General features: G+C 41.1%; 3 protein-coding genes across 3 annotated transcripts; 2 read left to right on the forward strand and 1 right to left on the reverse strand.

The window, feature by feature from the left end:
- Window positions 1-6,338: 6,338 nt before the first annotated feature.
- LOC131469047 (CD9 antigen-like) lies at window positions 6,339-21,729 on the forward strand. Its single transcript, XM_058643883.1, has 8 exons — window positions 6,339-6,549; window positions 13,722-13,824; window positions 17,383-17,480; window positions 17,596-17,670; window positions 17,918-18,001; window positions 18,111-18,167; window positions 18,721-18,804; window positions 19,184-21,729. Exons 1-8 carry the CDS (start codon window positions 6,481-6,483, stop codon window positions 19,247-19,249), a joined length of 636 nt encoding a protein of 211 aa, XP_058499866.1. The 5' UTR covers window positions 6,339-6,480; the 3' UTR covers window positions 19,250-21,729.
- Window positions 21,730-22,639: 910 nt separating this feature from the next.
- LOC131468624 (mitochondrial glutamate carrier 1-like) lies at window positions 22,640-26,615 on the reverse strand. The gene is made up of 9 exons (XM_058643106.1): window positions 26,506-26,615; window positions 26,003-26,128; window positions 25,523-25,578; window positions 24,792-24,882; window positions 24,584-24,702; window positions 24,309-24,501; window positions 24,061-24,218; window positions 23,889-23,964; window positions 22,640-23,786 (listed from the first exon to the last, which is right to left on the reverse strand). Exons 1-9 carry the CDS (start codon window positions 26,526-26,528, stop codon window positions 23,627-23,629), a joined length of 1,002 nt encoding a protein of 333 aa, XP_058499089.1. The 5' UTR covers window positions 26,529-26,615; the 3' UTR covers window positions 22,640-23,626.
- A 15,992-nt stretch (window positions 26,616-42,607) lies between these two features.
- Window positions 42,608-106,143, forward strand: camkvl (CaM kinase-like vesicle-associated, like). The gene is made up of 11 exons (XM_058642813.1): window positions 42,608-42,884; window positions 90,176-90,282; window positions 92,519-92,650; window positions 92,885-92,959; window positions 93,895-94,033; window positions 96,698-96,818; window positions 97,307-97,382; window positions 97,503-97,639; window positions 98,203-98,281; window positions 98,368-98,455; window positions 102,247-106,143. The coding sequence occupies exons 2-11, from the start codon at window positions 90,188-90,190 to the stop codon at window positions 103,672-103,674; spliced, it is 2,370 nt and encodes a 789-aa protein (XP_058498796.1). The 5' UTR covers window positions 42,608-42,884; window positions 90,176-90,187; the 3' UTR covers window positions 103,675-106,143.
- Window positions 106,144-106,618: the final 475 nt, after the last annotated feature.

Raw genomic sequence — 106,618 nt, forward strand, 5'->3', positions numbered from 1 at the left:
TTCATTTTCTGTTGCCGTATGGCCCAAGGTGGAAATGATTCGATTTTGGTGGTGATCCAGACACACATCTGGATCTCAAACTGTTAAACTTTGAAAAGATATTGTGTTGACGTTGTGGAAAACTACTTTCTTTAGTCATGTCTGTTTACCCTGTGAGACAATAACAGTACTTCGGTTTTGCAATAGTCTTTTTTACAAAAGGTTTTGAGTTAATGTTCATTTATCAACATTTATCAACATGCACCATGTAGAAAGAAACACCCCAAACATTAAAGCACAAACCATTTGGGGATGTCTTTAAAAAGCAATCAGGATTAATCAAGAATAAAATTCAACTCCTCAATGAAATCTTTTTGTCATTACAATGCAGCCACCTCACACTTGTATGGTTTCTCCTTTACAAACACTTTCTTTAGTCATCACACTGTTTACTAGATTGCTAAAACGGAAAGTATTTCTTTATCAACGCCGATTCTGAGGTTCGGTGCAGTTCTAGAGACAGTTAACATGTGACTTGAATCTTGAAATCTCTTTATTATCATTAGCAAACCTCAAAATAAAAGTATCCCTTCCTGGATATAGTTTATCTTAATTTGCAATGCTTTGACTGTTCTGTCATCATTTTGACAAAAAAAAAATACGAGAAAAAAACCTCCCTTTATGATTTTTGTTCTCTCATAAGATTAAGACTAACCTCACTATTAATACATTAATGAATTACGAGGCAACCGTGGCTCAAAGAGAAACCTATTCAAGAAAAAAAATTTAGTGTCAAAACAACTTTTTCTACAATGCCAAATTTTATTTTCATTGTATTAATTAATGTTATCAATGACAATACAGTTGCTCCTGTCATTTGAGTTATTAATCATCAAGACTGAACAGAGTTGCTGTGAACTGAGCTGCTGCAACTGATGCTGTCAATCAATCTATCATCATCACATCCAGTGGGTTAAAAAGCAACGGAATGATAATACGTTATATTTAACTTCACATTTATCCACATTTTTGTAAAAACAAAATACAAAATATAATATTTATAATTTATTTCCGTTGTTCTTTCATGAATATCTGCACCCTACCCTATATTTTTGCACTATTTCCTCTTCTGCTTTGCTGCAGAAGCAGTCAAGTTCCATGAGGAGGAAAACCTGCATGTGCAAAGATTTCTGCCGAAATTGTCTTGTTTGCACACAGATAAATAGAGTGATTAAACTGCACATAATTAAAAAAATATCTGAATCATTTGAATATGATCATGAGCACATGGGCGATGTTGGCAGTTTGACCAGTAGATGGTGCTATGCGGCCACATGGAGATGCGTCAGTCATCACTGAAGTCTCCTGCCAGTTTTCTGCTGCTAAACTAAATCAATATATCACAAACACAGTTTAATTCATTAATAACGTTGTCCTTTGTGTTTGTTTAATTCACTTCTTCATGAAAACAAACTCCGACTCTCTCAGTGTGACCGTATCTAGGTCGCAGATCAATAATGACCTACGAGCTGAGGAAAAAGGGCCAGGCAGTGACCCAGATAAAAAAGCAACAGCCATTACTGACCACACCCATTTAAGAGAGAAGGAGAAAAGAATGCCATTAATTCAGTTCCTGAAGACTATAATTGCCGGTACAGCAGTGGCAACCACAAACCTTGAAAAATTAATCTCCTTTCCATTAAAATAAAAACCTGAGGAGACACAGCGACTGAAGGATGGAGACGTTCATCATTGCATTGAGTTACAAAGTGTTGCTGTGGCTATTTCGTATATATATTTTCTTGGAAGTTATGACTGCCGCACATGTTTTGACGCAGGCAACAGGGACACAGCGTCCCTGCTTTAGTCTTATCAGGCTTTCCTCTTTTAGCTTGCAATCCAAACAAAAACATTCCAGTGTGTGTTCCACAATTTGAGACGTCTCACACAGCAAAGACTCTGCAGCTTTTGAAAGTTCAGCTTCTGCTTCAAAGCACAAAAACAAATGCTCTGGCTGGTTTGACCGTTTGTGTTGCTGTGGGAACATGGCAGGGCAAGGTGGCTACAGAAATGTCCATTTTGAAGTTAACATTCATGAAATGTATGCCAATAATCCCTCCTTATAATAAGTCTATGATACCTTATTTGCTGTTACAAACAATGAACTGCCTAGTCCCCTGCACCAAAGTTCATAAGAAAAATCTATGTTTACTGTGTAAATTCCTAATTCCCAGTTGTAAAAAGGCTGTGTGACTACAAGATAAAGTGGGTGAACATATTCTGAAGGTATCATGCTGTGAATTTTATTAGGTGAATCTAAAAGTAGTTTCTCCTTCGCTGGACGTCAAGTGACACAGTTTCTAAGATGCAGCAAAAATTCAACCAGCGATCAATGATTATATCATAAAACTTGACAGATTGAATAACTGATCTTTAAAATGCTTATAATGCTTTAAAGGGGGTTTAGCATATTGTTCTATTTAACTTTCCTTCATCTTACTACATAGAGTCAGTGCATGGACGTTTACAAGAACATCGAGGGAAACAACTGGACACAATCTGGCTTTGTGACAAATATTCAACTCTGGAATCTACCAGCTAAAGATAGCATTGTTGTCACTTGAATGGTAAGTGTAGCATAACATAGCATAACATTAGCATTAGCAACAGCTGTCAGTGTAATGTAAATAATTGCTGTGTTAATGTTGCTGTACAGACGAGATGCAGAGAGACAAACACGCTCACAGCGAGCAGAAGAGGACGGAGCGATGGGAAACCACAAGCAACGAATTTCATGGACTCAGACTAGATTTACCAAGAGCTGAGCATGAATGCCGTTGCTTGCTAGTTTCATAGCAGTGATTCACCTCTGCTGTCTCTCTGTCTCTGACTGTTTTAGCACAACATCAATACACCGTCTTCACTTTTATGATGAGAACAACGGGTGAAGAGATGAGTTGGATGACTTATGTGTAGTCTATAGAGGTAAATAGCTGTGTTACCTTGGTTGTGTGACGTCAGCTCCCCGGGCTCTAATATAGTAGAGCTTTACTCTACACAGCCATTCAACCATTCAATCACACATTTATACAATGCAGCTATGTGCAGCACTTTCACACAACTTTCACTCAAGCAGTAGCATAGCTCCATATTACAGTGATATCAATTTGAATTATAGCAATATTAGCACAATAATGACACTAATAATACTGATAATGAGAATAATAATATGTCATGCACCGTCAGTTGTGTTAGTTAGTTTTAGTTCAGCATCACTTCCTGTTTTATTTTGTGTTAGTTAGTTTTAGTTCAGCGTCACATCCTGTTTTATTTAGTGTTAGTTAGTTTTAGTTCAGTGTCACATCCTGTTTTATTTAGTGTTAGTTAGTTTTAGTTTAGTGTCACTTCCTGTTTTATTTTGGTAAGGGTTTTTTTTACTTCCTGTGAGCACCTTGTCTGCCTTGTTCTGTGTCTCGCCTGATTCCCTGATTGTTTTCACCTGGTGCTCCTTACCCTCACTCCATACATATACTCCCTTCTCCCAGTTTTCCTGTTGCCAGAGCGTCTTACGTATGTTGTCAGCGTCCGTGCCACTTCAAGTTACGAACAAAGAAAGAGATCTTTTGTTGTCATAGTCAAGCTAAAGTTTTTGTGTGTTTATCAGTTTTAGGTCTAGTTTAGCTTAGCGTTTAGCCTTTTTTTCAGAGCTGTTCCAGCTCACCTTTGGTTTGCTGATTTTAGGAGTCAATAAAGCTCTTCTTTATTAAAACCTTCTCCTGTTTCTGGCCTTGTGTGTTTGGGTCCAAGCTTTGTGAGAGTTCCTAACATAATAGCCTCAAAACTGGATCTGGAGTAAGTGTCATTTGCTCGGCAATATGGACCATTTTCGTTTGTACATTTACACTGTAAATAAAAACCCTATTATAGTATTTCAGTTTCACATAATTATTGTTCTAGTTGTTAATTTGCAGAATTTATGTATGAATAACTGGGCCTGAAATCAGCATCCCTTGTTTCAAAAACCAGCAACTGCTTCTGCTCCTACAACCACACAGCTACATTTCATTGTGTCTTTACATTGATTTATCACCTCAGGTCATTTATATTTGTTCTCTCTCCCTCTGTCTCGTCATGTGACTCCTCTTGTCCTGTACTGCTCAGCTTGACTTAGTTCACTTTGTTCCTCTAGTGACATTTTCCAACCTGTGATAAAATGAACTGCTTACTGCTCTCGATGGTTGAAGGGAAAATATTCATGTTGAGCCTGGTTTTGCTGTTAACTCCCACTGGCTGGTGACACTGAGGGAAAAAAATCCAGCACAGCATCACTCACGTCACGTATAATGTATTTGTTTTGTATTGTGTTTAAAGGACTAAAATGAACACTGTAAAAATATCACTGAGGTAAAAAAAGATCCACATGTAACCAGCGTTTTCCAGTATAGCAACTATAAAGGGTAGTTTTGTAAACCAACAATAGTGGGAAACTGGAACCACATGCATGTTCGTCACATCACAGAGAGTGTGGTCATCTTCTGTTCCTGACCCTTAGTGTGAAACATGTTTATGCAGAACGGTGTATGATGTCACTGTGAGTCAACCTCCGACTTGTATAATGTAAAAATGTCATTTTAACCTTTGTAAATATTTGTGTTGTGTGATGAGTTATGGTTTGAAATGTGTTTTTGGAAAGTTACATGACCATGACCTTTCATCTTTGACCATTAAAATCAGGCTTTTGTTTTATCAGTTTTCTTAGGTACAAATGATTGTGTTTGTAAATACACACTAAAAACACGATTGTGTTCTTTATAATCTCACTGAGGTCACACTGATTAATACTGAGTCTGATGTTCAGTGAAGTGCCAGAGTTGAAGGAAAATCTTTAAGTAAGAATGGCAATGACAATGCTGTTTCTCATAGAAAATGACAATGAATAAAAATGAATTGCTCTCATTGAAATTGCTCTTGTTTTTTATGATTTACATGAAAAACAGCATGTGAATCCTTCTGTGTAGTGGAGCTCCTTGACTCGTCATCTCATCAAGACTATATTTAGTACTACTAGTGCAAACGGATAGAAGGTGGAACTATTTAAAGTGTCAGCCCACTGTGATTTCACCCACTGGTTCATAAACCACTGTTCTGAAGCCCAATGTCTATAGTAACTGTAGACATGTCCACTGCATGTCAACCATTTTTTATTTATTCAAAAGTTATATGTTAATGCACTGACTTGTGGTTTTACTGTACCACACAGCTCTAAAAGAGAGGCTGTGATGAGTTGCTGGCTGCTGAAGCCAAGCTGACATAGAGCGAATGGTGGACCGGGATATGTTGCCGGTCCATCATTAACAGTCACACAGACCATCAATTTAGAGTGTCCAATTAACTGTGGGAGGAAACCAGAGAAACCGGTGAAAACCTGGGCACCCGTGAGGAGAACAGACAAACTCCACACAGAAAGGCCTGAACCTAACTTTTTTGCTGTAAGGCAACAATGCAAGCGTCTACTCCGCCATGTGGCTCTATATCATCTAATATTATATCATATTACATTATACTGCACCTGTATTGTCAGTGGCCGCAGAGAACACAGATTTGTAAGTCGAAAACTGCCTGTTTAACCATTACTATAATATTAATTGTTAAAGAAATTGCACTGGCAGACTCGGAGACGGCAGGTGACAGTTGCTTTGTATTGTTTTGTCACGTTTTTAAAAAAAATAATAATTATAGATCCCCATATAAAACATTTAGGAAACACTGTCTTAGGCCATACTTTGTGTATGTGTGACAAAATGCATGTCAGTCGCCTTAATATTCAATAGTCTTATGATAATTGGCATCTGTAGAGATGGCCACTGTGCTTTAGAGTATAAAGTACAATTGTACTTTATTTACTTTGCATTAACCAGTGTTGCACATTGCAACACTCAGATCTATGCAGTAGGTTAAACTCAGCCCATACTTTATTTCACTTATCTTTTTAGTATTAAAATGTTTATTTACTGTATTTACAGTATATTGGTACTTGGTTTATTCAGCTCTTGCATATTACGACAGAGTTTTATTGTATATTATTTTTATTAGTATATTTGTTTAGAATAATATTACAGTGGATACTACTGTGTTTATTAAAGATAAAACACAATATGTTATATGTGTGTGGCTGGATTTATATGACACTGCCGGACAACTAGTAATCGTCCAGTCACGTTCCCCCCTTCAGGCCCCCTTAGCATTATTGAAAGGGGCGGTCTGGAAAGAGTCTAAGCGCATCCTGCGGTGTTTGGTGCGCGTGCACGCGCGCGATAGTGTGTGTGAGAGTGTGCGTGTGAGAGAGAGGGAGAGAGAGAGAGAGAGAGAGAGAGAGTCTGTAGTGACACCGCTCCTTGACGCGCCAGTGTCGTGAGTGTTATTGTGGCTCAGTGTGGAGCCAAAAACAACAGCAGGAGAATTTACGCGGATAACGGCGCAGCGTCTGCAGCATCAGGAGACATGGGGAAGGTGGAAGGAGGAATGAAATGTGTCAAATACCTGTTGTTCATCTTCAACTTCATATTCTGGGTGAGTGTTAGCTCGGCGAACTGCGGTGAGAGGATGAGGAGAGGGGAGTTGTGCGTAAATGAACGCAGAGCAAGTGCAGCCATGGCTGCGGCGCGCACACACAACTTCTCCCCTTAATCCGACTCTCATAGCCACGTGTTATTTTATTTATTTATTGTTTAACGAGGAGGTGAAAATGTATTTTTGCTCATTCTGTCTTGTTTCGGCAGCGTGGGTCGGCCGTGCGTGGCGCTGAAAGGGCGACAGCAGCAGCAGTCAGGGGTGTTTAAGTTTCGGCTCGTCGGGCTCAAATCAGATTTTCCACAGAAGGAAAAAAAAAAAAAAAAACTCGCCCCCTCCCTTTTTCCCGGGGAAGCGTGTTTTTGAAAGGAAGACTGAATGAAAAGACAGGGAGAGGGAAAGAGACGGAGGAGCAGCATGGAAAACAAACTCAGCAGTTGGCACCACGCGCCACATCGCTTCATTAACAAAGAGAAGTGACTGATACACACAGAAAGTTACAGTAACAGCCCGAGGCGTCATCACCTCCACATGCTGCTTGTTCTCCAGTGCTGCACTTATGAGACTGAAGAGAGTCACTGTAGCTCAGACTAACTGTCAGGTGGATGTGAAAGGTACTTCTGTGTACTTACATACGACCATGTGAGGGCCAAAGAACTGATACATCACAGGAAGTGGGGACATTTTGGCCGGTCCATCACGCTGTGTATGGGTTGGTTGAGGATAGAAGTAGATTTGGGTTAAGGTTTGGCATTTAAGGTGTGGTGGTTAACGTTAATGAGTGTCCCCACTAAGAATGTGTGTGTCTGTCCTGCGCACATACTTTGACATCCTTTTTAAAGTCCATTCATTCTTCCTAACTACACGAGTACAACTCACTTCACTCCTGCAGAAGTTGCTCTACACATGAAGCCTGTTTGGGTGTGTGTGAAGTAACAGAGAGGAAATGCATTGTGTGTGTGTTTGTGCGAGAGAGAGAGAGAGAGCAAGTTTCCATCAAGCATCTGTGGAGTGGATCATGTGCATGTACACTGTGAATTGATCCATTGTGACAGAGACACAATACCTTGGGTCTGCTCCTGCTGCTGCTGCCCAGCACATGCATGAACACAGTGACCCCAAGTGGTCACACGTCTCCAGTGTCTACCTCACATGTACAGCCACAGACAGCATCCTTCCGCATGGCTGGGTGTGGCCATTGTTGCTGAAATCCTCTTTCTGGCGTGTCTGCGGCTCAGTCTCCGGGATGACATGTTGCTTTTTCCACACATAATAAATGTTTACTTTGAAGGATTAAGAGGGGTTTTAACCAAAAACGAAGCTGAGCATGGAACTGACTCCTCTGACAAAGCAAATTTATTAATCATATTTTACATATTTACACACTTACTTGCTGTGTTGTTCTGTTAATCCCGCTTAGTTGTTTTGACCTCACTGCTTAGATTTCCTGATCCTGACTGCATTTAAGGGGCTGCAACTAATGATAATTGTCTCAATCGATGAATCTGTTCATTGTTTTCTCGATTAATCACTTAGTTGTTTGCCTTATGGAATATCGGAAATGTTGATCAGTGTTTCCCAAACCTGGAAACGATGGTGTTGTCAAATGTTTTAGTTTTTTCCACAAACCGACATGATTCATTTAAAGATTTCTTTGTTAAATGGAGCAAAGAAACCAGAAAAACGTCACATTGAAGAAGCTTGTTTTAATTATTAAAACATGAATTGTGTTGAAAACACAGCACGATGTCCTCATGATGACATTAAAACATCTATTGCTCACCATTTACTTTTCCTGTATTGTAATCCTGTAATGTACAAATGCAAAGTCTCCCGTGGTTTGAAAAAGAAAGTACAATCGCAAAGCTTTTCTGGGAGACTAGCATGTGAGTGTGGACACAGCGACAGCCGAAGACAAATGACAAACAACCTGGAGAGAGAGCTGGAAAATAAAGAGGACCAATCTAGGTGATGGGGGGAAAAAATGGGACATTAGGAGATTGCGATTATGTGAGTGTGTGTGTGTGTGTGCGTGTGTGTGTAGAGGAACAGTTGGCATGGAACTGACCTAGATACTCTCTGGATATGTAAACGGATGCTTGTGCACATCCTCTGTTTTCTTTCAACCTAAACCAGAGAGTTGTCTCCCATGATGAGTTGAGTGTGTGATGGAGGGGCCGATATCCACTTAGCTGTCCCTGTGTTTCCTCCGGGCAAAGTGAGGAGAGATGTCGCTGACACACAAACACAAATATGAACCTTGAACAATGAAGTGAACTCTGAACCAACTTCATCTGACACACACGGTTATCAGTCAACACACACAAAGTGGCTGTTTGTTTAAAAACCTCCGACTTTGTGTCACGGCATGGTGATGTAGTGAGACTTCTCTCTTAAATAAACTGTCGTTAAGGTAACACAGACTCGACGTTTGTGTATATTAGAGACTGCGAGCTGCGGATAGTAACCAGCTGCCCTGTTTGGACTTAAGTTAAAGCTAATGCTAATGTCGTAGGTAGGAGGCTATCTGTCCTAAGCCCCTCCCACCAGATGAGTAGTAGACCCAATATGGCTGTTCTGTTCTATAGGAATTACTCACCTGGCAAATACGCCGATTAAGTTTCTGGATTCTTGGTTTAAGTCTAGGCCCATGGATTCTTTGCTGTAGTATTACTCCCATCATGTCTTTGGTCTTGTGCGTTCTCAGTCTTGCTCCACACATTCAATAATGATATGCTAGCAGACTTTACCAAACTAATAAGAGACTCCAACAGGATATGCAGGCATTAAACCAAGTATAAGTTCACTTCAACAGCCGAAAAGGTCTTTATTACTTCTCATTGGCACTTATGTCCTAATGATGTATGTAATGAAATATGTTGCCTACTGCAGCTTTAACACCAAAGCAATAACTTGTATTTTTTACCTCTTTAGGACATTTTCTGGCATAAACAAATTGTCAGGATCAGTATTATGAAAACAAAAAACCTGGTGTGATCTGAAAATGTGTTGCTCATTGTGCTCTTTCTTGTGTTGTAGAATATCACATTATACATAATGACAGTATCATTGTGAAGGCACTGATTATCATTGCATTTTGTTTGATTCAAATAATAATAATCCGCCAAATAAATGTAAATTTGTGAAGTTGTTTGTGAAATAAAATATAACAACATTTTAATTTTATTATTCATTTCATTTTGTATTTTTAAATCAAACAAAATGACGTGTTGCACGTTACACTTGTGCTACTGGAAGTTAAATCAACTCTGAAAATACATATTGTTCCATTTGTCAGCCCCAAAACACGTTTGTCTGAGTGGTTGAGGTTAACGTGAGTCGCCCCACTTCCCCACCCTCACCCTGTGGAACGAAAACAATGGGATTTTCTCCACCCATAATTATCTCGCTTTCCTTCTGCCCATCATTTTTTTTTAATGTGCATCTGTTCTCACAAACATACAGCCAGACAAATCTATTTCTGAATAAGTCCCCAATTACTGCTGGATTTAAAGATGTTGTTTATGACTGTTTTTTCTGCTTTCATGTACTGTTTTTGGTTTAATTTACACCTTCTTTTCTGTTCTAACTTCGAGAGAGAGAGAGGAGAATGCCACATACTGTCTGTCTGAGCACGACCACAGCCATGTGTCAGCTTGGTGACTGTTCTCATGGAAACTCCCCTCACAAAACACTATTTAACTGCACATGGTTAGGAAAAGTAACACCCTTTACACCCGATCAAGGAATATCCAGACAGATCCTATCTTCAGAGGTAGTAGGATGTATATAATGCCTATAGAACACAAGATAGCATTTTATCTTGAAAACAAATGTCAGGCCCTATAACAACTTATTCTTTCCCTCCTTTTATTCTCCCTTTCATTGTGTTTGTCTTTTATCCTCCTGCTGTGCACGACTGCACACAGCCCGAGGGACACAGTTGGTCTTTGTGCTTTGGGTGAGGTTGGGAGGGAGATTAGGCTTGGGGTTGGGGGTACATGCATGGAGATAAATCAGAAGGTAACGGGAGGGGGTGGAGATTTGAGAGACAGAGAATCAGGGAGGCGGGAGAAGGGTGTGTCTGGTGTCAGCCTTGGTAATGATGACAGACAAGTGTTTGGGGGGGTAAATCGGGGGGGTATTCAAGCAGTGACGGGGGTTAATGGGACCTTTGGGAGCCTTGGGAGTGCTCTGAATCCATTTAGTGTTTTCACTACTCACTACTATAGGTCTGGTTTTGAGAGGGATTTCACAAGCAGCCGTATTACTAATGAGGTTTGGCTGAGTTCTAATCTCTTTTTCGCTGTGGAACTGCTGCACCTGCTCCTCTATACAACACTAACATAATTTACAGTAGCTTGGTCGTGGCCTGGTTCCTCCAGCACATACATAATTCAATGGGTACCAGTAGAGAGCTGCACTTGGATTCCACAGGTAGAACACACAATCACACTTGACTAACTCAATTTTGTTTATTTAAAATAAGTTTGCATTTATTTTATTTAAGAAAATTTTAAACATTGGGCTCTCCCTTCTTCTCTCCTAGCCATGTGCATTTGTTTTCAACAAGGCCGGCAAGCTGTGCCATAATGGAAGTCCAAAATAACGCTCTCACTGCCTTAATCTTATAGCTGACACCTGGCTGGAAGACATGTGTATGCATTAATCAAGTTTTTTTTTTTTTTTTTTTACGAGACCTCCTCATTCTGAGGAATCTGGTTTGGCAACTGTGATCTTGCAGGGCTGGTTTTCCACTAAAAGATGGTAGGGGGAGTGGAGACAGCCCCCAATCTCCCTGCAACAAGCCATTTAACCATCACACGTTAAATGGCTTGTTGCAGAAGCTGTTAAATTAGAAAAAGTAAAAGTAAAAATCCTATATAGTTCTGGAAGCGCACGCATGTACGCTCTTTCAGAAATGTGAAGCAGCTCTCCATGGATGTGCAGCTTGGAAAGTTTGAGTCGACCATAAACAGTGATGGTTGTACACTGGGTGGGTGATATTTCTGATATACACTTGAGTTACCCTCTTTTAAAATGTATTTATTTATTTGTATAATCATTTTTCTCTTCTAGACTTTGAATGTGTGTATGTTCTCAATCCTTCAGCAAGTGGTGTGTACAACCTGACAGGGTCACCTCATCATGTCATGATTTTTGGCTTCTAAGTAACTACTGTATCGGATGGTAAAAAGGATGTTACATTTAAATATAACTTCTTGATTTTTTTGTTTTTAATATAGAGGTTGCGCGCACACCAATGACTGTTGCAGCTGTGATGAACCATTAGTGTTCTCAGCGGCAGTGGGCTTTGGTTCACTAAATAAGACTTAACAGAGCTCAAACTGTCGTCCATTACAGTCCATCTGTCTCTGTATGTCCTGAGATCTGGGACACACAAAAACCATATGATCCTAAATACTCTCCATTTAGGCAAACCATTTCAGACACTATCTGTTTTGAAGCTCAACTCAGGCGACATGCACTCAGTAGTCATTAAAACCTCTCAGTATTGATCTGTCCTCTGCATGCCCACCACAGGCAGCATAACAAAGCAGAAGGAAGCTTTTATTATAAAAGGGATGTTTCCAGTTGGCTTCAGTGTGGTTGTATGAGGTACTTAGGCAAACTGAAAACCAGGCTGAGAAATGAAGGCTCACACTCCCTGAAATCGTTACCAGCAGACTGAGCTGATAAAATATGTGCCTTCTCAAGTCTACGATATCTTCAAAGTATGTTTAAAGCCTTGCCTTTAGACAGCATTTCCACAAGTATATTGAATGCGTTTACTCTCCCACACCAAAGTCCATTAAGAAAATCTGTTTGTATTTCACTGTGACACAGGAGCAGGTAATGAGGTGCAGGTAATGAGCGGTTTTTTTTTTTGACCATGTTTTCTATGTGAGACGATTCGTCACAAACTCATACAACTACTCAAAACTTCAAAAAACCTATGTGTTTATGGTCATCTGGGAAGAATAGAATAGTTATTTGCCGTGGCCTGCTGAAGTAGGACCATTGCAGGGAGTAGGATTTTATGTTGGTATATACTGATGGTGGTAGATGAAGGAAAGTATAACTACATTAACCACATTTCCAAACAAACAGGAGAGCCTGTTTAAGCTCAGGATGCCACACGCCCACAGACAAGCAGGTCATTTTCTCCCCACTGGGATGCCAGAGCTTTGTCGGCCTGATTCAGTGTTACATGAGCTGCTGGGATCTGTTGCCTACGACTACCTTAATTATCCACCCACAATGACACAGAGTCAGACCTGTTGTTTTAAAGTAAATATGAAATTTTAACCCAACTGTGTCCTAATAAAAATCCTACCTCTGTCGTCTGTGTGAAGGTTTGAGGGTTGCAGTGGAAACTCCACAGACCATTTGGGTTTTAGTAATGTGGAAAATCACATTTAAGCATCCGCAGGCCCCTGTGAAGGCCTGAAGCACATGCACATCCACTGCTGTGCCTGGAATGAATAGAGCGTTACATGCAGACCGAGAACAACTCACAGAGAAACGTGTGTCACAATGAAGTACATGACACTGAAGCAGTTGTTTATTGTTTGTCCACTTAATTTCTGCGACCATGTCCCAATATGATGAGAATTAAGTATTTAATCAGAATAGAAATAATAAGGGAAGACTAGACTGGAATAGATTTGGTGTTTATAAGTGTACTACTGCATTATAAGATAGGCATATTGTCATGCCGATATGCATAGTATATATACAGTGTCTTTCTGCTTTGGTTTGGTGGCTCGCACAGACCCAGAGTAGCCCATGCAGACAATGCAAACAATAAGATAAGATAGTCCTTTATTAGTGTTGAAATTTACATTGTCACAGCAGCAAAGACAGTACAGATAAAGATAACAAATAATAAACATGCAATGAAATGTACTGTATCATTCCCGAAAACATGGTTTTATTAAAATGTTCAACATGTCTGTCATTACATTTGTCTTAACAATTATCTTTTCTTTTGACTGCCCACCGTGTTGTTGATGTTGTTGTTGTTGTATGGGGTGGATATAGGCTACTGTAGTTACCTTTATGGAACGTTATTGGCAAAAGAAGCAGAAGGAGCAATCAACATTTATGTCAGTTTTGCAATATGTATATATTTTTTTACATGTCAGCGTATGTCTTTCTGCTCCCTGCAGTTGATGGGTTCCTTTGTTCTGGCTGTGGGGCTGTGGCTGCGCTTTGACCCTGAAACTGTCTCTCTGCTCAGTGGTGATAAGGCACCGGACACCTTCTTCATCGGTGAGTACCAGAGTACATTAATTGTAAAGTGGATTAACCCACCAAGGGTCGAAGTGGGTTTTATTTTTCTGCTAACATTGTTTTTTTTCTTTTAAAGCACAGTTTAGCTAATAATAGATGTTGAGGGCTAGCAGCTAATTTAGCTTACTGGCTTAACGGACTTAGCTTTGTATTACTAGAATAAGGGTAGTATTTTTTGAAAAATTGTGCTTCCCAACCTCAGTTACCCCTGAGTTGAGAAATATCTTCATACTTTTCTTTGTTACGAGCCCACCAGTGGCGCTTGGTCCTGTTAGCGTAACTGTTAGCAAAGATGGCGGACACTGTTAACAATCTGGGAATGAGGTCCCGTCCCACTACGAGTGGGTCTAAAAAGTGCGGAACTAGCATTGCAGTTTCAAGCCTCGGACCAAGTGTGACTGGTGGGCAAGTAACAAAAGAAAGAATGAAAATATTTCACATATTATCACACCTTGAGCTTCCTCCTCAGCCAGTAAACGCTGCTGTCAGTGAAAGCCTTTAGTTCAAATCTGTGTAAAATACTTACTTAATGTCAATATTGTGACAGCTCTCACTGACGTAGAGCGTGAAATGAGTCTCTCAGTCTTAGGCTTAGACAGTAAATCAATGAGAAACCTTTCCAGTATCCCACAAGTCCACTCTCTCTGCTCATGAGAGTTCTTTGTGGGTGAAAAAGCACTCAATCGTCAAACACATTCACGAGATGATGCAGGGAGGAGGGTGGTGAATGCTAATGGCAGCAATGGACAGGAAGTTAACCAAAAGAAAATAATATTTTTCTGCCCTTAGCAAAACATCTTCACGTTCAGCACCACCCCTGGCTGGATATCGAACAATATGAACGTTTAGAATGCTCAGTTACAGATCTCCTATTTTCCTAGTCCATCATGAGTTACAAATGTTTCAGAGAGCCATAAACTACAAACTCCCCAAACTATATATTCAATATATCAACTCTTGGATGCACATTTGTGATAACATTTTCATGTGGAACAATAACCCTGAATTACAGCATATTGAATCTGCCCACACATTTCTAGATTCTGGCTAAACATCACACACACATTATCACCAATTACATATAGTTGCTGGAGCCCTGATATAGAAATGACAAATACTGAAAACACACAGAGAATAATACATCCCCATCCTCACCACCACCTGCTGCTGGTGACACAGTGCTCTCCCCCCAAACAACTTTGCTGACAGCAGCTTTCATGTTTTCATAACTGGCAGGGAGATCTGGAGAGTGCCATATCTTTTTCTTATTAAAAGACAGAGACAGACGGTAGAAAACATAAGAATAAAAGATACATATTAGGCCACACAGCAAGAAGGCTCGGGTTCACGACCCAGTTGGAACAAGGGCCTCTCTCCATGGAGCTTGCATGTTCTCCCTGTGTGTGCATGGGTTCTCCAGTTTCCTCCCACAGTTCAAAAACGTGAGAGCAAATGGTTATTTGTCTCTGGCCCTGTGATGGACTGGCACCCTGTCCAGGGTTTACCCCACCTTTTGCCCTATGCGACCCTCATGTGGAGGGTAAAGCAGTAGAAGATGAGTGAGTAGCAAAGCCTATGCATTGATAATTGTTTCCCGTAAGTCAGGACGATATATTGCTGGACCAATATTTTTGTCCCATGCCACGTCCACATCCACACAAATAAACACTCTATGAATGATTGTCTTAGTTTGATGTGGTGTCCCAGTACCAGGTTTGCCAGTGAAGTACATGTCTGACTTCAACATGCTCTTGAAAGTGTTCTCTGCAGGTTAGAAATGATGCTGAAGATGAGTGTTGTAAATGTACTCTAAATGGCTGCTTCACAAAAACAAACACTTTGGCTTCTAACAGCTTCCTGTCAGACACTTTGTACAGATGGGAAGAGCGAGGCAGAGGACATGTAGGAGCGGAGATGATTAGAGACACATGGAACAGTCATGGCAACAGGTGTGATCTTTGGCTAGATTATAAGTTCAAAACAAGACATGTTACCTTTACATTAATGATTGACGGGCGAGAGGAGAGAGAGTTGTTCAGTAGCTGTGTGTGTGTGTGCCAGATGACATTTGATTGGACTGAGGATGAGTGGCTTCTGTCAACTCCTTTGAGAGTATAGTGCTACACATGGCTTTGACAGCTGAGAGTGTGCTCAACTGTTGCTTTGCCCTTGTTGCCAAGGCCTCAAGCCCAGACCTAACTCCTCTGTAACTTGAAATGATGTACAGTATGATGAGAAAACAAACAAAGAGCTGCTTAAATATTAAACGGATGGAGTCTTTTTCGAAAAGCAGACACAATTAGATTGTGACCTTCGAGTAGCAATTAGGTACCACTGAGTCTAAGGACAGAGGGTGTCACTTGCTGTGTGTGTGATGTTGCTATGATTGAATTGTCTTTACATTCTGTGACCCTGTGAAATGTCTTCCTCACTGAATCCCACCTGAGCTGATGTCACCTGAGGATCGATGTCTCCTGTCGCACCCCAAGCTGTCACTTAGCAGCACAATACCCCTTCTGGCTCTGCACCGGGGAACCCATCTGTCATGGAGGGTTCATGGGAGATGATGCATCTCTGGGACATGACGCATCTAACTTTAAGCTCCCCGCCCCCTTAAAATAGACATAATAATATTTTAGGACCAATTGTGTCTACTCCAAAACACAGCACCAGTCCCTTTGTTCAACTGACCACAGGTGTGGTTTCGTCTGACATTTTCATTTGACTGTATATGGTGACAATTTCACACACCCAGTCTGGTTTCCATGACTTCAGAAGAGAGTACAATGACTTTCATTTCCTGAATTTACTGTAACCTTAAGCATAACTAGCACTACTACTGGCCTAACCCTAACCATGCTGCACGTCTTCACCTTAAAATTTAATAATTTGCGTTATGGGGACTTGCTTTTTGCCCCTTTGTGTGATTGCATAAACAGACTTAGGTCCCCACAACATGACTGGAAAACGCACAGGGAGACACAGCTCTGGACTGCCCCCTGCTGGTGTGAACTACAAGAGAGAAGCTGAGCACATCAACAGTTTAGTTGGGCACTGATTAATTTCTTACCTGGAACACTGAAACGATTGCTTAAATGTGGATTTGACTAAACAGAATATTTAAGGACAATTCAGGAGAGTCATTGTGAGGTTTAGAAAATATGACACAATCATCACTCATAAACATAAACGTAAAAAAAAAACGAAAATGTTATTTTTACTCCACAATGACCACTGAGCATGGTTTTACTGGTTGTTATAATTGTTTTCTCATGTTTTTTTTACAATTGTCACTTATTTATATGTTTTGTTTTGTTTCTTACCTAATTTTAATTGTGTGTTGTTTTCTATGAATTTCTGTACGTCTCTTTTTATGATTGTATGATGGTAAACCTTGGTGGACGGTACAGTTCTATTATTCTAAATAGTCTATTCTTTCATTTCATGATGTTTATTTGGTTGTAGTTTACCTGCTGTTTTGTCCACAGTTACCATAAATACATAAATAAAAACTTTTCCCCCCCCTCTCCTTCTCAGGGGTGTATATACTGATTGGTGCAGGCAGCCTGGTGATGTTGGTTGGGTTTTTCGGCTGCTGTGGAGCTGTGCGGGAATCGCAGTGCCTCCTGGCATCAGTGAGTACATACAGTATGGACGCATGCACACAAAAGAAAACGATGTGAGATGCACTTGCGTCCCGTTACGTGCGTTTACGTGGGTGCATTTACTGTTGTCTGTGGCTTCTTTCAGTTCTTTGCCTGTTTGTTGATCATCTTTGGAGCTGAGGTGGCAGCAGGAGTGTTTGGATTCTTAAACAAAGACAAGGTTTGTTTATCATTTCATGTCAAATAAGGGTGTGTCATCTTGTCACATCAAAACAGCTTTTTCTCTCTAGTTTCTCTTTTTCTTTATTCTTTTATTCTTTGTTTTGGGTTTAAAATATGATGGCAATATTCTAGTCTTTGGATATTATTTGCAAATTTCTCACTTATGAATAAATATTCAATAAAATTTAGGGAAACCAAATTATGAAATGCCTTTTTTTTATTTCACTTTTCCTCTCTCAATACAGATTATTGAAGATGTTCAGAACTTCTATACAAGAACTTACAATGAGAACAGCAACAGCACCGTGATCATCTCATATCAGAAAGTAGTAAGTAAAATTGATATATTACTGGTTGGCCATAAAAAGTGTTAATGAAAGGGAATTTGTCACGTGCATGCTCTGAAATGTCCCATCCTTCTTTTCTTCCCACTTTCAGCTGAAATGTTGTGGAACCTCATCAAACCCCTGCCCTGATCCCAAACCAGACACCAAGGTAAAATCTGTCAAGATTTGGTACAAGAACACGTAAATGCCAGCAGGAAAAGAAGCAAAATTGAAGAGTTTTAAATCATATTGTTTAACAGCACATTAAGGTTGTACCCGCTATTAATTAAGCAAACCATAGACAAGAAGGGCCACACCAACAGTGGATCTTCTCTTCTGCGTTGTTGATTTGGCACAAATTTTTAGTTTTTCACTGCCTACCTTTTTCTGATGGGACAATCATATTTTGTCCAGGTTAAGAATGTAAAGTAAGGGAAGTTCAGGCACTGGGCTTGTAGTTGTAGGGTCACCGGTTCAAATCCTGTGACAGGTCAAGGGCTGGGGTGCCCCTGAGCAAGACACCCAATCCCCCATTGCCATGGTGATGCCCACTGCTGGATGGGTTAAATGCAGAAGTCAAATAAGACATATAAACGTAAAATAATAGTTATAAATATAATTATAATTCCACAATTTACAAAACTGTAAACGAGCAAGTCATGATGCCATGCAAACTAAAAAAAAACAAACATTGCTTAACCCCTTTTATCTCTGCTCTGTAGGACTGTGAGACGGGCATCAAGGAGTTCTTCAACAATAAACTCTACATCATTGGGTACGTGGGCATCGGCATCGCTGGAGTCATGGTGAGTCTGAATTTCATTTTCATGTTTGGACATTTTAGGGAAATATGTATGTAGGGTGTATGTGACAGTTCTAATTCAATTCCATTTCAATTCAATTCAAATCATCATCAACATATATTATCTCAAGGCACTGTACATAGACAACATCATGGAGTGCTAAAGTTAGCTAATGTTCCCTAAAAGAAGCACATATAAGGTAAAATGTATAGGCCCAAGCACTGAGCCCTGTGGAACTCCACAATTAACTTATCATTTACATGAACAAACTGGAATCTATCAGAAAAGTATGATTTAAACCAACAGTTCTATGGAAACCACTTAAGGTAAATCTGTTTTTTTTATCGCGAAAACTGGAAAAAATCTCTCTCCCTCTCCACAGATCATCGGGATGATCTTCAGCATGGTTCTCTGTTGTGCTATTCGCAACAGCAGGGAGGTCATATAAGCTGAATCTTGATGACTGCTACCCCTCACCTCCAACTTATTTGCCGCTGAGAGACTATACAGCCGTCAGAACAAAATGTCAAAGTTCTGTCCATCATCCATTCAGGGACCCGGGAACTTCATCTAAAAATTCTTCCACCTTAGTGGCCTGACCTTTATTTTCTGTGAGGGATTCTTTACTATTGAATCTGTCTTCCATAGCAGTCTGGTGTGAACATATCTTGTGGGAGGATCATATTTTTCAGTATGTTACATTTGTTTTTGTCCGTCGCTGTAAATTTTAACCCACACACTCCTGCCAAAGTGTCACTGGTTTTTCACACAGCCTTGACACTGACCCTTCGGCTGTGGGAAATTTCATCCTGAGAGAGCAACCTGAGGTGAAAGCAGATGAGTTTGCTTTATCAGTGCGCACACACACACACACACACACAAAAACACACGCACAAAAACACACACAGGTTTGAGCAGCTATTCTTCTTAGGACACTGCATTGACTTTCATTCATTTGGACAGACTAAGCAATTACCTGTTTAACTAAACAGCATTAAGATACACACAGATACCACACACACACACAGCTTACATATAAACGCTGCAGTGTTGTGTTACATGAGACCACAGCCTTAAAAAGGGTTGCCTGGTTGGGAGTCCTGATTGGTGGAAGTGGGGCAGCCAGCGAATGTTTTGAGAATGTATCTCTCACACACACACACACACACACACAAACACACACACACACACACAGGTTTGTGCAGCTATTCCTCTTAGGACCCTGCATTGACTTCCCTAACCTTAACCATAACCAGTTAATGCCTATCCCTAACCTTAACCTAATTCAAATCTTAGCCCTAAACCTAACCAGGTCCTTGGTCTCCACGAGGACTACTGGTTCTGACGTGGTCAGCATGTATCCACACACAGCAAACTGTACAGTCAATACAGGATCCTGTTTAGATCCTGTTTACAAGGCAAAACCATGGTTACCTTAAAGGGAAAGTGCGCTGCTTTGGAAAATACTCTCAATTACCCACTTGTTTGAAAAATTGTGACCACTATTAATACGTCTATAACAATAAAAAAACCAACAATTACGTAATTACTGATTCATCCACTGATTTCATTTATGTCAAAGCTGCATCGAAATTTAAAAGCAAGCAATGCCAAATTCTTTCTGAGGAATGCATTGTGACCTACTGTATACCACTTCCTACCCCGTAATTATATCCTTGCCCTCTTATGTCAGAGTGTGTATATTGTTTTCGAGGAGACCTGGTGTTTTCATGCTTGATATATACAACTGAACCTTTGATTCCTTCTTACTACCGTCATGCTCCCTGTGTGCCTTTAAATGACACCACCAACAAAAAAATTGCAGGAAACCAACCTCTACATCCCCCCCACACTTTAAGTCGATCCAGGTTAAATCAGGTCATTGGTTTATTCCAGATGTCAGGACTGTAGTATGTATATTTGTGTAAGTTTGTTTTCAGTAGTTGTAAAGTGTTTGTGGCTTATGTAACTATTTAACACGATGTGTGCTGACGGAGGCTTACAGTAATTGTTCAGTGTTGTCGTAAATACAGTGTAGCCATGCGGGACAGATTCACACAGCCAAACTTGTTTCTTAACGTGCCTTTCTTTAAAAAACAAAAAAACAAAAACAGCTGTTTCGGACTGAACATAGTTATAGTGTACATATGCCCGCTGGAATGCTCTTATTTGTTCTGGTATGTTTTAAACAGTTTGCCGTTTGTTTATAACTATGAAGAATGAAACAGTTAATCTTGGTTTTGATCAAATGTTTTTGGATGAATTGAGTCTACATGATTGAATCATATGGGGCAGGCATCATGTTTCTCACCTAAAATGACAAAAAAATGACTGAACTAAATTGATGTGACTTATTGAAATGATGTGACTCTTTTACATGTCGACAGACATGCACGTCAGTGGGACAGTGTTTTAACCGCTGCTGGTGCTTTTTGATGAAATGAGAGTGATGTAACCATGTCCATGTGGTCATGTTGAGACACACAAAGCCCCTGGTTATTGACTTATCCTTGTTCATATTGATGGTCATTTACACTACATGTCTGTAGCTCACATTAACTGGGTTAGATCTATGCTATAGTTAGTATATGACATGTAACATTCCATGTAACATTCCAACATTTTATGTGACATGTCCCACGGTCTGCAGAAAAGTACAATAGCAACGTTTTTCGTAGGCACACGTGAATGTTTGCTTACCATTGCAGGAAATCGGGATGTTTGAGATTCCGTGGTGTTAAAAAGGAACCAGAAACAGATTAGTGCTGTAGTTGTTGTTGTTTTTTTTCACATGGGGGCTTCTAAAACATTTGTACACAGTCAAGCCTTGTATAGATGGTTGTGTGATATTTTATTTTAATACCATCCCAGTCTTTTCAGGAAGATATGTGATTGTAGTTAAATAAAGCTTTAAAGTTTTACACAGTTCCCATGTGCCGAGTTTCCTTCAATTTATTTAGGTCTGCTTATATTAAACAACTGCTACCCCCACAACCTGACCTCGGATAAGCGATAGAAAATGGATGGATCGTAGCTGTAGGCCTACCGACAGATCTTGATGATATCAGTCACACACGCTTACCCTGCATGCTGCATGGTGTCAGTTACTGAAAATACAACATTAGTACATGACAACACTGAAACACTCCCTCCAAGAAAATAGGGAGCTGAGCCAGTGACAATAAGAGCTTCATTTTATTTTTAGAAACACATTCAAAAATTATACATGTTTGTGAATTGTTGTTTTTGTAGTAATGTGTGTAGTGTGTTCATCTTCTCTCATTTTAATGTAAAACTGCTGAACCTATTTCCATGAAATTTTGTGCAGGGATGGGGGAATGTAACACGGAAGAAGTACCATTGTGATATACCGTGTTTTAAGTGTTGACAGAGGTGTGTGTTATTGTGATTTGTTTTATATTTCCTCTCAGCTGAGTGTATTTCATAGCTCCTGTGATTCATCACGTTTCCAGGTTCAGTCGCATGTCAGAGTTTCACCTCTCTGCGCTGGAGCTCTGAGGACAGCTGCATATTCCGGGAAAGTTATGTGTGTGACGCTGCCAGAGGGCTCCAGGACTCCCCAGTGTCAAGTGACTATCACTCTGCAGTGCTAGCATTTTTACAGCCACTGACTTGTCCATGCTGGTGATGCATGCATGGAGTAGTGTAACACCTCTCAAGCTTGAATCAGACACAGTGCTATAGTGCATCGTCAGCCTGCTTCACAAGAGCTCTACATGTGAACGAATGATTCAACGGTTGAATTAGTTAATAATTTGCATGTCTGAGATTGTAGAGTGTATTGTGAATACACACATCTCCACAAATGACACAAATATATGCCACATTTAGAAGTTTATTCAGCATTTAGAAATGTGTTTACATTTGTGAGTCTGAAAAAAATTGATAATCATCTTCTCAGCATGGTTGAAAACTGCACCTCCATTTGTATTCAACTTGCACAGTTGGAGATAAGTGGAAAGGTATATGCCTTTACAATGGTAAAACTAAACATTTCCGTCAGTGCACTTTGTTCTGCTCTGAAAAGCCAAACAAAAAACACCTGTGCGAGCGGAACTGGACCAGTCTCAGACATCCACAGTCAGTTAAGAGAAAGTGACCAAGTGTAGGTTATGTGGCACTTTGGTTCCAGATGGCTTGGTCCCAAAAAGCAATGCAGATCCCGTTGATTATGTCTTGTCTGCTATCGCTCACGTCATCAAACAACAGTACCTATCGCAAAATGGTGCACTCCTTTATAGTGAATGTATGTAGCTCTTCAGGTGCAGAGTTACAAGTGCACTCAGACACAACTATGTTTCAACTTCATTTGCAACCCTTTAAAACAGGATTGAAGCTCTTCAAGTAAAGTTTTTGGTGCTCCTTGGCACACTCTTGCAGGATCAGGTAACATCCCAAACCTTACGAGAAGTAAGATTGGACAGTTGGAAGGATCTGCAGGTTAGGGTTACTGTGAGGGGGGACGTGATATGTCAGGTTTACACAGCTAAGGAAACGGCGGGTTCCAAAGGTTTGTTGCAACAGCAGTAGAGTCAAATCTAAAATGGACGAACTGGTGATCAAGCCCCTCAGTGAGGGAAGCAATAAGCTCCCCTGAAACTCTTCTACACAGATGCAGTAGATTTCAACCTCTGCCTCTTAAGTAAGAGATAGTCAAGCTAAAGGCATGATTCGAGGCCATTTTATAAACAAAATAGCATCTCTGAGATCCTCCAAACAATAAAGAGGTACACAGTAATGCAGAACTGGGTCCATTGTTGCCTGACATTTAATTAGGCCTTAGAAAGACTAAGAAACAGTTTGTTTAAGTAGAGTAGATGTTGTAGGGGGTGTACCCCAGCAGGTACTCTCCAACGCCAACAAAGTACACAACCTGGGCAATGCCGAAGAGCGGCGCAATGACCAGGGCCCGGCAACTGGCACCTTTGAGGAACGCTCCGGGCCCCTCCTTCTTCAGGATTTTTCTGCAATAGTGATGAGAATAATACGGTAAGAATGAGTAATGAGGTTACTGAGATTGAACCGTGTTTATGTTGCTGTGAATCCAACAATAAAGCCATAACTACCTGACACAGTCCACCACTCCATTGTAGGTTTCCTCATTAGCTCCTTTCTTTAGGGATTGTAGCCTTGTCTTGATCACTGCACACAACGTAAAAACAACGTTTTCGTTGACAAGGTGCTCTCAATCTGGGAAACTGATTCCCACAAGCATTGACATGTTGCTGCGTCACCCACCGTCACAGGGGCTGACAGTCACGGCAGCAACGCATCCAGCCATGCAGCCAGACATGAAGGACCAATAGAAGGGCACAGATGGATCTTCACGGGAATGCTGACCTAGCTGGTGGAGATGTGCAAAAAGTGGGAAGTAGACTATGGAGAACGGCATGTCCCTGGAAAAGCATTAAACAGAGACCATTATTGACCAAAGATGGAGAATCCAGTAAAGACAGATTCAACAGGAGGACGGAATCCCATCTCACCTTAATAATGTGGCCCCAAGTCCCTTGTACAGTCCTGTGACACCTTTAGTCCTCAGCAGTTCTCTGGTGATCTGTGTGGCCGACACTCTCATGACTTGAGGTGAAGGGGTGGTGTTGTAAGAGCGGCTGAGGACGGCACTCGCGCCGCCCAACTTCAGAGTTGTTACCACGCTTGGCATCACCCTCTGCTGGGCTACAGCAGGAACACAAAACCTTTTCTTTTAATCTCTGTAAATGATGCTGGTCAACTATTCTGCTGTTTTCCTCATAGTTACCCAGCCTGCCAGCATCCTGCAGCTGGATTTTTAGCATCTCCATTGGTGTGGTGATAGTGACCTGGCACATTCCTGCACAGCATCCTGCCAACATCTCTCTGAACACCGTCAATCTGCCACTGAAGACACGGACGACAAGTTTAAAAAGACAACAATGACACTGCAATAAAAAAAAGAGACTTGTGGTTTACAGTTTTGCTATGCTCACCCGTCTTTGCTCAGCCGGTGGCGGAAGAAGTCATTAGCAGCAAGCTTAATCGCCTTCTCTGGGGTGACCAGGGTGAGGTTCACTGCAGCACCTGCAACAAAAAGCAACGTTCATAACAGATGAACATTCTAATTAAACACAAATGCAGACACTTTTGCAGAGCACATTTTGTAGGAGAATCAAAAGAGTTCTACATACTATTTATAAAGGGTCGTGCAGGTATAAAACCTGTGTTAAAAATCTCAATATTCTGACAACTCATTGATTTCTTTGCTCAGTGATATGTGTCTCAGTCTCAGGTTCTGATGAGAAACTTCCCCAGTATCACAGTCCTTTCTGCTTATGAAGTTAGGCTTTTGGTTCCATTTGTAGTCGGAACTTGGAATTTTCTGAGATCATGGGAACTTGAATTACCAACTCAGAAAAACTGCTAATTTCATAATTAATAGCAGTTATTTCACATTTGTTTCACAGTAAATGGGTCATACGCACAGTACTGTTTAACTATTATGTTACTATGATGTTTGCGTGCACAAAATACCATGTAGAGCATTGTTATGCACTGGTATTGCTAACAATAGTTAACAATGCCAGTTTCCAGTTACGATGTGTTACTTCCGGTTTAAATGCAGCTTTATGTAACCTAACCTCAAGCCATAATATAATATTCATGGTGTCTTCGACAATCTCATATTAAACAAGGAAATCATGGACAGTATGATGAGGCTTACCTCTATACATGCCAAAGTAGCCTTCAGATTTAACTGTCTTTATTAAGCAATCCAACCTAAGGAAGAGAGAAAGAATAAAGTGTAAAACAAAATTCTAATAAATGTCAGTTAAATACTAACATTCTGTCCACCCAACAGAGGTGTACACACAGACACATCTGTGCTTCGATGACACCATCTCTTAAAGGCTCTGCCACAGTGTCAATTTCTTAAATGTCGAGGCTTTTTCCTTTTTATTATTACTTTGCAGTGTAGGCAGTTGTGATGCAGTCTTTAAACCAAATGTTTATCTTCGGCTAATAGGAGAACCCGCTTACTGCACTGGCCTGTGATTGGTCAAAGCCTTGGGCCACATTTCGGATTAATAAATATGTTGTCTGCCACAGCTTTAAGTGATTAAAGTGTTTCAACCAAAGGTCCGAAAAGGTGGACGACAGCCCAAACACCAATGATGGTTCTGTTGTTGTTTGTGAACCTTACATGCTCTTGTAAAGCTGCTGCCCGCTGCGCTGGTTCTGCAAGCGTGTCTTTGCCAGGTCAATCGGAAACACGCAGGTGACTCCAACCATACCTGCCACTCCTCCATTGATCAGTTTGGCTGGAAGGCTGTTGGGGGACAGGGGCAAGTCACAGATGCACAGAATAATAATGTCAACTCTCTCATCCATCTATCTATCTATCTATCTATCTATCTATCTATCTATCTATCTATCTATCTTTCTATCGCTCGATCTATCTATCTATCTATCTATCTATCTATCTATCCATCCATCCATCCATCCATCCATCCATCCATCCATCCATCCATCGATCGATCGATCGATCGATCGATCGATCTATCTATCTATCTATCTATCTATCTATCTATCTATCTATCTATCTATCTATCTATCTATCTATCTATCTATCTATCTATCTATCTATCTATCTATCTATCTATCTATCTATCTATCTATCTATCTATCTATCGATCAGGTTCATACCTCATCGGCTGTTGCTGGGCCATGATTCTTTCTTAAAGGTGGTCAGGAGCAGCCACATGTGAAGGGAGAGCAGGTTGAGAGTCTCCGAGAGACACTGAGCAAGACAAGAGTACAAAGAAGCCCGGGGGTTATATATATATACACGGGCAAGGATACAAGGATAAATTCAAAATGACTCTCCACCCCCTGCACCACTAGCCAAGATCTGGAGAGAGGGTTAGGCATCACCTTACTGAAATCCACCCACAATGCAAAATAGCTTCCCGGGCTTCACCCGCCAGCTGGGTCAGTGAACCACTTCCATTCCCGAACAGGAATTTTGTCCAAATGTATTATTAATCTTCTTTATATCAATTTCAATCAAGATGACACTAATGTAAACAGTGTGAACTGTGCTTCAACAAAACCGTTTTTGCTTTATGTAATGTGCATTAAGTAATTACTAAATTGTAATAACAGGCGATTAATTTAATCTCGTATAACTGGTAGATTTCACATCCATAAAGCATAAATCCATTTCTAAGTTCTTACCCAACTTTAATACTTTCATGACAGAAATGAAATGTTCATGGAAATAATGACCCTTACCAAAAACAAAAAAGTGAAAGCACACTATTTGTCCTCTATGACCCAGGTGCTGTTAATTATTTGATCATGTTTATACCTTTTTTATTTATTTATTTATTTATTTATTTAACCTTGATTATTACATTTTATTAGATTCATATTTAAGTTAACTTGTCATTCCATTTGATTAATATAATTTATAAAGTGTGGTCATGGCTGAATAAAAAAATGCTTACATTTATCAATTAATTTATGCTATAGTGTAGCAGGTGGAGAAAAAGCAATATGTTACTGTAGAGTTTTAGTATACTCCTACTGCTGTTGTATAACTACATATGTGTTTTAATGCCGTGGACATGAGAACGTATTTGCATTATTTTGAACTTAAGGAAGGAAGCTCTGCAAAAGCTGTCACTGTGAGGCAGATTAACAGTGACATTAGAATTCCTGTGGGATTTAATGTGCTGTCACGAAGCGTCAGATCTGTTAGTGTTTTTGTCTTGCTTAGTTCAGTTCTTGTGTTAGTTTCAGTTTAAAGTCACGTTAAGTTCATGTCACCTTTGGTGTGGGTTTGATTTTCACTTCCCCTTTTATTTTGGTAAACGTTCATGTCTTCCTGTCATGTGGTTTCTTCGTCTGTCTTGACACATCTTCCCTAATTACCTCATGCACTTCACCTGGTGATCGTTAAGTAATCACTCACACCTGCCCTTGATTCCCTCTTCCCTATATAGTGTCCCCAGTCCCTCTGTCGTGTGCCAGTGCGTCATTTATGCTTCCAGCGAACACGTCAGGGTCCACGTCTGTTTTGCCTTTTGCTAAGTTAGCTGAAGTGCCAAGTTTAGTCTTGTTTATTCAACTTCAAGGAAGAAGTTATATTGATTTTGATTGTCTGTTCACAGGGACAATAAAAACCTTTGAATGCATTTGGATCCAAGCAGTGTATACGCCTCCGTAACATGCACCACACTTAATTGAATTTAAAAGAGGGTTTTGAATGCAAAACATGCACAAGAAATCATAAGGTTGTCTTTTTCTTTTTTTTGTAATGCAAAAGAATTCACTAATGTAATTAAATGTTTGTTTTATTTGCAGCGATTTTAGAATGAAAATTATCTTTTACCAAAAGTGGTCAGGACACAGGAATATCAGAACACATTTTTTCATGATTTCGGGATGATTTACTGTCATAGGGTGGTGATTGGGATACCAGTGTACATTGACTGTGTACTTGGAAGCTAAATAAATAAAAAATCATTTATGCCACATTTTCTTTGTCATTTGCACAGGCCATGCTTTCATTAATTCACTGTTTACCTCTGAAAGGGGGCGAAAGTCCATCACAGGGCCAACATACAGAGACAAAGAGTCAATTTAGAGTGTCCAATTAACATCTGCATGTTTTTAGCCTGGAGAAAACCCCATGCACATACAGTGAGAACATTCAAACTCCATACAGAACGTCCTTACAGGTCACACTACGCTGCTCTGTGGCCCTCTCAAGCCGTACAATTCATGGAAAAAATACTGTATAATGCACACTAAACACTGTTTTATTGCTATATCTTGCCAAACAAAGTAACAAAAAAAAAAAAGAAGATGAAAAGCCAATACAGACTACAACAACATGTATCCTGATTGGGCATTTCATGTCACGTTTCCTCAGCAACAGGATCCATTTCCTTGGGTCTTGTTGCCAAGCGTCACGGGGCACTGGTCATAATAGACGCGTCTGGTTCGTACGCAGTGGTGTGAGCGTGTGTCGCAGTGCCCACAGGTACAACGGCGGGCTGCAGGGTAATACAGCTGTGGGGTGACATCCTCAGAGCAACCTGGAAAAGGGGCCGTGTGGTAGATGAGGGAGAGAGGCACACAGCTACGCTGGATCAGAAAGGTCCTCCCAAATCGTCCCTTCAGATTGGTGTCCTGTCACAGGAGAAGCAGTCAATGTGTCGCATTTTCACAGCCTGTTTCTTTGTACTCTCTTTTATATAAACAATGTGTCACTGTCACACACACACACTTGCTTGTAAAATTCAAATCATTCTTTCTACAACTGCACCAACTGCACTTTTCCCACCATTCCTTGGGCCTCTAAGAATAAAAGTTAAAGTTTTTAGTCACCTCAAAAATCTACAAGCAGACATTGTCCTATACTATAAGAGACTCACTTATACAAGTCAGATTGTCACTGTCACACACACACTTGCTTGTAAAATTCAAAATTCAAGCTACAACTCTAGACAGAGAGGAGTAGCCACCATTATTAATACAAAAGTGAAACCTCTATCTCTGAAACTATGACTCTTATTAATAAATACTCAGCAATCTCAGATTACTCAATAAATTGGACTAAATCATTTATCATATACCCATCTACTATGACTTCAAATCATCACCATCCAGTCCCCTTAAGTAAGGGAACATTAGATATCTGGGTATTCATTTTTCCTCCAGGCAGTCAGATGCAACACAGTTAAACCAATGTCCACTACTTAAATCAAAAGAGGGTTTTACCTATATAACTTATGGGAAGAGTTGCCACTATAAACAAAGAGTTGCCAAAAAAATCGATTATTATTGTCTTGTTAATTCAACTTCTAGGAAGAAGTGATTTTTTGATTATGTTTGTCTGATCAAGAGGACAATAAAGACCCTTGAATCGTTCATCGTGCCTCCTGTCTCGGGCATTTGGGTCCAAGCGGTGTATTCACCCTTCCTAACATCAAATATCATCTTGATCAGTGTGTGCTGTAAATGGTAGTATAGCATAGTCACCTGTGTGTAACAGTAGCCACTGCAGATGGTTGTGTTGATAGCCACACACTGGGCAAAGTCATGCCGCTCAATCCACAAGGTGTGATTCTTCAACATGCAGGCACACGACGTTCCACAGATCAATGCACACAACAGTGTGCATTTGACCACAAACAGAGTCATGCTGAAAGCACATATGTGTCAAAAAAATAATAATAATAATGTTTTAAATCAAATACAAAACAACTCAAAATTCTTCATCATCATTTCATTCCTAAGTTTACTCTGACAGAAAAAAATGTTCTTGTTTCCGTTAAATTAAAGGTATAAGTAAGAAGAATATTTGAATTGTACCTTCCTCCTGTCGTGACTCCCCTGCTCCTCTTACTGTGAACGTCTAAAAATCATCAAGGGAGTCCATCTCTTTTATGGAAACCTTAATCCACCCCTTCTTACCCAGCAGTGTGCAACATGGTTCCATAAAGAACATGTCAGCCGTGTGCGGTGTTTACAGTTTGAGGTGCTCTCAAAACACACTTACAGTCGGTATGTGGGTCTGTGTGTGTGTGTGTGTGCGTGCGCGTGAGTGTACAATTTTCATTTTCAAATGCAGGTCATTCTGAAGAACATGGGCTCAACCATTTCAGTCTGAAGGAGAAGGGGGTCAAACATCAGTTACATAATGCCACCGCAGTCTGCGGCCAAACAATATGAAAAATAAAAACAAACAACATCAAGTTACACAACTGCAGATAGCCCTGACCCTTCCACACGTGTTCAGCTGATCAAACATGCACCCATGTGACTGATCATCAAATCATCAAATCAATCAAGTTAGACAGTTTCAAAATGTCGTACCTTATGTATTAGATCATGGGTCACATGATTATACACTAACATATACCGGATTTAATGATGAGTTTTTATGCATTTATTTCCTCTCTCTATGGGACTATTGATTGCATTCTATTGGTTTTGTATGAAGCTTTTATTCTTCTGGTTTTATGATGTTGATGATCTAATTGTTATATTGCAAGTTAGACACAATTACTGGAAACCTTGTTTGATGATAACAACAGACACAAATCGATTCAAATTAAATTTGGTGGGAGGAGCTGCGACAATCAAGCCAGCGTCCTCTCACGCCAGGAAGTGATGGCACAAGAAGCCACTATATGATATACACTATCTAAGAAAGAAAGAGAGAAAGAAACAAAGAGTACGGCACAGTCTCTAGCACCTACTTGTTCAAATCCACAGCTCTAAGTTCAAGCTGGGTGACCAATCACATGTTTCTGTCTTATACCTGCGTGAGTGAAAGGTTGTGTCCTCCTTATCTAATCCATTAATGCTCCCATTATTCCCATCTGTTCTTAATGGCAGTGACCATCTGCCCTCAAGTCATCAACCAAACACCCACCCGGGAAGTAAAGGAACCATAGTTCTCTGTGACACCTCGAGTGTACAAAGTCACCAATGAAAGTATGAATTAACTTTAATAGTCAACAAATAAAACTAAAACAACTAAAACACCTTAAAAATGCATGATTTGTTTGAGGTAGGTTTACTATTACTACAGTTTTACTAGGATACCTAATTATTGCTGCTCCTGCTATTGCTGAGATGTAAAGAAGTAACCAGTTTGACCGTTTAAAAATTCACATCATCTGCTGCAACTGTACGAACAAAACTGTGCACGAGTTATCTTTGATGATCCTCAGTAAGTGTAGGTAAAATTATGTGCACTTTTGTATGCAAACACTGAGACTCTAATCACTTCAGACACAGACTTGCCTTCCTGAAGAGTATCTATAGACATTTAATGAATTAGTATATAGTACTAAGTAATAGTAACACTGTAATAAAACCTATAGTGATGATGCCTTTATGTTCTGTTTTTGACCTGGCCTCAGTTTCTCATTTTTTTCTCTGTTTTTGCTCCACATTTCTCATGGTAGGTCACAGATGTAATATATCCATCAGATAATTACAAAAAAGTGGGTCATGGACAGTTCATGAACTACCTGTCCTGACACCAATCCAGCTTGAACATACAGCACTGGTGTAAAGGTTGGACACACCTTCTCATTCAATGTTTTTTTTTCTCTTTTTTTTTTACATTATATATTATTAAACAATCAATAAAAGGAAGACATGACATTGATCAACAGATGTTTAAAAAAAATGTATGTGTATATGAAAGATTGTAGGCCAACCGTTACAGAACCTCTACGAATAAGCCTACAATAAGTAACATACTAAGACTGGCAAACAACTTTGGTTCAGGGTCCAGCAATTTACTGTATCAGGATCACTTTTTTGTGCATCAATCCATTCTCCATATGACCATAAATTATAACTACAACTATACGCTGTATATAACTGTATGTTTGTCAACCTATAATGATGATTAATTTCGTTATTAGACTTTTTTTTGACTTCGTTGGATAATGTTTGAGAGCAAAATGTGAAATTGTATTTGACTGCCATCTAGTGTTCCAAAGAAGCAACGACAAAAAGTGGGGGGAGAGTAGTCTGAATTGGGTTCTGGTACCGTGCACCAACTCATACATCGCACTCAGTTGCCAGCCGCGAGCGATTCCAATCCGGTGAGCTCCACATCCGCCGGGTGGCGCTGTCAAGCTGCGCCGCTCGGTTTCTCCTGTTACAGTTGCTCACACAGGACCATGATTTCTGTTCACTCGCTCACCCGAATCAGGTGATACTCTGCTAGAGTAACGATTGGCTCTTGTCTCAGACCTTCCCCGAGGTGATAGGAGGAGTGACTAGCACTCAGCACGTGACCTCTGCAATGAGCTTCCGCCCACGGAAGTATGTGGCTCTAACACGGCGTATAAATAGAGGCTAAATTGTGATTGTGAACGTTGTTGTGGTGTCTTTAAACATTGTGGGGTGAAAACAGCACATGCTAAATAAAATACATTCGCACGTTTGCAGCAGAATCTTTATTTTTATCCTTTTTTTCTTTTTCTTTTTTTTTATCATTTCTAATTTAAAACCACAGCGTGACTGTTGCATGCTGGGAAATCGGATCATCCGATAAAACGGTTTAATAGCAGCCGCACTTTTAAGTTTATAAACCCTTTTGTATTGTTAAGATAATACATTACCGAGTTTACTTACCATCTTTAATAGTTGATTTAATGTGACTGTTATTTAATATTACATGACAAATCTTTCATTAGGAAGGAACGATGAAAAATATATATTAAAATGTATGTTTGTGGTTGTCAGTTGTCGATATACTTGCAGTTAAGTAGAGTGGTACAAACAAAGTGGTGGTTGTTTAACAATGTTTACTACCAATGAAATGATGTCTAAAAGTATGTGTAATTTTTGTGAAGTGCTCAGAACAAAATCTTTATTTGTAATTTAAGCATTCATAACTGCATTCATTACTTAAAACAACTTATTTTAAGTTCAAGATATTTCTTTTTATACGTTTTGATCTTTATTTGATTCAAGAGAAAAGAGAACATACAATTGAAAGGAGCCTGGTACTGTGAGATCAGCCAGTATACATCATGCTCCTTGCTGGAGCTTTCTTAAACCACTAGATGGCAGCCTTTCCCTCTGTTGTATTATTTAGTTCAGTGTTTGCTTCCTAAACGGGACTTGTTGCTGGTGTTGTGGATGAATGAGCTTATTTTGAAACAAGTATGATGTGTTTAGTTGGTGAGAAAGTGTTTCGAATCAATGCTTGTTCATAATTGTAAAAATAAAACATGCTGAACATGCTATGTCTTCCTTTGCCCACTTGATGGCAGTCAAACACAATTTCACGTTTGGCTCTTAAACATGTAGGGGGGCTCTGGATGGCTGCAAATGTAAACTTAACAGCCTCCCTCTCCTGTTATGTAACACTCCCAGAGAAGAAACATGAACATGCCGGATCACAGCTCTTATGGAAATAATGAAAATGATACCTCACATGTTGCCCTCAAGCGAGAGATGAGGTGTTAATCCATGTGAAGGTATTCAGGTTAAATTAAACCCTGTTAAAACACACAGCAACAGTTCAGTCAACGACAGCGAAGATCCTTCTTTTTCACCCTTTCAAATACGGCAACAAAAAGTGAAAGAGCAAAAACTGGATTATGAAAAGCATCTGTACTGGTAGGATTAAAAAACAAAAAAAAATCTCCAAGGACAGTGTCTACTAGTTGTTGTCTCCCCTATTCTGTACATCTGTTGTCTCTCATGGGACTCCCTCTCGGTGCAGTTATTCCTGCATTTGCTTCAAATGACAAGAAAGGTGATAATCCTATCATGGCAGCGGGAGATATTTCTGGGGCCATTTGTTGGAGTGACCTCAGTACACCTCAGGAGGGGGAGAAAATAGTTTGACCCAAATCATCATTGGCGTCCTTGAAGATTCTTTGTATTAATAACCTCAGGAATCTGGGGACCACCTCCACTTGTGGTCTCACCTCCACCCACCCGTCTGTCGCGATAGTTCCCTGTTCTTACATCTCTTGCACCTCCTTTTTTTTGGTCTGTGTGCATCTTCACGTTCACGCACATACACCCAGCAGACTGCCACAGGCCCTGAAAATCAATCTCGTAGTGCTTAAAATAATCAGCCTAGTTGAAGAAGAGGGCTTAACAGTAACACATACAATAGCTCACTCCCTTGGTGCTTGCGTGAGGAATCTTTCATACCAAGGGGACCGTAGGAGTTTATGTATACATGAAAATGTTATAGACATTTCCTTTTCCTCCATTTCTGTCATTTTTACGTTTGCTCGGCGTCACTTTTTTGTTCGGTCAAACACACTTCTGTTGTCTTATTTCCATTAGTTGTTAAGTTCTATGAGCTTCTGTGGTTCTATGTCCTTCACACAAATAGTATACCATGACTGTGTGACTCACCAACAGCGTGTATGCCAATTTATTGAAAAAGAATAAGATTTAAAGGTTCCTGGTGCCCCATAATTGCTTGCCATCATCAGCAAGATGTAACCCCCAGACAGCTGAAGAAATACTACCCATCAAACCAGGTAAGAATAGCATCTGGAACCTGCCCTATGGTCAATGTTGAAGCCCCTTGTCGGCACTAAATTGGGTAATTAATGACAGCATTTATAGCCATGTATCTACCTGGAGAGCTTCAAACATTTCAGAAACAACCTTTAGCTAATGACTCCCCCTGCCATTTAAGCTGCACCATCAGGAAAACCATAGCATGACCCAAGTCTGAAATAACAGACACGTTTAGTGAAAAAAAAAATCCAAAAAAGTGTCTGTTCTTCCCTTTGTCTTCATATTTAATTGCACGCTTATTCCATTATCAAGCTATGTTCAAAAAGAAAATCTGACTCCTGTAGATATTTAAATGTATGCAAATTTGTCCCAACCCAACGCAGAAAGGAATTGCCCACCCTACGTTTCAACTCAGATATAGCTTCACCAATTAAGGCCATCTCTGTGATGCTGTTGCATGTGATTCACATTTGTTTTTGCACTTAATTACTGTGAGGGGAATTCATACCCATTGGTCAGTCTTTAGCATTATTAAACATGATTTATTATAAACATAGAGCCATTGCTATAATTGAAAGGCCAGTTGTAAGGAGTTACATGTTACTGTGACTGAGAGTTTCAAGGTTGGCTCCCAGAGAAAAGCTATTGTGTTCATTCCTTGCCAGTTAGAAACCAATCAGAGCCTAGTGTAAACCAAAATATCTGACAGTGAGAGAGCTGAGAGCAGATTATTCTACAGAGAATGCATGGCCGTTTAGCCGAAAGTACGACAAGTACATAGTCGCCAAGTACGGGAGTACACAAACATTCATTGCAATTGGAACAACAGCGTACTTCCTTCTTCTTCTTATGAATGGTGGGTGGCACCAAGTGCTTAAGCCTCATTACCGCCACCTACAGAGTGTTGATAAATGTAAAATGCTTTAAAAATCTAAATTACTTACAATAAAGCTATTTTATAACCACTCATTCATTTTATACTTTTTATATTTTAAATGTTTATTTTCTTTTTCCAACCATTATAAGGAGTCTATTGATATTTGAAGGGAACAAAAAAGCTAACTATGCAATTGATAGTACACCAGTGCAACGTTAATATCAAATCTAAGATTCAAAGTTAAATATTAATAATATGCGAACTTTCACTCAGGTCAAAACCGTTACATTAAAGTCATAATAATGCTTCAACACCAAAAGTGGGGGGAGAGTAGTCTGAATTGGGTTCTGGTGCCGTGCACCAACTCATACATCGCACTCAGTTGCCAGCCGCGAGCGATTCCAATCCGATGAGCTCCACATCCACTGGGTGGCGCTGTCAAGCTGTGCCAATCAGTTTCTCCTGTTACAGTTGCTCACCTAGGACCATGATTTCTGTTCACTCGCTCACCTGAATCAGGTGATACTCTGCTAGAGTAACGATTGGCTCTTGTCTCAGACCTTCCCCGAGGTGATTGGAGGAGTGACTAGCACTCAGCGTGTGACCTCTGCAATGAGCTTCCACCCACAGAAGTATGTCGTGCCTACACAGCGTATACATAGAGGCTAAAGTGTGACGGGGAACGTTAATGTGGTGTTTTTAAACATTGTGGAGTTTTCTCCCTGAAAACAACACATGCTAAATAAAGTACATTCGCACGTTTGCAGCAGAATCTCTATTTTTCTCCTTTTTGTTTTAAAAAAAAAAATCATTTCTAATTTAAAACAACAGTGTGACTGTTGCATGCTGGGAAATCAGATCATCCAATAAATGAGCAGCCGCACCTTTAAGTTTATAATTCCTTTTGTATTGTAAAGATAATACATTTCTGAGTTTACTTATTATGTTTAATTGTTGATTTAATGTGACTGTTGTATCACATGACAAATCTTACATTAGGAAGGAACTATGAAAAATATATATTAGAATGTTTGTTTTGCGGTTGTCAATTGTCAGTATACTTACTGTTAAGTGTTAAGTGGTACTCATTACTTAAAACAACTTATTTTAAGTTCAAGATATTTCTTATATACATTTTGATCTTTATTTGAATTAAGAGAAAAGAGAACATACAATTGAAAGGAGCCTGGTCCTGTGAGATCAGCCAGTATACATCATGCTCCTTGCTGTTGTATGTCATATCCTGAAAGATAAATCACATTTTCAACTTTAAATGACTAATTCCTCACCTCAAATGATATTAAAACTGCTTTCCATGACACAGAAAAAGGTTTATTTATGTTTTTATGTTTTCTCTGCCAACATGTTCAGGCAAAATGCATTCTGGGATATTAATGGACGCAATCGTCTACCGGCTAAAGATAGCATTGTTGTCACATTAGCGTAATGCAGCATAATATTAGCATTACCAGTGGGCAGTGTCATGCAAATAAATGCTGTGTTAATGTTGCTATGCAGACTAGCTCTTGCTAAATCTAGTCTGAGTCCATGATTTACCAAGAGCTAAGCACAAAATCCATTGCTTGTGGGTTCCCATCGCTCCGTCTTCTTCTGCTCACTGTGAGCATGTTTCATAGCAGTGATTCACCTCCGCCGTCTGTCTGGATCTGTGGGGATCCGGTTCAATGTTCTCTCGTTAGTCTGTCTCTGACTGTTTTGGCACAACATCAATCCACCATCTTCACTTTTATAATAAAAACAGCCGGAGAAGAGATGAGTTGTTTGACATATTGCCTGATTTGCGTGTTGTCTACTGTAGTTGTGGAGGAGGGTGTGGTTGGCAATCAGGTGCAAGAGGGAGCAGGTGTGGAGATGGTGAGCTGACTGACACAGTTTGTGCCACTTGGTAATCAATCGTGCTCTCCCTTTATATGCAGTACACACAAACTCTGTCTCCTATTCTAGTATGATGTCTATGAACAGGTGAACATTTAACAGGCGTAATTTCCTGCCAGAGGGTGTTACCTTGGTTGTGTGACGTCATTCTTCACTATTCTCCCAAACCTTCAACGAGGAAACAGACCATTAGCCCTGATTATGATGTTAAACACATTATCTTTAGTGCCTTTCCATGTCTTTCCTCTAGCATTCCCCTTCTTTCACACATTGTAGCTGTCAGAGGAGGAGTGAAGTAATTATAACCTGCCTCTGACCCACACTGGCCTGCAGCCCATGAGGAAAGACAGCAAAAGAAAAGGAGAATCAAAAGAAAGAAAAAGGGTGGGGGTAAAAGTGGAAGAAAAGAATGACTACGCAAAATCAGAAAGGTTAAGGGAAAAATATGGTGAGTGACCAAGTGAAGCTAATGGAGGCAGAGGAGGGCAGACAATATGAAAGGATAAGGAGTGAACAGGATGGCAGAGGGAGAAGGGGAGGGTTAAGCTTCCGACAAAAGGAAGTGGGAGACGATCCAGTAAAACACATGGCAAGAGAATGCATTCTTGTGTATGTGTTTGTGTGTGCATGTGCGTGTTCACGTCCTGGCACAAAAACAACAAGGGAGTGCAAGCAGTTGCTGGTCACCCCCTTAATAGCATTATATTATTTGTTGCCAGATTTAAAATATGGCACAAGGAGGCTTGATTGCAGGTTGTTGGGGATTTAATTCTAAATTAAGCCTGTAAGGACAACATTTGCATATAAATCTATGTACCACAGCACTCCTCTGCATGCACAACAATCACACGCATTTAAATCACAAGGAAGTAGGGGCCAGGATCAGTGTACATCCACACTCATTCTGAGTTATTCTGAGTCAGGGGGATAATTATCAAAATACAATTATTGGTTTGTGTTCCATAAAGTTGAGTGGACAAGTCGTTTGATGACGTCACCACATTGACACAGCGGAGGAACACAGCTGTACAGCGATGAGTAACTTTTATTAAAGTTCTCTGTAACATTAACAGTCAATGATGTACTTTAGTAATGTGCACTTTTAAAAACATTCAGAGATGGCAGACTCACGCAACAAGCCTCTGGCGGCCTCTGCTGGTCATATTGGCAAGTGCGGAAACAGAAACAAACTGACAGACAGACAGACACACATACACACCGAGCCACTAAAAACAATACTTTACTCCCACTCCGTGGGGTGAAGAAAAAAAAGAATCAACATGCCTTCTCAGAGACATTTAACCTAAACAAAACATAGGCTAATACCTTGACTTTCCAGGTCATTTTAAGTGCACAAAAGTGATTTAGATCTCTCCCACCTAGCTCTAGCCTGGGCTAAACTAAAACTCTGGTAAATAGCTGCAACCAGCCCTAGTCTGACCTCATTAGTATGATGATTATTCTGGATACACATTTCACTCTTGCTGTTAGTTAACATCTTGCATTGGTGTCTGAAAATATATATATAAAAAAAGCAAAATGTTATGAATGTGGATAACTTGATATTTTGAAGGAAATAAATTCAGTACAATAAATTGTTGCTGTTAGCGAATGCTATAACTGAAGCGATCTACGGATAGTAACACAATATTCGGCCTCCTTTTATTTTGTAATAAATACAGCAAAGATAGCTCTCTTCATACCTTTTAACTCTAATTCTGTAATTCAATACATCTTCAAAGTGGGATAGGAAAGAGAAAAACCAGTTAGCATTAGCTAAAACTTATTGTTGTGTACTGTTACATGAGTTATTGTGATGACGTCGCCACATGGTTTAATTTTAGAACCGAGGCTGTTTAGACTGAGAACTGATGGCGTTTAAACTGAGCGCAGTGTGTGATGTCGTGGTCTGACATGTGAGGATGTCCTGAAATGTACGCCATACTGTGGCGACAGCATGGTTTTGCCTTTTCTGTCCATGTGTTCAGTCTTTTTCACAGTCTGTCATAAGAGACCTTGAATCTGCTTTGGCTTCAATTTGCTGCAGATGTATTTGTATGAAAAGGTGTGTGTGTGTGTGTGTGTGTGCGCGTGCTTGCATTTGTTATCTGTTCAGGACTTTTTCTGGCATAAACATTGACCCTGTCAGGACTAGTAGAACAAATCTTTCATTAACTGGTTATGATTAAGATTAGCAATAATGCTTTGTTTAGGCTGTCCAAATGAATGGAAATCAATTCATGTCCTCAAAAGTATAGGGGCACTAACATGTGTGTTTTTGTGTTAAAGCCTGCTCTACAGAAACGCAATATTTGTTGCATCAGGCTAACCTTGCTCTTTCACTTCCTCACACATTCAAATTCTAAAGACACACACACGCACATAGAAACCCAGTAGTTAGGTCTTACGTCATTACAGTAGCCATCTGTCACTATATAGACACACATACACAGACTTGGCCGTGTGAAGCCTTAAGTACACACACATACACACATACACACAGACATACAACATCAACAGATACACACATTCACCCAGAACATATCTTCCTCCATGACATGAGTCTAATTCTGCAGGAAGCATTCACATGGATGTAAGAGGTGAAAGGTTTTCCCTTTTCCTATATCGTTTTTATTCCTTTTATTATACACTGCTCTGTTATTCTCTCTCTCTCTCTCTCTCTCTCCCTCTCTCTCCATTTCTACTCACATGATTCTGACCATCTGGGTCTGCTAAACACTGATGTCACTGACCACCAGTGTGTTTTCCAGTGTGGGAGATGAAATGATGAATGCTATGGTATAATCCCGTGCTTTAATCCTGACCGTTCCCAATCCGCTGCCCGCCTGCTTGAGCACACTGGACAGCCGGCACACACACACACATGCACACATGCACACACATGCACACACGCACACACGTCTCTCTACAGTTGATGGGACATATGTATGCATTGCAATCTTAACCGTTTCAAATTTTGAAGTGAAAGTTCAGTTGTTTTAGGTGTCGTCGGAGGTACTGTCGCATCAACTGAGCTCATTACCAGCCTGGGACACGATGAACACCCTCAATAGTAACAATGCCAATGGGGACACAGGGGAAAAACTTGTTTTTTTTCCTGCTTATTACCCAAAAATAAGTTTGCTCTATCTCACCATTTAGACAGCCTTTTCTGCTTGGAAACAAGTTTGGCAAAAGTTCAACTCTACCAACGTGCATAGAATAAACCAGCGTTTTAGCTCATGGCGACACAGAGGTTAATGGTCTACTGCTGCCTGCACCACCCTAGAGAATAATTGGCTGCATTTCGGTCCCAATCTGGCCCTTGCATTTCTCAGCAAAAAAAACATCACAACACATAACGATGCTGACAGTCTGTCTGTTTATATTCTGAGGAAGTTTATGTGAGATCCCAAATCCTTGGAATCTCCACCCTGAAATTGTCTGATTAAAACGTGTATGGTCCTGTGTCTTGACTGGAACATCTAGATCAGGGGTCACCAACCTTTTTGAGACCGAGAGCTACCTGAAGGGTAGAGAATAATATGGAGGGCTACCATATTAACATTTTATGCAGTTTACCATTTAAATGATAAATATTATGCATTCAATTGCATACACATTAATTCCAGTGCTTACTCCTAATGATTATCACAGTTTTTATAAACAATATCAAGGACATTTTACTCAGTGATCATTTGGATACATACAAGTGAGGTGAAGTGAAATGAGCCCGCGGGCACCTCGTTGGCTGCTCGCGGGCTACCAGGTGCCCGTGGGCACCACGTTGGTGACCACTGATCTAGATCATCTGTGCTTCCTCAGGATCAAAACACTGAATATCGCTTACAAAGTTTGTTTGTGTCTGTGGTCTCCCATGTTTTTTAAAATCAAGTCAGATTTGAAAATCCTCTAGTGTGGGGCAGGCTTTAGGTAAAGTCGATTGAAGGACTGAAGGATTTCAAACACTGAAGGCACCAAATAGCACATTTGACTGATGGAGGCAGCAGTGGATCAACACCACAAAGTAAGAGTGACCATGTGACCAGATAGATAGATAGATAGATAGATAGATAGATAGATGGCTGTTTGATTTTATTCAGGGTGGATATTGCAGAGGGGATAAACAACTTTATAATGTCTGCCTGATGCCAGTAACTGAAAGGAGTGATGGAGGGGGTGAGATGAGTCCTCTGTGATCAGGGTGGCTTTCCTGACCACAGAGCGCTGATATAGTTCACAGAGTGGTGTCTGTGGTGAACCTGTGATTTTGCTGGTCTGATTAACTATGTGGGAGAGTTTTGTTTTATTTTTGGTGGAGTGCCAGGATATAATGTTAAACGTGAGGATGGATTCAGTGGGTGAAGTGTAAACCAGAGTTTTTTAATGTGCGCTGACATTAAAAGTCCTCAGCAGGTGGAGGCGTTGCTGTGCTTTCCTAAAAAAACAGATTCAACATGTTGTGTAGAAGACAGGGTGGAGTCAATCTCTTTAAAATGTGTAACTGCTCAGTGGGTTGACCCTGAGATACGTACACAATGCGTTTCTTTGTCATTTTTTAAAAGTTTTCCACACACACAAAGTACCAGGGTGGCGTTTTGAGATTTACTGCATGTTTTCCATGTTTCCGCTCCAACACACCTGATTCAAATGATCAGCTCGTCAACGAGCACTGCAGAAGCCTGGTAACGAGCCATTCATTTGAATCAGGTGTGTTTGAGCAGGGAATCATCAGAAACATGCATCAGGACCAGGATGTATATGCTGGTTCATATATGCTAAAGTGTAATAGTCTAATGTGTTATCAATGTGTCCTCACAACAGTGGTTCACAGTCAACTGAGTTAAACCTTTAAAAAAAGAAACCTTTAATAACAAGGTCACATTACTCAAAGACTAATGCCCACCTGATAGGCGCACACTGAGAGAAGGAGAGATAGAGGGGGAGAGAGAGAGGGAGAGAGGGAGAGAGATGAAAGATTATGTATTTCTCATGGGTGAGTGAGTCAGTCAGTCAGAAAGAGGAAAACTCGGCACAGATAGTGCTGGAACGCGGGCTGTGGTGACTCCACCTCTCACGCGCTCTCTCTCTCTCTCTCTCTCTAGTCAAGATCGTCAAAAGCCGCAAAAACTAACCGTCGCCAGTTTTCTATTTTCTACCAACACTCCCGAGTCGAGGTACAAGGTCCAGGACCAGAGTTTCCATTTTGGGAAAGCAGGCTGCGAAGTGCGGACAGACGCAGACGCAGCACACTTCTCCAGTGCCGCGACAAGTCAAGGTAAGGGGCGCTCTGTCAAATGTAACGGCCGCGTTCTCTCACTTCAGATGGAGGTTGATGAGGATGATGAGGATGAGGATGCTGGAGTCAGTAAAAGATAAGAATCACCATCATGCTGCTGCTGCTGCTGCTGATGGTGATGATGATGCTGAGGATGCTGCGCGCTGTCGCTGCACTTGAAACCTGAAAATTGACAGATTTGAGTTGCTGTGTATTTTAAGACGGAACGTGTCTGCTCGTAAAAACACTACATGTTCAGTGATCTTCATTAGAGTTCCGAAACGGAAACTTTTCGAACTTTTACAACTGCACCTATTTTGGTGTAATGAATGTGGGGGCGACTTGGATCAGATTCCTTGATGTCATTATATTGTTCTGTCTATTGTGAGACACTGCTCTCCCTAATGGAACACTCACTAGTAGAATTGCAAAGAAAAATATAATGATATAATATAAAAATAAAATGTATACATTTAAAAAAAATTGTACTGAATACATAAATATGTTCTATATACAAATTTGAGTTTTTACAGCTCTGATACCTTTCCATTATGATTTGACACATCTTGACTCAAGCACATGGCAATACATGTGATTGATAAATATAAATATTAATATTCTGTTCTATTAATTGTTAAGACAATGGATGGCAAGATATCACGTTTTGTAGTGCTGATACCGATTATACAACCTCAAGTGTCTGCAATACAGACGTTGTAGATCTTAGCTGTTGCTGAGGAATTTCAAGGCATTTTAATGGTATAATTCTTCAACCGTTTAACAAAGTCTCTGCTCCTACAATGAAGAAATAAATAGCCCAAAACACGATTCAGCCAAAATGCTGTTGCTGATTCTTAGTTACACTTTCACAGTCTGTGCATAAAGTATCTGATTTTATCATTTTTCTGTTTCCTTTTATCAGAGCAAATTCTGACCAGCATCGAAACAGATACCCATACTGGGTATCATTTCAGTAATCCTCCGGGTTAAAACTACAATCCTTGAGGAAGTTTTTCTGGGTCAGTGTCTGTAAACTGAGGAGGATTTTACACTGAAGACTAACAGTCAGGAGTAAAGGTTAGGGGCTAAGGTTTAACTATAGTTACTGTATAATACTATAGAAATGTCACAGCAATGGAAATATGCATCTGTTGTGTGTAGTGTTGTGGCAGTGAAACACAAACCAATGCACTTGTTGATGCCGTCTTCTGGCGAGCTTTTAACGTTACTTCCTGTCCATTGCTGCTGTAAGCATTCTCCCCTCTTTCCTCCTATATATAACAATAATATAACATGCAAATTGCCAGTGCGCTGGTAGAATAAGCTGAATGGAAAATGTAGAAGTTCAAGGAGTAAGTGAAGAGGATGGTTAATGACAGAAGAGCAAGGTTAGGACTAAAGGCCCAGTATACTCTCCTGCACCGCAGTACCTGAGCAGCCTATAACGACTTGTACTGAGCACAATAAAGGCATGACTCAGATCATTAGCACAGTCATGGAAATGCAAATATTGAAAACCCCGACATAACGGTGAGCACTCAAATGTAGCAGCCCCCTTGACATACTCTTCTGTCCTGAACAGCACTACCTGACCACCCTATAATGACCTAAAAACGCAATAAAAGACAATAAATGTCACAAGTACATAACTTAGTAAAACTTTATTGACTTTTGGTTCTTTATGAAGCTGCTGTATTATATCGCCTCCTTTAGTAAATAACAAAAAATCACGACATGCGACGACTGCTTTGATGACGTTTATTGACAGTTCGCACACATAGCTTGATGAACTGGTAATTGTGATCGCAACAGCATATTTGCAATAAAAAAAAGCCAACTGACTGCATCCTGCCACAGGACTGCACCTTGAAGAATGTCTTCAGGTTGTCCTGCACCAACATTTCTGCCCAAGAAGCCCTCGGGCCACGACTCGCTGTGCATCCAAGAGGCCGCTGTCTCCAAGCACAACCTGTCGCCACTCTCCCATCTGCACCTCTCCATCCGCTCTCATGTTGTCAGCATAATCTGGTGGCTCTTCCTCTACTAGCGTCCTTCTCGTTGCCGTGGTTGCACAATGACGCTCTCCGCTCATGTGCGTTTATCCTCTTCTTCGTCTTTGGTAGGAATGCGTCCTATACCCTGCGTCCAGACTTGTACCGCCACCAGATGGTGAAGTGGGATACTACAGGACCCCGATGCATGAGCACAATTGGACGCGCAATGCGATGTGCAGTTTGATGCATGCGACATATGCGCGGAAGTATACCAGGGCCTTAAGGGAAGGGCTGGCGGTATGATTTAATCATGGCCAGAAAGATGCTTCTCTCGTTTCAATTTGATGGTTGTAAACAAGAATACGGTGTAGGTAAATGTCTGTCTTAATTTGAAACGCAAATGTACACACACACACAAATTAAATGGAGACAGTGCTTCACTGGTTAGATAATCAACAGGGAAAATCCTTACCATTTAGTAGTGCTGAACGATTTTGAACAAATATTTTCTTGTCATATCAGAGGGAATTGTAACTTTTACGTACTTATACGCATTTTCATTCTAAAATTATATTTTGACACATTTTTTGGCTTTAACAAATATTGCAGCTCCTGCAATTTATGAAATGACAGATTTCGATACATTTTTGTCTAATTGTTCAGTGCTACCATTTTGCAGTGGTTATATGGCTGAAGGGCGGCAAACAAAATTAATGGCAACTTCACGTCAGACTTTATTCAATAACTATAACTCTGTTGAAGATATGAAACTACCATTCTATAAAGTGAATACTGCAATACTACACTTGTGTTGTGTGGTCTCCTGAAGTGAGTATATCGTCAGTCACCACCACCGCACCCCTCATCCCCAACTGCGTGATTATGCACTCGTGTACACACACACATACTCAATGGTGATGGCGTTTCGCTGCTTAGATAAAAAAAAAACTAGGGCGAGAGATAATATTTATCAATAGAGAAGGGTGCTTGCAAGCTAATACTATCTACCGTACCTGCAAACAGAGACACTCGAAGAAGAAAAATACATCACTGCGTTGTTAGGATTCTTATGAGATAAAAATTCTCTTTAGATCAGCGGTTTGCGTCTCTGTTGAGTTTTAGCGCCACCTGCTGCCATACTGTTGTTCTCGGTTCAGCTACGACTGCTGACTGCTGTCGTGGTTTTTGCCTTTGTGTAGAACCGTCTGGGCCACTGTGAGTGTGGCATTCTGGGATAGAAAATGTCAGAACATCGAGCTCTTTAACACAGATTTCAACTGAAGAATTTTACAGCTTTTTCAACAGCTTTTAGTAGCAAATCTTTATTGTATGATATTTTAAACCTCACCGTTCTAAAGCTTCTAATGAAAGAGAAGCTTTTTGTAATGAAATAGTGGCCTATCACAGTTGGTCCACTTAGTGAAGTAATTTAGCACCGTTGAGAAGTTTCAGTGCAGGGCGCAGCTGTTACTCAGCTTTAATGAAGAAAATGTGTAGTCTTTGAAGCAAAAGCAAGACAAAGTGTGTACATTTTCCATCTCAGACCTTCATGTGAATCTACATGCAGCTTAAGCTTCTCCGGTCTTTGTTAATTATGCATTGAATGGCACAGAAGCACCAACCACTTTGCTTTCTCTGCACCCTTTAAGCATAATGGCTATGTTGAAGTAATGGCTATAATATGCAATTAGATTTCAAGTCGACATTTGCAATAAGCAAAACAATAAGTTGAGAGAGCGCTAATGTATCCTCAGGTCACTGCTTTAGAGGTAGAACAGTGGAAAACTAGCACCATGTGTAATGTGTACGATTGCACAGTTTTATAGCAACACACAGAAATTGATTATGTGTTTGTTAGAGCCACACCAGAGATTAAATCATATTTCATTTTGGTCTGTCCTCCCTCGCTAACTTACTTTATGAGCTTGTGCAATTTGATAAAAGAGGAGAGGAAACAACAGTTACGATGTAATGTTGGCTACTTTATAACACTGTGCCCTAGAGATACTGTAAGAGAGGTTACTAAACTAAGAAACTGAACTGGCCGGGGTAAGATGTCGGGGAAGACAAGAAGATAAAGTCTGTATTCTATCTATCTCTTGAGAACTCTCTCAAGACCTCATTTACTGCTTGTGGAGAAGCTGCAGCCTAGAGGACAAAAGGCTTTCAAACCATTTGTCTGACTCTTTGTTTGTGTCCTGGACATGTATGGCAAAATCTCTGCTCTCCTTGGATTTTTATCCGTCAAGCCAACATACCAATTACATGATCAAACAAAAGTTGTTTCAGTGATAAAGTGAGTGTAGGTTGAGGTGTGTAGAGTTAGCTCAAAGTTTGACCTGTTTCTGTTGCTGCCTTATTGTTTTTATTTGGGATATTTTGGCACTGATAGGATAATAATGGAGAGAGGAAATCATCTGTGAATCATCTCATAGTTGAATGTAATTTATATACATTATAACAATTGCAGTAACAATATTTTGGGTTCATTTATTTGTAGATCCGACTCCAGAGCAGTCAGTGCCTCCCCTGTCATGAACCTCACCGCACGTCACTGGAAAGGGCCTGGACTACTGTACTAACATGCATATGTATTCATGGTGATTTACTTAAAAAATGCAAAATGTCCACCAAAAGTGCAGGATTTGGGATTAGGATTACATTCTGATGAAATTCTTCGTTGACCAATTAAATTCTCACCACACACCACAAGGAGTCATGAAATGTTTATGCTGGTCACATTGGCTCAGAAATGTTTGGAGCACCATATTTTATTTTATTTTTTATTACAGCAAAATATAACTTTTTGGTCAATTATATCTCACAAGTCAGGGTGCCATATTGATATTTTGTCCCACCCCAATATCATTTTCTATTGTACGTTTGGTGGAGATACTTCATTTATTGTTGAGCAAGAACACCATCAATATTGTGTATTACAGCTGTCTTGCCTCTCGCAGACTTGATGTATAACTAGGGCACATTTGGTCAGTACAGCGGAGAACACTGTCAGAGGTTTATGGTCTCATAACAAAAGATCTATAAGCATTTGATGTCCATTTCCTCCATTGTTTGGAATGCAATTAAATGGGAAGATTGAGTTTTGATTAGTTACACCAGCCCCTTTATGTCACTTCTGTTGATTATCAGACTGGTCATTAATGATGGATCAGTCAAAATGTCTTTTAGATAATACAGTTTTAAAAGAACAATTGGAAGACGGGAAAGATGAGTGATGTGCTCGTGTTTACAGTGGCACCGGTGGTATCGATCAGCCTCATAGTGCTCATATTTTCCGAGAGAGAGGGGGAGATGGAGAGAGAGAGCATATCTGGTCCTGCCCCTGCAGATTAAAGCCATTTGTAAAAAAAATTCATGACTTCATCAATAGGAAAGTGAATAGGTGCTGGTGGTAAGGGCATCAATATCCAATTACAATATAGTGTAATGGCATAACGGCCGTTAACAGTGAAAGACGTACACTTCACCCGACTCTTGTATAGTTGAGTGTTTCACATTGAGATTCCTTTGCTGTGCTTCTCAGAGCAGAGGATTTGCTGCAGTTTGCAAATGTCCATGGCCACTGAGACTTTCCATCTCAGCTGCTAGGAAAGGTTAAACATGGTGGGTGCTGGAGATTTAGATCTATCAGTGTGACTTTTTAAAACTCGCATGTGGTGCAGTGCTCACTCACTGCCACCAAATGTAATAGTCGGGAATGGTGCTTATGTCTTCTGGATGTATAGACACACCCCTAGTGAAGTAGTGAAGTGCTTCTCGGGAAGTTTTGCCACTTGGCGGCCATTTGGTTTTGGCCAATGGGCAGTTACTTAACATGTACAAGACCAGGACATTAAAAACTGCATAGAGGTTTGACTGTTTTGCTCTTCTTAGTGCATTGCAGTTGTTGTGTGTGGTTTATATTGTTGCTGTTTTATTGTGTTTTTATCTTTTTTATATGCTATATATGTTCATGTAAACCACAAATTTCCCCCTTGGAGACAATAAAGTAAAGTACAGTATGTTATACGTAAATAGACTTCAGGCTTCATTCAGGATGCTATTTGAACTGGCAATCAGTAGCAGTCCAGGCTTGTGTGACTTCCTGTGTGGAACGCACCCCCCCCCCCCCAATTTCAGAAGTGCCCCTTGATTTACAATGTACAATGAACTAACGCCACGCCCCCTCTCTCCATCATGGCTGCAAGGTCGAGTTTAGAATCTCTGCCTGAGCCCGAACTGTGTCTGTACACTTAAGGTCTGTACTGACAGCCCTAAGTGATCATTTCTTACACTTGAACTCGGAGAAAACAGAAACCCTTATTGTTGCCCCTGACAGTGTCATCCCTCTGATAAAACAGCACAACGGCCCTCTGTGTTATGGTTTTACTCCTTTGAGCAACATTCCAAACAGTTAATAAAAAATGTTTTCCATCTCTGTAATAGCTCTAAATTGGAACCCCTTGTGTCTAAGGTGGAATTGGAGATGATTATTCACGCTTTTATATCCTCATATCTGAAGACACTTGCCCGCATTCAGGTCGTCCAGAACTCTGCTGCAAGGCTTTTAACTGGAACTCACAAAAGGGCGCATATCACCCCTGTTTAAGGCATTATTTTGAATTTAAAAAAAATTTTAAAACCTGTTTTAAAATATTGACCCTAACTTTTAGAGCGTTGCATGGTCAAACTCCTCCTTACATCTCTGATCTGCTACAGCGTCACACCCCGACCCACAGTCTGAGGTGAGCAGGCCAGACGTTACTTGTGACCCATTTCAAGACGTGTGGTGAGCGCTCCTTTCAAGCAGTAGCACCTAGACTTTGGAACGCTCTGCCTTTTTCCCTCCACTGCCTAGACACTGTTGTCGCTTTTAAGAAGCAGTTAAAAACTTTTCTTTTTAATCAGGCTTTTAGTAAGACTAGTGTTCTTATTGTTTTATTCTTTTTATTGTGTTTGTTGTATTTTATTTAAACAAACCTATGTTTTAACCGTTCAGTATTTTATGTATTGTACCTGTGAAACACTTTGTGATTCCATATCTGTAAAAGGTGCTATATAAATTACTTACTTACTTAAAAGTCACCTCACCTGCGATCTCTCTCTCGTCTCCTCTCTGTCTCGCAGGGACTTTACTGCTCAGCTGTGATACGTTCACTAATGCTCGTAAAATACGCTCGCTCGCTCACTCTTGTCTCCTCTCAAAGCATTGTGCACACACACTTTTCCTTTTCATTCTGGCTTTCTACAAATATACAAACCTTTGCTATAATGGCCCACGTGTTAGAAAAGGGTTGGGTTTAAATCAAGCTTGGGCTCATAATGTTAATTATGAGCAGTTAAACAGTTAATGGGTCTGGTCAGCTCGGACAGATTGTGCACAGGCTCGGGTCGGGCTGTGTTTTTTAGGCCCGATCTAAACTCTACTGTCAGGTCATTGAGACAGATCCACAATAACAGATGACCACCTTGTGGTCTACCTGAGACTTGCAACCAGCTCCTACTGCCCTGACTAGAAGGGGGTCACACTGAGGTAGGAAATCCTTGATCATCTCATCAAACATGGCACCAATGTTGCACAGGGACAAGCTTCAGGATAAACTGCTTTCACGTCATGTTTATTTGTTTTTTTCCCCTTAATTGAGCTCAACGCCAGAGGTTACTCATGTCATACCCTCCTCCCTATTCTCACGCACTCCCATCTCCTCCAGCTGAGCCCACCATCCCCTGCTCAACACATACATCCATGCGTTCATGGTGGAGACTGTTGTGTTGTTTTTGGGGGTTTTGAATGTTCCCTGTAGCCCATCACATTAAAATAGCATTAGTTCAATCTGTAAAAAAATACAAGTGATTCACGCTGGCAAAATCCTAGATTTAGGTCACAGCTAAAATAGAATCAACTGATCTGGCAGCCAGAGAACTGCTCATCAAATTTAAGCCAAATTCAATGTGTAGCTTTCTGAAATGTTTTACAGAAGGAGAGGTGACAAGAACACACACCAACCACTCTCAATGGCAGCACACGCTTGTGTTTATTCGGTGGTACTGAGACACGTTAAGGCAATGGATTTACTTCTGTAAATTAATTTTGGTCTATAGTATTAACTTGGCACAACAAGAGAGGAATAAAATTCATGAAAACGTGAGATCTTTATCATTATGCATCTTCATATACAGTATTAGCTGGTTTTGTTGGAAATCAAGAGGTTTCAATTTCTGTAAATCTATAAGATGCAACGTTGTAAGCTAAATTTTGAACGTTAGTATACATTGTGGGATTGTTCTATTATTTAAACAAAGCTGTTATAAGAAGTCTTACGCAGAATGGTGTAGGTGCAGACTGTGAGACATGATCCTGCTGTTCCCTGGCAGTCTATAAGTAGGTCATTGATTTGTTGACTGTCAGGTTAGATCATGCAGAGCAGCAGTTTTCAGGCCATGCACATGAGTTGTAATCATCATGTCAGAGTCCTGGATTTTATTATATGGTTTAGTTTAGAAGCTTGGTCTTCTAATGTCCACAAGAGGAACTTACTATCACAATTAGAGATTGATAAGGTACAATGTGCCTCATCCATGGTCAGCCTGTTGTGAGATTTCATCATGATCCCCACACTTGGGTACCAAGCCCCAATAACAATGATGTCCATCAGCACCTTGGCAGCTGACATAAGACTGACATAAGACAGCTGACATACAAGCGTAAGACTGAGGAACTCCAGGATTCCTCTCTCTCTCGAAACCCCTCTCACTTGCCATGGCTGTGTGACAAATTACCATCCTACAGCACTACTTTATTTCCTCTTGAAAAGATGGAGCATGTAAAATAAAGGGCACTGTATAAAGACTTTGAATGTTCCATTTAGGTGTTCAGAATATATGTATATCTTCATTTTAAATTCATGTTTCATCTCAGGTGATAGTGACACATCTATTATATGATGAGTTGTTTTTTCAGTCTTTCAAAAATGGAAGTTAAGTTGACAGTTGGATGAAAAGCAAATGTATTGATTTACTCAGTGCTGTTGGACGCCTCTAAACCCTGCTAAGTAGAAGAGAATACAGGTGAGCAATACCTCCACAGCTGGGAGTGTGGAGGCAGCACATTCTGAGATACAAAATATGTTTTTCTGCACTTTGTTGTAGGGTACTGAATAAACTAGTATTCAAGGCTGTGTAAAAATATATGTGGCAAGAAGGAATGAATTAATGATGAGCTATCCCATTCCCCTGGCTGTCTAGTGTTAGTGAAAAGTGAGCGAGAGAGAGAGATTGGAAGTGACAGAGAATTGGGGGGGGGGGGGTATGAAGGGGAAAAGAGCAACTGAGATGGAGAGGCAAAAGAGTCCCGCAAGGGGCATCATTACCACAGCATGCACATAGTGCTGTCCTTTCAATTCCTCTATGTATATCTTTTATTATACTGCTTAATTTCTTTTTAATTTTCTTTCTTTCTGGTCTATTTCTTACTCGTCTTCACTCCCTCTCCCCGTGTATTTGTTTAGACAATGGTGTGAATGACCTAGAATGGATTATGAATAGAGAGAGAAGAATAGTGTAATTTTCATTTCTCCAGTCTGAAGGCCAAGCAGCACATGCATGCCGTACTGAGCAGAGTTTAACTTGAAGCTGTCCAGCATCAGTGTTTGTGCTCAGCAAAAACGTTTGGAAACTGGGGTAGTATCTGGGGCAGCACAGCTAGGACACAGAGCAGAATTGATAATCTAGGGCTGCACAATATATCATTTCAGCAGACTGGTGTGACATCACACTCCCTCTCTGTGTTGTTACCTGAGCTCTATTTTTGTAAGCAATGTGCCTGTTGGATTTAAGTGCTCATAAGAACTGCTAAATAGGCTGCATTCTAAAAGCAGTGGTCTGCAGGGTTCATGGGAAGAGTCCAGTTAAATATTCCTCCCTTCACACTCACTTAGCTCTGGATTTCAATTACACACCTCCTCATGTTGTATTTACAAGTTCACAAGTTCCACTTGACTGCAGTAATGGACACAGCAAGTTACGAGCCGAGCAGGAAAGTCGTTCAAAGCTGCAAGTGACCCTTCATTTTTACTATTAACAAAAGCCCTTATCTTAACTCATAATATCAAGACATAGGCATGTAAACAGCCTGACGCTACCTCCTATTTCTGAAAATCACTCCTCAACATGACACATATAATATAATCACCTGTCTAATGACCTTTAACAATGCAAGCCTGACCCAAGGCTTTGCAATTCGAAACCGTACTGCACTGTGCCAAACCAAATTCTAGAATAACTACGTCCGTCACCATAAAGCTATTAAAGTCACCTGCTTAAAAAGATATATTTTTAATATCATAATATATAGCCACTGTGTAGCAGAAAGACACAACAAACAGAAGCACGAAGGAGATGATATGAAGGTATTAGCAGCCACGTATTACTTGCTCATTACATTTGTCATTAGGATTCATCATTTCTTCTTCCTTCACCAGCTCCATCATCCCTTGCATAACACCCCAAGCTGCTGTAAAGATGGATCCAACAAGCCATTGCTTTATTATTCCTTCAACTTTGACTCCCCGTCCGATCATAATGACGGCTGCCAAACCTGCAAGAGCTCATCTTCTGTTCGCCATGCCCCTGAATAGTGATAAAGCCAAGGCAAAGGCAAATGCAGCACAGCAGCTTTTAAATGAAAACCATTATGGTGGGGGCTTCAGAGACACGTTTGATGAAGAAGTTGACAGAAACAACAATTGTAAACACCCTAGTAATTATACACATGCAATTTACACATACTGGGACTTTATAAACTATACAAGTGTCAGTGGTCGGATGCAAAGATTAATTCAAGACACCCCTTTTGCGAGGCTGCTTCCACACCGAGCAAGGTATCAGACAGAGGAGGAGTTTCTGGGCTGCAGAGTTCAGCAGCTGGAGCTCGCAGCCTGCTAAAGACAACCACAGAGAGGAGGTGGGGCAAGAAAAAAAGAGGTCAAGGCTGATCCGCATTTATTGGCTCAGCTGGTCATAAAGCAGACTTTAACCTCACATTGCATTATATAAGCCAAGATCTGTGCTAGCCACAGGTGAAAGATGAGTGCTCTGCAGATACAGATTCACTCAGCCACTCTGTGTTTCTCTCAGGATGGATGAGTTTAATACGGAGGCTGTTAGATTCCCTTGCTGGAGTGCATTACTTTTCATATCCAACTTCCCTCCACACCCTCTTCGTCTCTGCCGTCTCCTGCTCGTCTTTGCTTCACTTCACTCTTGGGTTGCATGAACACGGGCTGGACGTCTACCGATGTGTAATAAGTAAGGGTTAAATGGTCAAAGAGATCAAATTTACTATAACTAATTGGTATGCGCGCAAAAATAATAACACATTCTAATTATATGAGAGAGACTATCAAATAGTGTAGATCAGGGTGTCAAACTCATTTTAGTTCATGGGCACAATTTGATCTCAAGTGGGCATAATAACCTATAAACAACAAGAACTCCAAATGTTTCCCTTTGTTTTACATTCAGTGAAGGATCTTTTTACAAAGCATCTAATGAACAAACTGAAATTTCGTGAGAAAAATAAATGCAATTTCAATAATATAATGCCTAATTTTAGCATTTACACACGTGCATTACAACTTACAGATAACAGTGGATGTACAAAGGCACAAATGTATCTGGAACTGACAAATAAAGTCATCCTGCGGGCTGGATTGGACCCTCTGGTGAGCCGTGGTGTACATGTTCATACACATCACTTCTGTCTGGTGCTGTGTTGCATAATTTGTTAGTCTCTCTCATTCATAGGGTACAGTATCTTAAAGGGACCGTTCGGGTTTTTTTGAAATTGCATGAAGCACACATGCATGTGTTTGTGCTCTCCGTGCTCCCCACGCTGACAAGACAGTGACCAGGACAAAGTCATTCATAAAAAGGCTGTCTTTATAATACATCTGCTTTACCTTGCTGTCAGACAGCCCATGTCCCAACAGGAAACTGAAGTTGTTGTTTTTAAACCCCTTACTCCCTCACACACCACAGTTCCATGACAACAACAACAATAAAAATGTCATTTTAGCTCACAGGACAGTGCTGTTGTTGTTAGTCTTCTGCTGCTTCCATCAGTAATTTAAGTTGTGATTTTTTGTGTGTGTTTGGACTGGTCATTCGACCCTGGTGTGGAGGAGGAAGTGGTTTACAAGCTTTGACAGAAAAAGCTTCCAACTTTTCATAGAAAAGGCTGTCTAACCGTCAGGTACTGCAGTGAAAGTACTCCTAATGTCAGTTTTTCTTAGGTGAGCCATGTTAATTACTTCAAATCTGTTGTCCCTATGTGCCATGCATGTTTTCCTGAGTTTGTGCCTGTGGAGAGAAAAACCACTTCTGTGAACAAAAAGGCAATAGCAAGAAAAAAAAGGCAGGAGCATGCACCGCCTTTACTCTGACCTGTTTCCAGTAAATCCGCCTACTTTACAAGATGAACATTACCTCCACATTGTATTTATAGAGCCTTTTGGTGAGTGTGTGTGTGCATAAGCTGGTGTGGACGGTATATGATTGTGACTTTCTTTACATAATTGCAGAGCAAAAGCAATTTGGCCCATGTCCCATATCAGCTGTTCCAACCCCACATGACAGGCTGAGAGGGCCACCTGTCCTATGTGGATACAGGGTCTGACATTATAGTTGGGGCTGAATACTCGAGCCATTATGGAAGCACAAGCAACAAGAAACATTTCCTCCATGACACACTGGATGTTTGTCTTCTGAAAACCTTGAGAATTAATTACTTCAGAAGCCGAACCAGTGTCTGTCTCGAAGCGCAGTGCAATGTCGGTATTTGCTGTACAATATGGAATCATTGCCAACAAAAGCTTTAAAGCTTTCAGCCATGCTGGCTGGAATCACAGGTGTCCTTGGCTTTGTTCAGACCATGTTTGACACTGTGTGGAAACATTTTGCACTTTCATTCTTTTGAAGCAGAGGATGTGACACAAGGGAGGGAAAAAGACAAAACTGCCAAACTTTTTACAGAGTGATAATGGACATTGATGTAAAGGCAAACTATTGCCAGTACTAGAGCACTATTCATTCATTTTTTTTTCACTCATTGTCTACCAATCCATATGCGGGTCGTGGTGAGCCGGAGCTGTTCTTGTCTCGATGACCACTCAAAGCTGCTTTACACTACAGTTCTGATGTTCACACCCATTGTCTCACACATTTATACAGCCCATCTACTGCATGTGCAACACTTTTACCTATCACACATCTCTCATACCCATTCACGCTACATGCTGCTCGTACAGCTGCGGGTCGAACACTTGACCTTCCGTGTGAAAGACGCTCACTCTACGAACCAATACCAAAATTGTATTTCTACCTTAGACAAACAGGACACACCTGTTTTTTATTGGAACCTACTCCAATATGGGAATATTACTATTACAAATACATGTTTTTTTTCTTCACTTTCATGTCATGTGACACTTTTGTTCACTTATAGGCGTGCAGCGATACGCCAAAGTCACAATTCGGCTCGTATCACGATTTTCGACCCACAGTACAGTATATTTATTTGGAGGGCTTCAAAGAAAAAAAAGAGTTAGATTTTGAAAACAAAAACTGGACTATTTATTAAAGGCCACATAGACCGGAAGCTCCAATTAACGCTGCGTTTGTGTGTGTGTATCTGCGTCATTACCTCGTTTATGAAACCCTAAAGTTTCAGAACAAACAGTTCAGCCACTGCTGAGAAAATAGTGTTGTATTGTTTTCCTGGGCTCTGCGAAGCGGATCGGAACTTCTGTAGTTTGATGTCGTCATCAGAAATCCTCATCACTCCTCTCACCACTGTAGTGCCTCCTGGTGCGGGCACTAGTCCGGGCACATCCGGTTGCGTACATTTAACCGCAGAAGAAGAAGAACTACTCTCGTTGTAGCTGCTGAGATGCAGAGCATCCACCGTGCCAGAGGGGGAGCTGTGTATCTGAGAGCTGGCCTATCTATTACGTCACTTCCAGGTACCTGGCCAATCACAGGACAGTGAGAAAGCTCTCGTTGGCTGGCCAATCACAACACAGTCCACGTTCTGGGGGTGTGGTTTTGGTCTGAAACAGCGCGGCTGACGAGAGCGTCAGTGAGGAGATATTTTGATCGGCTCGTTTGCAGCGATTAGTAGGTTTATAACCATGAAAACAAGTTAATATATGTAAGTAGACCTCCATAACTAACATATATGTGTGATACAAGCATGCTATGTCACCTTTAAAACACAAATATAACAAAACATGTAAGCAACATAAATCAGTGGCTAGAGCGTAACAAAGAAAAATTCCATAAATTATTGTTAAAAATAATCTCCTCCACACTCTCACCCACCTTCACACAAATCAGGAATGAAATAGCAAAAGTAAAAATAAAGCAACGTTTATCTTTACTCGAACAAAAACACTGTCAAGAACACATCTTCAACTTATTTAAGCTTGGTTTTTTTTTTAATATTAATCATATCGTATCTGGATTGGAAGGACAAACTCCGGGAGTTGGAAGGGGTGTGTCGCAAATTTTCCCTTTCCAACCACGACACAGGTTCGAGTGTCGCAATTTAGGTTTTGATATGCACTTCTTTACAGGCTTAGTGACTTAGTGATTTCAAACAAATGCCAAAGAATATTATGAACCTAGAAAAACTGGAAGGTCAAACAGAGCTTTAGCATTCATATTATAAGACCATTCTCTTGCATAAATGCATTCCAAGGAAAGTGAAGAGGAACGAAGAGCGAGTGGATGATGCCAAACTAAAGCAAACATTCAGGGGGGGAAAAAAAGAATGAAAGATGGAGACAAAGCGTGGAGAATGACAGACATGAAGAGACGGGGAATGAAAGTGAGAACACTTCGGTGAAAAGTAAGCAGTGTGTGCATTCTGTGAAATATTCAGCGTGACTTACAGAAGCAAAATCTCCTCCCTGGAGACGGATGAGAGCAGAGCAGAGGATAAGAAGAGCGGAGACGACGAGCACAAAGGAGCAGGGATGGAAGTTTTCGGATAAGAGTCATAAGGCTTGAGACAAATTCAACAGTGCTATCTCTGCTATGAACCGTTTTGTAGGACTGTCATGGCCCTCTCTATTTTTAAAAAGTGAGTGGGTGTACTGCTCACACCTGTCATCCACTACACCTGTGGAGCTCGCTTGAGGTGGGCTCATGTGGAGTTCTCATCTTGTAATGCGTTATGTTTGGACCCTAGCAAGCTAGCTCATGTTCTCAGTGAGCTTCAAAAAGTTTCTTTATCCGCCTCCCGCTTTTAGTACAAAAAGAGGACGCACACAATTCAGATTCTTGTCAGGCAACAGTAATGATGGGGAGCAGGCAGGGGCGCTAGTAAAGGGAAGAAGAGTCCAAAACCATGAACAGTCCAAGCAAATCCAAACGGAACAGGTAGAAGGGTTGTCGAGGAGGCTTGGCCAAACAAGTCCAAAAGGAAAAACTCATAGTCAGAGACAGAAGGCAGGTGGGTTTACCAGGATATAGGCAGAGAAGGTAGGTCAGAGGCAGGCACGGTTGGTATCTTTTGATTTGGTTTCACTGGAGATTGGAAACTTGGAGATTCTCTTTATACATTTTATCAAATTTAAGACGACAGGCACAAATACAGACAGATTAAAATACATAAAATACAAATGTACATAAGTGCACAATATGAAACAAATGGAAACATTTTGTTATAGAAAGGGGAGATGGTGTCTCAGGACGCACAGGTCGCCCAGCACAAATAAACAGATACAGAATGGAACCTCCTGACCAACAATTCTCTGAATACAGTCATGAACTGATTTCCAAAATCTCTGTAGCTATGGGCAGCACCACAGGACATGTGTCTAGAGCCATGGTTCTCAAACTGTGGTACGTGTACCACCAGTGGTATGCGAGCTTGGAGTTACTTGGAGGAAAATACTGTTCTAGTGCATATACCAGAGGATGTGACTGGAGTGGAGCTGAGGAATTTTGACCATAGACAATGAAACAAACAGCAGACAAATAATAATGCATTAAATAATAATAATTACAGTCACCTTATCGCTCGCTCCATCTCAATCTAATTTTACTACACCCGTGGCTGAAGTATATGTGAGGAAGAGGAGGATAATGAGAGAGCAAATGATCTCATTGGGAATAAATCGGCCTCCATGGCTGACTTGGCTCGGCCTGTTTACACCACTGTAATTTAATGTTAGCAATAATGGTGTAACTTCGAGAGCTCACTCATTTCTCAGGTTGTACTTGGTATAAAAGGTTTTTTAGAACCACTGATCTAGTGGGTTATTCGTTTTTTAAATTGAAGTAACCTACAGTATGTATGGATATCACATTCAATCTATGGTGGGCCAATACTGCTATATTTCTGTAGCAGCATGCCATAGAAAAGAGACGCTTTGGCCTTGACCAATCTTGAAAGAATGAAAGAGGGTCTTTTTCATTCACATTTATGGGAGGGCTGAGTGGGATTCAGAAGTTGATTTCAATGGACTGTGAATTTGAACATAACACCAATATTGTTGTTTGTGCACCTTGAATTCAACCTGTAAGTTAGAGTCGCTGGTCTATGTACAGGTCACCAAGACCTCTTAATTCCTCTCTCCACCCACAGTTTCCAATAGAAGTCAGACTTACCAATATGTATATGCAGGGATTGTACCGTATATACTATACCACACATATATTCAGGAAAGGTTCAGTATTTAGGATCTATGCAGTCTTTTTCCAAACCCTCTTTTATACATGACAGAACAGGATGAGACTGAGCCGCAGCGGGTGTTAGGCAAGCGAAGGAAGCTCAGAGCAACAGTGTGAGTGAATATAACAGCACTAAACAGTTTCCTGAGGTGTGTCTCAGTCACTAGTTTCAGGTCTTCTACAATACAGCATGGTGTCTGTTGTGTAAATGATGGTGCCATTTAGAATCAAATATATGATGAAGATCCACCCCTCACTTCTTCCTCAGCTCCTCTCGTCCACGTATGGTCTTTTCAAAAAGCCTAAGTGGCAGTCCAGTGGATGACATCATGGTCATGGTCACGATTGCCAGCTGAATCACATGAACCATGCTATGGCCATTACAGTAATGGGCCATGCCCATTAATATAAAAAGTCTACATACAGGAAAGGATGCACAGATAGTCCACTTAAGTATATAAATATTCAGCGCTCTTACCTTTTCATGTGGGTACGTTTTTAATATTATATTTGTCAGTGCGTCACTGAAGATTGCATATAACTTGATGAATTATTGATAGGGCTTGTAAAGCAGTTTGCATGTGTATGTGTGCGTGCGTGTGTGTGTCTCCCTAGATTTTTAATAATATGTTGTGCGTCTCGAAATGAGATTCTTTATTTGATCATCTCTGTTCGTCAACCCTTGCTCACTGCTTGTTTGTTCCCACTCTGATCCACAATCAATTCCCATCATTTGAGAGGCATTATGGCATTAACTCCTAGAATGTGAAGAAAATTGGTGTCATTGTGACCACAATGCCTGTATTTCTTGATTTCTCACTTTGACAGCACGTTATTGAAACACCCCATATTAAATTATTAGTAGACACGATCTCCAACCAGGTCAGTCTAGCCAGGTTTCATCAAACATTTTGCGGCACATTCTTTTTTGTTTGTAGATCTCAAACACGACTCACTGGAAAAACAAAGGATAAAGCCTAATACACTACATTTCAAGCAGCATCAAATACCTGAAGTGAAATTGTGGTAAAATGCCAACAATGCCACTTGTTGATGTGTATTAACATGGACAAATTCATAGGTGATGGAGTAGAGTAAATTTGCAAGCATCTACTGATTTAATTTTTTTTTTTTTTAAGTCACTTAAGTACTTCTTTTACATCGCGAGCAGAGATATTGGCCTCACTCTCGACTCTCTGGCTTCTAAAGACTATGCTCAAAACAACCAAATGATGCAATACACAACATAGAGAAATACCGGTTAAGACTCTCATTAATGCGTGACTAGGGATGGGAATTGATAAGAATTTAACGATTCCGATTCCATTATATTTATTGCTTATCGATCCGATTCCTTATCGATTCTCATTGGGTGAGGGAATAAGTATACATTTGCATACCAGACATTCTCAAGATATGCTGCTACCCTGTTTAGGTTTTCTGTCCAATGTAGTATTATGGCCACAAATAATAATTTCCCAAGGTGCACTACATGACCCATTCTTGCAAGCATTTGTTTCTAGTGTCGAGAATTGTTATTCACTGACTTCTTGCCACATTTGTGTCCTGGAGGACAGCATTATAACAGGACACTTAATAAAATGGACTGGCCGGGGAGAGGGAAGTCTGGGCTGCTCAGCTCAAGATGTAACCCCCGCGACCCGACCCCGAATAAGCAGTAGAAAATGGATGGATGGATGGACGGTGATTGTGCAGACAGATTTTATAGGCATACATTGATTGTCTTTTTCACTTCCCTACATTTTTAAATTAATAAATTAATTATACTCATTTATTAATAATAATAATAATAATTCCTTCAGTTTTAATAATTAGGGTTCTACGCACCTAATTATTATAACAATAAAATGACAATTACATTGTCATTTTGTAGGTATGAGTAGGTAGGGGGTTTTCGTGAGTGGAGGCCTTGGCCTGTCATGCAGGTGCAATTATAGGTGCTGGTTCAGTGTCTGCAATTTTGTTCCTTGAAATAAAGACCTCATCACACGTTGATGTTCTTTTTTGTTAGCTGACCGTCGGTGGACACATTATAACATTGACTTGTCATGTGTCATGCTTCATTATCTTTCACAGGTAGCCAACAGTGGGAGCACCCATGAGAAGACCAGCAGCACAAAAACGTTAATTCTCCTGTGTGTTGTAGGGAAGATAATTGGTGTGCAGTAGCTAACATGTCCAAACATAGACATAGGGTTGTGTGACAGTGGATGTATGTCCATCATGCTCCCGACCTCCCACTGTCTCTCCCACACTCACTTTCCCATAAGACCACATGACTTCATTTTCACTTATAGATGTGTGATTGAGCAGGCACGTTCTCATCACACCCTGGCTAACATGCAGAATTTAAAAAAAATTAATAACTCTGACAGCAAGGTGGAAGTATGCTCTGCCTCACAGCATAAACATTCCAATTTTGTCAGTAAAATAAGCTGCACAAATAAGCTGTTGTGGGGGTCACACAACATGTGGGTCTTTTGGGGAAATAAGAATTTTTTTTAATGTGGTTGGGTTAAGGCACAAAAAGGACCTGGTTACAGCTGGGAGATGATTGTGGTTGTTCCTCAGCATCAATTTCCTCTCCATAAAAAACGCACTTGAGTGTCTTAATAACTAAGGATTGACAAGGACTGCACACCAGGTAACAGGACTCAGAAGCACAACTCAAACACACAGTAAAAGTCCAGGGTTCTAATGTCCAAATATCTTCTTCTTATCAGAAGACGGTATAGACATCTCTGGAGGAGCTTGATAAAATTTCGTAGTGTTGCATTTTGCAGTGTGACCACCAGCAAAAATAAAAAATAAAAAGTACCCGACGAACTTGTTAGTGTAGCAAATGTAAAATACTTCCAAACACCCAATTTATTCACTCGCTCCATGTTGTTGCTCCATGTTTACGGACTCCAAACGCAGAAGTGAAGTATCTAGGCATCAGAGTTTCATTATCCAAGACCCGATCCGGCTATTTAGTCAACATCGGGGCCAATATCCGATATCAATATCGGAAAAATTATGGAAAAGGTTTGAAAATGAATTGGTAAAAATGTGTGGGAGCCCTGTGTCAGTGTTTGGTGTTGAACTGGACGAGAAGTGTGGTCTGTTGCTTGGCACGGTGCATCCAAAGTAACTTTACACATGAACTTTTTGCATTTGCATAAACACTCACATATGCACTCAGAAGTGGTGTATGCAGGGGAAAAACGGTTTGAAGTGTAATTCATGTTCCTTAGAAGGCAAATCTGTCAACATACCTGTGTATGTGTGTTTATGAGTGTGAGATTGAGTGTGTGTGAAGGTGGATTGTGGGTAGGTGCACTAGTGTGTCTGTATGTGTTTGACAGAGTGAATAGAGTTGTTCGTGTGTGTGTGTGACAGAGAGAGAGAGAGAGAGAGACGTCATCCAAAAGTAGATAATGGTAACAAAAAGTGCTGTCAAAAATACACACACACACAGTCTGGTTTCCATCACGTCAAAGGACATTACATTGATTTAAATTTGACTTTTACTACTACTGGCCTAACCCTAAACTTAACCTCACCATGCAACATGTCTTCACCTTAAAATGTAATAATTCACATGATGGGGACTTGATTTTTGTCCCCATAAGGAAGACTGTGATTGTCTAAACAGATTTTAGATCAGAACACACACGCACATTTTTAGTCTTGATAGTGTTTCAACCATATGCTGAACATTCCTCAATAGTCGGCACTTGGACCGCATCAGGCCCCCGAGCCCTCTATTTATGGGCCCCCGAGCTGTGATTCATTCACTATGCGTTTTGGTTTGGTCAGCGCCTGTAAACATGTTGTTATGGACTGTTATCTCCATGCAGCACGAGCGGCGCTTTTTCACTTTCACTTTCCAACCGGTTCACTTATTGATACATAGCCAGCAGGAGGAGCCTAGATTGAACGGAAATGGCATGTTCCAATTGCGTCCGCTAAAAGAAACGTGGACAGTGAAAATTGGCAATTCTCCCTCCAACCGGCACATGACCAATGTGCTTAATATGCCAGGAGACCATAGCTATGATAAAGATTTTCCAACTATGAACGCCATTATGAGAGCAAGCATAGAAACATTTCCTCAAAATTCAGAGGGCAACAAAAATAAATGCCCTGAAATCGTCATATCAAGCTGCGAGCAGGACTCTTGTTACATCTATGACGCAACAACAAAAAGCAAAAGACTGCTCACTCAGAGTAGCGTTTATTTTGGGTAAGCACAAGAAGCCATTCTCGGAAGCAGAAAAAAAAAATGCAGAGTGCATTATCTTATAGCTGTGGATGAGTCCTCAGACATCACTGATAATGCTGTTGTTGATGGTGTTTGTGAGGTATTATGACGAGTCAAAGAGGGAGTGTGTTTGTTTGTTAATGTATTCTTTTTAGAATTCCTAGGATGCTGTTCTTTAACCCTCCTCATGGTGTATTTGTAGGGGTCTTGTTTTGCTTTGGTTTATTTGAGTACTTTTAATTCTCAGGAGCCATTTCATTCACTCACTTGCATATTTGTAGTGTGAGCCATGGGTGACTTGGTGAAGTCTGCCTGAATGGTTTATTTTTCTAATTTTTTCTTCTCTTTTTTTTTTTATTGAGGTACATAAAAGTGCAAGAGATTTAAGATTTCTTAATTGTCATTTCTTGTGCACGACGTACATTAAAAAACGAAATATTGCTCCCCCCCAGCCCCTACAGTAAAACTGAAAGGCACAATTAAAAATAGGGTAACAAAGAATAAGAATAAAAAAGAAGAAGAAGAAAAAAAGCAGTCATAAATATTTTTAGTATCCACTGAAATACCAGAATAATTTTGGAATTGTCATTTTGTCCTCCTTAATGCTGGCATAGGGACATGTTTTGACATTTTTGATCAGTAGTGAGAAGGTAGCTGATGTCCTAGTGGAGTGGGAACTTGGATTTTAAAAGGGTTGAGATTGTTGGGCGAAGGGTTTAAGAAACTGAGCTACTACTAGGTGTGAAAACAACCTTACAGTTTTCTGTGCCAGTTAGCCATGCCGAATGTCTCCAAGTAGTGCTGAGTGGTGCCAAAATGTGCATCATGGGTAAAAGCGAGCACAAAATCTTGTAGTGTGTCCCCAGCTCGGCTCAGGCGTGTGGGGGCCCTTTAAAAGCTGATTGATATACCTGTGCTGTGTACCCTGACAGCCCAATGTTTTTGAAACACATATTCACTTCATTCCACCCGCTACAACACTCTGAAACCACACTACTCTTACGTCTCAATTGCATTCTGCTCACTTTCGCCTCCCTTTTATTGTTTCGGCTACACTAGACCTTAACAATATAGGGACTAGTCAACGCCTTGTTTGTCCATAATTTGACACTGAGAAAAGCAAATTTCACTCTTCAATTTAAATTGTAAGACATGCATTTGCATGCATGACCTAACCATATATATCGCCTGAAGATAATGTATGTTCTGAATCAGCAATACACAATTTAAATTATATCACTGACAACAGGAGGGAGCTCCAACAGCTAAAATTGAATAATGTTACATCAAGGCAAAGGGCTCAACTTAATGTCTGATATTATTTATTATTTAGAACTCAAGTTTATCAACCTGATCGGGATGGATTGTGCCTCTCTTTTCATTTGCAGCATTAGCTGTGGATGAGCAAACACGCTCAGAGTGACAGATGTCCCTGCCACATACACAGATATTTATGAGTCAGCTTACAGAGAGTATTAGGTTAAAAGCGGGTATTTGGTGCAGACAGTGTCTTCTTAACCAAAGCTGGGGGTGCTATCAGGGGACAGGAGGAGGGTCTACTGTACAGTAGGGTTGCATCGCTAAGATGCTGTCCCTGCTGTGCCTGCATCCTGTCCTGCATCTGGTAGGAAGACTTATGTGCACCCTCTGCTGGATTCTAAGGGGTAAGAGCTTATATGATGCAGAAAAATAATAATTAATTTTGAATTGAAAAGTGACAGCCCTAAACTGTACACATCAGCATTTTTTTCCCCATTATGGCACAAATCACCATCGATAAAACAAAAGTTGTATGAAATATGACTACCTGGGTGTCACTGCACAATTTACGGACAATGACTGGTAGTTGGGATCCTTTGCCTTGACTGTCAAAAAAACAGATTTAGCTTTCAAACGAATGTGAGATTAATTTTCTTTTTTTTTTTTTTTTATCTATTGACAGCTCTACATCACACACAAAATTGGATCACCTATCCCCAAACAAGAACTAGGGATTCTGTTCTATACAACGTGTCACACTAACAGCTAAATGAACAGCTGAGTCCACAGATTTGTTCATTACTTTGCCATCTATGATGGAGAACCAAAAATACTTTTACCACACGCTGCTTTTCAGAAGTTTCGGTGTTGTGATCGTCAACTCAGGAGAACAGTTTACTTTGTTTGTGTCCTCCACTGTCACCTCAAAGGCAGGCAGTGGTCGCACCGGGCTGGCTGGCAGGCGGAAGGCCAGACACCAGGAATACAAACGCTGAAGGGCATGAAAGGGCAATTATCTGTGAAGATAGGGGATCGCCACTGGTTGTAGAATCTCATCTCGATGTAGATTGTCTCCAATGATGATCAATCAAATACAAATTTCCTCACCTTTTTAGTGTTTTAAGTTTAGTTTATAGATGAGTCACAGTGCCATGTTGGCTGTAAAATTAAGAGTTAGAGTTCAAAGTGCACTTTAAGTCTTCAGAGATCGAGCAATATATCCCAGAACCTGACACACACTAAATGTATCTGATCCTTACACCCACAATACACCTGGGTGACTTTTGCATCATTAAGAAGCATAAAAATTATGTTTCCCTGAAGTTTCCCCCTTAACTGCAGACCAGGAAGCTGCAAAAACGTCATCGTTTGCGATTCACAACAATAAATGATATGATCGCTATAGAAGCAGAATCTGTTGTCTGTGGGTTCCCCTTACTCTGTCTTCTACGCTCACTTTGAGTGTTTTATAGCTGTGATCCACCTCTGCTGTCCTCAGGATCTTTGGCGACCCAGTAAAATATTCTTCACTTTTCATGATAACAGCTGGTGAAGAGACGAGTTACATGTATCTATGGATGTGAAGAGCACCGTTGCCTGCCAAAATGGCGTTACTTTGGTTGCGTGACTTCAGCTACTGGAGCTCTATTGTAAAAAATAATGAAGACGCTGTACCCTGACTGAACAGTGCCTGATCTGGCAGGCTGATCGTGACAAAGGCTGGTGAAATGAAGGCATGCTGATTGCAGGATTGGTTGCAGCTGCTGATTCTGCTCTGCTCTGTCTGCACGCCTGAGACACTTCAGTCATCAAACACGCATAAGGGCGGGGAGGGGAGAGAGAGAGAGAGAGATGCTCAAGAAGATGAACTGAATGAGCAGCGGAGGCAGATGTACACTGTTGAGCTCACTTTGCTAAATTTAGAGGGAAATGCAACAACATGTGTCATATGAAACAATTACAAATACAACAGTGTATACATGTGAGGCCGTGCAGCATGTCTGACGTTTCTGTTCCTGTTGAAGGGAACAGCAGTGGCCTCAATGCAGCCTTCTGGTTCTGTGTGACGGCTGCTGGGCCTTCTCTGTTGCTCTCTTCATTTCCCTCTGTCTGTGCCCCTATAAAGCTGGGAACACAGTACACAACTTTCACAGTCCTTACCCATTTTGTCTTGAGTACATACTAACCGACTGATTTCTGACTGTGCCTAATGAGGGATTACAGACTACATGATTTGTCAAATCAACTGAAGCCAACTGAATGCATGAAACTGGCACCTCGCCGTCGTTGCAGTTTATGTGTAGAATGTTCGCATAAAACAAAATGTTTTGCTCTTATCTGGCTGAAACAGAAGTTGCCCTGCATTAACTAATAGATGAGTGAGTTTTCTTTGTTCATTGTTTGCTTGTTTTCTCCTTGAGTAATTCTTGATGCAGTGCTGCCTCAGGCAAGGAGGGGAATACATTATTCAAGGGTTCGGTTTGTTTCACTTAAGTGCAAAAGTGTGAGAGCAAACTCAGTCCCCAATCGTGCCGAGTCTAGCGGACTACTAGGTGTGAAAACAACCTTACAGTTTTCTGTGCCAGTTAGCCATGCCGAATGTCTCCAAGTAGTGCTGAGTGGTGCCAAACTGTGCATCATGGGTAGAAGCGTGCGAAAAATATTGTAGTGTGTCCCCAGCTGGGCTCAGGTGTGTGGGGGCCCTTTAAAAGCTGATTGATATACCTGTGCTGTGTAGCCTGACAGCCCAACTCTCTCTCATTTGTTTGTCTTTGAAACACATATTCACTTCATTCCACCCTCTACAACACTCTGAAACCACACTACTCTTACGTCTCAATTGCATTCTGCTCACTTTCGCCTCCCTTTTATTCTTTCGGCTACACTAGACCTTAACAATATAGGGACTAGTCAACGCCTTGTTTGTCCATAATTTGACACTGAGAAAAGCAAATTTCACTCTTCAATTTAAATTGTAAGACATGCATTTGCATGCATGACCTAACCATATAAATCGCCTGAAGATAATGTATGTTCTGAATCAGCAATGCACAATTTAAATTATATCACTGACAACAGGAGGAGGCTCCAACAGCTAAAATTGAATAATGTTACATCAAGGCAAAGGGCTCAACTTAATGTCTGATATTATTTATTATTTAGAACTCAAGTTTATCAACCTGATCGGGATGGATTGTGCCTCTCTTTTCATTTGCAGCATTAGCTGTGGATGAGCAAACACGCTCAGAGTGACAGATGTCCCTGCCACATACACAGATATTTATGAGTCAGCTTACAGAGAGTATTAGGTTAAAAGCGGGTATTTGGTGCAGACAGTGTCCTCTTAACCAAAGCTGGGGGTGCTATCAGGGGACAGGAGGAGGGTCTACTGTACAGTAGGGTTGCATCGCTAAGATGCTGTCCCTGCTGTGCCTGCATCCTGTCCTGCATCTGGTAGGAAGACTTATGTGCACCCTCTGCTGGATTCTAAGGGGTAAGAGCTTATATGATGCAGAAAAATAATAATTAATTTTGAATTGAAAAGTGACAGCCCTAAACTGTACACATCAGCATTTTTTTCCCCATTATGGCACAAAACGTATCAGAACATGTTTTCAAAATCCCAATTTCCTGGAAGAGAAATGTCAAAAATATCAATATGGCTATATATCATTGCCATGGCATTTTGTGTGTATGTCTCTTGTGTTAGTACTAATTTGGTACCTCTTTGGGACCCCTTTTCTGGCCTTGTCAGGAGCAGTAGTCATCATGGAGACGTGGGTTTGATTCCTCGCTCCACAAGTGGCATGTGTGTCCTTGGGCAAGACACTTAACCCCATGTTACTCCTGACAGTTGTGCCAGCAGTGCGTGAATGGGTATGAAAAGATATGTTATAGAAAAATGGGTGAATGCCACAAACTATAGTATAGTATAGTATAGCAGCTTTGAGTGGTCATCAAAGAAAAAGTGCTATATAATTACAGACCATTTACCATTTATCCAAATGAACACAAACACCTGTTTGTGTGTGTGTATGTGCTTTTTTTTAAGTGTGTACTTTGTAACCTTTTTAGAACCATCATTTAGGTGTGTTTTATGTGTCTGAAAATGTTTTTCTTCCTTTAAGCAGATATGAAAAAAATTTCATTAGAGCAGTTTGTAATTAAGCCCACTTCTGGCCTTGTATTTGCCTTGCAGTCACTCACTCACGCACACACACACACAAATGCACACAGGCCTTAGATGAGAGCCACTCGGTGAGCAACAAGGGAATTAGTGTTTATAACAAGCTCAGAGAAGACACCACACTGGGAAGTCAGAAAGCAAACATAATGTGTGTTGATGCCAAACACATTACATGATGTTGTGTGTCTATACGTGTGTAACTTTTAATGCTGAGAATTGTGTGTGCGAATATGTATATTTTGAACAATAATTCCTTTCCTCTCCCCCTCACTCTTGCGCCCTGTTGTACATTTGATTTTAATAAGCAGGGTAATGTAGATAATTGGCTCTTCATGTGCACATCCACTCCGTAGCCCACAGTTCTACTCTCCTGTGTCCTCTCAGCTCTTTTATTTATTCCACTTTTCTGCCACAACATCCCAATAAAGGCCAGAACCAACCGCAGGCTACAGCTGCTGCTCCACTCATTAACTCAAGCAATGAGCTCAGTCAGGCTAATTTCTTCTTAATACCATTATATTCTTAGTGGAAATACATTTTGCAGGCCAAAATGATATTAATGACAGTATATAGTGCTGTCAGCTGTGACTAAAATTGCTTTGTTGTGATGGGAAGTCCGGCTCTATTCAAAGATTCAACTCTTTTGGCTTGGCTCCCGTAGAGGAGCCAGGCCAAGAGAGCCAGCTCTTACGGCTCCCAAACGGCTCTTCACTTTTTTTTCTTCACTATTTTTGCCTAATATAGCAATTATGAATGGTTTGTGTGTTGGTAAGCAGTTTTTGAATAAGTGTTTTCTTAAAACCCTTATTTTTAAAGCTTATTTTTCGGTTGTTGCTAATTTCTTCAATTTTTCCAGACTACTAAATCTGGATCCCTGTCTCTCTCTATCACTCTGTGTGAACCTGTTCTGTACCACTGCACTGGCTGTCTTCGAAGGATCTGCCCCCTTCCTTCTTTTACATAATGGTATGATCCTAGTCTGTCATTAGCCACCTGGTGTGTCCATCAAAATAAAGTCCCACCCCTGCCTGCATGGATTCACAGAGTCGACTCCCCAGACGGAGTTGACTCTTCTCGTTCACAACAAAGAATCATTCACATCACTAATTTATTGTATTATTTTCCAATTACACTGTGAGTTTTCCATGAGGTTGTAAATCTACTGAGACTCCATCTGAAGAACATTGAACCCTGAGTTAAAAGACAGTTCTGGATCCAGACTTCAGTGAATAAAGACTGTGGCTGAAATAAAGTGAGCACCCTATAAGAAGAATCTGTTTTCTGTGGTTCCCATCAATCCGTGATCTTTGGTAATCCAGTAAGATGCTCTCTAATTAGCCTGTTCCTGACTGTTTCATCATCTTGGCTCACAATCTATCCACCATCAGCACTGCTGGTGAAGAGACCAGTTGGCTGACATATTGCCTGGTATACAGCATATGCTGCTGGTTATATGTCTATGCATGTAAACAGTGTCATTGACTGCCACAATACTACGTAACCTTGATTGTGTGACCTCTATACAGTAAAGCCACAATATGAGAAAGATAGTCTGTGATATAAAATCTCTGCTCTAGCTCCACACTACTAGAGATGTTTAATTACCCTTATGTTACCATTAAACACATTGAGGTTGTATTACAGTAGAAGTCCTGGTTGTGAGTGGCCAATACGTTCACATTCTTCCCCTTTGTTGTTCCCATTAGTGTAACCCTTAGAACATCAGGAGGTTCAGCACCAGCCGCAGCCCCTGATGTTTTCTTCCACTTCCTCAAAGTTATGCATGCAGAGAAAGGGAAAAGTCCAGGAAGCAGAGCAGATTGGAGAGCTGCAGAGACAAAGGTGAAGAGCAAAATAGGCTTTTACGCCACTGTAGTTGAAAGGATAAATGTGTTATTCTTGTAGAGGAACACACCTGTGTCCATGCTGCCATAATATGGGTGAGTGACATGAGGAAAAGATATAGTATATTCTTCTCTGTCACGTAATTGTACAGTGAAGTGCACTGATGTGTGGTGTTGTTTAATGTTTGTGTGTGCGTGTGCGTACAGATGCACCCTTTGTGTGCACTCATGCGTATGTGAATCTCTCAAATGGTTAGCGCTCATATGGAGTCTCACGCGAGGCCTGTCATCTCTTGTTCATCATGGCAGAAGTACCTCAGTAGGTCAGCAGGGACCCTCCTGTTCCTATACTTCACCCCAGGCAAACACACTTATTCATGTATTTTACAAATGCATATGTGGTACACCTTAATCTAAGTACACTAAGTCACTGGTTATTTTGTTTGAATGTATGTACATAAGTGTTTTGTTTTGTACATCATCTTATTTGTGCCGACAAATAGCTAAATGTCTAACTTAACATGACTAATATTTCATTAATTAATGTGCAAGAATAAGGCTGTAGGAGGAAAGGGGGAACCAAAGTGTGGGTATCGGTTTGGCACGGAACTCAAGGTGAGGCGCACCTCCCTCCTCTCCTCAGACTGAGATTCAGAGGAAAAGATGGTTGTTCGCGCTCTCATTGAATCACTCCGTAATTGTCTTTTACCAGGTTGGTACCCATTAAAAAGTATTAAAATTGTGTCCTCCTATACTTTATAGTTGTTGGCGATAACTGTGAGAAGTCTGTTGTTGGATTTCTGTGGTGAAAAACCGGGTTATAGAGCCATGTTTATAATCGCGAGTGAGCGAAAATGCCGCGAACGGCCATTGTAGTGTGTGTGTGTGTGTGTGGCTGTGAATGTGTAACTTGCTGAGCTGGTGTTCCTATTCCCTGGTATGATTTATTTAATTGTTAATTTAGAGAGTTAAACTTGACATAGTCAGTCATAGTTTTATGTTTGGTTTGTGTTTGGAAATGTATTTTAAATAGAACAGTTCTCCCTATGTGTATTTTGTTTCAAGTCACTGGTACAAAGGTAATTTAAATATTTAGTTAAAACCAAAGATGGTTTATTTACAGTAAATGGATAGAAAGGGCAGATTCCTTTCGTTGATACAAATTATATATTTGTTGGGTATTGTTCATAAAGAGATGGTTTATTTCTGTGTATGTAAAAGCTGCTTAAACCGTTGATGTGGGAAATGCAGATACAACTGTAAAGATTTGTGATGATCTGAACCAACAAATGGACATTGAAACTGAAACAGAATTGCACAAGGGAATGTTTATTGTTTAGGAAATATTTAATTGTGAAGTTTGTAATAAAGAGACTGAGATTCAGAGGAAAAGATGGTTGTTCGCGCTCTCATTGAATCACTCCGTAATTGTCTTTTACCAGGTTGGCCAGAGAGCAAGACTCCATGAATAAATATCTTTTGTTGCATTAGTTTCACTAAGTTTGAAACGTGTAACAAACTGTGGGGGCTCGTCCGGGATCTCTCCTCATCACAATCATCGGAGGAGCAGATCCAGAGATACCAGAACCGCACGATCCAGGTGACTAGACGCTACGAAAGGCCAGGAGTCAACCCGTGGGTGTCCAAGGAGGGGGACCAAGGAGAAAAGGGATCTCCACCTCGCTTAGGAGCCGCATCGCTGATCCTGAGGCCAACGCACTTTAGTCACTGGTGAGCCGCATTGCAGATCCTGAGGCCAGCGCACGCTTATCATCCGAGGGCTACACCGCTGACCCGGAGAACATCGCACACCAGCATCTGAAGATCTGATCTGTGATCGAGAGGTCAACACGCACACACTCTACGCACATATTTACTACACTGTTGATTTACTGAACTGAAACACTACAAGGTGACGTCAGAATCACACACCATGTCAGCAGTACGCAAACAATTAGTATGGAACATCAAGAAACAGCTATTCAGACTCTCGAGCAACGACATCTATCAGATTGCAAAAGACATTGCAACTGATGACCAGCATGAAGAAGGGCTAGACCCGAATGATGAAGAAGGTTGCATGGAGTATGTGGTCTCTTACATGCAGTCCGACACATTACTAGGGCTTGAGGATGAAGGTATGAGTCAGTTGCTGGCTCTAAATGATTTAATATGTAAAGTAGTAAATGCTGATGTTCCTGTTAATGGTAATGATGGTAACACACATGTCACACCCAGTCGCAGTCCATCCACTACAGTCTCAAACACTGGCACACAACCTCATTCTCACACCAACAGCACAGTTATGCGGCCACAACACCACACTAACACTCATACCAACACAACGATACAGTCAGTAGAAGATTTGAGACAAGTATATGAAGACCTGGGCGAGAAACTTCGACGATGTGAATCCACTGTGACTCCACCAGTCACAACTTACCGCCGCCAAGATGAGTCAGAGTCATACTATGTGCCACAAACGATCCCAGAGAGACAAGTAGCTCTGAAGGATCTTCCCTACCTGCAGCGCAGGGACTTCAAAGTACATGGTGGTCAGGTTGGAGATCAGAATTCTGATTTAAATTACAACAATATCAGTAAACAAATCGACGAGGGAATGAAAGAGGGTTTCGCAGAGGCAGAGGTTGTCAGAGGGGTGTTGAGGATCATCAAGCCAGGGGCTTTTAAGGATATGCTTATAAACAAAGATTTGATTACAGTGTCTGAACTCAAAGGCTTCCTCAGGTCCCATCTTGGTGAGAAAGCAACGACTGAGATGTTCCAGGAGTTGATGTGCGCCAGGCAGTCAGACCAGGAAACACCCCAGCAGTTTCTGTACCGAATGATTGGGCTCAAACAGAAGATTCTTTTCCAGTCCCGACAGACCAGTACAGACATTTCATATGATCCAAACACCATCCAAGAAGTGTTCCTCCATACTATTTATCAGGGGTTGGGGACAAAACATGCTGATCTCCGGCAGAGATTGAGGCCTCTAATTTCCAATAGCCAAGTCACAGATGAAGAAATTGTTCACCAGGTCATGAAGATAATAAGTGACGAGAATGAGCACCAGCGAAGGCTTGGTCAAACCTCCCGACAAAAGGTAACACAAGCGCACAGTGCCAAGGTTGAGACGGGAGATTGTAAACAGGATACAGGGGCAGATAATAAAAATCTCCAGACAATACAACAGCTCAGTACTCAGGTGGAGAACCTGACACACCTGGTGACCACTTTGATTGATCAGCAGACAACAAACACCCGAGTGCCTCATCCTCTAACTATACCAGCCCACATTCAGTCACACCTTCCCTCTCAACTACCACCCAGCAGATCTCTCCAACCACAACTGAAACAGCCCGCCGTCCAGGCAAGAGGTAGAACAGCGCGCTGTCCAAAATGCACTGAGCAGAATCTACAGGAGTGTAACCACTGCTTTGCATGTGGAGAAGCAGGACACAGAGCAGTAGGATGTTTGAAACGAGGCAAGGTGCAGGGAAACGGAGCTCGGTCTTTGTGGAGGGACACTCAGAGACCGGTGAACAGTTTCAGTCCCAGACAGTAGGCTACACTCCCAATCAAACAATAAAGCACCCCAAGCAGAACAAACAACATAAGCCACACACACTTACCTGTCAGAGTGCTATCACCTGCAAGGCACCTCTAGTTGGAAAGAAAAGTCTGTTGAAATGTTTGATTGGTGGTTATCCAGCAACAGTTCTGTTTGATTCCGGCTCGCAAGTGAGCATAATTGACCAAGAGTGGACCGACGCTCACATCCCCAATTACACTGTGAGACCTCTTTCCGAGCTTTTAGAGGGAGAATTTGGCGTCTATGCAGTCACTGGCCATGCCATTCCGTACAGAGGGTGGGTTGAGCTCACTGTCAATCTTGCAGGGAATGACGACCCCAATCTCACCATACAGGCCCCTTTCCTGGTCAGCCAGCTGGCACTGCCCCAGCCCCTTCTTGGAGCCAATGTACTGGAGGAGATTATCAGAAGGAAGGAATCTTCTGGTGATGCCATTGCAACAGTTATCAGCCTTCTCCGCAGTGCATTTGGAATAGAGGAAGAACAGGTGGAGGCCATTGTGAGTCTCATCCAGATTCCACCTAGGACATACTGTGATCCAGTCACAATAAGAGTGGGCAAGGATCATGCTATCATTCCCCCTGGTAGGACAGTTCATGTATGGTGTAGGGTACCCCCAAACTTCGACACTTCTGACCCCCTTGTTCTATATGAGCCTGCTGAGGAAAGTGTTGCTTTAGGACAGTTGAGTGTAGGAGAAGGACTCTTGGGGATCAACAACAACCGACGACCTTATGTTAAGGTGCCCATCTCCAACCACTCAAAACACGAGGTCACCCTGCCAAAAAGGACCTCTCTGGGCACCATCCAACATGTCATCAAGGTTCTGGAAACGAAGGCGCCAGAGTTACATCAGGCTGGCTCCACACCAAGAAAGATGACTGCAGTCGAGGTTGATGGCATCACTTCTGTCAGTACCTCTCCACCCGAGGCCTGGCTTCCTCCTGTTGAAATCAGTCACCTGAGTCCTGAACAACAACTGGTGGTGAAAGAAGTGCTATACGAGGAATGTGGCGCGTTTGCCCGTAATAGTGACGACATTGGATGCATTCCCTCCCTACAGATGGAGATCAGGACCAAGGACGACATCCCAGTTCAGAGGGCCTACGCATCCATCCCAAAACCACTCTACAGGGAAGTGAAGGAGTATGTCCAGGAGTTGTTGGTCAAAGGGTGGATTGTGAAGTCCCAGTCGCCGTATGCAGCTCCTGTCATCTGTGTAAGGAAGAAAGATGGGTCCTTACGCCTGTGTGTTGATTACCGGCTCCTTAACAACAAAACCGTGCCAGACCGTCACCCTCTTCCCAGAATCCAGGACCTCACTGACTCATTGGGAGGATATGCCTGGTTTTCGATTCTTGATCAAGGGAAAGCATATCATCAAGGCTTTATTGCCGAAGGATCAAGACATCTAACTGCATTCATAACCCCATGGGGGCTCTATGAGTGGGTCCGAATACCGTTTGGATTGTCGAACGCACCAGCAGCGTTTCAAAGGAGCATGGAAGGGATGCTCGACACGCTGAGAGATGAGTGTTGTATCCCTTACCTCGACGATGTGTTGTGCTTCTCCAGATCCTTTGATGAGCATGTGCAGGTGTTGCGCAGAGTGCTCCAAGCCTTGCAACGTCATGGGGTAAAGCTAAAGCCGGAAAAATGCGAGCTCTTCCGCAAGGAGGTCAGGTATGTTGGTCGGTTGGTTTCAGCGGAAGGGGTAAAAATGGACCCCAGAGATCTTGAAGCAGTGCGGGCACTGACACATAAGACACCACAGACAGTTGGGGAAGTCAGGCAGTTGCTAGGATTCCTGAGCTACTATCGTACATACGTGCAGGACTTCTCACGCATAGCCAAGCCCTTGTACGACCTGCTCCAATCAAAGCCTGACACGCTTCAGCCCAAGCCGCCACTGGGAAAAACAAAAGGGCACCAGCAGTCATCCCGAACCACGGTAGAGTGGACTGGACAACACCAACAGATCCTCGAACAGCTTGTGGACCGGCTGACCAAACCCCCGGTACTAGCATACCCCGATTTTACCAGTCCCTTCACACTCCACACTGATGCCTCTCAAAAGGGTCTGGGTGCAGTTCTTTGTCAGAAACAGGACGGGAAGATGAGGGTGATTGGGTATGGGTCACGCACACTAACACCAGCGGAAATGAATTATCACCTACACAGCGGAAAGCTTGAATTCCTGGCGTTGAAGTGGGCAGTCTGTGATAAGTTCCGGGATTATCTGTTCTACGCCCCGCATTTCACAGTCTTCACGGACAACAATCCCCTCACGTACATCCTGAGTACTGCCAAGCTCAACGCTGTGGGTCACCGGTGGGTGGGGCAACTGGCCGATTTCCATTTTGATATTAAATACCGGCCAGGCAAAACCAACATTGATGCCGACACCTTATCACGCTGGCCCCTGGACATCAACACCTTCATGGCTGAGTGCTCGGAAGAGTTATCAGAGGAGGCAGTAAGTGCTGTATGGGAAGGAAGCCGGAGGGCACAACAAGGAGATGTGGCTTGGGTGGCAGCCCTCAACTTAACATCCAATAGTCCACCACACGTTGAGCCTCTGCAAGCAATCAGTCATGATGAGCTGGTAAGAGAACAAAGAAAAGACCACGCAATTGGGAAAGTTATGGAATTAAAGGAAAACAACACACCTCTAACAGAAGACAACAGAAGGAAATTTGATGCACATACAAGGAGGCTGTTAAGAGAGTGGAATAGATTATACATTGATGACGGCCTTCTCTACAGGAAGAGTGCCGGACGACACCAACTGGTCTTGCCTGCCACCTACAAACAAACGGCACTCACCCAGCTACACAACAACATGAGTCATGTCGGTGTTGAAAAAGTTCTGAATCTAGCACGGGAGCGATTCTACTGGCCGTTCATGAAAAATGAAATAGAGGAGTATGTGACCAGGAAGTGCTCTTGCATTAAACTGAAGAAGCCAGCTATACACGACAGGGCACCAATGGGGAGTATTACATCAAACTCACCCCTTGAGCTGGTGTGTATCGACTTTCTGCACCTGGAGGCCTGCAGGGGTGGATGTGAGTATATTTTGGTCGTGGTTGATCACTTCACCAGATTCGCGCAAGCTTATGCCACCAGGAACAAGGCTGGTAAGACGGCTGCGGACCGCCTTTTCAATGATTTCATCCCCAGATTGGGATACCCGGCCAAACTCCACCATGACCAAGGTCGAGAGTTCGAGAATGAACTCTTCAAAACTCTGAGACAGTTGGCTGGTGTTGCCCACTCGAGAACCTCTCCGTACCACCCCCAGGGCAATCCTGCAGAAAGACTCAATCGTACACTACTGCAGATGCTCCGAACACTGGGAGAGAAAGAGAAGGAGAACTGGAAGGATTACCTGCCCCATGTTATCCATGCGTATAATTGCACGAAGCACGAGGCCACAGGTTACTCCCCGTACTATTTGTTGTATGGCCGGCACCCTCGCCTACCTGTCGATCTTCTCTTCGGCCTTCTAACAGATGATGGGGGTGAAACCATTGGACCAAAAGGATATGCTGAGAAATGGGCAGGAAAAATGACCGAGGCATATCGAATAGCAAATTCAAACAGCCAGCAGTCCAGCTCAAGAGGAAAGACATTCTACGATAAGAGAAGCAAAGGTGTGGTTCTTCAGCCTGGGGATAGAGTCCTCGTACGCAATCTCAATGAACGTGGGGGCCCTGGAAAGCTAAGACCATACTGGGAGCAGCTTATTTATGTAGTGAGAGAACAGGTTGGGGATAACCCGGTCTACAAAGTAAGCCCTGAGACAGGAGGTCGACCAGTTCGCACTCTGCACAGGAATCTTCTGTTACAAGTGAACGATCTACCTGTAGAGCCTCTCCATAAACCCACCACCAATATAACTGAGTCACAAAAGAGAGATAAGAGAGCTTCAGGCATCTCAAAACCCACAAATCAGACACAGAACACAGATGTAAGTGACTCTGAGGAAGAGGAAGACGTGCCTCGTTACTGGTTGCGAATACCGTTGGAGAAACCAAGAGCTGAGGGTAATTTACCTGACAGACATGTTACTTTTGACGTCCAAAACCGATCTGAACAGAATGAGACCTACCTGGCAGAAACAACTCACACGGAACCTGAACAGGAAAGAGAGAATGTAAGAGATGAGGAACAGGGAACATTCAGTGAAGACGAACAAGACCTGGAGCAGCATCAACCTACAATCGTTGAGGAGGAACTGCACACATTCCACGAAGAGAACAGTGTCCCCACAACGCAACACAAACATCAGGTCCCTCTGAGACAGTCCACCAGAGAGAGACGGCCAGGTTGTGTGTTCACTTATCCATCCCTGGGTCAACCAGTTTATCAGCCACGTCCCACTGTGAATGCAGTTAGAATCCAGCCAGTTCAGTGTACTCACCAGTATCTCTGTCCGCCATACTTCCAACCCTTTCAGTCCCCAATCATCGCCCCGTACCCATACCTTCCCATGGTGTATCCAGCCCACTGTTGATGAGATGCCAAGAGAGACAATTGCATACATTCCATACCCACCTGAAGAGGCCTTAATCACCATATACGCTATACATACATCTTATACCTCATACTTACCTGTTTGATCACTCACATATTATATATTTCATACCTGCCCAATTCACACGTGCACCATACATTGCAAATTCACCTGATGAGATCTGAAACATTTCACACTTTATGGGTCTAGAAGGATACATTTATTAAGAGTTTGAATGTGTTTTGAAAAAAATGTATGTTGAAAGTGAAATTATTATATTTTGTGTCAGGAGCCACTTTTATTTGTCAGGGAGTGTGTGGTACACCTTAATCTAAGTACACTAAGTCACTGGTTATTTTGTTTGAATGTATGTACATAAGTGTTTTGTTTTGTACATCATCTTATTTGTGCCGACAAATAGCTAAATGTCTAACTTAACATGACTAATATTTCATTAATTAATGTGCAAGAATAAGGCTGTAGGAGGAAAGGGGGAACCAAAGTGTGGGTATCGGTTTGGCACGGAACTCAAGGTGAGGCGCACCTCCCTCCTCTCCTCAGACTGAGATTCAGAGGAAAAGATGGTTGTTCGCGCTCTCATTGAATCACTCCGTAATTGTCTTTTACCAGGTTGGTACCCATTAAAAAGTATTAAAATTGTGTCCTCCTATACTTTATAGTTGTTGGCGATAACTGTGAGAAGTCTGTTGTTGGATTTCTGTGGTGAAAAACCGGGTTATAGAGCCATGTTTATAATCGCGAGTGAGCGAAAATGCCGCGAACGGCCATTGTAGTGTGTGTGTGTGTGTGTGGCTGTGAATGTGTAACTTGCTGAGCTGGTGTTCCTATTCCCTGGTATGATTTATTTAATTGTTAATTTAGAGAGTTAAACTTGACATAGTCAGTCATAGTTTTATGTTTGGTTTGTGTTTGGAAATGTATTTTAAATAGAACAGTTCTCCCTATGTGTATTTTGTTTCAAGTCACTGGTACAAAGGTAATTTAAATATTTAGTTAAAACCAAAGATGGTTTATTTACAGTAAATGGATAGAAAGGGCAGATTCCTTTCGTTGATACAAATTATATATTTGTTGGGTATTGTTCATAAAGAGATGGTTTATTTCTGTGTATGTAAAAGCTGCTTAAACCGTTGATGTGGGAAATGCAGATACAACTGTAAAGATTTGTGATGATCTGAACCAACAAATGGACATTGAAACTGAAACAGAATTGCACAAGGGAATGTTTATTGTTTAGGAAATATTTAATTGTGAAGTTTGTAATAAAGAGACTGAGATTCAGAGGAAAAGATGGTTGTTCGCGCTCTCATTGAATCACTCCGTAATTGTCTTTTACCAGGTTGGCCAGAGAGCAAGACTCCATGAATAAATATCTTTTGTTGCATTAGTTTCACTAAGTTTGAAACGTGTAACACATACACAGCTAAATGCATTTTGATTTTTGTCTTATCATACAGTCCAGGGGTTTTTCTCGAAAAAAAGGGTACGAGGGCAACACCCATAGTTTTTGAAAATCTGAGATGAAAAGGAGGTATTCTAAGGCTCTGTCCACCGATACATCCATCCATCAATCTTCTACCACTTGAGCTGAGATGCCCAGACTTCCCTCTTCCCAGTCACTCCATCCATCTCGGCAACCTCAGCCCCAGAGATAGGAGAGCCCACCTCGGAGTCCCAAGACTCAGCTTCCTCATTGGAAGGTGTGTTGGTGGGATTGAGGAGGTCTTCAAAGTACTCCTGCCACAAACCCACAATGTCCTGGGTTGAGGGCAGCAGCACCCCTTCTCCACTGTTCACAGTGTTGACAGTGCACTGCTTCGCCTTCCCGAGCCACCAAATGGTTGACCAGAATCTCCTCGAAGCCATCCAGAAATCACCATGTCACGTTTTTCATGGCCTCACCAAACTCCTCCCGTGTCTGGGTTTTTGCCTCAACGACAGCCAAAGCCACATTCCGATTGACCTGCTGGTACCTATCAGCTGTCTCCGGAGTCCCACAGGCCAAAAAGGCATGATAGGACTCCTTCTTCAGCCTGACAGCATCCCCTACTCCTGGAGTCCACCAATGGGTTTGTTTGGGTGTTACCGCCATGACAGGCACCAACCACCTTATGGCCACAGCTCCAGTCAGCCACAATTAACAATGGAGTCACGAAACATGGCCCATTTGGACTCAATGTCTCTGCCAGAGGTGGGAGTTGAAGCTCTTTCTGATAGGGGACTCCACTAGACGTTCCCAGCAGACCATCACAATATGTTTAGGTCTGCCAGGCCTGACAGGCCAGCTCGACTATATTTAGTCGGAACCTCTCAACCTTGTTCCATGTCACTAGAGCCAGCTTCTGCAGCTGAGGGTTGGACCACCAAGGTTCCCGCCTTTGGCCACAACCCAATGAGTACTCCCGCTGAAGTCAGTGGCTCTTATTTTGAAAGCCAGGTTGAACAGAAGTGGTGCTATATAAGATTGGCTGAGTGAATATTGTGTGTGAAGAAAAATATTCTGGTAACTGGTTCATGCAATCTTCCATTTTTAGTTGTACAGTGCACATAATCGCCCGATTGCACTTCTAAAATCTAAAAAAGATAACACAAACAACACATTATTTTATTTAATAAGAATAATTACTAAATGGGGCCACACGGTGGTGTAGTGGTTAGCACTCTCGCCTTGCAGCGAGAAGACCCGGGTTCAGCCCCGGTTGGAACAAGGGCCTTTCTGCATGGAGTTTGCATGTTCTCCCCGTGTGTGCGTGGGTTCTCTCCGGGTACTCCGGCTTCCTCCCACAGTCCAAAAACATGCAATGTGGGGATAGGTAAATTGGACACTCCAAAATTGACCGTAGGAGTGAGTGTGTGAGTGAATGGTTGTTTGTCTCTATCTGTGTGTGGCCCTGCGATGGACTGGCGAACTGTCCAGGGTGTACCCCGCCTATCGCCCGATGTAGCTGAGATTGGCACAGCACCCCCCGCGACCCTCTGGTTGAGGATAAAGCGGTAGATGATGATGATGATGATGAATTACTAAATGAAAGATTAAAAAACATGCTTTTTTTGTAATTTATCTGGTAAGAAAAGCTAATGGAACAAGAGATAACATAAAACGTGTCATATAATTATAATAATGTAATATGATTTTATTCCATTGTTTAAAATCCATGTCCCTGCCATATATGTTTCGATAGGAAGTAGGAATACTTATCACATGCACAAAACCATTAAGGTTTCCAGTACAAATTGGGTAATAGGGCTGTTACCCTGCTACCTGTCATCAATCTAGTATCACCTCAATAATGCAGATGCTGCGTCAACTTGTCGTGTTGTACAGTTCACAGCTTCACACATCGGTTGATGATCCGAAAATTGTGATCTTCTCAAATGGCTGTTGTTTTGTACCCTAACCACAAGTATTCCACTTGAATGATTTTGTTTTTGTTTTGTTTTGTGGAGCAAAGAAGCCTAAAAATATTCACATTTATGAAGCTGAAAAATCTGAAAACTTCAAAACTGAAAACTCAAACTAACATAGTAATGGATTCATTCACTGAGGCCCTATTCACATCGTACATTCTTTCCTGTAATGGAGGCACATCCAAACATACTTTATTCACTGTGTCATTCTCTGTTTGTTTCATGAGCAAATTGTCTTCAAATAACCTTGATGCCGAGCAGCACCTCTGAACAACTTCCCCTCTGAGCTGATAAAAAGTTCTTCTATTCTCGTGCGATTAATTTCTGCTGCATCCTAAACACAACACCTGTGAATGAGCCCACGGAGACACTGCAGAAGATCTTTTACTTATGGTGCACATAGCTGAAGTGTGATGTCTCACCTAGCTTGGTGTGCCTTCACACCTGAGTCTGTGTGTGCCAAAGTGTGCTAATGGGTGTGTATTTCAGGGACATCAAGTTAATTTTAGATTGCATGCCAACTTTGCTACTGTACATCTTCATTCAGGGGAAGCGATGGATGTACACTAGAGCACAGCTTGGGTCACATTTCCTCTATCCAAACCTGACCTGGGTCCAATGCCTTGCTGAGTTTGTGCTACCCGGTCTATGACGTGCAACTGCTGCCATGGTTACTGCTCACAAAGATATGAAACCAATATGACTGCATTGGTGTACCTGGGTTTGACCTGTCAGATATCCACACTCTAATCCAGTGCTTCTCAAAGTGTGGTCCAAGACCCACAGCTTGAGGCTTCAAGGGAAAAAAATAGCAATATAAAATATTAAAAATGACACCGTACTTGGCAAGACAACGTGTGAGAAAATATTCAGGCTTGCTTAAATGTTAGAGAAACACGATGAGGGGCTGAAAGTGGTGTAAGCTGCATCAGCAGGTGCTCACATCCAAAGACGTGTAAAGAGATCAGTCTGTTTTGACCACAGCTTTGACTGGAGTTCATGGAAACTGCCATTGTGTTTGTTTGCTTGAACTTTTGCATCGTGTCCATGATGCTGGACAAGATGCACGGCTGTATCACTGTGAAGATAGATGGCGCTCTTGTACTACAGATTTGCTTTGATTAAATGTTGTAAGGATTATGGGGGTTGTTCATTATTTTTTTATAAATTCTCCACACTTGTTTGGGTCTATTTGACTCTACATGGGACTTAACAACAAACACAGTCTTTTAAATCTTCCTCATTCTGTTGCTTGGTTTGAACTGCAGCAGCTCGTCTTGAACGACACTCTACCTGCCAAAGTGTGGTGAGTTGCTGTTAACAAGCAGATAATAAAGTGGAAGGCGAGTGTAAATCTCACAGCTTAATTTGATTTCAAACCTGCACAGAACTGTGAAGAATTCAGCAGGATTTGTGATGTGAGTTGGTTTGCGATGTGTTTTCATGTTTTCTGACTTTGGGGGTAACCCTCATCCACATGAGTCATGTAACACATCATCATAGTGTTAACACACACCCACATACACACTTTCACCTGTGGAAACATTGACACATAGCTGTGAAGGTTGAGAGCTTCTCTCAATCTGCCTCTGCAGTTTCATGTTTTACACTTTGCTCCTTTCATGTACAGCATTTTCTCTAGTCACTTTTTTTTTAGTCCGTCACAGTCAATATCTTTGCGTTTCTCTTCCCATCCCTTTCTCTGTGTTCGTTCTTTTCCACTCCTTTATTCTCCCTTATTTTCTCCATCCTCCACTGCAAGTTTCATCCTGACTGTTTTGTTTCTTTACTGCATCTTTAGAGTGAGAAACAAATCACCAGTGGACAAAGACAAACAAAAAAGGCACAGAGACCAAAAACTGAGGGGCGTCTTCCTGTGCATAGCCAACCATAAAGAATAGGGGGGTGGGGAGTTCCCACATAATGATTATTATAGCTATTCTGAGCTCCCTCTCAACTCGGGCCCCAGGCAAGTGGCTGCTTTGTCCACCCTTTGCAATGCCCCTGGTAGTAAGCCACAACAATAAAAGACTTTTTGCACCTTTAAGGATTTGGTATTTGACAACACAAAGAGAAGTATGCCACTTTGACTTTCATGAAGAGACACATGAAAGCATTGATGATGTGTGACGGATCTGTTTGGTGACTGTTGAAAAGACGAAACAGTGACAACACACCATAAAGGCCCTGGTGTACTTCCTCACATGACGCGATTTTGGAACCACATGAAAAGAGCACGTTGGGCGCACATGGACAGCGCATGCGTGAACTCAATTTCCGGTGGACTAAGTCCCGCTCACCAAGCAGAAAAAAACATTTCAACAGAAGAAGAAGTAGTCGCCAAGGATAGTCATCCAGGCCTCGACCTGGCGACCCTCGAACCGGCAGACACCCCGACTCCCCTGCCCAACGGGCCTTTCAGCTGATGAGCCACTCGAACCAGACGTGTCTGAGGGAGCTGTAGCATCGTTCTCTTCTTCTTTGTTAGGAATGCGTCCTATTCCCGGTGCCCACACTTGTACCGCCACCCGATGGTGAGGTCAGATACTACAGGACCCTGACATGCGAGTATACCAGGGTCTGCGATATGCGACGCGATATGTGACGTATACCAGGGCCTTTAGAGCTGATGTTGTGTCGTAATAAATACCCCCCGTGTGTAGATATCAGTAGTTATTGGTTTTTAGTTATTCGCCGCAGTGTTTTGAGTATGGAATAATGCAGTTCCTTTGTAACATAATGTAAAACATATAAAAACACACATACAGTATAGCAATTAAAAAAACTCATAGCTTCCCACTGAGTTCTATATATTACAGACAGTGAAACCAAGGCGTATAAGAGATCAGCATGAGAATGACACTTACCACTGTGCTTGCTGTGAGATATCTGCAACTTTTTCTGCTGTGTTCTGTCTCTGATTTTATCTGGAAATTAGAGGAGTTGGTTAAAAAGGTCTGGAAAAAGTCTTTATCACAATATACTTTTTTAAATCACATCAATATTTATGTAGGCTGGGTGATATGGCTTATAAATAATATCTGGATATTTGTAGGCTAAATCTCAATATACAAGATATTTGGGGATATAAACAGGTTTGGCTCCTCATGAAATATTTACTTTTGATATGATTGTGTTTCTCAAAGGAGTGACACTGTAAATACACTCTAAAATGAAATGTCTACTCTTTATAATCTGTATTACATGCTTAAAATACAGTCATTACTTTTCATTTCAGATAATATCTGGTTTATGTCTTTGACTATTTAATGTTAAATGAAGGATATTTACGTGTTAGAAACAATTAACATTGCCTATAAATATGGTCAAATTCTACTATAACACAAACAATTAAGATTAAAGTTAAAGAAATGATATGAAGGGACTTTTTTCATGCCACATGCCCTATCACGACATGACAATATAATAAATCCAAAACGATATCATCCACTTCAGTCAGTGTGTCAGCCTCCACCGACTCCATTTGCGTCGGATACCAGATCTGTTGTTGCTCTGTCAGTCTGTTGATCCCACAGAAAACATGCAGTTCTATTTTTGACAGAACACTGAACGCTTTAAATTCAGCCATAGATGATGTGAACAGTTGGTCAGGAAGATCAGTTTCTGATTGGATATGCTTACAAATCCGATTTGGGTTGCAGTCTAAAAACAAGGCCTGCTATCGTTTGTATTGTTTAAAATCTATTTTTTTTTCTTTCTTCTTTCTTTAAAGGCCTAACTAGAGACAGGAGTTGGACATATAGCATTGCTTATAATCTATGCCAACCATCAGTTACTGCAGCATGTACATCACAGGTCCTTGTACTATGGTATACACACTCATGCATGCATCCCCAATCACATGCACAGTGTACTTGCAGTGCTTTGGATTACAGATTAGAGATTAAGACCAGTGCAGGGATTACATAGTAGTCTCCATCTCTCGCCTCCACCATAGAGCCCAAGCACCTCTAACCTATCATCTACAGTGGTGAGGCCATACACACACACTGAAACACAATAAACAGAGAAAAGGAGGGAGCAGATTCATTCACTGTCTACCGATTTATCCTCCACATGAGGGTCGCGGGGTCACACTCACACCTACAGTCAATTTGGTCCAATTAACCTCTGCATGTTTTCGGATTGTGGGTGGAAACCGGAGAACCTGGAGAAAACCCACACACATATAGGGAGAACATGCAAACTCCTCACAGGAAGTAACCACAGTGGGAGCGGGTCGCGCACCCTGATCTTTTTGCTGTAAGGCAACAGTGCTAGCCACTTTGCTTATTTCTTTATCCAAAATAAGCAGCAGCTTATGACCTCTGTCGATTTCTTCTCAGTTTTCTGAGTTCCTTTCTTTCTCTATCTCTTTTTCCTACACAGATATGCTACAACACGCTCACTAGCTGCCCAAACAATCATTTAAATGAATCGTGAATTCTCTTTGGACTTTGTTAACATTTTGAACGCTACTCTGGGTGAAGAGTTCTTCCAGATGAAGGTGGTGAACATTTTTGTTTATGGATTTAAAGGCTTTATCCAAGTAACCATGCAGCGACTGACAAAAAGGAACTAAAGTGTGGCAGTACTTTCATTTTAATGAATGACATTAATCCGTCTGAGAAATGAGATGGGGAGCATTTTCCAATGTTATAATTCTTCCTTAATCTTTCTGAGAAATGGGACATCATTTATGTGATACAGATCTTTAAGTCTTTAAGTCTCATCCACCACTAAGTAGTTAAAGCCGTTTTGAGCCCAAGTGAAGGGTGAGATGATCTTGAGCTTATTAGAGACTGGTGAGTTCATTAGTAAGGCAGTGGATTTATAAACCTAATCTGCTCATGAGGTCTAACACTGCAGGAATTGATCTCTCAGGGCTGGTTAAATATAAAATTATATAATCACTAATTATTTATATTCCCAATATCAATACCTATACTCTCTTAATTTGCTTCTGCAAGTAGTTCAAAGTTAATTAAAAACTGGGATAGTGGGCATCCTTGACAACAACCTCATGACAGAACAAATTTTTCAGTGAGGGTGACGTTTATACATATTTATACCAGCTTGTGGGTTGCTATACAGTAGCTCTGATCTGAGCAAACAGATATGAACACTCGACCCTATGAAACGGTCTTGCTAACCTCAGAGTCTTAAGCCTGTGGTATAGGGTCCGCAATATGCGATGACTATCCTTGGGGACTATTTTCTTATACTCCCCCTATCGCTGGGATGGAAGATCAGTTCAAATCTGGCCTCCTGTCTTTCGTTCAAATGTGGCTCCTCCCACCACAGCACTTGAACAAATAGAATGATGAAACAGCTTGTTTATCAGCTTGATATTCTCCTCTTTCATGCTTGTTCAAAGTCTGTCCTTGGTCACAAATCAGTTGAAACTATTATGAAACTCCGGCGCATGCTTGCATCAGTGCAACAACATGAAATATTTAAATATTTCAAAGTGCAGGTGTAATAAAACAGATGCCTGGCGAAAAGGGGTGGGATATACTGTAGGTCATCTGGACTTGATGTGGCCTGTCTATTCTCTAGTGTGTTTAGCCCAGTTGCAGATAAAGATATGTGTGGCATGAACAGTCACCCCGAGTGGCACCTGACACATGCAAAAAAAAGAGCAAAGAATTAAAGAAAAAAAGATTTGCACATCTTATCAATTAAGTTACCATATCAACATTAATGTTTATTGTGGTGCAAGGTGAGCCACTGCACTCAGAAAAAGTCAAAAAGATGTCCTCGCTGTGATTGCAAAGGCCTTAGGCAAGTGAAAAGTAAGGACACAGGAATTGTCTCAAACAGGGTTCACAAACTCAAATGACCTGGGGCCATTCAGAGTCTAGTTTGGTCAGTACGGGGCCAACAATGTCTTTTTTTGAGAAAGAATTGAAATATATCATATTTATGAGTTTGAAACCTCTGGTCTCGAATGTGCAACACAGAGAAAATAATTATTTGCTCCATATTCATTACACTCATCATTAATACTGGTGATTATACTACAGCTTTTACTTTTTTTAAAATTTGGTTTTGTATAATTTATTTTTTTCAACCATCATATTCAGTGATTCACCTCGCCAAATTAATTTCACACTTCTAAAATCTCCTACTGCTCATACTACAGCAGTGGGGGAGTTCACTCTTCTGGTCTGGCCCACTTCACTAGAATTTAAAGAAACTTTATTCATTGAAACAATTACATTACATTATTAATTATTTACTCTATGTGACTTAAATACAATACAGTGCCTGTGATACAAGGGATGGAGCATTGCAGTGTCAGTATAGCTGCTGATAGAATCCCCTAGATTAATCAAATCCATATTTCAAATGCTTCAGTCGCCCCCATCACGTCACTTTGCTGATTTGGTCCTTTCCATGGACTGTTCTTGTCACCAACAGGGATGTAGGACAAACTGTGAGTGGAAATCTCCACTGAGAGAAATAATAGAAATGAGATGTCCTATTGGAATGGGTTATGTCAAGTATTTAGGAGGAGGATGAGATTGGAAATGGTGGATGGACGGCTGAAGCTTCCAGTGAATCTTAGACGTGTGCAAAGAATGTGGGTGTGGATTGCCTGAGGATTGTGATGAGATGGTATATCTATCATTAAATATTTTTCCTTTGTGAGTGTGTTTTCTCCGAGTGTTCCAACCAGTAGTCACTTTTCAAGTTGCATTGCACTTAAATGCAGAAACAATTAAAATAGCCATTCCTGAGTTCACAATGTAAAAGCACACTTGAAGTAAGACCACAAAAATCCTACAGAATTACAGTGGGAGTGACAAGCCACTGTGTATTCCTATCTACTAACTCTGTCCAATTCATTCTAACCCAATTTCACAAGGTTTAAGTCCAGAGACTCTGTTCATCTTTCATTTTCTTTGCATTCAGTGGAGTGAGTTTTGAGGTTGTAAGGTACAGATCTATTCTAAATCAGAAGGCAAATCCAACTCAAACAACATACAGTAAAACAACATTAAACATTAAACAACAGTTCTGTCACTAAAGCCCAGCACTGTCAGCGATTGCTGGAGAGAAGCCAGCTGCTTTACGGACAGCGGGGCACAAACCCCTGTAAGTAAAGTTTTAACTTGAACTTGACAGATGTTGCACAGACTCTGCAGACTTTAACAGAGGAAAGTGAAGCTTATCGAGTAGCTTAGTATCTGTTGACGAGGCTGGCACGCAATCAAACTGCCAGGCGCGCAGATTCACACACAAACAGACTCCAATTATTCTGGGTTATAGCAGCAGTACATCAACCACTGGAGGCTTTCGTAATGTTTCATCAGTCCTTTTTTAACATGCCTGCCTGTGCCGCCCTGCAATCCCTTTATCTCTTTATTCGATGTCATCAATTATTGTTTTCTATTTGACTTTATCTGCCTTTCTAGTGCCATGACTGATATGTCTTTCTCTTTTCTGGTCAGGTGAATGACGTCATGCCATTTGGGTGCCTTGCCCTGCGAGATGGGCGGAGTTACGATAACATATCTGATGTCACCGAAAAGTATGAGATCGGACAGGTGCTGCGAGCGTAAGTACCATGAAGCCACTGCGGTGTGCACGTTTTTCGTTTTTGTCCCATGTAAAATTCATGGGTACATTACAGTATTCCCAAGTTCTGTTTTGTTTTTATTCACTTCATGAATTATTTCTAACTGAACTGCTTGTATTTACACTGCAGACTTGGTTTGGAATGAATTAATACACTGACGGTGTGACGCACGTTTTGCTCAGGTTTTGCCACTTGTCTGTTTATTTCTGTAGCCTGAGAGTTCATGTAACACACTGTTGGTGCTCCATGATGTAATCGATTTAAATATTACATCATCAAACCCTGCTTTTAATTTTCACACGTACAATATCCAATATTCCCTGTATTGTCATTCAACAAAAGCATCAAAGATGCCGAGTCGAACGAAATTACGAGCATGGCTTTTGATTGAAAACAAAGATGAAAAGAAAAACAGGGTGATAAAGGAGGGCAAATATATACATCTGATCAAATCTGGTTAATAAAAAGGTGATTGCACAACATGAAATACTGACTAAATAAAAGGAAGTCTGTTACAGTGCAGTATGTATGTGTTGCAGATCAGAGAACAGTCACTGGTGTGTGATTGAGTTTAGCAGTTTGATAGCAGCTAGGTAGAAGCCCTGTCAGGTTCACCACCAGTGTTGCTTTTTAAAAAAAATATTTTATATTGTCTTTATTTAAACTTTCAGTCCTGAGGAGAGAAGCGAAACGGTATTTTGATGTTTCTGTTTGTCCTGTACATATAGAAAATTGACAATAAAAGTCTTGGTATCTTTGAATCTTCAGGCAAGAGGGAGAACAGGCTCTGACCGGGGTGAGTGGAGTCTGTGAGGAAGCTGGTGGCTTTGGTTCAGTGGGTGCTTTTGGACCCGATCCTCAATCGTGGCAGTGTGTGTCCCCAATTTTCTTTCCCGCTGACCTCACCTCTCTTCTTAGGGCCTTTTTGTCTGAGGTCTTGGAACTCTCATACCAGAGAGAGATGCAGTTGGCCAGGACACGCTCAGTAGTGCCTCTGTAGAAGGTGGTGAGGATGGATGCCCTCAGATGGGTCCTTTTCACTTGAGATGAGGTGTACAGGGACCAGGACAGGTTGTCAGCCATGTGGAACCGCATGAGTTTGACTGTTGTTGTGTTCTGAATAGTCTCCATGGCAATTCCATTGATGAAGATCAGGGTATGCTTGGACTTTTTTTTTTTCCTGAACTCATTTACCATCTCTTTGTTTTTTAATGTTCAAAGGACAAGGTTGTCGCTCCCACACCAGTCAGCAAAATGTTCCACCTCCTCAATGAAGCTGTTTTCCTGATTGTTCTGGATCAGGCCCACCACCGTTGTGTCATCCAACATACCAACATGCCAATCAGCCGAGCTGGAGGTGACAGAGCTGAAGATGCTGAGATTTTTTTCTGGGAATGAACAGGATGAGAAATATTTGAGGGACAGCTCATGGTTTGGTAATAAAGTAGGAGAGACAAGGTTGAGATGGTTTGGTCACCTGGATAGTGATAGTGATTATATTGGACAAAGGATGTTGAAGATGGAGCTGCCAGGCAGGAGGGAGAGAGGAAGACCACAGTGAAGGTTCATGGATGTTGTGAAGGAGGAAATGAGGACAGTTGGCGTAAAAAACACAAGCGAGAGGGCAAATGGAGGCAGATGGTGATCTGCAGTCTAACATATGTATATATAGATATGTATGTATACGTTGTATGAGTTAAACTCACTGACCGCTTGTTAATATATGAGACCAACTTTCAGTCACACATTAGTAGACATCCCGTAAAGCAGGAATTTTCATATTCAATCTTTAACCACCAGTAGGTGAGACCCAGCAATCAATCATTTTTCAGGCAATCCTGCCAACCACAGCTTCAAGACAAATTTAAACTGATCTATGATTTCAAATTACAACAAATTATTCAAATTATTATTAGAATAACAGAGAGGATACCTTTGTGTTTTCCAGATGGGCATACAACGTTGTAAACATTGCTCTTTAAGTGTATGTGTATTTAGATTTAAGTAATGTTTGCTTCAAAATGCAATACCTTGCTGATGCACTTTAATTAAAAATGATCTCACTGTATTTGAGTAGTAAGCTGTGTCTCCTGTGTTTTTTATGTGCTCTCAGCCCGTCTTACACACAGCACTCCCTCTTTCTTCTAATATGATGTTTATGTCTTTCTCAGTGTGCCCATCTGTCTTTCTCTTTCCATTTCTTTCTCTTGTGCAGGAAGGAGTTTTGCGAGCTGTGCCTGGCAAAGGACAGACAGACAGACAAGGTGTTTGTCTGCAAGAAATTCCTCAAGAAGGATGGCAAGAAAGTCAGAAAGGCTGCCAAGAACGAAATCATGATCCTGAAATTGTACGCAGTCAGCTTGTTTACTGATGGCAAAGAGAGAGAGAGTGAGAGAGAGAGAGAAAGAGAGAAAGAGAGAATGAGAGAATGAGAGAATGTATTTTTATTTGATTTATGCCCACACACTTTTGTTTGCAGACTATTCAAAAGTCAGTGAATGGGTTGGTGCCCTTCAGCTGCTTGTGAGACACTTCACTGTTGTAAGGTTACAGTCTGTAATACCTCTCTCTGCTTTTCCAGGGTCAATCACCCAAACATCCTTCAGCTGATAGACACATATGAGACCAGGAAAGAATATTTCATCATACAGGAACTGTGAGTGCTTCTTTCTTCTTTCTTGTCTTGGCATCGATGTACACAGGTGTGTGCGTGTGTCACACATATTCATATTATATTATATTTGAGGTATCGGGCTTATTTTCCGGGGGCGAATGATGAAACGTACGTTACATGGACCTTAGTGATTGGACCCCTGCGGACATGTGCAGATGTGGGAAATATGGCCTGGGCCTGACAAGATGGGGACATTCAAAATAAACGAGTAGTGAGGCATAACTTCACTTTAAATGGCTTTTCTTGTCTTGATGACCACTCAAAGCTGCTTTACACCATAGTTTTTCCATTCACCCATCTCATCTATTAATCTTTGTCTTGAATTTAATGCAACTTAAAACTGATGGTGTGATCTACAGTTCTTAAAGCAAAGGCCAAGACCTGATCAATATGTCACAGTTTGCCTAAATAAAAGGTCTCGAGTTGGAAGTATTTTGGACCCCTGCAGTTGATGCAGTATATGCATGTATGGATAAAAGAAATGAATATGAGTGTTAAGACTTTAAGTGGTTGTCACAAACGGAAAAAAGCATTACATCAAACTGAGTAGTGGGACTGTCGTTAACACTCAGTGTCATCAATTGTGTTTTGGTCTCTGGTAATACAGCTCACACCGTGCCCAGGCAGTAGCCATCCTTTACACAATCCCCAAAGTCTAACCAAGTCTTTCAGAGTAATGACCAACACTCTCGTTTTTAATTGCTCTGCAGTGATAGTTTCAGGCGCTTAGAAGCAGATTGCCTTACTAATGGACTATAAACAAGAGCGCGTGGTTTTTGATAACTGTGTTACTGGGAGCTTAAAGTGAATTATTGTGCTGCAACATGTGGTAAACAGTTGCACCGGCTTGCGTTCATTTTTATTAGTATGGTTGGCAATATGTGTGTATGCTGATATATCTGTGTACCTGCCTGCAGTGCCACAGGAGGTGACGTGTTCGACTGGATTCTGGACCAAGGGAATTACACAGAGAGGGACGCTTCCAATGTCATCAGACAAGTCCTCGAGGCAGTGGCTTACTTACACTCCCTCAACATAGTTCACAGGAACCTGAAGGTACGCACACTCTCCGTCTCCCTAGCTCTCTATATTATGGCAGGTGAGTACCGCTACAATGAGAAGAAGTCTGATGACTTAGATTAACTCCAGGGTCACTCTAGATTTATGGGGCAAGTGACCCATTTAACCACAACCACCCCCACACCATTGAAAGCAATTTCAGTATTTAGTCAACAGACTCTCCGCAGAGACACATAAAGGCATCATGCTGTCATCTAAGCCAATGAGTCAACATTTGATAAAATTTTCATCAAGGGAGTAAACACTTTCTTTATGGCCTAATGCAGACACACACACACACACACACACACACACACATATGTACACACATAGAGAGAAAGAGAGCGAGAGAGAGATAAGGATATTTATATCAACCCAGTTGGATGAAATTACAGCATCTCTTGGGCTTCAGACTCCCCCTGCTGGTATATTCCAGAATTGTCTTTCAGTCACTGTGTAAACTCACTCCGTAAATCCTCACAATCAAAATGACACATTATGAAGTGTTCAGAAGCAGATGAAACCCTAAAGAGAGGCTAGGGAGCATTCATCACATTTTAACACACAGTACTGCTGTTAAGATAGATCTAGTGGCCAATTACCGACAGATTATATTTAAAGGGACAGTAGACAGTTTTTTCGACGTTATTAATACAAATGTGAGTATTTTCTTTGCCTTCACGGATTAGGTAAAAAACATAAAGACAATGAATCGCTGCACAATCATTTATAAATGACACAAAGACAGTTTCAGTGTCCAGGAAGTTTACATTTGTTGTGCATTTTCTATGAACCCTAACCCTCCGGATTGTTGTTGCTCCACACAAGAAAATGTATGTCCTGGCCCCTGAATTTGCCAGACACTTAGCTGGAATTATTCTTTTTCACCTAGGCTTCAGACTCTCCCTGCTGGTATAAGCTAGACATTTCTTTCAGTCACTGTGAGATGTGGACTCAGTAAATCCTCATAATCAAAATGCAATACATACAGAGCTAAACTTGGTGTAAAAGACCTTTTTCAAAGTAGATATATGTCGATGTGAAATAGTCGGACATATACAGGTTTTAACAATAACATTAATTAGGGTTCCACTCCAGGTTTGCTGTGTGCTTTTGTCATACTAAATACTAAATACTAAATACTTGACACTTTAACCTCTAGAAGTTGTTCTTTTCTGATAAATGCATACTATACTGCATTGTCATTATAGTCAAATTGTCAAATCTAATGGTGGCCTAAGACTATCCCTCCTGACAACACCACTGAGACCAGTATCAGTATCAGTAATCCTCGAGAGGCTTGGCCACAAAACGAACAGTATGAGCCTTAAGGAGCAATACCATCCATGGAAAAGAAGGCTAGAGCCTAAAATGAAGGCAAAACAAAGGGTAGCCATCGATCCTAGGTACAGAATCCTTATCACGAAAGACCACCAGAAGGATGGAGTTCCATCCAGTTACCTATAAGCTGCCTCAGCACAAGATGGAAGCTTGGTTACTCAGCACATGGTTACATGATATAGCCCTGAAAGAAATTGGCAGTAAAACCAGGAAGTCAAGCACCAACTGAGGTCTCATTAACGAATGATGAATCCGAGGTCTCATTAACTCGGATCCATCAAGTCCTAACTACACAATGACTACACACCTCTTATAAACACGTCAAACTCATTACAGGATTAATATAGCCATAGTAGCACGTTTAGCTGCTAAAATTGCATAACTTACAGTTGGTTTGCACCAGCTGAATGCCCCTTGTCAACTATGGGACTCCTGTCAGTCGATTCAGCAGCACAGACACACTCATGAGTCATCAGTCGGTTAACTTCCTTTAGAGCTGGGTAAAGCCGAAGAGAGCCGAGTCTGACTCACAAACTGCTAAGCTTAGACAGCTCTTTCTCCCATTACCTCTCAATCTCAACATCTTGATAAATATGCACATTATTTGACACGCTGATGCACACTTTACCATGACAAGTGGTAGATGCACTTGCTTTGGCATCCAAGCCACATGTCAAATACTTTCCCCTCAGTCAAATTGTAGTTGCTCAGATATGTCACAAACGATAGGCGACATATTTACATTGTTTAGGGCGTAGAAAGAATGTGGGGCTCTCAAAAGGCATGTTACTTATGGATTTAGCACCCCAATGATGTATAACACATATTTCCATGCCAAAAACATTGAATGAGTATGACCTGCTGGGGCAAATTCAGATTCTGGAAAAGCAATTTTCATGCAGAATACGGCTGCCATCTTGAAATATTTCATGGCCATGCCATTTTTTGAATAATATAGGTCAAATAGGGTCCACATGCCTAATGTCATGCTTGTATCGCCATTTGAATGATTGTCAAACTTATCTGCTTCACTGAGAAGCTTCAGAAATACCAAGGGCTGAAAGAGGAGCTACAGAGGAGTAAAGCCAACTGTGCTCCCAGTAGATATGGGAGCTCTAAGATCTGAAACCCCCAAACTGAGAGAATGGCTCCAACAGATCCCAGGAACAAGTGACTCAGCCACTCTGACAGTTGTAGAAGTATTATAAGTTATGTTGACACACTGTAAGATGAGTTATCAGTGCTAATCTTATCAAAATGCCCACGATCTCATATTTGTGACTTATCACCTTTACTTTTTCTTTCTTTCATTTTGTTCAGCTGGAAAATCTGATGTACTATACAGAAAACAACCACAAGAAAGTTGTTCTGCGAGATTTCTACCTGTCCAGGTTTGAGAATGGACCTATCACAGAACCTTGTGGAACACCAGAGTACCTGGGTAGGATACTCTCGTATTACAACCGTTTTATAGTGTTTTTCTGTCCTTCATTCTCTCATACTGTTTACCCTTTCACATTTTTTTAAGTTCTGTTTTCTTATGTTATTGAAAATCATAATCCATTGAAACAAAAACAAGTTCAGTAAAATACAGAAGTGAGGGCATCTAGCGCTCCACCTGCATCTCCACCCCTGCACTGTCTTACTCCTTTCTGCCCCTCAGAGATTTATGTGAGGGCTACTTAGAGTGCAGAGCTGTGCTTTGGCCCTGTTCTTTCCTCTGAAATGTCAGGACTGTTATTCATAATGCTGAGCTGAATAATTGTCCAAATAAATAAGGAGAAGGAACAGAGGCCCTGATGGAAAAGAGAGGGGGAAGATGGAATAAAGTGGGGGCTCTCGCCTTTCCAGGATGAAATTATAAATGTGGTATGATGGAGTGTAAATACAACCCCATGCTATCTGAATCTTCTCTCTGTTCTCGCTCAGCTCCTGAAGTGGTGGCTCGTCACCGGTATGGGCGTCCTGTGGACTGCTGGGCTGTGGGTGTGATTATGTACATACTGTAAGTCTGAATCCACAAATACCGAAACTATAATTCAATTTACAGGAGAATAAAGACTTGATGTGCTGCTTTGTTTTCTAGGGGTTGTTGGCCTGGTTTCACATTTATCTTGTTTTGCAGTTTATCAGGGAACCCTCCATTTTATGATGAGACAGAGGAGGAGAACACCGATTTACATAACCGCATCATCTTCTGTCGCATTGTTGCTGGGGACTTTGAGTTTGATGCTCCATACTGGGATGACATTTCACCTGCAGGTATGTGGGTTCCCATACCTGCAAACACGCATCCACATTTATGTAACAACATTTAAGATTAAGATATTTGATATTAAAGTAACACAAAGTATCTGTCAAGTATCTATCATCTCTGAATCAGGACTTTTAATGTACAAACAACCATATCGTCAGACCAGGTACAGGTTCTGCACATGAATCTGCACTCAATATGACCTTACGGGTTACTTTGATTCAAATATTTTGTTGTCACTGTCACTACACTAAACCCACTTTTTTCTGTGCATTTGCAAATTTCTTCATATTTGCTACAAACATTCACTTGGAGTAAAAAAAATTGACACATTTTGATTTTGGTGGTCTAAGGTCAAAGTCACGGTGACTGGTGTATTTATGAGGGTGATACACTATATTAAGAACACCTGCAGGAAATTCACACAAGGATGATGCAATAAGAATTTGGTAGGCAAAGGTCAAGGTCACTGTGACCTCACTGTGATTGTATTATCTTGAATATTAAAATCTAAACACATATATAATCAGTGGCACCCAGTTCACTTTTGTTTTTGCCTTTTCTCTTCCAGCTAAGGAGCTTGTCTGTCGACTTATGGAGGTGGACCAGATGCTGAGAATCACAGCACAGGATGCACTTTGGCATGAATGGTAACTGTATTCACAAGAACACAAACATTCTGGCTCACATTTTTAGGGCGCCGCATCATACTTACGTGGTGTCTCCCTTGTGTAAGGATTGCAGGGAACGGTGCATCAGAGAAGAACTTAAAAGATGGTGTGTGTGCCCAGTTTGAGAAGAACTTTGCGAAAGCCAAGTGGCGGGTATGAATTCATATTTTATTCTTTTTTTATAGCAGCAAAGAAGAGGAGACACAAGATGAAGGCTATGATGGGAATAGCAAATATGACAATACTTTGTAATGATGATTGTTCTGTGTACAGCTGTGCAGATGTGTGTTATTGTATTATACTTTATATGGTAGTGCCATCACGCATCAGGGTGTAAACATAGATGCTGATAACAAAGACAAAGGTATATATATATATAAGAGGGTATAAGTGGTGAATGAACAGCTTATTTAAAAGCTTTAATCTTCTTTTTTCTTCCCCTATGTGGTTCCCAGGAGTTGAAGGTACTGTAGTTTGGGATTATGGACGGACAGAGCATGTGCAGAAACTCACATTTAGTCTGGCATGATTCAGTAACAACACATCTTAAATGGCTGACCAACCTCTTGGATAAAAGGTCCATTGTGTCAAAAGTAGTCACATCCAATGGTGAGACGGCAGATTTTAACAAATGAAGGACTCATATCTCTGTTTCCCAAGTACTTCAGGAAACCCCTGTGGCCTTCACATACCAGGAAAGATATAGTTCTTCTTTGATTGCATATTAAGCTTCCATTTTAAAATGTGAAACACAAAATCTGGCTTGCTTGTCCATTCGGGCTGTTATAGAAACATGGCAGCACAACATGGTGGCCTTTGTAAATCAATCATTGCCTAAATTGCATAGACCTTATTTTTGGCAGAAACAAGTAGATGTCCGCCATTATTTTTGTGTGAGAACGTCAGTTTGGCATTTCAGGCTCGTAGCTGGCTAGCTGTACGCAGCAGACAGGACAACAACAACAAAAGTTGATGTTGCTTCTTAAAATCATGTGTGCAGTCAGTGTACAGTGCGCTGAGTTGACATCAAGAGTTGATAAAGTTATGTAATTACAGCCAGGTTATATTGACTCTTTTAATTAATGAATTATTTCATTCTTTTTACAGTCACAATTACTGAAATTTGTAGTATGGAACAGCACAAATAATGTTCAAAGCCAGAAATATTCTTATACCCGAAAATATACAGAAACTGTTGGAGGGATCATAACTTCAAAACAATCTTAACTTCAAAATGCGTTGCATGTTTTGCATATCTGTGAGTCGGGTTTGACTATGGAACAGATTTGACTTGGAAATAAAGCGATGTCTGAGTTTGAAACTGTTTAAAATGAAATATAAAGATTATATCTTAGGAAATATAGAAATTAAATAAATGCTCCAAGTTACCAGGTGGTATAGGGGCTATTACTTATTTGCTGCACTTTTGAAGAAGAAGAACTTGTGTACATTTATATAATATGTTGCACATTTACTTAAATAGACAGTAATTGAGAAGAAGCAGACTAATTCTGTTTCGTAATCATTTATGGAGAAGGGGTGGGAGCCAGTAAGTTATACTTATTCTCACTCCTTTTCGAGTATGCAACTTTATTTATTTGTTCTGTTCATTTCATTTTCTTTGCATATTGTTTGAATATTTTGTCTGCCATTTCTTTGTGGTACCTCCTTTGTTGTCTTTGTGTTTGCATATATACTTGCATATTCGAAAAAAAAAAAAAATCAGCCTTTCAACCATCCACACCAAGTGACAGCACAAAATAATAAAAGATATCCTCATTTGGGATATGAGGTCACTTCCTTCCATTCCATGTTCCCATGACTCACTCAGTTCACAGATACATGTGAACACGGAAGGGGCGCACAAAAACAGGAAGTCTGACCCTCCAGTTTCTTCTGCGTTCAAAAATAAGGTCTATCTGTCGGCTATTTTCAAATATACACTTAATATATTCAATATCTACAGGAAACACTTTGCTCAGTCTGCTTTGAGATGTACTGATCATGACTGGGGCTTGTGAAGCTTTTCTCATACGCTCTGCTCCTGTTCACTGTCACTCTGCCTGCTCCAGAAGAGATCCATTCACGTTGCCCCACTTTTCTCAATCGGACTCTGCTCAGATGTTCAAAGTGGCCTGCTCTGCTCCTTTCGTACTCCTCATCTGCACTCGTCTATAAAAACAGAGTGGTGCAAACAAGATAATTGTCAACAAGAGGGAGAAGAGTTTGCTCATTACATGCCTACTTTTTTATATTAGTGTAGATAAGGGGGAGACATGGAAAGGATAAAAGTGATATAGGCCACTGTGGACAGGTGAACTGCAGTGAACTGTAAGGCCCTGTATCATTCCTCTTATGTGAATCATGGGTCTTTGTCCCATAGTGTACCTCAGTGCTACAAGTCATACCTAAAACTACACAGAAGCTGCTCTGTTAAGCCATATTGTTCTCAGGGACATTTCTGTGGCTTTTCACTTCCATGGTTTAGAAACAACATCTAAGCTCACACATTTTCCCGGCCTGGTCTCCCAGAAATAATGTTGCCATTGTACTTTCTTGCAAACCAACGGAATTGTGACATTTGTAAGACCCGCAAAGTCACAAAGTCCACCGAGTCAACAGAATCAAATGTTTGAATGTGACATTTTGGCAGATTCATAGGCATATAAACATTTCAAGACATCCACCAAAATACCACAGTTAGGAACCAAATTGGTAGATTTTTATGAAGAGGATGTTGATGATGTAAGGAAAAGACAGCCTGTACCAGGTGCTTTTCATGCCTAAACCTAACAACAGTTATTGTCCAGAGTGGGAAAAAAAGCCTTTTGGCTTAAACTCATCATTATCATGTTAAAACTGATTATCAGGTTGGATGACCAGTTATGGTATCTCTAGAGTCAGTGATGAGTTAAGTTGAAAGATTATATTGAAGACAGCTCAGATCCGATAAGAACTGAGACAATGCCTGACATATGAACAGTTAGGCATCATCGCAGGTTCTCGTGAGCAAATCTTTCACCCTAACTCTTCACTGACTCCAAAGATTCCATCACTGGTCATCCAGCCTGATATTCAAAAATCTCTCCAACAATGTGTAATGGTGATAGAAGAATGACATTATCCCTATACGCTCTGCTTTCAGTGTGTTGTTCTTTTGCCCACCGTGTTGATATTTTTCTTGGAGAAAAATTATGAGACAGTTTAGGAATTGTGTCTTTTGTATTCAAAACACTACAGAGAGTAGCATTCTTCTGACATGTTCACACAGGGACGTTTAATTATGAGACAATGCAACACCTGCTCAGAGTAAAGTACCAGGGTTCTTACCAGTTTTTGCAACTGATCCATCTTTAAGACAGTGAGCAATTGCTAGAGGCATGAAATATGTATGTTGCCCCTTAAAAACTCTATGACGTCAGCTGTTGCATATCTGTGGTTTGCAGAAAGCTACAATGGCAACATGCCCTATGATCCTGGCGACTGGGTTGCATTTCCCCCCAACTCCTTTTGGTATTTGTGAATTAAATGGAATCAGATGAGTGGAGACGTGACAGTTATCTGCTCATTTGCCTTTTCCACTTGGTCAACAAGCAGTCAATGAGTTGCTCTGGGAGGAGTGAGTCATGAGGTTGATTTAAACCAGGGTGCAATTTATTAGAACCTCCTGGAAGTAAACAACTTGCTATAATCTTACTTCTCTGTTCACTTGACACAAATCATGCCTCAGCGCTTCGTATGATGATGCTAAATCATGGTGCCTTGGCAGGCATTTTGTCAAAAGCTTCTCGATATGAAGCTTATAGTTTATGCTTTACCATAACTAACTGTAGTGTCAAGTTTTTTTAAGGGAAGAAAGTCAATAGGGTCATAAAAAAGGCAACATATTGTTGATTTAAATTGGTTTTTCTGTGCTTTCCTTTTTTTCTTTGTCTTCTTTACAGAAAGCGATCCGTGTGACCACCTTCATGCAACGTCTGAAGAATACAGAGGCACAAAATGACAGTTCAGCTGAGGTTCAGGGCAGTGCAGAGACAGGAGATGGTGAAGGCGGTGTGTCTGATGAGGGAGACAAAGGGACAAGTGATGGAGGGGTGACATCAAGTAGTGTGTCCTTAGAGGTTACAGTTGAAAACACGCTGCCAGGTATGGATCAAGATGAGGGGAAGAGTGAAGAAGGAGAGAAAAAGGAGGAGGTAAAAACAACCCTAGACCTGTCTGTAGGAATGTCCCCATCAAATATTCAAGAGCCCCTTTGCCAGATAAATGCAATCACTGACATCACACAAAAGGACCCTGATAAGGCTGGTGCAAAGAAAGCAGCAGGTGATGTAACCAGGAAAATCGCTGCCAATTTGGGTCAAAATAAATTTGGTCCCGAATCCAAACCGACCCCTGTGGCGAAGCATGAGGCTGCCAAGCTGTCTGATGGTTCTTCAAGCATTAATCTTGACAAAAAACATGCATTCTCATTCCCTGATCACAGTAGCAAACATAAAATGGATGCAACGCTCCATGGTCCTCTAACCACAGCCTCACCAGAGAAGACACAGGCTGCACAGAAGCAACAAAAGGATGTGAGTGACAGAAGCTGGTGTTGGACACAAGTACCCGAGGCAGTGGCTGAGAGGTCAGTGGTGGCTACAGTCACTCCAGCAATTGGTCCAGTAGCTGGGCTGGACGTAGGACTGGGAGTTAGGTCAAGGGGTGATGCTAGTCCTGTTGGTAGAAGAGATAGGGATTCGAGGAGGACAGACAGATACAGTGCTGAGTTTAGCGTACCCAAAGCAGGTCCTGCAACTGGACAAGGTTGTTACACAGTCAGCAGTTCTGCTAGTTTGGGCCGTCATGCCACACCATACAACCCAGACGTTGGGCCTGTAGGGATAGGGATGGCAGGGAGCTACGGGAGTCCGTACAGCTCACCATATACAGGTGGTGGAGGGATGGGTTTTTATGGGACTGGGCTACAGCATGGAGGAGGTGGGAGCAGCGCTACAAGCGACTGGCAAATGGACACCGTGATAGAGCAGATTGAAAAGCAAATGGCTGCTGTGCTGGAGAAGATTGAGGGCGAAATGCCCTCGCTGCTTGAGCAAATCAGTGACTGCCCCACTGAGCAGCCCACCGCCTCCCGATCACAGCACTCCTCGACTGCAACTTCAGGCACTCCACCTGCTCTTCCCACCTCTCCTAGGCCTACTCTGCCATCTCTCCCTCACCTTACTATCCCTCCACCCTCCTACCCTCCACCCTCTCCTCCTACACAAGCATCAGCGCAGACTGTGGCAGAGCAGGAAGACAGGGAAGGACAAAGAGTTGCTGCTCGTTCCAGCCAGTCACCCCGAGCTGGGATGGGGAGGGACCTCTGAAGAAAGTATGCTTATTCAACACCTGGAACACTGGATTGCTAAATCCTGAGGGTTTATTGAGTCTCTCAACTGGATGTATTTTCCAATTTCTTACCAGAATTAACTTACCATTTCAGACATCGACTCCAAGAAATTGGAGTTTGTTATTCACATCTGACGCATGCAGCAGGAAATTATCTGGGTCAGACATGTTCACAACATTCATACAAGTGGTGGTGCCTAAGTTGAGTATACGGGAGGCAGGACAATTGGCCACATACATACCACTCCATTTTTATTTCATGGTGTGTACAAATAAAAACAATTGTCATTCAGACAGGCTCTGTATTGAAAGTGATCTGCATCCACATAAACATTCCTGAAAATGTTTTGTGTATGTCCATTCAAATAATCTGAGCATGTACATGCCAATTCAATTCAATTCAATTCAATTCAAAATTCAAAAAACTTTATTGATCCCCAAGGGGAAATTCAAGCGAAATGCTTGCAAACCAAATGCAGATTTTCGCCTCTGCTTTCATTTTTTTAGTTTCAGAAAATACTAAAAATGAATAACAACAATGGTGAAAAGTACGCACAGTAAGTCATTTAGTGACAATTATTAAATTCCAATCAGGACGCAAATGTGTGTAACTGCATCATTATTTTCAAAGGTCTCCTCTTCTGCCCATCCAGACCAAACCGCTTCCCAAGAGATTTCAAACAGTGTTGAACAGCGGGGTAGTATGGGTGGCAGGAGTATTCAAAGTTGATGCTTCTTAAAACAAAATGGAGTTGTGTGGATATAGCCTCAACTGTTGTGAATTATATTGACCTTTCTCTTTTGTCTTCTCACATGAGCTCCCTCAGACATTTTCCAGAAATTTGACTCTGGAGAAGTGAAGTGTGACATTTGTGTTCTCACATACAGCTCCTCCAGACAAGGTCAGACACATCCAGACTGTAGTGCATTTCTAAAAACAGCGCTGCAGTGGGTTTGATTTTGTATTAATTTTGAAATGACTCTACCTGTGACATCTACCTGAATACTATCTCTTATGCTGTGGTCAAGTCGAATGTAAATTCTCACGTTCTGCTGCGCCATTAAGATCATTTTTGTGTTACTTTTGTGTCTATTGCGACAGTGGCGCGAATTCCAGAAGCCAACATATTTTGAGACGACAGGAAGAGTGGGTATTTATTTTCACCAACTTGGCTGAAGTAATGGGAGATTGTTACACTCTATCTTTTTTGACTAAACTTTTATGGCAAGCTTTTTCTTTTTCAAAGGATCTCTGAAGATAAACCTTCTAGTGTTGTAGAGCTCTGGGTATATGAACACAGAGATGATAGGTTTTTCCTGGTTTGACTTTGTATGTAAGCTCAAACGCAGCATATTTGAGGATGTGGCGCAAATTCTGGTGTGACTGCAACAGTAGACAGTTATTCCCAGAGACTGGTCAGCACCTACAGATTGGGTTGAGTGAGATATAAATTATAAAATAAATTTATAAATTTGGTTTTATTATGCATACATGCAAGCATGAGGTAGAGAGTCATTTATCAAACATATCACTTTGAGATGGCGGGTTTACCTACTCAAAATATGGCAGTAAAAATAGTCAGAAATGTTTCCCCTGTCGCGATTTATATTGTGAATTGGGCGGCAAGAGTTTACCATTTTAAAAAATAATTGGGTCCCCATAAAAAAGTTTGAAAAAACACTGCAGGGGAGAAGAGCTATGTATCTCTCCTTATGACAGCTGCAAGATCGCAAAAGTTTTGTTTTATGAGATGATTGTGTGCATGAGTGCTGATCACACAGTCGTTCCAGGGTCCAAGCACAAAATTACAAACTCTGTGTAACAATTCTAACAGTGACATCAGCTAAGAGTGAGCAGTGGTTTGATTTGCATCACCCCTAGAAACTGTAAATACATAACAAAATGTGTTATTTGTTCTTGATCTGCTCACATGTTGCGACCTTCTTCATATCCAATCTGTCCTTTACTTTTTTCTAATCAGCTCATATCATTTTTTTTATCCCTTTTTATTTATGTAAATATTACTTCAATAGCAAGGCTGCAGAATCCTGAGCATGTATGCACCCTTATATGTGAACTGATCAGGCATTTCCACTGCCTGCTGGAGATTTTTATTTAACTTTTATTGACACAGATTGAATTATCCCACTGAGACACAGGGTCTCATTATTATTATTATATAGTAATCCTTACACTTGAACTGCCACTCATGTTTTAGACATGTTGGAGAGCTGGGGGATGTTTAAACACTAACTATTGTATAAAAGCTTTGCAATAACACAAAAAATATATTTCCTATTTTGTTGTCCAGCATTCTCCTAAAATTTTGATCCCAAAGCTTTTTTTGTCGACACATAAATTTGGTTCCACATCTGCACATCCACTATCCTATCCTTATGTAAACTGTGTTCTGTTTGCAAGTCTTTGAATAAAATGTAAAAATTAAGAGACATGTTGAGTTGCTTCATTGGTTTTAAAAAAAGGTTTTGAAGATGAGATGGTTAATCACATTAAAAGAAACTATGAATTAGAAATGCCTTTGTGTTGTCAGTGCCATTACCTCACATTTTTAATATTTCTTACATTAAATTATTTACAAGTTCAGTTGTAAAGAATAGCAACATATGTATCTCATGATAAAAGTTGCATGTTCATAGTAGATATAGTATAAGTGATTATAGAATCAAGTAATGGAAAATAATAATAAAAAACAGAATATAATAACTCAACAATGAGGTTAGCAATACATTTAATTTCTCAAATAGATAGGTTATATGGGTACGTGTTGGTTATTCATACTTTTGTATGCACCTTAGAGGTGTGCAACTTTATAATATAAATTTAAACTATTTTTAAATAGGTCCACACACTACTGATAAAAGCATTTCAGCTCCACACGACCCTCTCTTTGTTTTTCAGTA

This window comes from Solea solea, chromosome 11, assembly GCF_958295425.1.
Source record: "Solea solea chromosome 11, fSolSol10.1, whole genome shotgun sequence".
NCBI lineage: Eukaryota > Metazoa > Chordata > Actinopteri > Pleuronectiformes > Soleidae > Solea > Solea solea.

Bases quoted from the DNA above. Each gene is read 5' to 3' on its own strand.
- LOC131469047 (XM_058643883.1), top strand. From the start codon at position 6,481: ATGGGGAAGGTGGAAGGAGGAATGAAATGTGTCAAATACCTGTTGTTC. The intron at 17,671-17,917 runs GTTTGTTTATCA...CTCTCAATACAG, and splicing joins GATTCTTAAACAAAGACAAG to ATTATTGAAGATGTTCAGAA. The intron at 18,168-18,720 runs GTAAAATCTGTC...TCTGCTCTGTAG, and splicing joins ATCCCAAACCAGACACCAAG to GACTGTGAGACGGGCATCAA.
- LOC131468624 (XM_058643106.1), bottom strand. From the start codon at position 26,528: ATGGCCCAGCAACAGCCGATGAG. The intron at 25,579-26,002 runs GTAAGGTTCACA...TCTCTTCCTTAG, and splicing joins CAGCAGCTTTACAAGAGCAT to GTTGGATTGCTTAATAAAGA. The intron at 24,883-25,522 runs GTAAGCCTCATC...TTTTTGTTGCAG, and splicing joins CTACTTTGGCATGTATAGAG to GTGCTGCAGTGAACCTCACC.
- camkvl (XM_058642813.1), top strand. From the start codon at position 90,188: ATGCCATTTGGGTGCCTTGCCCTGCGAGATGGGCGGAGTTACGATAAC. The intron at 94,034-96,697 runs GTACGCACACTC...CATTTTGTTCAG, and splicing joins TAGTTCACAGGAACCTGAAG to CTGGAAAATCTGATGTACTA. The intron at 98,456-102,246 runs GTATGAATTCAT...TCTTCTTTACAG, and splicing joins TTGCGAAAGCCAAGTGGCGG to AAAGCGATCCGTGTGACCAC.